The sequence below is a fragment of the Enhydra lutris genome, unplaced genomic scaffold (assembly GCF_002288905.1).
Source record: "Enhydra lutris kenyoni isolate GAN:26980312 unplaced genomic scaffold, ASM228890v2 scaffoldscaffold89, whole genome shotgun sequence".
Taxonomy (NCBI): Eukaryota; Metazoa; Chordata; class Mammalia; order Carnivora; family Mustelidae; genus Enhydra; species Enhydra lutris.
Genome location: NW_019154173.1, coordinates 715,738 through 859,916, shown reverse-complemented (window position 1 = coordinate 859,916; position 144,179 = coordinate 715,738). Strand labels below are relative to the sequence as shown.

The 144,179-nt window shown below is 41.8% G+C and overlaps 3 protein-coding genes across 18 annotated transcripts in view; 1 reads left to right on the top strand and 2 right to left on the bottom strand.

Moving 5' to 3' along the window:
• Positions 1-29,607: 29,607 nt before the first annotated feature.
• LOC111162132 (40S ribosomal protein S27-like) lies at positions 29,608-29,948 on the bottom strand. Its single transcript, XM_022526325.1, has one exon. It carries the CDS (start codon positions 29,946-29,948, stop codon positions 29,691-29,693), a length of 258 nt encoding a protein of 85 aa, XP_022382033.1. The 3' UTR covers positions 29,608-29,690.
• LOC111162129 (protein FAM122B) lies at positions 29,909-104,172 on the bottom strand. 13 transcript variants are annotated; one of them, XM_022526322.1, is made up of 10 exons: positions 103,062-103,283; positions 100,843-100,921; positions 95,849-95,905; positions 95,517-95,560; positions 95,371-95,425; positions 94,993-95,094; positions 94,555-94,640; positions 93,752-93,816; positions 91,473-91,569; positions 29,909-29,951 (listed from the first exon to the last, which is right to left on the bottom strand). In XM_022526322.1, coding segments are annotated over exons 1-10 (684 nt in total). In that variant the 5' UTR covers positions 103,160-103,283; the 3' UTR covers positions 29,909-29,950. The 13 variants fall into 13 exon arrangements, with proteins under 13 accessions (XP_022382030.1, XP_022382019.1, XP_022382020.1 ...); XM_022526311.1 differs by lacking the exon at positions 29,909-29,951 and adding an exon at positions 81,287-84,102 and having other exon boundaries at positions 103,062-104,172; XM_022526312.1 differs by lacking the exon at positions 29,909-29,951 and adding an exon at positions 81,287-84,102 and having other exon boundaries at positions 100,831-100,921.
• A 4,053-nt stretch (positions 104,173-108,225) lies between these two features.
• The window catches only part of LOC111162163 (family with sequence similarity 122C), a 69,236-nt gene continuing 33,282 nt past the window's right edge, over positions 108,226-144,179 (top strand). The window contains exons 1-9 of one of the 4 annotated variants that reach the window (XM_022526358.1): positions 108,226-108,248; positions 108,566-108,752; positions 114,124-114,199; positions 117,145-117,231; positions 131,648-131,710; positions 141,820-141,863; positions 141,967-142,021; positions 143,474-143,563; positions 143,963-144,051. In XM_022526358.1, coding sequence (XP_022382066.1) covers positions 108,646-108,752; positions 114,124-114,199; positions 117,145-117,231; positions 131,648-131,710; positions 141,820-141,863; positions 141,967-142,021; positions 143,474-143,563; positions 143,963-144,051 — 611 coding nt within the window. In that variant the 5' untranslated portion in view covers positions 108,226-108,248; positions 108,566-108,645. Of the gene's footprint in view, positions 108,249-108,565; positions 108,753-114,123; positions 114,200-117,144; positions 117,232-131,647; positions 131,711-141,819; positions 141,864-141,966; positions 142,022-143,473; positions 143,564-143,962; positions 144,052-144,179 lie in introns of those variants that run through there. The other 3 variants (XM_022526359.1, XM_022526357.1, XM_022526360.1) reach the window with 3 other exon arrangements.

Genomic DNA, 144,179 nt, shown 5'->3' with positions numbered 1-144,179 from the left:
AGGCAAGGTGACAGAGGCCCCTTGTGTGTTGCCTGTTTGGACTGCCCTGGGTTGAAATGCCCTGCCAGAAAGAGAGTGATCTTCTGCTACCATGATGAGAAGCTGGCCACATCAAATGATGGTCAATCTTAGACTAGAATTGGGCAGAGGGGTGGAGTGGGAGAAAAGGACTAAGGATGGGACTTCTATATAACATGTATGTGATTGGGTCTATTTACCAAGGCTTATCAATAGTATATATTGAGTTCCAAGGGAAAGGAGCCCACCTGGTGCTAAGAATATTCCCCCATCACCCTCAACAGAAGAAGGATCCCTTTTTGCATACTTTAGCTTGATCCCCAACTACATGAAGGCAAATGAATGTTCCTCCAAAACTTCTCATGGGAACTCAGGATTTGGCATCATTCAGGAACTACGAGTTCTAGGGATTAAATCTCATTATCTCCTCAATAGCCAGAATATCATCCAATGCCCTGCCATTAAAAAAGATACTGTAATTGGTCTCTGCTTTGATCTAATGTCTTCTCACGTACACTCTTGCTGCCAACAAACTGAAAATCTCAGTATTTCCCCCCAGTTAACTTCTAGGGAGACGAGTTATATGTCTAGGAAGACAAGCTACTTGCTACTACCCTAGTGAGTACATTTGTTCTTGCTCGGCCACTTCATGCAATGATCATCCACCAGCTGACAGATTAACCATCCTTGGGTCAGGTGCCCACCCATGACCTAAGAAGTCACCACTCCATTTTCAAAGAATAGTCTAGGGCCATTTTCATCAGCAAGGGACTATGGACCACATAGTTTCCCTTAGAAGGAAATGGTGGAGAGGCAGACTTGAACTGGCATGTCTGGTCTAAGATTTCTGACAGCATAATGGCTGGGAAGGAGAGATGATTAAAGCCCTGTCAGACACCACTTTGCGTCAGAATGTGAGATGGCCACCTATTGCTTTGCCTAAAGCTGGTCCTAGGCATGTTCTTCAAATCCCATAGAGTCGATGCAGGGTCCTTCCTGATGTGGAGTGTGTAGGAGATGGAGAGTTTCGCCAGAGCTCTTCTATTGATGGCAGAAGGTGTGGTGGAGACTAAAGGGCTTTTTGTATCTTGGAAGGCTGCCTAGCCCCCCGGAGGGCCTCAGCAGAGCAGCTGCCATTCTCTACAGAGGAGTAACTTTGGCCCTGCTCAGTGAGTGGCCACGTATCATGTGCCCTTCCTGAGGAACGTGCTCTGACTTGTGTCTCCTGCTATATTTGGGCTATTGAAAGTAGCCCCAGCAGAAACTAAACACCTGCAGCCTTGAGTGGTAACCCCCAGCATTCCTTGTACAGGGCCTAGCACTAGACACAGGAATCCCTTCTCAAATTCCTCACCCCCATGTCACCATCCTTTCTCTTAGGTTAGTTCCCAAAATAGTGCCCATGCAGGGCCCCAGGCTGGTGGATGAGGGGGAGGTGAAGCATGGAAAGACATGGAATATGGCAGGCTGGAGGAAGTGGAATCTTTCCCTTTTTTGGTCAAGACTGGGAATAGTCATTATTTCATGTGAGTGGGAAAAACTGGAGTAGAGGAACAGGTAAGGTCCTCTGAGAGGAACTCAAACTTGGGCTTAAAAGCCAATTTTCCAAAACACAGGGCTCACTAGGCTGTTTCAAGTCAGGGCAATCTGTACACATCCTCTTCGATGAGGGAAATTCACCATGTTCTACATTTGGTCCTGTGGGGGAGAGGGAGGTAGACGACAGCAGCTCTTTGGCACTCGAAAAGCTTGTGTCCCTTATCACGGCTTGTAGCTGATGTTTTCCCCTGCCTGGTAGCTAAGGAGTCATTTTGAGACAGACATCTGTTCGGCAATCTGAAAGCCCCAGACAGAAGACGGAGACATTCATTTTCCTTTACTCATAGTGCAGAGGCCAGGGAGGACTGATTTTGTGGCAGTATTCCATCCTGGCCTGGACTGCAGCTGATCTGGAAAGAACAATCCAGGATGACACTTAGGCACTATCCAAACGGCCTTGGATTACCAAGTGAGTCCCAAAAGCCAGCTAAGAGAATACTTTGGAACCTGAAATGGATGTAGGCCAAGGGGTCCTTAATCGGAGGTCTGCTGTTGATAAAATTACAATGCGGTGGAGTGGAAGGATGCTCAGCCAGGAGTCAGGACATCTGGGTTCTAGCCCACAACTAACTCACTGCATGACCTTGAGCAAATCCATCTCCTTCTCTGAGCCTCTCTTTCCTGCATCTGTGCAACTAGGGGTAGAGCTAGATGAGTTCGGAGATCCTTTCCGGCCCTGTCTTTCTATGGTTTGAAGATTAGGAAAGTTGGTGGTCAAGAGTATCTCTTGCAGGGTACAATGCCAAAGTCAGGGTATACCAAGGTGGGCAAAATTGTAGGTTTAACTTTTTATTGAAAAGTAAATAAACAAAGAATGACTTTCTCTGGCTAAACATCTCCTTTCATTTCTGCCAGCCATCTTGTTGGGCACAGGGAGGACAAAGCAAGAGTGTGAAATATTCAGTATGAGCCCTGTCTGCAGCTGGACAAATTGCTTTGAGACCCAGCCCTTCTCAAGGTAGGTCAGCAGTGGCCAGCTTCCCCAAGGTAGGCCAACCCTTTCAATAGTACTATAATTAAAAAAAAAAAAAAACCCTCCTTCAGGCTCCTGCAAATCATAAGCAGAAGACAAAGGGTCTTGGTTCGAGCTCTGCATTGGTCAACGATGCAGACAGCCATGTGTCAGGACCAGTGCTGACCCTTCATGAGTTTGGAAAGGAGCTTAGTCTTCTCTTGGTTGCCCTCTTCGAGAGTCGTAACTACAGGCTGGTCCTCACCCCTTCTCTTCTTCAGCATGGCCAAGAGTCATGGTGTTTAGCCTTCATCTTGGAAACCAATGGGATGAATTAACCCCAATAAGAATTGGGCAGTAATTCAAGAAGGAACAATAGCCTACTCTTTCAGAGAACTTACAATCTAACAGGGGGATGAGTGCAAATCATAAAGCTTTCCCAGTGCCCCTCCGATTTTATGCCACTCTTAAGAGTGATATATCACATCCAAATGGCCAACAGACACATGAAAAAGTGCTCAACATCACTTGGCATCAGGGAAATACAAATTAAAACCACAATGAAATACCACCTCACATCTCTCAGAATGGATAAAATTAACAAGTCAGGAAACGACAGATGTTGGAGAGGATGCAGAGAAAGGGGAACCCTCCTATACTGTTGGTGGGAATGCAAGCTGGTGCAGCCACTCTGGAAAACAGTATGAGTGTTTCTCAAAAAGTTGAAAACAGAGCTACCCGACGACCCAGCAATTGTCCTACTGGGTATTTACCCCAAAGACACAAATGTAGTGATCCAAAGGGGCACCTGCATACCAATGTTTATAGCAGCAATGTCCACAACAGCCAAACTATGGAAAGAGCTCAGGTGTCCAGTGACAGACGAATGGATAAAGAAGATGTGGTGTATATATATATACACATAGATACATGTATATGTATATACATATGTATATATGTATATACATATGTATATATGTATATACATATGTATATATGTATATGTATATACATATATACACAATGGAATATTATGCAGCCATCAAAAATGAAATTTTGCCATTTGCAATGACATGGATGGAACTAGAGGGACTTATGTTAAGCGAAATAAGTCAATCAGAGAAAGACAATTATCATATAATTGTGGAACTTAAGGAACAAGGCAGAGGATCATAGGGAAAAAGAGGAAAAAATGAAACAAGACAAAATCAGAGAAGGAGATAAACCATAAGAGACTCTTAATCTTAGGAAATAAACTGGGAGTTGTTGGAGGGGAAGAGGGTGGGAGGGGATCGACACTGGGGAGGGTATGTGCTATGGGGAGTGCTGAGAATTGTGTTAAGACTGATGAATCACAGGGGTGTCTGGGTGGCTTGGTGGGTTAAGCCTCTGCCTTCAGCTCAGGTCATGATCTCAGGGTCCTGGGATCGAGCCCCGCATCGGGCTCTCTGCTCAGCGGGGAGCCTGCTTCCTCCTCTCTCTCTCTGCCTGCCTCTCTGCCTACTTGTGATTTCTGTCTGTCAGATGAATAGATAAAATCTTTAAAATAAAAAGACTGATGAATCACAGACCTGTACCCCTGAAACAAATAATATATGTTAATTTTAAAAATTATTAAAAAATAAGAAAAAAAAAGAGTGACACATCAGCAGAAAGAGATTATGAAAGAGATATTGGCATTAAGGTTCTGTCACAGATCATTCATGCGAGGAGCTAGATAGAAACCAAGTGCCAATTCAAAATCATTTGCAAAGCCCAAGGAAAATGTGTGTTACACTTTCTTCATCTGAAATCATCTGCAGAGTGACCATAAACTTCTCGTCAAATCAAAACTCTACCTTGACCCATGTCAAGGGTAGAAGACATCTTTCTACTTTCTTTTAGACCATCCATGGAGTCTGTCTTAGGGGGTAGATTGAAAGTTTTCTGGGAAGTTTCTTGCTCAATACACGATGTGAGATGAGAGTCTACTGTTTGCTATAGTCAATGTGGCTACTTTGGCTAGCTAGGTTATGCCCCTTTCTTTCCTCCTACTCTTTGACCAAGAGCGATGTAGTAGAACCAGCACTGGACTTGGGTTTGTACCTTAGTGGAATTTATTGAATCTCATTAAGTTTCACTTTCCTGATCTGTACATGGAGGGAAATAATAGTTATTTACCTCACAGGTCTGAGGACTAAATGAAATAATGCATATATAAAGCACATAGTCCAGTGTCTATCTGGCACACTGTCAATTCTCAATCCACAGTAGTTATTATTAGTGTCAGAGAGGCCTCATGGGGGGGGGCGGGTGTGTGTGCTGTGTGGTAGCTCTGGGCACTTGGAGTATGCCTGTGGACTACTGAAAATCATCATGAGGAGAGAAACAAAAGACACAAAGAGAGGTGAAGGGGCTAAAGGGAAACTTCACTTGTTTCCCTGATGACCAGTCCTGACCCCAGGAAACAAGTTTAGGAGAAAAGGCTCCCACAGTCCTCTCGATAAATGTGGCCAGAGCAAACGGTTTCCCCTACTGCTTTCTGAGAGAGTGCACGACACCATGTGCTAAACCTGTTGTTTCCTCTAACTTGGACATTTTCCATTCATTTGACTCCTAGAAATCAGAGCTGAGATTTGGGGGGGAAGGTTAGTAAATCCAAGAGTTTGGTCAGTCATGCTTGGAGGGGGGGATAGCCTTTCCTCCACTGAGCAAGCATGTAACAGACAATGCAGCAAGCATTGTCAATCGTCCTGTTCCTGCTTTGTCAAATGACGTGGCGCCGCGAGATGCCCTGATATGAATCATTCAGGCAGCTGCCATACTGCATTAACTACAGAGGAGCTGGATTCCATACAAGGTGTTCCCAAAGGTCCATTACTAAATAGTCATCCAGCAGTTCTTTGAAAGGTTGCATTGGGTGACAAGGACACTAAATCCTTCTACGCACTAGAGCTCCAAGAAAGGACAACTGGAAATTACACCATGGCTTTTCTCTCTTTTCTTTCCAGAAGAGAAAATATAATTACTCACTTGGGCCATTCCCACCCTTCCTTGATGTTTGCTGGCTTTGAATGCATTTAAATGCTTGCTCCCTTGTGTTCAAAGTCTTACACCACAATTTCTTTATGAAAACAATATGTCTTTTAAATTAATGCTAAATAAAAGTGAATAAGTCACAGGAAGATCATCCTTGTGTAAAGCATCCAAAATGAGAAAAAGAGTTTAATGACCTCTAACCTCTAACCTCACTCCAATCTCGTGTCTTATGTTTCAAGCTACTTGGAGACCATCGCTACTCAGATGTTCCACCATCACCTCCAACTCCCTGTGTCCCAAACCAAATGTTTCACCTTTGCTCCAAAGCATCTCCTCTCCCTATTTTGTTCATTTCCGCTGAGGGCACTATCATGACCCCATCATCTAGGCCTAGAAACCTTGAAGTCATCCTAGATTTCTCTCTTTCCTTCATCTGCCCTTTCACAGATGACTAAGCTTTGGTTGTCCTGCTTTATGACCTGCCTTTAAATCAGTCTTTGATTCGCCTCTGCCTCTTTGTACCCACTGCCACCATCTCAGCTCTGGTTCTTCTCACACCATGGTGGGATTCCTCGAAGAGTCCACCCATTGGTCTGATTTCATTCTATCCATCCTGTTGGCCACTAGCAGATGAGATGAAACCTGGCTTTGGCATGTCACACCTCTGCTCAAAATTCTACAGGGGTTGCCTGTATGCTTATTGTATTGAGTCTAAATTAACCTATCATTCAAGAACCTTCGATTATTTGACAACGTAAATCTACTTCTCTAGCCAGGGTTCCAGCTTCATTGCATTAGTATGAACTACAAACCACATCCATTCTTATTTCCAGGCCTGTATTTATTTTTGCGCCCCACTTCCATCTCCTCTACTTTTATACATTCTTCTATCTTTGAGGGCCTATGACAAGGCCCAGTTCCTTCATCAAGCTCCCCCTGACTCATCTAGCATATATGGGGTAACTTCTGTGTCTGTTACCTTCACTGTGATATTTTAGCAACTAAAATATAAATTTTAGTTTATATAATTGTATCAGACAATATAAATGAAAAAAGTATTGACAGAGTCAGGAAACCTGGGTGCTAGTCCTGGCCTTGCCTTTGACTAAGTATGCGACACTGGACATTGGGCAGTCACTCCCCTTCTTCGGGTCTTGGCATCCTCCTAAGTAAAATTAGAAAGGTAAACTACAACGATGTCTCTCAAATACTGGTCATTTGCACAGCACCTTCATGTTTGCTATATTTGCAATCTGTCTCTACTTTTATGTAATTAAATTTTTTCTGTCTTGCTTTTTCATTGAAATACATTTTTCATTGTGGTAAAACATATATAACCTAAAATCTATCATCTTAATCACCTTTAAGTGTATAGTTCAGAGACCTTAAGTACATTCCACCCCTGTGCAATCATCACCACCATTCGCCTCCAGAACACTCTCCCAAATCTTGCAAAATGCAAAGTCCATGCACATTAAACAATTCCCCATTTCCCCTTTCCCCTTTCCCCAGCCCCTAGCAACCACCATTCCACTTTCTGTCTCTCTGAAACTACTCTATGCATCTCATATAAGTGGAATCATATAGTAATTGGTTTTTTGTGTATCTGGCTGATGTCATTTAGCATAATATCTTCAAGGGTTCATCCCTGTTGTAGCATGTGTCAGAATTAAGTACATTTTTAATAAAAGGAAATGATCATATCTGTGAAATCATGGTTTTAGGGAATGGCCATAATTTTTTCTAATATACGTTAAAACAAATCTATAACAATAAAAATAAAGTGTGTGTGCCGCGGTCCCATCAGTAGTGTGTTCCCCACTCTTCTCAGAACACTTGACTCAGTCATCTCCATGGGCTTCCAAGCACTAAAAATATATGGTTCATGGTAGCAGTAGCTTTCAAACGTGGCTGACTATCAGAAGCCTTCAAGTGGCTTTGAGAAAAGACCTGGGCCCTATCCCAGACCCATTAAATCAGAATCTCTGGGGATGGCCTGCGATTCTATCTGTTAACGAGCTCCCAAGGCATTTGTGCTGGTCAACTGGGTTTGGAGGCATTACTCCATGACAGGCTTGAAGGCAGGGTGCCAGGCCTGTGCCTCTCTCACATTTCCAACAGCACAGTGCTGGTCACAGAGGTCAAACTCAAAAGTATCATATCAACTGATAAATTGGGAATTTCCAGAAACAGAAAAGAGGTAAGATTTTAAATTTACTTTTTCCTTTTCAGCAGTGTCCTCCCGGCAACAAGTTCCTCTGTAAAACAGGAGTAATGACACCCAACCTTATGGGGGTAACCGTGACTCAAATTGGATTAACAAGTTGGAAAGCAATGGCTGTTATTATAAGCCCTGTCTTATGAGCCCAGCATCATGCCAAGGGCTGTGGAAGATAGACAAGAAGTTTAAAATATGATTCCTGTTCTCACAGAGCTCAGGATCTGCTCGAGGAAACCAAACTAACCCAGATGGAACAAGTGAGGGGCAATGACTTCCGAGCGGGGCAGAACTCAAGCACTCTGGGCAGGCTTTCATGTGTAAGACTTGAGCTGAGCCCTGAAGGAAAAACAGAGCTGAAAGAGAGACAGACAGAAGAGGCCAGAACATTCCAAGAGAAGGGAATGGCATCAGACGTGGCTGAGGTGGTTACCCATGTGGTATATTTGAGTTGGCCCAATAAGACTTGTCTCATCACACAACACCCCAAAATAACACTGGAAATTTGACTGTTTAGAATTCTGTTCCTTATGATGGCCCTTCTGGAAATGCAAACACACCTGGGCTAGTTTGTATATGACCTCACTTACACCTTAGTGTGCATTAGTTAAATCAGAATGCTTTCTCCTCAACATCTGGACAAGATGGGTGGGCTGAGGGATGGGGCTCTCATTGGTGGAGGCTCAGGGAAAGGTCATTTTGGAGCCCCGGAAACAGTTTCAGCTTGGAATCCAGAAAGCAACGTGGGGGCCCATGGAGGGCAGTAAGTATCAAGGTTCTAAATTGTCAATGATGGTATCACTGTGAACACGAGGAAGGAGACAAGTCTTAACCAGAATCCATTTCAATTAACTTCTTCTGTTGATGTGTTTAGAGGCTTTTGCAAACCAGGATAAGATGCAGATTTCTATCAGAAAAGCATCGAGCTTCCACACTGAACAAATGCAGATTTGTACAGATGGGTTCTTTCATTTGATGGGTGTTTGGGAAGATGGACTGTGACAGGCATGGAGATGTGGTTCTTTGGAATCAGGCCTGTAACAGGCTCTCTTGTTTCACTTCATACCCAGGCTCTCCCTCCCAGTCCCTTACAGTTTGACTCCTGGGCTTGACCTCAGGTTGGAAAAAAGTTCCTTTTGCGAAGACTGTATTTTTTTTCTCCCAGAGTCTGCTGCTCTCAGCAGAGCTGGTTTCTTGAATAGTTGTGATTAAACACAGAGGTTCTTTTTCTTCCTTCTCTGGGCTGTGAGGAAGCTGGTCTCCCCCATAGGGCAGCACTTGGGGCATCTCTTTCTGGCTAGCCCTCCATTCTCTGAAGCCATTACACCAGTTAGTCCAGCCAGCCAGCCTTTGTTTGGCTTGGAAGGTTCCAACTAACTTAGGCAAAGATATTTAGAAAAATGTTTTAAAAACTTGAATCTGGGGCTTCAGGAATGAGCTTAGGAAAGTGAAGCCTGTCCACCTTTCTCTAATTTCACTGTTTTCCTCACAGAGCCAGTACACATCCTACTTGTGGGACACTTTGTTTTTCCTACTCCAGTTAGGTATGTCCATAATCAATCACTGTTAATTCAAATTATTCCTTCAGAGCCCACATTGTGCTAAGCTCTGTGTGGGAAGGAGGAAGTAAAAGGCAAGGCTCTATCTTCAGAGAAAAGATAGCTTCCCTCTACACAACAACAAGCACAAAACATAGTTAGCTCCCAAGATGAGACAGTAGAAGGTTAAGGTCAAAATTACTGCAGGGGAAGGGCAATCAGTGTCAACAGAATTTGGAAACGGAAGAGTGAAATCCAGGAGAGGAAGCGGTCCAGTAAGGTTTCCAATAGGAAGTGGCTGTGAGCTGGACTTTGACAGCTGAGCTACATTTGGAAAGTATATTTCGGTAAGTTTTATCATCCTACCACTCTTGCATGAAAAATCTCAAACAATTCCTCGAGAATCATAGCTTGGCATTCAAGGCCTTTGATCATATGGCCCCACCTCCCCTTCTTCCCTCTCCAACAGTAATTCCTAATGTTCTGCTACACAAAATTCCTTACCTACCTCCATTCACAGCTGGTCTCTTGAGCATCCCCCCTTGTCCACACCTTGGTTTTCTCTGTATTCCATCTTCACTCCTTCCCTCTCTTCCAATTCTTCAATGTCATCCATTCCTCGTCAAGTTCAAAAATCAGTTTACCTTTGACCCATCCCTGCCAACATACGTCCAGTTATGTCTCCCTCCCCTGAAATTCCTCAACACAGAAGTCATGTTTCTCCCATCTCATATACCACATATAAACCACTTGCTACAACCGTTAACAGTAGTATATTATGGGATGCAGCAAAAGTAATTCTAGAGGGAATTCATAGTGATTTATTCCTACATTAAGAAAAAAGAAAAGCTCAAATAAACAATCTTACTTTACACCTCAAGGAACTAGGAAAAGAAGAACAAACTAAGTGCAAAGGTAGCAGGAGGAAGGAAATAATGAAGATCAGAACAGAAATAAATGAAATAAAGACTAAAAAGACAAGAGAAAAGATCTATGAAATTAAGAGCTGGTTTTTAAAAAAAGATAAATAAAACAGACAAAACTTTAATTAGACTTACCAAGAAAAAGGAGAAAGGACTCAAATAAATAGATTATAAATGAAAGAGGAAACACTAGAAATGATACCACAGAAATGCAAAGGATGATAAAAGACTACGATGGATAATGATTTGACAACAAACTGGACAACCTAGAAGAAATAAATAAATAAATTCCTAGAAATATACAACCTACAAAGACTGAATCATAAGGAAAGAGAAAATTTGAAGAGATCAATTACTAGTTAAGGAATCAATATCAAAAACCTTCCAACAAAGAAAACTCCAGGACCAAGTGTTAGGGGTGAATTCTACCAAAAGTTTAAAGAACTAATACCAATCCTTTTCAAACTCTTCCAAAAAACAAAAGAGGAAGGAACACTCTAGACTCATTTTATGAGGTCAGCATAATCCTGATGCCAAAACCAGACAAAGACACTAGAGGGAAAAAAATTACAGGCCAATATTCCTAATGAACATAAATGTAAAAATCCTCAACAAAGTATTAGCAAACTGAATTCAACAGTACATTTAAAGGATAATACACCATGATCAAGTGGGGTTTATTCCAGGGATACAAGGATGGCTCAACATCCAGAAATAAATAAATGCAATACACCACATTAAGAAAATGAAGGATAAAAATCATATGATAATCTCAACAGATGCAGAAAAAGAATTTGACAAAATTTAACATCCATTCATGATTAAAAAAAAAAAACTCTCAAAAAAAAAAAAAACAGGTATAGGGACACTTGGGTGGCTCAGTCGGTTAAGCATCTGCCTTCAGTTCAGGTCATGATGATCCTAGGGTCCTGGGATTGAGTCCTGTATCAGGCTCCTTGGTCAATAGGGAGCCTGATTCTCCTTCTCCCTGCTGCTCCCCTTACTTATGCTCTCTCTCTTTATCTGACAAACACATAAATAAAATCTTAAAAAAAAAACAGGTATAGAGGGAATGTACCTAAACATAATAAAGGTCATATATGACAAGCCCACAGCTAACATCATATTCTATGTAAAACATTGAAAATGTTCCCTCTATGATCAGGAACAAGATGAAGATTCCCAACTCTCATCACTTTTATTCATCACTGTACTGGAAGTCCTAGCCAGCCCAATTAAGCAAGAAAAAGAAATAAAAGGCATCTAAAAAAGAGGAAGTCAGACTGTCTCTATTTACAGATGACATGATATTATACATGGAAAACCCAAAGACTCTACCAAGGAAACTGTTAGAACTAATGAACAAATTCAGTAAAGTTGCAAGATACAAAATCAATATTCAAAATCAGTTGCATTTCTATATACTAATAATGAACTATCAGAAAGAGAAATTGAGAAAAGAATCCTGCTTGCAATTGCATCAAAAAGAATAAAATACATAGGAATAAATTTAACAAAGGTGGTGAAAGATCTGTATACTGAAAACTATGACACTGATTGAAAGTAACCGAAGACACAAATAAAAAGATATTCTGTGCTCACTGATAAGAAAAATTAATACTGCTAAAATGTCCATACTACACAAAGCAATCTACAGACTCAGTGAAATTCCTATCACAATTCTACTGGCATTTTTCACAGAAATAAAATAAAACAATCTTAAAATCTGTATGAAGCCACTAAAGTCCCTGAAAAGCCAAAGCAAGTTTGAGAAAAAAGAATAAAGTTGGAGCCATCACACTTCCTGATTCCAAACTATGTTACATAGCTATAGTTATCAGGACAGTAGGGGCTCTTCCTCAGTGCTGCCTGCAGAGATGGCAGCCATCACCTACACGGCTTCATGGCTGCCCCCAGACCTCTGTGAAGCCCAAGATCATTAAAAAGAGGACCAAGAAATTCATCTGGCACCAGTCAGATTGATATGTCAAAATAAAGCACAACTGGTAGAAACTCAGAGGCACTGACAATAGGGTGCGCAGAAGATGGGTGTCAAGGGCCAGAGCTTGACACCCAACCTGTGGTTACTGGAGCAATAAGAAAAGAAAGGATATGCTGCCCGGTGGCTTCTGGAAGTTCCTAGGCAACAATGTCAAGGAGTTTGGAGAGCTGCTGATGCGCAACAAATCTTAGTTATCTCATAGTGTCTAAGAATCACAAAGCCATTGTGGAAAGAGCAGCCCAGCTGGCCATCAGAGTACCCAAACCCAATGCGAGCCTGTGCAGTGAAGAAAATGAATAGATAGACAGCTTATGTACACACCGCATTTGTGTGAATAAAACTACCAAAAAACAAACAAACAAACAAACAAACAAACCAAACCCCACACCAGTATGGTATTAGCATTAAAACAGACATATAGATCAAAGGAAGAGAATAGAGAACCCAGTAGTAAACTGATACACATATGGTCAATTAATTTATGACAAAGGAGCCAAAAATACACAGCGGGGAAAGGATAGTCTCTTCAATTAATGATGTTGGGAAAACTGGACAGCCACATGCAAAAGAATGAAACTGGACCCTTATACCATACACAACAATCAACTCAAAATTAAAGACTTGAGCATAAGACCCAAAGCCCTAAAACTCCTAGAAGAAAACAGAAAAAGTTCCTTGACAATGGTCTTGGTAATGATTTTTTTTGGATTTGACACCAAAAGCAAAGGCAACAAGAGCAAAAATAGGTAAGTGGGACTACACCAAAGTGAAAAGCTTTTGCATAGCAAAGGAAACCATCAACAAAATGAAAATGCAACCTACTGAATGAGAGAAAAAGTTTTTAAATCATATCTGATAAGGTTAATAACTAATGTATAAAAAATACTCATACAACTCTATAGAAAAAAAAAATCTGATTTAAAAAAACAGGCAGAGCAACTGAATAGACATTTTCCCAAAGAAAACATACAAATGGCCCAATAGGCACATGAGAAGGTGCTCAACCTCACTCATCATCAGGGAAATGCAAATCAAAACCATAATCAGATATCACCTCACACATGTTAGAATAGCTATTATCAAAAAGATAAGAGATAACAAGTGTTGGCAAGGACAGAGAGCCAAGAGAACCCTTGTGCACTGTAGATAGAAATGTAAATTGATACAGCCACTCTGGAAAACAGTATGCAGCTTCCTCAAAAAATTATAAACAGAACTACCATATGACCCAGCAATCCCACTTCTGGGCATATAGCTAAAAGAAATAAAAACAGGGTATCGAAGAGCTATCTGTACTCCCATGTTCACTGCAGCATGATTCACAATAGCCAAGATATGAAAACAGCCTAAGTATTCACTGGTGGATGAATGAATAAAGAAAAATATATATATAATCACATTTTCTTTACATACATATATTGTATATATATTTCTTGTGTATATACATATATATATAGTGTGTGTGTATATATATATATACACAATAAATATATACAAAGGAAAAATATATATATATATACACACACACACACAATGTGATACACACAATGGAATATTTTTCATCCATGAGAAAGGAGAAAAATCCTGCCATTTGTGACAACATGGATGGACCTCGAGGGCATTACGCTAAGTAAAATAAGCCAAATAAAGACAAATACTGCACAGTATCACTTAATATGTGGAATCTTAAAAAGAAAGTCAAACTCTTAGGAACAGAGAGTAGAAAAGTGATTGCGAAGAGCTGGGGGCAGTGGGAGAAATAGGGAGAGGCTGGTAAAAGGTTATGAAGTTCCGGCCATAAGATGAATAAGGGCTGAGCGGATAATGTGAAACATGGTGACTGTAGTTGATAACCACTGTACTAGATAATTGAAATTGGGTAAGAAAGTCAGATTTAAATGTTCTACCAAAAAAAGATGAATATCTGAGATAATAGATATGTTGATTAACTAGATGATGGGAATCCTTACACTGTATATGTATATCAAATCACTGTGATGTATACTTTAAATATCTTACAATTTGGGACCCCTGGGTGGCTCAGTCCATTAAGTATCTGACTCTCAGTTTCAGCTCAGGTCATATCTCAGGGTCGTGAGATGGAGCCTCACATCAGGCTCTGCACTCAGCATCAAGTCTGCTTGAGATTCTCTCCCTCTGTCCCCCCCCACCCTGCACTCTCTCTCTCTCTCTCTTTTGAAAATAAATGAATAAATATCTTGTGATTTTACTTGTTGATTATACCTCAACAGAACTGAAAAAAAAATAAAAGCAATTACACACACACACACACATTAAGCATTATTAAGGCTTTTATGTTACTAGATAGTAGGTGAAACATTTTGTGAGATTGCATTCGATTGACAGAATGATCTTGTCTGGAAGATGCAATTATTATCTTCATTTTATGGATAAGAGACTGGATGCTTGGTGGGGTTCACTTGGTCAAGGTCATACAATTAGTAAGTGGTGAAGCTTACCTTCTCATGGCCTCTTCTATCTGGGTTACATGAGTATAGAGAGGTACAATACAAGCAAACCGTTCTTATATGTATCCATCTATATTTAGAAACTTTGAGAGAGAGGGTGGAGAGGAGGAGAGAGGGTGAGAGGAGAAAAGGAGAGAGGGAGAATGCAGTTGAAATTGTGTGGGTAATTCTATCCATCATAAGACAGGACTTTCCCATATTTGCCTTGATTCCCCAACTGATATGAAAATGCCATGTGAGTAAAGACTGTGTCCTAAACTTTTTTATATTCCTTCAAAGTGCTTAGCAAAGTCACTTGAAAATAATAGGAGTTGAACAAGTCAATGTCAAAGATTATTCATTAGACATGTTAATTTTCACAGGAAGTTTAAGGTTACTGAGATATCCTTTCAAGCTACCCACAAAATGGAAGGGAAGATTTGTACTATCACGTATATCCCATGACTTGTTGGCATCCTCTGTACTATTTCTAGAAATAGAATCTGTCTGTTCCCATCCCTAGCTGGATCAACTGAGCACCTGGCAATTTCCTATTGATGCCCGTTCAGCTGTCACCTTCCAGCTCCTGGTTCTGTTTGCTCAATGTGTCTTCTAGAGTAGGCCTGACTATTTTGGGTCTGAGTTACAGCTGTCAGCGTTTCAGGCGTACCTCACGTATTTCTAGAATTAGGTGGAAATACTTGAAGACTGAAAAAGGAACTATAATGTTCTGAGTATGAAGAAAATATTTAGGCAAGTATCAACTGGCAGCACATAAGGCTAACTAAGAAGAATTGAGTCGCTGGTGATAAAATGAGATGAGAACAACACAGCCAAGCCATCTTGGGTTACTTGCATTTTAGTAGCATGGGGTGAGTTACCAAACTATTTCTGTTATTTTTATTAGCATGTGATTAAGGAATTGACCAAATGTGAGACTGTTTGCTATAAATGTGAAATGACAGATAGATGGAACACATTTGCTTTGCTTTGCTCTACCAGAGAATTATAATTCCTTAATTTAAAAAAGTCATTCTGGTTATACATATATCCTAGTCATGCTTTGTGAGTTGAGTTGTACCTCTTGACCTCATTCCTTTTAATTCACGATAATAATTTCTGCTTTCCAATCTGATAGAGTAATACTGACCTAGAGCAATTACACTGTGATTCTGTACCAAATTATTAAAATATGATTAGTTCTCTCAGAGGGAGGCCCAGGAGAAGTAGGGATCGATTTTATGGAATGGCTAGGTACCAAGGCAAGATGAAGTTGATAGAGATTTCTTCACCTTCTGAGATCAAATTATTTGGTGATTTAATATAGGCCAGGATGATCATCTCTTCTCATACAATTAACAGTTATTTTGGATTCCATAATCCAAGGGTGTGTCAGCGGTGGGGGGGGTGTCAAATCCATCTTCAATTTTGCCTTTTAAGAATTTTGCCTTTTCACAATTTTGCTTTTGAAATGTCCAATGGAAAAAACAAAACGTTAAAAGTAACTCACAAACCCTCTGTCATTGAGATCCTCCAGATAAAAGCTATTAGTGGAATGACATAAAAGCTCTGGAGTTGAAGGAGGAAGTGATTGTGGTGCCAGTAAAAGACCAGAGGCTCAATCCTTGGAAGGATCAATTAGCTTTACTTTCTGCCTGTATTTACAGACTGCTTCCCAGGTGATTCTGATGAAGGTGGTCCAGGGACCATGCTTTGAGAAACAGTACCTTAGAAACTAAACATAGTCCCGTCCATGGTCCAAAGGAGATTAAAATCTTAAGAGTCACTGCCTTTAAATTCTTTGCAAATTTTGCTTTTCATGGGAATATGTGCCTTTCTGATAATGCTGATCCTGCTTCCTTCTAGCCAATAAATTACTGATGTAGAGATCACTGGATTAAATCATGTGTTGGAGAGGTTGAAAACTTAAAATTTCAGCTCCAGTATTAATTTGCCATCTAATTTTGACTTAATAAGTTAGTTATTTCCCCTTCTGTAAATTGAAAGTCCATCTAAGAAACATCTGGTAAATTTTGGATGAAAAACACTGAGAAAATGCTTGTATCACAAGATGAGTTTTTTCTCTACCTAGGGTTGCCAGATTTTACAAAAAAAAAAGAAAGAAAGAAAGAAAGAAAGAAAGAAAGAAAGAAAGAAAGAAAACTGAATTACAGATAAAGGATGAGTAATTTTTTGGCGTAAGTCTGTCCCGTGCACTATCTGGGATATACTTATCCTGGAAATTCATTGGTTATCTGAAATTCAGACTTAACTGGGCATGCTGTATTTTATCTGGCAACCCTATCTCTACCACCACCCTTTTCCTGGAGCCTGCACTTTCCAAGACTTGGGCAACAGAAGAGAGCATTTTGTAACTCAAGGCCAGGAAGGAAATGAGCACTCATTTAGCATAACACAGTACAGGAGAAAGGCTAGCAGGAGATTAAACTTCCACGTTGGAGAAATCTAGGTATATTCTGGCGATGGGGAGCAAGAGGCTGATGTGGGGGAATGGAGGGGAGGACAGAGCATGGCTGGGCAAACACACACACGGAATTCCAAAGGAGGTCTAATCAGTTATTCAAGAAACATAATCCAACTTGCTTTTCTTGCAGCCTCAGAAAAAATAGAGAACCAAGGACTTCTTCAAACACAAGGCTTTCGTCATTTTTCCACTGCCACCACCAAAGGGAATGAGGTATTTCTATAGTGAGCAGCACAATCTTGGAACCACAGTGTGGCTTTTTTATTAACTCCTATATCCATCCACAATTGTGAGTCAAGAATTTAGATTGCAAAACTCACTGTGCTCTCTGGTTCCACAGGCTCCTTTCCCCCCAGGCCAGGTTTTGCAAGGGGTTCCCAGCTTCGTGTGCTACGCTGCTCTGCTCTGAAAAACCCAGCTTTGCTCCTTGCTTTCCTGCAAGGCGCAAGTCTTTCTTCCCTGCGGCTCCTGTCAGTCTTCACCTCCTAGTTCACTTTTCCTGCCTCCAGCTCTCCAAGAGCCAACATATCTCTCTGCTATCATTCTGATCTTCCTGCCCAAATATGGATTTACAATGGCAAAGCAACTGCTTTGCTCTGAATTCAGCCAAACAGGGGTACTTCGAGGTCACAGGTAACTGACGAGGGTGGAGGTGGTTTCAAAAATTAAAAGAATTTTCTTCCAGATAAAAAGAATGTATGCTCATTGTAAAAGAATCCAAACAAAATGTAAAAGAAAGGAAAATAATATGCCCTTAATCACAAGACCTGGAGATGACCACTCGAACATTTTGGGGAGCATTTTTCAATATTCATTTGTTCATTCATTCTTTCAAAAAAAAACATTTATTAGTGCCTGCTACCTGCTAAAACACTATTTTAGACACATGGGATGATCAGTAAACAAAGCAGAAAAACAAAACTACGCATGTGTCCCTATTTACACACACACACAAACACATTCACACATACAATTTTACATTAATGGGCACATACTATATATGCTATTTTGTAACCTGCTCTTGTGTGGAAAAATGGGTCATATGCCTCCCGATACGTCAATGAGTACTGATTTGTGTCATCCTTTTAATGTCTGCCTAGTATATTCTAGAGGATATATTCACCACAATTTATTTAATCATCTCTCTACAGATATTCATTTCTAATTTCTGCTATTATAAAAATATAATGTGATGAGTATACCTGTACATGTATATCTCTACATACTTGTTCAATCATCTCAGTAGGATAAATTCTTCATTTTACTCCTATCTTGCTGGCCATTTCTTCTGTCTCTTTTGCTACCTTCCCCTTCTCTGCCTGACCTCTAAATGTTAAAGTCCTTAGCCCTCTTTTCTAGTTCATACAATCCCATGGCTTTAAATAGTATCCATAAGCTGTTTCTATCTACCCTTTTGACATCTCCTCTTGAGCTCTAGACTCTAATTCAATGGTCTTTTTAGAATATCCACTTGTATGTCTGGCATTGAATCTCAAATTTAATGTAACCCAAAGAAAACCCTTCCTTTTGTCCCCAAAATATATTCTTATCTTGGTGTTCTATACTTCACAAAATGGCATCACCATCCATGTGGTTATTCGGGCCCCAAACAATGCATCAATCTAATTTCTCCTCTTTTCTTTACCCTCAGCCCCCGTTCAAATGTTTTCAAGTCTATCTCCAAAATTTAGTTCAAATCTGTCCCTTTCTCTCTATATTTGCTACATTCATTTGCTACCATCTTAATCCAGGCCACTCTAGCTCCTCACCCAGGCTACCTCATTAACCTAACTGGTCTTTCAGTTTCCCCTGTTGCCCTCCTACTGTCCTTTCTTTACATAGCAGTCAAAGATCTATAATAATCATACTTAATGGGCACTTGGGTGGCTTAGTCTGGTGAGCATCTGACTCTTGATTTCAGCTCAGGTCATGATCTCAGGGTGGTGAGATCCACCCCTGTGTTGGGCTCCATGCTCAGCAGAGAGTCTACTGAGGATTCTCTCTCTCTCTCTCAAAAATAAATAAATCTTTAAAAAAGATAATCATACTTAAAAAAAAAGATAATCATACTTAATGATAAAAGAATATAAGCATTTACTTGAAAACTCAGAAAAAAGATGAGGATGCCTGTCATTACTGCTTGTGTTTGACATTGTAATCAAAGACCCAGCAAACACAATAGTATATGAAAATGAAATAAGATCTATAAGGATTGGAAAGAAAGACACAATGATCATATTTGCAGATGATATAGTTGTCAATATAGAAAATAAAATAGGATTTATAAGCCATTAAAACTGAGAGATTCAAAAAGGGTGATAGATATAGTAATATGAAAAATCTGTCTCATTTCAATATACCAGAAACAGGGATGCCTGGGTGGTTCAGACAGTTAAGCATCTGCTTATTGCTTTGGTCATGATCCCAGTGTCCTGGGATCGAGTCCCGCATAAGGCTCCCTGCTCAATGGGGAGCCTGCTTCTCCCTCTGCCTGCTGCTCCCCCTGCTTGTGCTTTCTCTTTTTCTGACAAATAAATAAAATCTTTAAAAATATGTAATACCTATATCTACACACACACACACACACACACACACACACACACATGCACCAGAAACAATCAATCAGGATATGTAATTTTTAAAAAAGGAATGATACTAATCAAAATATATATTTTTAGCGAGGATCTAGAAATACATATACACAAAATTTGTGTAAGTACTTTATGAAAAATTTTTGGAAGTCATAAAATATGACCTTGTACTTCCAGTTGCAGGACAAGATGATGTAGAAGTACTTTTCCCTATCCGTCCTGTTATGTATAGGTAAAAACTTCATGTTACATAGAAAACAAACTTCGGAAGACTCTGATAGGTGGAGAGAAAACTCAGACAGACTGGCTAAGGGCCTTGGCAACTGATGAGACATGTCAGTAAGTTCCTTCTGTTTTATTTTGGCCTCATCTACCCCAGACTAGGTGCTGGAGAAACTGGTAACCCCAAAACACAAAGAAGGACAGACCCAAAAAAGTCCCAACAAAAGCCTGCGCTCTCTAGCTGAAGTACCAGCAAAAGAGAAATGCAGTAGGACAGAAAACTTTTAACAACAACTGTTCTCTACTCCAGCTAAATACACACAGGAAAAAAAAATAGTGATCCCACTCCCGCTCATGCCAGCAAAGGCAGAGTGGAGAGCTTGGACTTCATCTTCCCCAGACTGTAAAGAGGTATCTGGGGTATTGTCAGAGAGGGCTGAGTGGGAAGCCAGGACTGTAACAAGGTCCTTCCTCCCATGGTGAAAGTGGCAACTATGTGGAGAGCCTACACTTCTACCTCTACCTGAGGTTATATCTATTCTTCCTCCACTGAACACTGTCAGAGAAGGCCTGCTGAAACCAAAGATTTCAACAATATAAGCCCGATAATAAAATATACCCAAGGGGTGCCTGGGTGGCTCAGTGGGTTAGGCCACTGCCTTCAGCTCAGGTCATGATCTCAGGGTCCTAGGATCAAGCCCCACATCAGGCTCTCTGCTCATCAGGGAGCCTGCTTCCCCCCCACCCCCACCTGCCTCTCTGCCTACTTGTGATCTCTCTCTCATGTCAAATAAATAAAATCTTAAAAAAATAAGATATACCCAAATATCAAAATGATTGGCAAGAACCAGGAAAACTTCAACATGAATGAGAAAAAATAATCAATGATACCAAGACTGAGATGACACAGCTGTTAGAATTACCTGACAAAGATTTTAAAGAAGCCATCATAAAAATGTTTGAGCCAGTAATTACAAATATAAAAAGAAAGGGTAAAACACTCTTAACAAAGAAATAGAAGATATAAAGTAGAGCCAAATGGAAATTTCAGAACTGAGAAAGCAAAATAACCACAATAAAAAACTCAATGGATGAGCTGAAAAAAACAAAAAATAAAAACTCAATGGATGGGCTCAATAGAAGAATGGAAGAGACAGAAAAAAGAAGTAGTAAACTTGAAGATTAAAAAAATGGAAATTACTGAGGATGACAACAGAGAAAGTAGAAAAAAGAAATATGATCAGAGCCTTAAGAACCTACGGGACCATATCAAAAGATATAGTATTCATGGCATCAGAATCTCAGAAGAAGAGAAAGAAAGCAGGATTGAAAAAGTAGTCGAAGAAATAGTGGCTGAAAATTTTTCAAATTTGGCAAAAGACATAAACCTACAGACTCAAGAAGCTTGGGGGATCCCAAAGAGGATAATCCCAAAGGAATCCAGGCTGAGACACATGGTCAAACTTCTGAAAACTAAAAACAAAGTCTTGAAAGAGTCAGAGAGAAATGATACTTTTATCTATCAGGGAAAAACAATTCCAGTGACAGTGGGTTTCTCTTCAGAATCTGTGGAGGTCACAGGAAGTGGCAATAATGTTTTTCAAGTGTTGGAAGATAAAAACCACCAACACAGACTTCTCCATCCAGCAAAAGTATCCTTCAGAATTGAAGGGGAAATCAAGACATCCTCAGATGAAGGAAAATTAAAAGAATTTGCCACTAGTACACCAACACTTTAAGAATGAGTAAAGGAAGTTCTCCAAAAAGAAAGAAAGAATTTTTTTTTAAAAAAGGGATCTTAGAACATCAGGAAGTAAGGAGGAACAAAGAAAAAGCAAAAAATAAGGGTAAATACAAGAGGCTTTCCTTCTTCTTTTGAGGTTTCTAAATTGTTTGCTGGTTGAATTAAAAAAAAACATTGTCTAATATGTTTATCAATGTATGTGGAGGAAATATTTTTAAAGATTCTATTTATGTATAAATAAATAGAGAGTGACAGAGAAAGAGTGAGCATGAGCAGGGGGAGGGGCAAAGGGAGAGGGAGAGGCAGGCTCCCCACTGAGCACAAAGCCTGACTCAGGGCTCAATCCCAGGACTCTGAGATCATGACCTGAGCTGAAGTCAGACCCTTAACCAACTGAGCCACCCAAGTGCACCTATAGAGGAAATATTTAAGACAATTATATTACAAAGGGAGGAAGTAAGGGATGTAAAGGAAGGCAAATTTTTCACATTTTGCTTTACTAGGTAAAAATGACATCAGTTAGTATAGTAATCTTTGTATAAAACAGTATCTCTATACCAAGAGATACTCTTGGAAAACTGTAGGTAAATCAAAATGAAATTCTAAAAAACGCTCAAGTAACCCACACAGGAAGATTTGGGGGAAAAAAAAAACAGAAACAAAAGAACAAACAGAAAACATAATGGAGATGTCCAAAATGTCACTCAACAGGTGAATGGTTCAAAAAACTGTGCTATATCCACATGGACTTATGTTCATCCAGAAAAAGGAGAAAACTACTGATACACATAACAACTTGGATGAATATCCATGGAATTATGATGAATTTTAAAAAAAGACACTCTCAAAAAGTCACATACTATATGATTCCATTTATATTTTATTTTCTAAAAGATTTTATTTACTTATTTAACAGAGAGAGAGAGAGAGAGAGATAGAGAGCAAGCACAAGCAGGGGGACCAGCAGAGGGAGAGGGACAAGCAGGTTCCCCACTCAGCAGGGAGCCTGACACATGGCTCGATCCCAGGACCCTGGGATCATGACCTGAGCTGAAGGCAGATGCTCAACCAACTGAGCCACCAAGCACCCCTGTATGATTCCATTTATATAACATTCTTAAAATGATACCATTGTAGAGATGAACAGATTAGTGGTTTCTGCAGGTTAGAGACAGGGTGGGTGTTAACTATAATGGGGTCGCATGAGGGATACCTTTGTGGTGATAGACTAGTTCTGTATCTTAACTGCAGTGGTGCCTATGCAAATCTACACATGATGAAAAGCTTAGAACCATACACAAACATTGTGCCAGTGTCAGATTCCTGGTTTTGATACTGTACTCTAGTTATATAAGACATAATTGCTGATATGAAGTTTCAGTTAGGCAAGACAAGTAAGTTCGAGAAATCTGCAGTACAACATTGTGCCTATAGTCAATAATTGAGCATTTTACACTTAAAAATTTGTTAAGGGGTAGGTCTCATGTGAAGTTTCTTACCCTAAAACAACAACCACCAAAAAGGGGGAGGAGGAAACTTTGAGAGGTGATGGATATGCTTATCACCTGATTGTGGTGATCATTTCACAAGTATATGCATATCTTCAAACTCATCAAATTGTACACATCAAATACATCCAGCTTTCACTATATCAATTGTTCCTTAATAAAGCTGTGTAAAAAAAACAAAATGTGACCACTGTGAGAAAATGGGTGAACAGTAATAGGGGATGTCTCTATACTACATTTCCATCACCCTGTGACTCCATAATTACATTGACATAAGAACTTTTGAAAGATACACAGTGATCAGGTATGAGATGTCAATTATCTTCAAATTGATCTATAAATTTAATTCAGGTTCAATCAACATTGCAAAGGATTTTTAATGGATCTTAACAAGCTGATCTTACAGTTTATGCTGAAGAGTAAGGCACCAAGAATAGAAAAAAATTTTTGAAGAAGAATGGAGGGCAGATTATCAAGACTTATCATGTTATAGCAATTTTAAAACAGTGCCATATTGGCATATGGGTAAATAGATCAGTGGAATAGAAAAAGAGCCTAAAAATAACTTATATAAATCTGTGGGAAGTAGGTATATGACAGACATTGATTATAAATCATGGAAGAGGGGTGCCTGTGCGGCTCAGTCACTTAAGTATATGCCTTTAGCTCAGTTCATGATCCCAGGGTCCAGGGATCGAGTCCCGCATCAGGCTCTCTGTTCAGCAGGGAGTCTGCTTCTCCCTCTGCCTCTCCCAACCCCCACTCATGTGTGCTCTCTCTCTTTTAAATAAATAAATAAAATCTTTTAAAAATATATAAATCATGGAAGATATGATAGACTTTCAATAAATGCTATTAAAATTATCCATGTGAGAAAAGATAAAATTAGATAACATCTTTAAATCCTAAGAATTATTTCAAAGTGAATTAAAGATCTAAATGTTATTTTTTTAACTTTATTCATTTAAATAATCTCTACACCCCATGTGGGGCTCGAACTCATAACCTCACGATCAGAAGTCACACATTCTTCCAACTGAGCCAGCCGGGTACCCCAAAGATCTAAATGTTAAAAGCAAGATTTTATAACGTTTTGATGCAAATATAGAGTACCTTTGTGATCTTGGAGTAAGGAAGAATTTATTAATCACACATGCACACAAACTCACAAATTTTAATAGAAAAGACTGATAAATGTGACTGCATTAAATATTAAAATGTCTATAGAAAAAGAAATGATACTATAAAGTTAAAGACAAGTCATACAGCGGAGAAGACATTTGCCACACACAAAATTTAAAAAGAAAACGTATCCAAAAGACATATAATAAATATATTTTGAAAAGGCAACCAACCAAAAAGAAAAACGGGCAAAGAATACCAATAGGCAATGAGCAGAAGGAACTGGAATGATCTACAAATATATGAAAAGATGCTCAACCTCAGTAGCATTCAGGGAAATACTGTCAGACCGGCAAAAATTAAAACTCAGAAGTTGCCAGTGGTATGGTGTCATGGGAACATGTAGACCACTAGTTGGACTAGTAGCAAAATAAATTGGAAACAATCTAAATGTACATCGACTGGGGAATGAGTAAATTAAGTGCCAATGGTTGTACTGTAGGTTGCTGTTCAGCAGTGAGATGACTGAGATTAGTACATACCTACGTGGACCCATCTCAGAAAACAGTGCTGAGAACGGGTTGACAGTAAGTGGGAGATAAAGGGAACTTCAGCTTTTCTTTACGTATTTTACTCTTTTTATTTAAAGAAAAAAAAAAAAAAGGAAGACAAGGGCACCTGGGTGGCTCAGTCAGTTAAACATCTGACTCTTGGTTTCCACTCAGGGTGTGATCTCATGGTTGGTGGGATCGAGCCCCGTGTCAGGCTCCGTGCTCTGTGGGGAGTCTGCTTGAAGATTCTCTCTTCCTCTCTCTCTCTCTCTCTCAAGTAAATAAATCTTTTAAAAAAGGAAAACAAAATAAATGTGGCAGTGTATTTCCACTCGGCATGGCAAGAACATAAGTACTTGCTATATTCTTCTCTGAATTTCCCTGTATTTTGAAAGCTCTCAGTATAAGTGAAAGGTGTGGTGTGAGATGTTTCTGTTAAATATTCAATTTAGGGAACCACCATATTAAGGTACTAGTAACTTATAACCTTATAACCTTTCCAAGGACACTTTTATTTTTAAAGAAGGCTGCAGTGTTTAATCCAAAGCTTGAGGCACTGTCGGATTTGCTCTCACTTATGAACGGTGGGTTATGAATTCTGAAGACAAAATTTAAAGGGAGTTATCTTCCTCCCATGTGCTAGTCGTGCAGTTTGGGTAAGTTGCCATCACTCCGACCAAGTGATAGGCTCCCGTTAGGTTGGACAGCTCAGAGAGAATAGAACATCTTCTCATTCGGTGATGGTTTTATTCTTTATAAATAGAACTGCATTTAAAACAACTCCACATGGAATAAAATTTAGAGCCAGGTTTATGAAAACACGGACACCTACGTGCAAACAAATCCCTTCAAATTTGATCAAACATTGATTCTATCCTGCTCATCGACCTGGAGTGGACTGAACACAATTTAAATATTTCTTGGTTTGTCTGCAGAGTATCAAGTCTCGTCCAGAGCTCGGAGACTCCTACTCCCTTCACCCCCAATCAACTCTGCCAGTTGTTTAAATGGCTCGAATATTTCTGCAGCCATGGTTTTTAAGTGAGAGTCATTTTATTGCTTTGGGCATGCTCCTTCTCCTAGCCAGTGCTCAGAATTTTAACTATCTCACTATTCAATTTCTCTCTGTCTCTTTCCATGGGGGAGAAACTGGATTTCTGATCCACACATCTTGGCAAAGGCTAGCAGGGAGCAAGAGATTACAGCCAGATGTACATCTGCATGTCAGCAGCAAGAAGGTCTGGGATGGTGCTTTTTCAATCAGAAGGGAGTCATTTTCTCCCTCTCGAAGGGGAGGGCCTCCTCCCTCCCATCAGATATTTGGCGGCTAGATGCTCACTGATTAATTACTGAGGTCGCATCTACACACAACTGGTTTTCTTTTCTTTTTTTTTTTTTTAAAGATTTTATTTATTTGACAGACAGAGATCACAAGTAGGCAGAGAGGCAGGCAGAGAGAGAGGAGGAAGCAGGCTCCCCGCTGAGCAGAGAGCCCGATGCGGGGCTCGATCCCAGGACCCTGGGATCATGACCTGAGCCGAAAGCAAAGGCTTTAACCCACTGAGCCGCCCAGGCGCCCCCACAACTGGTTTTCTAACAACAATCCTAGCAGGCTTCCAGTTAATTCCTGAATGTGCTTCTTATTTTAAAGAGAACTACCCTCCTTTCCCAAAGCATAGAAATAGAAAATAATAAAATAGTTCAAAGAACAAAGCATAATTTTTTTTAAAGATTTTATTTATCTATTTGAGAGAGAGAGAGGGAGTTACAGAGAGAGCACAAGAAGGGGGAGGGTTAGAGGGAAAAACAGACTCCTTGCTGAGCAGGGAGCCCAATGTGGGGCTCAATCCCAGGACTTTGGGATCATGACCTGAGCCAAAGGCATTTGCTTCACCAACTGAGCCACCCAGGTGCCCTAAAGCATAATTTTAAAACAAATGATTCCACCACAATTTCTAATATTAGAAAATCAAGTACCAGTGGGAGAGTGTTATCAGGGGCAGGGAAACATTTTGAGTACCCTTCCAATCAGAACACCAAGCCAATCAGTTATTCTATTTGCACATCATATGAGGTATCACTCTTAATGTCTTCTGGTCAAGTCCAGAAATCCACTTTATATTGGAAAGGTAAGGCAACATAGGCATCCTTTCTCTGTACCCCAACAGTCCTCCATGGACTTAAGAGAGATAGCATATCAAGTTCATTATCAGTAAGTTCCTTTTTCTAGGTTGACTCATTACTGGGATTTTCCATCTGTTTTCCAAGACGTATGAAGTCCCCAATACAGTCACTCCATGAAACCTAACCTGGAAACTGCCTCTTCGATCACATTCTGATTTTTAGGAGCTCAACACACAATGTGGCCAATGCTACAAGTAGTTGACTGCAACAAGTATAATTATGGGTTCTCCAAAACAAGCTAAATTTGTGAGAATGGGTTGACAGTTACTAATTAAGATCTCATCTCTGTATCGGGGGAAATACTGGAACCTCACAAATGAGCAGCAATTTCAATGACAATTTGCTATGCAAAATTTGGGGGCAATCCAAATGAAAATGTGGGTACTACAGCTCTGAAAACCCACACCTATCCATCTCGCCTCCCCAAGTTCCTCTCTCTTCACTCTCCCGATAACACACACCTTGTGGGCTGCTCCAATTTGAAACTGCAAAACAACTGACAGATGACATTCACATGCATGACATATCCCCATGGGTGTACTTGGGGACTACACAATTCTTGGCATGCCAGCTATTAATTGGGCCCTTTTTCTCTCTCATTAAAACATACTGAAACACAAGTAGGCACGAGTGATGCTGTTATTAGGAGGATAACCTTGAATCCATTCCAACTTGTAAGTACAGTAAATCACTCGGCAATGTCGGTGCATTCACTCCTATCAGAGACAAATTATTTATGGTAACACTTTACAACCAATCACGACACATCAGCTGTGGCTAACAATGGCTCCTCTTGTCACATCAGGGACCTGCCATGCTCTCACACGCCTCTGCATGTGCTTTTCCCTCCGCTCCAAAAGGTCTAAAACCCCACCTAATAAGTCCACAAAATCAGTTTGTTGATTGACTGGAGGACTGAATGAATGAAGTGCTTGCGACCTCAGATAAGCCTCCCAACTGTGTTTAACGTTTGCACCTTGGGCCACAGCCACGCTCCGATGAAAAATAATATTGTGTTACGAATAGGAAAGTCAACTGTGATTATGGGCAATTTTCTTAACCAGAAAGCATTGAGTAGTAAGATGCTTTGCAGCTGTACATTTTTATTAAGGACCGTTTAAATAAACATAAAACATGTTTGCCAAGAGAGGGTAAAAAGACGGATGCAAATTTCAGCCAGAAAATAGGCACATTCATTTTTTTTTTTTTTGCATTTGCCTTAAAATGTGCCCCTAAAACACCAATTACCCTTGGATGTCATTTTTGACCAGAGACAGGGACCAGAAATAGTGACTTAATTTAGGCAGGAGTTTGCTAGGACATAATATGGCTACTGTGCCTGGCGTCTTTCTTGGTCATAAAAGCAGTAAGGAAGTATGACATAACGTGGTGATGGTAAATCACAGCCTGAGCCATTTTGGTTGGCAGAATTTGAAAGACAAACATTACTTCAGGAGCAGAGAAGACGTGCCTAATTACCTCCGTGCCTGGGCTGGGTTCCCTGCAGCTTGGGTCGTTCCTGGACTCAGGTGTGTCTACACGGCCCGGGGCCACGTGTGCAGGGGCAACGTGGCTGGGTGAGGAAGTGGGCGCCTGGGAATGTGAGGACTGGCCACCGTCCCCCTCTCCCCCCACCCCCACACCACCTCCTCTCCAGGGAAGTCAGGCAGCTGAACCAAAGGAGAAGGCAACCTCCAGGGGCCCTATGGAGCCTACAAGGATTGAGACTGGGGAGAGAGGTCCCCGCCACTGGTCCCAGCCGCTCTGCTGAGCCCCTCCATTTGTGGATCTGCCGTTTTTACCTCAGGCCAGCCCAAACCACCTCCTCCTTCTCTCCTGGGGTTTTCCCCATCTGCACCCAGCCGAGGCCCGAATGGGCTGGGGACTCAAACCTGCTGGGGGTGACCACGGTCTCCAGAGGGAGCCTTCCTCTCTCCTGGCTTGCTGCATTTTCAGAGCTCAGAAACCTTCATTTCTTCATAGCTTTTGTTTGACACTGATAGCCCCAGGCCCCTCTCCTTTCTTGCTTCTGTTTTTTTCTGTCTGTCTGTCTGTCTCTGTCCCTTTACGGAAATCGGCTCCCCTCTCATAGTAGGGTAGACTATAGTAGAATCCCAGCAAGGCTTTCCCTGGCATGTCCGTCTCTTTGTCAGAGCTTTTCTTTTTTTTTTCTCTCATTCCTCACCGGTATACCCCGAATCCCAGTAATGCTCCACATTTTTCATTTTAACTGCAGCAACACGCACAGAACATAAAATTGACATTTTTTAAAAGATTTTATTTATTTATTTACTTATTTATTTAAGAGAGAGAGATGGAGAGAGAAACAGAGACAGCTGAGAGTAAGGGAGAGGAGAGGGACAAGCAGACTCTGTGCAGAGCGCAGAGTCCAAAGCAGGGCTCAATCTCAGGACCCTGAGATCAGGACCTGAGCTGAAATCAAGGTCGGAGGCTTCACCAACTGGGTCGCCTGATGCCTCGACATTTTTTTAAATCCAAAATGTGTGTATGGGGATCATTTCCCACTCCTCTCCGTCTTGGGTGCTTTTAGTGCTGCATCTGTCTGGAGGAGCCTGCTTCTGTAAGCCTCGCTTTTCCTCCCGTGGACTGGCAGAGGACAGTCGAGCAGCCAACACACAAAACTACGGTTTGTACATGGCTCAAGACGATAGTGACTCTGTCGGATCCCGGGCACTTCATGCCTGTGAAGCAGGAGCTGGGGCTCAGTGCCAGGTGCTTCTTCTTCTTGTGCTTCCTCTTCGCCTCTTCCAGGGATGGGTGGAGGAAGTCCTTCGTAAGGGGCATATTCTTGTGGGGTGATCGTCGGCACCAGAAAAGCCATAAAATTGACATGTTAGCAATTTTCAAGTGTCCAGTTCAGGGGCATTAAGCGCATTCACCCTGTGGCAGGGCATCTTTCTCCAGACCTCTTTTCGTCTTCCCAGACTGAAACTACACATCAAACAACACTCCTTTTGCCCCAACTTCAAGCCCCTGGCAACCACCATTCTACTTTCTGTCACTAGGAATGTGACTACTCTAGGTGCCCCCATGTAAGCAGAATCACACAGAATTTTCTTTTCTTTTTTTTTTTTTTTTTTTGGTGACAGGCTGATTTCACTTAGCCTCATGTCGTCAAGTTTCATCTGTCATGTACAGCAGGTGTCAGAATTTCCTCCCTGTTTAAGGCTGAATGATATGCCACCGTATGGACATACCACCTTTTGCTTACATAGCTTCCATCTTCCAAACTTTCCTCTGAAGTGTGGAAACATTAGGCATGAGTGCCCGAAGGGCTAAAGCTCTCCAGTGCCCCATGCTCTGCTCTCCAGAACGCTCGTCTTGGACTGCCAACAGCCCCCACCAGGTATTATTAGCACATAGACCAGTTGCTCAGTGGTTGGCACACTCTTGTGCTTAATCTTCACAACAATGGAGAAAGGTGAGTGTTACTCCCCTGTAACAGAGTCTTCTACTGAGACGCAGAAAGGCTAAGCCACTTGCCTCAGGCCAAACAGTTAATAAGTAGCAGAGCTTGGATTGGAAACCCCCAATCAGGCTCGTCTAACTCAGACGCATCACTCCCAGTGCCATGCAAGGCCCAGAGGCCCTCTGCCACCAGTTCCTTCTGTTTGGTTTCAGATTGGGTTGGTTTGTAAGAATAGTAGAGCTGACTCTACCCACTGACAGACCACTGACCACATGTGCCTGGAACGGCCCCGTTGGATCCTGAAATCCTGGCTGCCCCCCCTTCTGCACACACACATGCATGAACACGCACTCACACTCACACACACACACACACACACAGAGTTCTGAAATCATTCTACTTTGGGGGCTGTCAAGACTTCTCTATTGCTGTGTAAGCGAGGCAGCGAGCATCATTGAGATGCTGGGATTTGTATTAACTTTGTTCATCAATTAGCCAAAAGAAGCCACGCCTGGACTCGGGACTTGGTTCATGTTCTTGGACCCACAACTCTTTCATAAGCTATTTGTTTCACTTCCTCTCCAGAGGCAATCTGCTCTTGAATGGATTAATTTAAAAAAGTGTCCAGCATTTGAAAATGCTAGAAGAATTAGGCTCGAGACTTTTGGCAGATGTTTACCTGTTCATGTAAGTGTGACTTAGAAGCCTGGGGAACATCATTTTCTACCAAGGAAAAGAAGGGCTGAGGGGCCTCGTGGCTGAGACTTGGGTGTGTCTGTGTGTGTGTGGAGGGGTGCCTCATGGAGGTGAGAAAAAGCCTAGTGGGGCCGGGAACTTGCAAATAGAAAACACAAACTCAACTGCTTCAATTTTGCCAGGAGCTGGCCAAGTCCACAGCTCTCTCGGATGCTACCCCAAAGGCTGGCCAGAGTGGCTATGCACATGCCGGTACCCTGGGCAGCAACAGGCCCAGCTGGGTAAACAGAAGTGCAGGAGCAAAACAAGCCAATAAATCATGGCACGGCTCTAGGCTGCCCAGTCCCCTCCTCCCTCTTCCTTTCCAGCTCCCCCGGGTCTCCCTATCAAGCAAATGGGCCCAGGTGTCCTTTGATCTATCTCCTTGCCCTTCACAAGGGAGAAACGTATCTATAGGAAGGGTGAGCTCAGCCCCACCTGTGACCTGCCCCAGGGCTCCTTGCAGGGAGCTGTGAGCTTCACACATCCAGCTGCTAATGGCAAAAAAGAAAAGCAGACATGGGGTGTTTGAGAAGCTACAGGCTGGCCTATGGTTAGAGAGGCCCTGGGTGGTTGACCTTTATAGAGTTATAGAGATGAATGGGCCTGTTCTCCACATCAAGCAAGAGCCACTGCTTATACTAAGCACACAGAGCCCTGACGGGACCAGAGCTGAGCTCAAACTCCACCACTGCTCCTTTGCTTTGTATTTTTCATACACATCCTGTGCTCAAATTTGGAGCTCTCACATTTAGGAGATCCCTCATCCTGCTAGTAAACGGACATATTACCCAATGTTGGGTCATTGATCCTTCCTCCAGGAGGCCCATACAGCGTCCTGTTCTACTGGATAGAGCTCTTCTGACTGCTGTACCCCCAGTGCTTAGAACAATGCCAACATCTCCCTGGTGCAGATTAAATACTTGTTGAATGAATGAATGAACTAGCATAATGTAATGGTGGAAAGGTCAGTGTCTGAAGTCAGAACAGAATTCCAGCCCAGGTTCTGCCAGTTTGACCTTGGCAAAGATAACTTCCCTTGGCCTTGGTTTTCTTGTCTATAAAATAATAGTATCATAAAAAGAGTAATGTGTGAATTAAAAAAAAAAAATAATGCATGTACTGCACCGAGCCAGTGCATGACCTGTAAGTCCTCAGTAAAATGTTAGTTGTTATTATTATTTTGTATATCAACTCCAGGCAACTGGTCTAGATTGCTGGGGGTGCTGAATAGAGGATTCTGTGGTCTCAACCCAACTTGATGGAAAAGAGTGCTCTAAGGCCTGCTAGGAGTGAAGACAGGAGAAGTGGGAGCTTACTTACGGTATTTGCCTTCTCTGGTTTGGCCATGAAAATGGCCAACACTGAACCATCTGGAATACTCTTCAGGAAGAAGTACATTGTGTACATCTGGCAAATTGCTTTTATCAGCCATGCAGGTGTAAGAAAAAAGCTTAGGGATTCAGTGGGGACTGCCCCCCACAGTAACGGCAGGGGTGAAGAGTAGGTCTGCCTACTAAAATTCCCAAACTATTCAAATATCCCTCTGCTTGCCCAAGGTTTGGAAATAACATTCTTTTTTTTAAAGATTTATTTATTTGAGAGCGAGAATGTGAGTGGTGAGAGAGGGCCAAAGGAAAGGGAGAGAATCCTCAAGCAGACTCGCCACGGAGTATGAAACCCCACACAGGGTTCAGTCCTAGGACACTGAGATCATGACCTGAGTCGAAATCAAGAGTCAGATGCTCAACAGACTGAGCCACCCAGATGCCCCAGAAATAGCATTCTTCATCATAGAAGCAGACCCTGATGGAAAGGTACTCCCCTATTTTTGAGTCTCTGGTTCTATAAGAAGAATGACTGTCTTTCCATGTGCTTGAAGCCTGTCAAATGTCACACACTATATTTCAAACATGTGAGTTGACATCATGTGAGCAATACTGCACTCATTTCCAAAGCTATTTCAACTTCAAAGGACATGTCAACCACATTAGTCCCACCTAGGTATGTGGCACTTATGATCAATAGGTACCTGATGGCCAAGAAGACTTAGAGGCCCATGTGTATTTAGAAATGGAGCCAAGAAAGGGAATTTTTGACTAAAGGTAAATGAACCTAAGTCTTGTAAAGTTTGAGTTCAGCTGTAAACACAAAGCACATGAAGTCAGAGAAAGTCTTAAATTCTCTATCTGAAAACACTCCAATGACATCATCTCGAGCCTGTGAGTGTCTTTGGGGTCTGGAGAAGTGTGAGCCAGGAAGCCTCCATGAAGGGAAAAAAAATGTTGCCAGAGACTTCTGGCTCTCAACAAAGCAGTAGGGTGGACTTGGGCTCTGAGGGGCACTGTGAGGGTAGGAGTATGACCTCTCACTCCCCATTCCCTGAACCACCTTCACCAAATAACGAACTTGCCTTTGTACATTACTTGAAAAATACCTAAAGAACACCCTGCTCTCCAGAAATACCTCCTTCTTTGCCTCTCCAAGAGACTTGGACTCTCCCAAGTCACCTTTTTTTTTTTCCTTTTAACAGCTTCAGGGCTTGACATTCCTCATGATCAGAGAATTTGGACAGGGTAACTTAGGGAGGCCCTTAGCAAACAAGAACATGTGACTCAAGCAAGTGGATGCCATCTGGTCAGTTAGTAGGGCTTGTGGGGAAGGAGCACTCAACAGGGAACCAATTATGAGAGTACTCTCAGGGCCTAAGGTCCCAGCTAGGGGCCAGAGACCTCAGAGATCTAATCCCAGGACCTGGCTACTTGAGGCCACTAGGGGCTGGACACAGCAGCACAAGAGGGAGATTTGAAGGCAAAGAGAACAAATGTTTACATTTTGCCTGGAGTCATGCTGGGCAGCACTTTTCTCAGAGTCCTTCTTTCTCACAAGACAGAAGGGAGACAAAGCTGAAAGACTGCTCGCCTCCTTTTCTCTGTATACCTCCCTCCCTTGCCAAATGAATTGGATACAAAGGGGCCTGTGAATGACTGTGTTTGGCAGAAAGGCTAGGTCGCCTCTTTATGGGTTGCTTACTGATAAAGAATTTATAATAGTCATTCTCTAAATAGAAAGAATTTCATTTTTGCCTCACACCTGGGCAAAACTATGGACAAATAGTCTTTATGAATACAGATGTAAAAATCCTCAGCAAAATGCAGAATAGGTGAACCCATGGAGACAAAAAGTAGATTAGTGGTTGCCAAGGGCTAGGAAGAGAGGAGAATGAGGAGTAACTGTTTAATGTGTATGGGATTTCCTTCTGGAGTGATGAAAATGTTCTGGAACTACATAGCAGTGATGATTGCACAACAGTGTGAATGTACCAAGTGCTGCTGAATTGGACACATTGAAATGGTTGAAATGGTGAATTTTATGTTATGTGTATATTACCGAAATAATTAAAAAGTCTTCAACAAAATATAGTTGATCCTTGAAGAATGCAGGGGACAGGGGCACCAATCCCCCCATGTAGTAAAAAATCCACATGTAACTTTTGATTCCCCAAGAACTTAACTAATAGTCTACTATTGACTGAAAGCCTCACCAAAAACATAAACAGTCAATTGACACATATTTTATATGTTATATGTATTATATACTATATTCTTACAATAACATAAACTAGAGAAAAGAAAATGTTAAGGGAATTCATGAGGGAGGGGAGCCTGGGTGGCTAAGTTGGTTGAGCATCCAACTCTTGGTTTCAGCTTGGGTCATGATCTCAGGGTTGTGGGATTGAGCCCCATGTCAGGCTCTGCACTGGAGCCTGCTTTGGATTCACTCTCTCCCTCTCCCTCTCCCCCTCCCCCACCCTCTCTCTTTCTAAAAAAAAAGAAAGAAAATCATGAGAGAAAATACATTTATACTACTGTACCGTGTTTATTGAAAAAGATCTACATATAAGCAGACCTACGTATTTCAAGCCCATGTTGCTCAAGGGTCAACTGTACCCCAATATTGAAATCAGCAATGTATAAAAAGGATTATACACAATGACCAAGTGGGATTTTTTTCCCAGGAATTCAAGGTTGGTTCAACATATGAAAATCAATCCCTATAATATGCTATAGTAATAGAACAAAGGACAAAAGCCACATGTTCATCTCAATAGATGCAGGACAAATATTTGACAAAATCCTGTATCTTTTCATGATAAAAACATTCAACAAACTAGGAATAGAAAGTAACTTCCTCAGTCTGTCAAAGGGAATCTATGAAAAACTCATAGCTAACATAAAATTTAATGGTATAAAGACTGAAAACTTTGGGGTGCCTGGGCAGCTCAGTCAGCTAAGCATCTGCCTTCAGCTCAGGTCATGATCCTAGGATCGAGCCACATGTCTGGCTCCCTGGTCAGGAGGGAGTCTGGTTATCTCTCTCCCTGTGCCCCTCCCTCCCCACTCGTGCTCTCTCTCTCTCTCTCTCTCTCTCTCTCTCTCTCTTGCCCACTCTCTCTCTCTCAAATACATAAAATCTTTAAGGAGCACCTGGGTGGCTCAGTCAGTTAAGCATCTGCCTTCAGCTCAGGTCATGATCCCAGAGTCCTGGGATTGAGCCCCACATTGGGGTCCCTGCTCAGCAAGGGAATCTGCTTCTCCCTCTCCCTCTGCCCTTTTGTGTGCCTTCTCTCATGTGCTCTCTCTCTCTCTCTCTCTCTCTCTCATAAATAAAATCTTTAAAGTAAAGTAAAGTAAAATAAAATAAAATAAAAATGTTTTTTTAAAAAAGAGCCTGAAATCTCTCTCCCTCAGCTCAGGAATAAGACAAAGATTTCTACTCTCACCACTTCTGTTCAACATTGTACCAGAAGTTCTAACCAGGCCAATTAGGCAAGAGAAAGAAATAAAAGACATCCATATTGGAAAGAAAGAAGGGAAAATATCCCTATTCAATGATGATATAATCTTATATGTATATAATCTTACATATACAATCTTATATGTATATATATGTATGGATATAATCTTATATGTATAAATTCTAAAGAATCTATCAAAATAACATTTTAGAGCTAGTAATCATGCTCAGCAAGATTGCAGGATACAATATTTACACAAAAAAGAGACAAACCAAGAAACAAACTCTTAACTATAGTGAACAAACTGGTGATTACCGGGGGGAGGTTGGCAGGGGGCTGGATTAAAGAGATGATGGAGATTAAGGAGCACACTTGTTGTGATGAGCACTGGGTGATGCATGGAAGTGTTGAATCACTATATTGTACACCTGAGGCTAACATAACACTGTATGCTAACTATATCAGAATTCAAAATAAAATAAGATCAATAGTATTACACAAACCATAGATACCTGAAAATAAAATTAAGAAAACAATTCCATTTACAATTAAGTAATAAAAAAATTAGGAATAAATTTAACAAAAGAGGTGCAAGACTTGTACACTGAAAATGATAAAACATTACTGAGTGAAATAAAAGAAGACCTAAATAAGTGAAAAGACATTCTTCGCTGATGAATTAGAAGACAATACTGTTATGATGGCAATACTCCCCAAATCAATCATTTTGAATCAAACAGGTGCAATGCAATCCCTAACAAAATTCCAGTGGGCTTTTCTTGCAGAAATTGCCATGCTGATTCTGAAACTCATATGGAAATAGCAAGAGACCAGGAACTAAAACAATAAAAACTCAAAGTCTTAGAAGAAAACATAGTTATAAAGCCTCACGATGTTAGATTAGAGTAATGGATTTTTAAATAGGACACCAAAAGCACAAGTGACAAAGGAAAAAAGAAGAGATCAATCTGACTGTGTGAAAATGTAAAGCCACATACCGCAAATTATGCCATCTAGAATGTGAAAAGACAGCATGATGAAGGGGAGAAAATATTTGCAAGTCACACACCTAATAAGGGACTTACTTGTATCTCAAATATATAAAGAACTCTTACAAACTGAATAACAGAAAGACACATGACCCCGTTAAAAGTGGGCAAAAGATCCAAAAAGACATGGCCAACAAGGACATGTAAAGATGTTCAGCATCATTAGCCACCAAGAATATGCAAATTGGAACCATAAAGAGAAGGGCACCTGGGTGGCTCAGTCGGTTAAGCATCTGCCTTCGGCTCAGGTCATGATCCCAGGATCCTGGAATCGAGCCCTGCATTGGGCTCCCCGCTCAGCAGGGAGCCTGCTTCTTCTTCTGCACCCCCCACTCATGTTTGCACTCACTCTCTCTGAAATAAATAAATAAAATCTTTTAAAAAAACTATAAAGAGATACTGTTTCACAGTATCACTGCTCACTAGAATGGCTATAATGAAAAAGATTAATAACAAGTGTTGGAAAGGATGTGGAGAAATTAGAATGCTTGCACACTACTGGTAGAAATGTATAACGACACAGCCACTTCAGAAAACAGTCCAGCACTTCCTTAAAAGGTTAAACATAGTTACCATGTGACCTAACAATTCCACTCCTAGGTCTATACACCCAAGAGAAATGAAACATGTCCCCCCAAAAACTTGTATACAGATGTTCATAAGAACACCAATTATGAGAGCCAAAACATGGAAACCACTGAAATGTCCATCAACTGATGAATGGATAAAGAAAATATAGTACATCTATACCATGGAGTCTTATTCAGCCATAAAAAGAATAAACCTTAAAAACATTAAGCAAAGTAAAAGAAACCAGACCAAAAAAAGGCTTCATATTATATGATTCCATTTCTATGAAATGCCCAGAAGAGCAAAATCCATACAGACAGAAAGGTTAGTGGTTGCCAAGGGCTGGGGGGAGAGGAAATGGTAAGTGACTCCTAATGCGTAAGACATGTCTTTCTGGTGTGATGAAATTATTCTGTTATTGGATAGTGGTAATGATTGTACCACTTTTTGAATATACCAAAACCACTGAATTTTATACTTTAAAAGAGTACATTTTATGGTATATGAATTACGCTGCAACAAAAAAAAATGGGAAAAAGTTTTCTGGGGGAGATCACTCTGATTTTTGGTATATAATCCAGAAGGAACTCATGGAATTATGTCAACTCTCATCTTCTTATTTCTATGAACAAGATTTCTCAGTCTTTATGAACATAAAAAAGAAAATCAGAAATGGAATTGATATTGAATACTGTGTTTCTAGCAATAAATAATATTTATCCACAGATACCTTTAAAAATCCCACCCATTTTATTAAGAGATGCACTTAAATAAAAATTTACTTTTGTAGCTAATAATTATTTTTATTTTTTTATTTTATTATTTTTTAAATCATTTTTTAATTTATTTTCAACATAACAGTATTCATTGTTTTTGTACCACACTCAGTGCTCCATGCAATCTGTGCCCTCTCTAATACCCACCACCTGGTTCCCCCAACCTCCCACCCCCCCACCTCTTCAAACCCTTCAGATTGTTTTTCAGAGTCCATAGTCTCTCATTGTTCACCTCCCCTTCCAATTTCCCCCAACTCCCTTGTTTTTAAGATTTATTTATTTGATGGGGGGAGGGGCAGAGGGAGAGAGTATCCAAGCAGACTCCCACTAAGCACAGAGCCCAAGCAGGGTTTGATCCCATGACCCTGAGATCATGACCTGAGCTGAATCCAAGAGTCAGATGCTTAACTCACTGAGCCACCCGGGCTCCCCTATTCAAAAAATCTTAATATATTTATTCTGTTCTTATCATTTGTGTACAGTAACTATAATATTTTTAAATAACTAGTGTTTTGTGGACACAAGAAGTAAAAGTTAATTTCAACCTATGAGTATATTTTTGTTCCAGAAGAGTCTGAGGGAGGAGCATTAGACTTCCATGTATAAAAATGTACTGCCTTGGGGTGCCTGGGTGGCTCAGTGGTTGCGCATCTGCCTTCGGCTCGGGTCATGATCCCAACATTCCTGGATCAAGCCCCACATCGGGCTCCCGGCTCAGTGGGAAGCCTGCTTCTCCCTCTCCCAGTACCCCTGCTTGTGTTCCCTCTCTCGCTGTGTCTCTGTCAAATAAATAAATAAAATCTTAAAAAGAAATTTACTACCTTAAGATAAAATTCTCTGGGGGAAGTGAACTAGAAGTACAGACTAAAGGAGAACAATGTTAAATGTTTAAGAAGATTTTGTTTACATGTTTTCAAATAAAATGGTGGTGGGTAAAATCACCTTGGTGTTTAGATTCCATTAATATATTTCAAAGAACAAAGAAACAGTTGTATTTTAAATGCTGATATTTACAACAGATTGGAAATAACATCTTTGCAACTGTTTACACTCAAGACTGTAAAACTGTATGATAAAAATGTGCAAGGGGACATTTAGTTATCAAAGGTCAGAACACTGAGAACGACACAGTATCATTTCTGTGATACTCTTGTCAAAAGTGGATAATGTCAATCTAATCATGAAAAAAACATCAGACAACCCTCCACTGAGGAGCATTCTACAAAGTAGCTGGTCAGTATCTTTAAAAAAGCTTCAAGGTCGTGAAAGACAGAGAAAGACTGTTACAGGTTGAAAGGGACTAAGGGGACATGACAACTCAATGCCACGTGGGATCCTGGATTGGATCCTGGAACAGGAAAAAAAAATCAGTGGAAGGACTAAGGAAATGTGAATAAACTCTGCTGTTTAGTGCAATGGACTGAATCCGTCCCCCTCACATTCATATGTTGAAACCTAACCCCTCATGTGATGGCATTAGGAGGCAGGGACTTTGGGAGATAATTAGGTCACTTGGGTGGAGCCCTCATGAATGGAAAGGGTATCATTATAAAGGGGACCCCAGGAGTGCCTGGGTGGCTCAGGCGGTGAAGTGTCTGCCTTCTGCTCAGGTCATGATCCTGGAGTCCTAGAATCGAGCCCCACATAGGGCTCCACAACCCAGCAAAAGGCCCTCAATCCAACCATGCTGGCCCCCATTTCTCAGGCTTCCAGCCTCCAGTACTGTGAGAAATAAATTTCTCTTGTTTATAAGCCACGAACTCTATGCTACTTTGTTACAGCAGCCTGAACTAAGACATTTAGTCAGTGTTATTGTACCAATGTTAATTTCCTGGTTTTGATCACTGTACCATGGTTAAGTCAGTTAACATCAGGGAATACTGGGTGAAGAGCATACTGGGACTCTCTGTATTATTTTTATCAATTTTCCATAAATCTAAAATTACTTCAAAATAAAACGTTTAAGAATATCACAGGGGATTCTCAGGCAAAAACGTTTGATGATTATTGAGTTACATGAGTCACAGTGTCCATGAGACAAAGGCAAACCAGTGCAGCTCTTCCTGGTTCTGAGACCCAAGAGGAACTTTACCTGGTGCCCTCAGCTCCCACTGCTGTGATAAGGTCCTTAGCATCCTCTTACAGGAAACAGCAACAAGTAGGGTTCATTTTTCTTTCTGTAGGTCTGCATTGTGCCTTGACAGGATGCTTACAGGTCTCTCGAGTGCAGGTGCTCTATTTTTTTTTTAAAGAGTGTTCTTCCTGACTACAAAAGCAATACAAACTTCTTATAGAAGGGCGTCTGGGTGGCTCAGTCAGTTAAGTGTCTGACTCTTGATTTCAGCTCAGGTCATGATCTCAGGGTTGTGAGATCAAGCCCCACCTCTGGCTCTGTGCTGAGTGTGGAGCCTGCTTAAGATTCAAAGATTCACTCTCTCCCTCTTCCTCTGCCCCTCCCTGCCCGCCCCCAGCCCTGGTTTCCTGTGCTCTCAATCTCTCTCTCTCTCAAAATAAATAATAATAATAATAATAAACTTCTCATAGTAATTTTGGAAAACAAAGATAGCTACAAAGAAGAAAATAAGAATGTCTGCAATTGCACATTATGATGAGGATTTTGGGCTATTTCCTCCTAGTCTTTTTCCATGCATATATACACGATGGGGGGGGGTCTTTTAATAAAAATAACAATCATACTAATATAATTTCAAACTCCTTTTTTTTCACAATTACAATATAAGACCATCTCTCCACATCATGATATTTTTCTACATTTTAAATCATGAATGTTGGGGTGCCTGGGTGGCTCAGTCGGTTAAGCATCTGCCTTCGGCTCAGGTCATGATCCCACAGTCGTGGGATAGAGCCCTACATCAGGCTCCCTGCTCAGTGGGGAGCCTGTTTCTCCCTCTGCCTCTCCCCCTTTCGCCAACCCAACCCCTGGCTGTGCTTTCTCTCTCTCTCAAATAAATAACGTCTTTAAAAAAAAGAAAACAAATCATGAATGTTAACTGAGTAAAATTTAAATTAAAAAATGTTTTAAATCACAAGATAAAATTCCTTTGCGTGGATACACCAAAATTGATGTTACTGAGCCCCTATTACTAGATCTTGTGCTCGTCAAACCTACAGAGCCAGGGCTCTGTTTCTACCACACTCTCTGCATGCCAGGTAGGCACTTAGACCAAGCAAATGGACCAACAGACATTTGTGGCTAATACATGTCAAAGAAGATAGGGTTTCTGCTCTACCAAAACATAAGCAAGCCTCAGAATATTGCTTCCTACTGGATGATGGTGAAGTGTGGTGTCTATCTCCCCAAACCCCTGTTTATAAAAATGTTTGAGTCTAATGATGTATTATATGTTGGCTAATTGAATAAAAAAAGAGAAAGAAAGAAAAATGATTGAGTATATCCCCAAATATCATATAGATATAATTTTAATATATTTATTTATATATTTAACTTTTGGCATATTCACTTAAGTACATCTATATTGGTGGTTTACAAATGCTATTAATGTACTGCATACTAACAAAATTATTGTGGGCCTTATATAATATATAAAAAACCATATAAAGTTATAAATTATGGATGAGAAATTTATAAATTCTAATCAAGCACTCCTGAATTTTAGGGTGTTTGTTTTACTTCATAAAGCCTATACAGAAAACAGAAATTTAAAAGTGATAAAATAAAGAGGCAATGGGAATAGAAGTTCTAACATTTTCTTCCTGGCCCCCAATGTACACACTCTGCTCTTGGGATGGAGTGGGGTGAATGGAGAGATCTCCAACTTTACCCATTATTGGCTTGGAAAGAGGCAGCATGTCACTTGTCATAACACCTTCATATAGCTCCTGAAAGCGTCCTCAGTCAGGAAGTCCACCTCAAACCCTCTTGGACCCCTCTAGGCATTTCAAATTGGCTCTCGCAGAGGACTGCTGACCTCTGTGCCACATGGTCATTCGTTACACTGCTGGTGTGTTGTCTATTGACTTTAGATTGTTGGAGCCTGTAGGCAAGAGGCGGGCCATTAATCTGTCCAGCACTTAGCATGCTGTTAGCCTTCATTGTTAGAGGCCACTGTGATTTGTAGACCAAACACGGGCCCTGGAGTCAGAAAACCTGGGTTTTGGTCCTTTCTCTGCTCCTTGCTTCATTGTGTGACCTTGGGCAAGCTCATTTGTCTCTCTGAAGGAAGCCACAGTGTGCCACAGGGGGCAATGTGACAAGCAGAAGAGACATACGCCCGAGAATCAGCCAGACTTGGCTCAAATCTCAGCCCTGTCATGGGGTGCTGTGCAATCTGGGGCAAGCTTATCTTCTCTCAGCTGCCATGTTCTCATTTTTAATTGGGGGATAATGATCCCACCTATCTCACAGGCTTGTGAAAAGTTACTAGAATAACACTTAATGAACATTTGCTGAATCTGACATTTAAAGGTAAGTAGAATTACTAAATGTCAAGTCCTCCAAAAGCATCTGTTCCAATCCCTTCATTCCACAGATGAGCATACTGAGGACAAGACCCAGGAAGGGGGTTTGTCCAAAGCCACACCCTGAGTTCCATCTCATCTAGACTCTTATCAGGGTGCTGGCATTAGCTCCAGGTGAATTCCACTTAAGCACTCCTTTGCTTGTAATAGACATTTAATACTTATTTTTCTACATATGAGGGAAGGAAAGGGAAAGGAGGAGAAGAACCATGACACTAAATTCAGGCCCACAGGTCAGATAAAAACATTCAGCCATCCAGAAGGAATTTGGGTGATAATAACATTCATAATAATAGCTCACGTGCTATGGACCACATATTAATCTAGGCACTTTTCACATATTAAGGCACTTAATCCTCACAATAGCTTTATAATCTCCATTTTACAGCTGAGGAAATGGGCTCAGAAAAATTTTGCGCTTGCTCATGGTTATACACTGGGAGAGTAGGATTCTAACCTAGGTGATCTGTCTCGGGCAGTAGTTCTCCAACTTGAGCAAGCATTAGAATCACTGGCAGAACTTGTTCAAACACAGATGACTGGGTCCCACCTTCAGAGTGTCTGATCAAGCAGGTCTGGCATGGGGCCCAAGAATGTCTGTATCTAATGAGTTCCCAGGTGACACTGCTGCTGTTGGTAGAAGGGCCACAGTTTTGAACATTGATAGTATATGATTCTACAGTCAACCACCTTATTACACTACCCAGCCATCCTCTTGCAAAATCCTTCATTGACTCCTCCATAACCTTAAGATAAAATACAGATGCCTCCTTAAAACACATAGGGCATTTTGTGATCTTGACTTAGCTAGCTTTCTAATCTCATCTCCTTCTGGTACCCTCCATTTACCCATGTCCATCCTCCAAAGCTATTTTCCATTTCAGAATGTACCAAAAGCTCTCTCTGGCTTCTGTCTGCATTTGCTATTCCTTCTGTGTGGGATGCCTGCACTCTCACATTCTCCTCCAGCCAACACTTAACAAACTTCTTGTGCTTTAAGTTTAGAGATTCAGCTGAAGCATCCCCACCTTCCAGAAACCTAACAGAATCCTACTTCCTACCCCCTCTCCAAGTTGGAGTGAGGGGCCTCTTTGGGGCCCCCTAGTCTTCCTTCCTGCTCTCACTATCCTTTAATTTTCTATGCAGTGGTTTCCCCTATAACCCTGAGGGACCTATTTCACTCATATTAGTATTCCTAGTACCTGATACATGGTAGATGCTTGTTAAAGGTTGATAGTTGGGGAATGTCACCAGAAGCCAAACAACATTAAAAGCTGCTTGGTGAGGGGTGCCTGGCTGGCTCAGTTGGTACAACATGCACTTCTTTTTTTTTTCCCAACATGCAATGCTTGATCTCTGGGTTGTAAGTTCAAGCCCCCCAATTGGGTGTAGAGATTTCTTCAAAATAAAATCTTTAAAAAAGGTAAAAAATAAATAAATAAAAAATACAAACTGGTGAAAATATAGAATCAGAAAAAGGAAAGTGCCTCTTGCTATAAGGCTGGCCTGGTCCCACAGAACTGATCAACCATTCTTTTTCCCATTGCCTGTCTCCCTTTCACCCTTTCTCTTCCTCCCCAACTCCACATCCAGCACTGGACATACTCTACCCATGCTCCTCAGGCTACATTTATAGTCCTTCTGTCCCAGTCTCTGATGGCCTCCAGATTGCCATTAAAGCTGTCCCCTTTTGCAATCAGGAGAGAACCTCTCTCTGGCAACACTGTAGGACTTAGCCAGCTCTGGTTCGCCCCTTCCCTCAGAAGTAGGGAAGATCAGGAATGGAAGGAGATGGCTGGGGATATATACCCTGGGTGACATTGATTTTGACTCTCTTTCTGGATTGTGGCTGATTCTCTTTAGGGGAGTCGTTTTCACCCTCTTAGGAGAATGGGATGGGATAATTTCTCATGATGTTTTTTTCTCTTTCTGACATGAAGGCAAATAATAAATGCTGGTTGGCCCTGTGATTTATGAGTTCCTTGAAATAAGGAGATCTAAGAAGCATAAGCTCAGCTGAGATCTAAGGAGCATAAGACAAGTTTAATATTTATAATTTGCTCCTCCCAATGACTAGCCTCAAGTTTCATCAAAAGACTTGTGGGTCAGCCAAAGCAAACAGTAGGGGGAGTTGTACTTTGTAAAGTGCAACTATGAGATAGGGCCAACCGGCTCTTGTGGAAGTTCAAACAGAGTCACTTAACAAACAAACAACAACAACAAAAAATAAAATTAAAAAAACAACAACTACAACAAGCAGCAACAATGTCACACCCTGGGAAGGAAAAAGATTCTGATTTCCAGAGTTACATTATAATATTCAGAATGACCGGTTTTTAACAAAAAATTATGAGACCCACAAAGGAGACCATACCCAGGAAAAAACAAAGCAACCACTAGAAACTGTCCCTGAGGAAGCCTAAATGTTGGGCTTTTTAGACAAAGATTCAAGTCTTCAATTTTAAATATGTCCAGAGAGCTAAAGGATGCGACGTCTAAAGAGCCAAAAGAAAGTGTGAGAATGAGGTCTCGATAAATAGAGAATATCAATAAAGAGGTAGAAATCATTTTTTAAACGAACCAAGTAGAAATTCTGGCATTGGAAAGTACAGTAACTGATGTGAAAATTTTACTAGAGAAAAATTTACCATAGATTTGAGCAGACAGAAGGAAAAAATCAGCAAATTTGAAGACATTGAGATCCAATGTGAGAAACAGAAAAGGGAATAAAGAAAAATGACCAGAGCCTGAGAGACCTGTGGGACACCCTGAATATACAACATAAATATAAGGGAAGTCTCAGGAGGAGAGAGAGAAAGAAGCAGGAAGAATATTTGAAGAAATAATAGCAAAAGCCTCCCCAAATCTGATGAAAAACATTAATCTACACATCCAAAAAAACTTCAACTAACTCCAGGTAGGATAAACTCAAAAAGGTCTGCACCTAGACACTCCATAAGCAAACCGTCAAAAGCCAAAGGCAAGAAGATAATCTTGAAAACAGCAAGAGACAAGTCACTCATCACATACAAAGGATCCTCAGTACATTTAACAGTTGACTTCTTATCAGAAACTAGGGAAGCATGAAGGCAGTGGGATGATATATTCAACGTGTTGAAGGACAAAAATTATCAACTGAGAATTCCATACCCAGCAAAATTATCCTTAAAAATGAAGGAGAGGGGCACCTGGGTGGCTTAGTGGGTTAAAGCCTCTGCCTTCGGCTCAGGTCATGATCCCAGGGTCCTGGGATCGAGCCCCGCATCGGGCTCTCTGCTCCGCGGGGAGCCTGCTTCCCTTCTTCTCTCTCTGCCTGTCTCTCTGCCTACTTGTGATCTCTGTCAAATAAATAAATAAAATATTTTTAAAATGAAGGAGAGTATTATTGAGCCACACACAAAAAAGAATGAAATCTTCCCATCTGTAAAAACATGCATGGACCCTGAGGGCATTATGCCAAGTGAACGAAGTCAGAGGAAAGACAAATACCACATGAACTCACTTATATGTAGAACCAAAAACACTAACCCAAGCTTGTAGATACAGAGAACAGACTAGTGGTTGCTAGGGGTGTGGGTGCTGGGGTGGGCAAAATGGGTGAAGGGGTCAAAAGATACAAACCTCCAGTTATAAAACAAATAAGTCACAGGGATGGAAAGTACAGCATGGTGACTGTAGTTCATAATACTGTATTACATATTTGAAAGTTGCTAGGAGAACAGATCCCAAAATTCTTTGTCACAAGAAAAAACTTCTTTTGTAAGTATGTACGGTGACAGATGTTAACTAGGCTTACTGTGGTGATCATTTTGCAATAAATACAAATACTGAATCATCATGTCATATACCTGAAACTAATACAATATTATGTGTCAATTATACCTCAATTTAAAAAAGAGGGGAGGGGCACCTGGGTGGCTCAGTCGGTTAAGCATCTGACTCTTGGTTTCGGCTCAGGTCATGATCTTAGGGTCGTGGGATCAAGCCCTGCGTTGGGCTCCACACTCAAAGTGGCACCTGCTTGAGATTCTCTCTCTCCCTCTGCCTCTGCCCCACCCTGCCATTTGCACTCTCTAAATAAACAAATAAAATCTTTTAAAAAAAGAGGGAAAATGGCAAAGGGAGTCCTTTAGGCTGAAATGAAAGGACACTAGACAATGACTCAAATCCACACAAAGAAATAAGGAGCACCAGTGCACATAACATGAATATTTATAGGTAATTATTAAAAATATGAATGTATTTTTGTAACTCCCTTTTTCTATCTGATTGAGAAGATAACTGCACAAAGCAGTAAGTAGGGATCTATGTTGACGGGCACATCATGTAAAAGAAGGTAATTAACAATGCTCAGTTTACAGATCAAGAGCCAAGGCATGCTCAAACGGAGGGGAGGTAGTGAGCCTTGCCAAGGTCATCCCACAGTCCAGAGGTGGAGGCAAGAATTGAACACATGCTGAATTGAATTGAATCCCAGCTGAACGGAGTTCACCCAGAGTGATCGACATAGTTCAGGGATCTAAGGACATTCTCTTAGCGAGGAAATGGCAAGACCACACGTCATAAGTGTTTCCAATTGTGTCGGGCACCAGGCTAAGTGTTCACATGCATACAAGTTATCTATTGCCTCCATGTAAGAACCCTGGGAATTAGGTCCTAGGACTATCTTGTTTTATAGAATGAGAAAACTGAGGCACCAAGCATTTAAATAATATAAGCACAGTCCCACAGCTGGTAAGTGCCAGAGCCAGAATGTGACCTCAGACAGTCTGATCCCAGAGCCTGTGCCCTCTCCACTTGACCACGTCAGCAGTTCTGGCAATTTTCCAGCTATAGATACTGGTTCCCAGATGAGTTGACATCCAGAGCCAGTAGTATGATTTCAGAAGTGCCAGAAAGGTGCCTTCTCTCAATATCCCTTTATTAACCCTCCCACTTGCTGGCCAATGCCCAAAATTCCACTGTTAGAAATTTATTCCTTTGGCTTAAGTTCTTGTACCCTGAAACAAAGACCTAGGAAATGGGCACATAAGCTGCTGTGATATTCTTTCTGGAGAGATGCTTTTGCTGTGCACATGTAGACAGCTAACATGAAATGCCAGAGAAGAGGGAGGACATAAGAGCAGGAGGGCCTGAAGCCCCATGGGAGAGAAAGGAATAAGGTAGAGACCAGCAACAGGCAAATGTTCCTGTTTTGGAGAGGACCAGCCTTTGTCAAATGACCGTCACCGCTCTGCAAACATCCTCCCAGACAGCACTGAGTTTCTGAGAAGGAAAGTTTCATGTGGGAGCCTTTGGAGCAAGGTTCCTCAGGGGAAGTGGTGATAAAAACCCCAGGGTGGTCTGTTTGTCCTGAAATTCCCTCCCTTAGCTCTGAGATACGACTCAGCACAAATTCCTCTGCTGGTCATACTGCAGCTACCTGGGAAACAACTCCTGTCTGGAAGCAAGAGGAAGGGGGCTGAGGAACAGTTTGGGGAGGAAGGACCTCCTGCTGTGGAGGTCGAAGCTGAGAGCTCTGCTTTTCTACCCAGCTGCAGGGAGTAGTAGCGGAGTGGGGGAAGTACACCGCCTGGGCTTGGCTCTGCCCTTGATGGCTGTATGACCTTGAACAAGTCATTCCAGCCGATGCTTTCTGGCCCTCACTTATCTTCTATATGCTGATGACTCCCGTCCCTATTATCCTTACACTAAACCTCCCCTCTGAGCTAGAGCTGTTGTCCTAAGTGGGCAGCGGTCCCTTCCAGAGAATACTTAAAAAAATAAACATCCCTTAATTTCATACATCCATCTATAAGACAAAGAATGTTCCCTGCAGCCTGACCTCTGAACCCGTGCTCTTTGCTACACCATGTTTTAATTCCAGGGTCACACTTGTGAGCTGTGGGACCTGGATTAATGTACCTGAGCTTCAGTTTCCTGGTCTGTAAAATGGGGATATAATCATGCTTGCTGCCATATATTAAGCCCTGTGCCTGGCACATACTGAGTGCTCCGTATGTGTTTTCTAAAAGTGAATAAATGAGCAATGACTGGGTTTGATCCCCCAATTTGTGTGTGCGGTTTTGTTTGTTTGTTTTTTGCATCAGTAGACGATTGGCTCCTTTTTCAATTTTTGAGACATTTAAATCAAATGAAAGTCACGTCAAGCTTCAGAAATGCTGGGTAAAGCATTCAGTCTTCTGGTCTACCTTATAAGTGATCCTAGGGGCCCGCCCCTAAATTTGCAAAGGCACACATGCCATCTGGTTCTTCATGAATGCTCTCGGCCACACTGCCAGGGGGAGCAGAGGGATTGCCACCATCTGCCTGGAGACCCAGTGTGGTCTATTTGCTGGGATTTCTGTGGTACTAAGACTTCCCCTCCACCCCCACACCCCATTTTCCCAATCACTCCCTCCTACTGCCCGAAACGTCCATATGATCTTCTGAGGAAACTTAATCCCAAAATATCTACCCTATCGGCTCTCATCCTGGACCCGTGGCCTCCACCCACAGAGGCTTTTTGCCTCCTAGAGTCTTGTTAATGCGCGCACATACCTGCTATGGCCCGGGCTCTTGCCCACTAAGCCCCAACTCGCTGTTCAATCCTTAGCAGGACTCGACAGTGTGGGACACAGAATGAATATGTGGAGTCAAGGGGCTGTCGCACAGCAGGAAGGCAAGTGGTGTTCAGGGAGGTGGGGGTGCTGGTGGACCCTCTGCCCCAACCCTGGTGACCCTCCCCCCAGTCTGGCTGAAACTCCAGGCAGAAACGCAATCCAGATTGGACCATCAAGTCATAGCCGTTTGGGCTAATGGGTGTGGAGGAGGCTGGTCTATATTATGGACCAGTTTTCAAAAAGACACAGTTTTAGGACTGCCCAGCCAGTACGGTAGCACATGGGCCTAATAGCTAACCAAGAGCGGCCAAGCCCCAGGCCTGCCAGATCTGTTTAATGACAAGATAAGAACCATTTATAATTAGCACATTTGGTCTGTAAGTAGGCCCCACTGTACCCCTAGCCAACAGTTTGTTCCCAGGGTTGCGATGAGCAGGTACCCACAATGCTTCTTCCATTTTTAATAAATCTCAAAGAAAACTCCATCTTTACTAAGCCCAGCCCCTGGCAGATGCTCCCAAATGCTGAGACAGGGCCATCCAAAGCAGGGACTGAAGTTGGCTGTAGCCAAATCATCACAAAGTAGTACCTCGGGGGAGACAAAACCTTGACCTTCATTACAATGAAACACAGCACTCTCAGATGGCAGTGGCCTCCCGCTCCTTTATCTGCTGGAAATATACGGTCACCCAAACATGAACGGGACACACTTTTCTCGCAGGCATCAAATCAGGAGCAGGACATTGTCAGAAGCCAGAGATGGCAACTTTCCGGCTACGTCAAATGAAACTATTAGTGGAAGATATCCCAAGCAAGGTGCTAGGACACACACTTCGGTTTCCTCCTAAGGAAAGGGAATGCACGACAAGGATCCTGGGTGCCTTCTCCTATCATGGGCCAACACACACTCACACACACGTTTCACACACAAGTCCTTTGTTGAGCGTTGAGGCAGGAAGTGGGGAATTTAAAAGAAGAGCCCAAGAAGTTATTTTATTTCATTTTTGGGGGCTTCTCACAAATCTCAATCCTGCAAAGGAGCCAGCACCAAGCGATACAGACTGGAGTCCCTCTCATGGAGCCTGAGACAAAACAGAGGACATGGCCAGGCTCAGGGCTGGAGAAGCTTCATCTGATGGAAGCGGTTGTGGTGGGTTTGCGTTTTGGTGGAGTGAAAAAATAAAAGAGGGGAGTGTGGGCAAAAAAAAAAAACCCACAGGAAAATCTCCCCCAAACCCACTGGAACTGGGTCTGAAGAGGCAGCCCAAGAGAGAGGCTCACCTTCCTCCTCCTTTGTCATCTGTACTGATGGGCAAATTTGGAGCTCGTGAAGACGTATACACAGGTAGTACATGCCCCTAAGGAACTGGGCCCCGGCAGAGATGGGGGTGGGGCTGGGAGTACCTGGGGGCTATTTCCTCAGAAAGCTCAATAAGGAGGCTACAGATTACCAAAGGTAGAGAAGATTCTAGAAGAGTGAAAGCATAAAGGCACAAATGAGCATGGCGGGGTGGCATGGGTGCTAGGGACCCAGACGAGGCCTAGCTTGAATGGAAGGCCCCAGGCTAGGAGCACTGAGAGGTGAAGAAGCGGAAAAAAAAAAAAAAAAAAAAAAAAAAAAACAACAGATTGTACTTGTCAGATACTACAGGTTATTGGCATCAGAGCATTCCCTGCCCTTCCCTCAGGAAAAAAATGTTTGCAGACCTGTGTGAGGCTGTGTGCCGTGCCCTCCGGCATGATGCCTGCTTCGCTGCCTCACCTCTGGGAAAGACGCTGCTTGTCTTCAAAGGTCTGGAGGGGTCCCAGGGAACCTGGTTGGGGTTCTTTCTCAGATGAAACATAGCAAGCTGGGACAGCTGTGCCTGACATTTCCTGAGTGGAGCAAGGAGGGCTGCGCCTGGCTCTGCCTTGTCTGGGAGGGGAGTCAGTCCAGAAGGCGGCTACTCGGCCTCCCTGCTTCCACTCTGCTCTCCCGGCCCCAGAGCTGGGAGCCCTCTTGAATGTGTTGGGTTGAAGGTTGCGAATAAATCCTGGATGTGGGTGTTTGTTGTTTTGGGTTTGGGTTTTTTCCCAAACTCCATCCAGGGCAGCCCTCTCACACTTCGCCCGTTGTCCCCAGCCTGTTGGCAATGACGTAAGCTTGACCCCCAAAGCAAAGCCCCACCAGTTTCTGGAGCAGTATGGGAGCCAGGGGGTCTCCCCAGAGCCCAGCAAGTCCAGTGCTCTCTGTCCCGGCTTGAGTTAAAATGCAGGCTTAGTCCCCCACTCCACACCTGCGCAGGGCCAGCAGGCCTGGTCTAACCCCCAATGCCTGGCACACAGGGGCCTCATTCACAATTCAGTGTGTTTCAAGGGGCACTGCCTACCACAGGCCACTCTTCCATGGGGCCTCCTTCCTACGAGTGACTCCTGCTCACAGTCAGACTGCTCTAATCTTACAGATAGGCCCGAACCTCCCTCCCTCAGCACATTTTTCAGGAAGGGTGTTTCTCTCTCTCTCTCTCTCTCTCTCTCTCTCTCGCTTTCTTTTTTATCATCATCAAAATATATTCACAAAACACCCACATCTCTGTCCACACTATAAATCAGGGTGGGGAGCCTCTGGCCCACAGCCCAGATCTGGCCCTCAGCGTGATTCATCTGGCATGTGGGGGATACTGTGCTGGCTTCCACAGCTGCAACCCAGAGCATAATGCCTGCCTCCCTCCCGGCCTCCCACCCCCTGCACTGCTGGGGCCGGCCCATTCCAGAGCGAGCCTCGAAAATAGCCAGACTCAGATGTGGGGCGGCGGGGGCGGGGCGGGGGGCGGGGTGGCGGCTCCTGTGGCTCCTTCAGTTGCTCTTCAACAGGAAATGGGACCACAGAGCCAGGGAGGTGATTTTCACAATGACAAAAGTCAACACTGAGCGGCCACTTCGCGAATTTTCAGCACTGACCTAACAAAGCATGTCACCTAGGTTTTCTCATTTATCCTTCCCAACCCTTTTGCACTAAGAACGCTTGATTTCATCTGGAGTATAGGAAGCAGGGGCTCAGGAACTTGCCTGGCCCCACGGCGAGGAGGCAGCCCAGCTGGGAATTAAAGCCCGAGGTGGCTGACATCAGCGCCTTCACAAGCACTCGGCTCTCCTCTCCGCCGCCGCCGCATCCCCGCAGCATGCCAGTTCTCACGATTCGGGAGGCCTGTCGTTTCCTTGTCTCTGCGTTACATGCAGTAACCACGCGCTCGGTTCTGGGGTGACAGTAAATTCAACCCCAGTTCCTTCAGAGTGGCAAGCCCTGCTCTGAGGATTTCTAGAACAAGCAAGCAAACAAAACCAAAGAGTGGAGGGCGTGTTTAATGGGCTACTGATAATTTTTAAAGGCAGGGAAACTCTTCCCCAGTCCAGGGCCCCAAAGAAATAGAAGAATACTAGGGGAGTCGATCACAAAGATTCCCTTTTACTGTTTGTCTAGATAGATCATGACTAATGGGGGAGGTAGTCGGAGGGAGTTGGGGGGAGGGAGGGGGAGGAGGAATCCCCCCTCCCCCCCACTGGAGCAAGCCCCCGGTACTCTCCAAAAGAATTCTTCCAACCCTCCCGTGGTATTGCAATGCCCCAAAGTACCATTGGCCCAATCCTTCACCTCCTCAAAGACTGTGCTGGGATGGCATCTCTCTGCACAAGGGGAGCGGGAGCCCAGAATGTACGCCCCCATCAAATACGGTACATCTCTGGGTACCAAGAAGGAGGTTGCAAATCCAGAAAGACCCAGCAGTTGAATGGTTAAAGACAAAAAGGGAGCAGGGGGCAAATTCAGAGCCCCCAGTGCCAGACCATCTGTCTACCTTGAAAAAAAAAAAGAAGAAATATAAGCTTCTGCCTGACGTGAAATCTGCGAATACCAGAGGCCCCGCAAATACCCTTTGCTGACACTCCAAGCCAGTGGACAACTGCTTGGGGTTAGGACAAACCAGGGGAACTCGAGACTGATCCAGGAAAGAGGAGGCAGCTGCTTGGTGACAGAGCCCCAGAGCCCCTGTGACTCCTGCTTCTTAAGGCCCAAATGACCAGAGGTACAGAATAAAAGAGTCGGCTGGGCCCCTAACCCCGCCAGCAGGGTGGTCCCAGAATCCGACAGCTGGTACTAACAGCCCTGGCAGAGCGACACTCCAAATGAGTACATCTCATCCTTCCAAGATCCTCGGAAACGGAAGCTTTGCTACGCTCATTACCGAGAAGGCTCTGGTGCCCTCCAGCTCATTTGTACCTCTTTACCCTCTCCCTGAACATGTGTTGCCTGGCGGGCACAGCTGCAGGCTCCTGCAAGCCATGGTCTCGGACCTCCAGGAGACCCCATGGAAAGGGGTCAAGGTGAGGGTGATCAACCCGAGGGGCAGAGCCCTGGAAGCAGGTGGCCCTGCAGACCTGGCCACAGGAAACCCATGGCCCTGTTTCCAGAACCTGCTTATATCCTGCCCCTCATGGCAGCCCAGAAGCCAGCAACTCAGAGGAGTTTGATTCCTACCCAGAGAGAAGTGCAGAAAAACTGCGAGACTCTAAGGAAGTAAATCAAAATAACAGCGCATCTAGAAGCCTGGTGACCTATTTCCTGAATCGGATGTTGGAATCGCCTTCCCACAGAACAGCCAATTGTGATGTGTTAGTATTTTCATGCAGCGCGGCCCTCTGGCATGGAGGCTCTGCCCCATTCCTTCCCAAGGAAATTCCACTGCAGGCAATGTTATGATTAGTGGACTAATAACACTTGTCGTTGGAACACTAGACAAAGCTGCAGTGTGGACTGGCCTCCAAGTCCCTTAATCACCTATTTCATCATCTCGACACTGGAGCCCTGGCAATAGGGATGGGCTTGTGGATCCCAATAATTAACCAAAGGGATAGCTGCCTACTTGCATGGGGATCTCCCATCCCTCCATTCATAAGCCCAGGCCGAGCTGGGATGTTAACTGGGGTGGCTGCCGTGTCCAATATGGGGTGGCAGTTCGAGAAAGAGATGCTGCAGGCTAACTCTGAAGCAAGCCACCTGCCTGTTCACTCCTGACAGTCACACACACACACACACACACACACACACACACACACTTTCCTTGTGATTAGCTTGCTGGGCTTCTGGGCGGGGGCCAGGGGAGAGTCCGGGAAGTGTGTGCGCACTAATGCGCCCTGCGACCTGACTGGGAGCACCGCCAATTCCCAACAGTATAATGGTGAGCTCCTCTACCCTTCCCCCTGACATTGCATGGGGCTGGCGTGGGGAGACGATAGGGAATCTCTAATCACACCTAGGCCCCCAAAGAAGCCAGTTGGGTCTCTGGGAAATAAGGCAGGGTGGGGAGGAGAGGGGGACAGTCTACCCTACTCCTTCAACTGGTCCCTTTTGATTGGGCTTCAAATCAAATTAGTTCATTAGCTGAAGGCAGACGCTTACAGTCTTTGAATGAACTGATTTGGGAGTGAGCATGTATAAAGAGACAACTCAATAACATAAACAAGGAGAGGAGAGGGAGGCTGATACAATCATAGAAGGAGGAAAAGAATCTCCGGGGACTTACTGACTTCTCAGAACTGCTGGCTAGCCTCAGACCAGTGGACTTGACTTCCTTTCTAACCCTGAGAGCCATCGGGGCTTCTTGGCCACATCTTTGCGGGAAGAAATAAACATATAAAAAAATATGAAGGGAAAATTTAAGCTGGGGGGGCGCAAGTAGTGACAGCAAGACAGAGAGGGGTGAGAAAAAAGAAAATAAGAAAAGGGAAAGGTCAATTATTGTTGGAAGGTAGAGTGCTAACGGCAACATCTGCAGGCCCTTAGCTTCTAGAAGCACTGGAGCTCTGGGGTGCCTGAAGCTGGCTTCAGAGAGAAGTGCTTTCCCAGCCCATGGTATGTGACTATTTGGAAGCCATCAGCAGTTCTCCTGATGACAAGACACAAGGCAGGCAATCCTCAGCAATTTTCTTCCCACAAATGCACCCATCCACGATTCCTGACATAACTACACTATTCGTGGGGATTCCCAGGAAAAGATGGCTGTTTCCAAGCCAACCAGGCAAATCCCAGGTGTTCACCCACCCCCGCCTCTGCTCCCAGAACCTAGGTACCAAGAGAGAATGGCTTTTGTCCTCTCCTCCACCGTCCCTGAGAAGTACAAACCACCCGGGGTGACCAGATAGCTCATGGAGCAAAGGCTCAAACATTCTCTGGGAAAGTCCCACCCCAATCCCTTTCCCACTGACCTTTCCAAAATTCATTTGGCTTTGCTTTGGGCTCCACAAGTTATGAAAGTTAGCTTCCAGGGGAGCTAGAGATGAGGCATTCCCAACGTGGGATTTAGATCTCTGTTAATTTCCACCCAACTGCCAGAGTATAGTTTGGGGGCTGTTTCTCCCTCATATTTAGACAATGACGCAAAACCTGTTGATTTGTTTACACACGATTGTCCCTTCACCGGACAGCTGGTATTCAGCAGAATGGAATAATTAAGAGATTCAAACGAAATAATTATGTGGGAAAATACGGTTGGAGTCAAACTTGCCTGTAATCTATCTATATGGAGGATCCGTGTCTAAAATGTGCATAAAACTGTCATTCTAGATTCTGTTGCCTTGTTATCCTGAAGTAAAACAATACTTTATCGATGAGAGATGTTTCATATCATGCTGTTAAAGACAAACACGATTTTTTAAGAATCGTGGGAACAGTGACATGAAACATTCAGTTTATTTTCATCTCTTCCTGGGGAAACTGAAGTTCCTGGTGAAACGACTTTATGAGGCAATGGCTTCATTACACTAAATGCCTTTTAAAAAATAACACAGCAGGGTGGGAGTGGGGGGTGGTGGGAGCCACCTTGTTAAATTACTTTTTTGAACTTTGAGCTGCCTTCGGCTTTCCCCATCGCTCAGGGTCCAAAAGATGGGACTCTGCTGCGATGTACACTTCTTGGAAGGAAAGCTGCACGTGTAATATTATTTACTAGGCACACATCAGTCCTCTGCCCACACAAGTGGTTCGTTTCTTGCCTCCCCCATGACTGGGGCCACTGAGCTCTCTTTCATTTGTGTGATCTGACAAAGGCAGTGTGGTGTGACTCGGGCCCAGCACCTGGGTGGGGGACTAAGCCAGAATGACAAGCTGGAAAATTACTATCTGCCCAATTCAGAAGGTCTGGAGCCACGGGAAAGAGTGGACTTGGACTTGGGTGGATTTGGGATTATTTGGGTTTTATTTAAGTGAAGTGTCCGGTCTTAATCTCAAAAACTCGACCCAGCTTTAAAAATGCTGTAACTCCTTGACACCATCCACCAAAGCTGAACATAAACATACAACCTAGGAAAAATTTTACTCCTGGTATACTCAACAGGAATGCATGCCCACATGCTCCAAGACACAGGTACAGAAATATTCCTAATAGCCCACACTGATAGTAACGCAAAGGTCCGTCAAATGTAGAATGTCTGGACTGTGACAAAGTCATTAGATGGAATGCCATCCGGCAATGAGAATGAATGGTCTACAGCTATAAGCACACGTGTATATAAATCTCACAAGGGTGACATTGAGCAAAAGAAGCCAGATACAAAAGAGCGCACTTGTATGATTTCATTTACGTGAAGTTCAAATGTAGGCCAAGCTAGTCTATGCTGGGAGAGGTCAGGACTGTGGTTAGCCTTGATGGGGAGTGGCTGGGAGAGATGAGAGGTGTGGCAGGTTGTACGGTGGCCCCCAAAAGACATACCCACATTCCAGAACTTGTGAATGTGAACTTCTTTGGGGGAAGAAGAGGGGTCTTTGCAGATGTAATCAAATGAAGGATCTTGAGATGAGATCATCCAGGATTATCTGGGTGAGCCCTCAGTGACCAGTATCCTTGTGAGAGATGGAAGAGGAGACACACAAAGGGATAAGAAGAAGAAGAAGGTCCTGTGAAGACAGAGGCAGAGATTCATAGTGACATGGCCCTGAACCAGGGAAGGTCTGAAATTGCCAGAGGTGAAGGAGGTGAGGAAGAACGCTTCCCTAGAGCCCCCAGAAGGAGCAGGGCCCTGCTGCCATCTTGATTTCAGACCCCTGGCTTCTAGAGCTGGGAGAGAAACATTTCTGTTGTTGTAAGCCATTGCATTTGGGGGGATTTGTTACCGCAGCCCTAGGAAACTCATACAAGATAGGCGCTCTCTTTCTTGAATTGGGTGCTGATTATGTGGATAAGTTCATTTTGTAAAAATTCATCAAGTCTTACACTAACCATCTGTGTACTTTCTTATGTGTATAGTATACTTCAATAAAACATTTATTTAAAACAATCCATGATTCGATAACCCAGTTTCCAGCTGCCCGCCATTTTGAGTAAAGAGAGGCTGGCTTCCTGAGGTTCCACCAAATCAAAAAGTATGCCCCAAATGAATGTACACCCCTCGTCTTTCCTTCCACTGCAGCATGGTAAAGGGAACTTTGGAAGACAGGAGGTCAGAAGGAAGCAGCAAAAGGTCCATTTTCATATTTCCCTCTTTTAAGTTGGCAGCATGAGAGTTAAGCGATAACAGATCTCCAGGAAAGCAACTGTCTAGAGGTTCTGGGTAATGATAGAGTGACCAAGACCTTACTTTTGCTCAGAGTGGATCAGCTATAAACCTTTTGTGATCAACAAGAAGCAGCAGCCAAACCGTCACTCCACCTCACAAGATAATTTTGCAGTGTGTGGGAGGAGCATGGCAGAGGGTTCGTGCATTTTTAAGAACGACATTTAAAGATGGTTTCCTCTGTCTCGAAAAACAAACAGAAAACACGCGTGGCAGCGTACCCCGATAAACCAGCCAGAGGTTGCAGATTTTTTCCAAAAGAATAAGATGTCTCTAAAATGAGCATGTTTTCCATTTTCCACTCTCTCCAACCCCAGGCAGAGGATTCTGAACGTGCACTCCCCTCGCACTGGCTTTGAAGAAGTCAGTCCTTGCCAGGACTATGGACTCAAGACAAAAGCCAAGTGCAGATGGAAGGGACTGTGGAGAGTGGGCCCAAATCCCCTCAGCAGGGATTAGTGAGGAACAAAGCTGGCAGGGTGGGGATTTCAAACAGTCCCAGGTGCAGAGAGGCATGGGGCACGGGATGGGGCACCGGGGAAGGGCCTTTTTCCATCCTCCTGGAAGTCAGCTCTCAGGCATGTCTGCTTAAAAAGGGGCCACTGCTGCCTAAATCCAGCTATCAAACTCCAGTTCAAGGAGACCTTGTGACTGAAGGTGGCAGACAGGCCTCCCGTTTCCTCCATGATGGAGCAGCCTCTGCCCCATGAGCCCTGCCCAGGCACCGAGAACCCAAGACTGTGGCCCCATGGTCTGGTGGTCTTCCTCCAATTCTGAGAGGGGTTTTGGAGTCCATGGTAGTAGGGATAAGCAAAGTTTTGGCAGTGGTTTGAGTGCTAACTTCCTTAAGGGGCCAAGTCAGGCTAAATTGATGACTTCTCAGGGAGCCTGGGCAGCTCAGTCTTGATTTCAGCTCAGGTCATGATCTCAGGATCGTGAGATCAAGCCCTTCATTGGGCTCCACACTCAGCAGGGAGTCTGCTTAAGATTCTCCCTCTCCCAGGGCGCCTGGGTGGCTCAGTGGGTTAAGCCTCTGCCTTCGGCTCAGGTCATGATTCCAGGGTCCTGGGATTGAGCCCCGCATCAGGCTCTCTGCTCAGCAGGGAGCCTCCTTTCCCCTCTCTCTCTGCCTGCCTCTCTGCCTACTTGTGATCTCTCTCTGTCAAATAAATAAAATCTTTTTAAAATAAAAAGATTCTCCCTCTCCCTCTGTCCCTCTTCCCCTGCTTTCTCTCTCTCTCTCAAAATAAATAAATCTTTTTTTTAAATGGATGACCTAAGTTCCCTCCTGCACTGGAATCCTCAAACGTGTGTGGTTTGTTCCGTGTGGAAGCTCTGTGTCTCGCCTTTTCAAGTGTGAGCTCCAAGGAGGCTAGCGCCAGGCCCTCTGTTTCTGTTGTCACCTTCGAGCTGCTGCCATTTCTTTGCAGCTGTTAATGCAAAGAAAACAAGAGAAAGAGAGAACAAAGAAAAGTGAAGACAGAAGTGAATGCCACATGTTCCATACTAGGCCACTATGGGATGGCCACAACAGTGACCTCTTCAGCAAGAAGAAAAACTTCACTCCAGTATGTGAGAAGGGAAAATGAGAACGTAGGGGGCTAAAAGAAGAAAACGCCCACCTAGAAGACATGAAAAGAAACGCAATGTTTATGAGACCAAATAATAAGTAACTGATTTGAAAAGAAGTCAAAACCAAAATCTAACACTGTAGGTTAACTATACGGGGATTAAAATAAGATTCTAGGGGCGCTCGGGTGGCTCAGTCAGTTAAGCATCCAACCCTTGATCTCAGCTCAGGTCTTGATCTCACAGTCATGAGTTCAAGCCCCACATTGGGCTCCAAAATATTTTTAATAAAAAAAAAAAAAAACACATTAGGTAATGTGAAATTCTGAGCCTTGACTGTAACCTATATTTCGTGATTTTTTCCTAATTCAGTTTTGTCTGTATGACATTCCAGCCAAATGTTCTAACCAAAAGCCCCTGAGGAAAGGCTGAACATGAGACAATGGTTCATAATTCAATTCCATCAGCATTTACTGAATGCTTACTACATGCTCAACATTCTGTTTGGTGCTGTGGGGAACGTGTAGAAAGCAGACAACACGGGCGATGCCTGCAAGAAGTTTGCCATTTTGTTGGGAGAGAGAAGAACTTCCAAACGTAGAACAATCCAAATGATTAAGTGGGAAAGTAGAGGCACAGAGAACCAAAAGAAGCATACTTCAGTGCAAAGAGGTAGGGTCCAGGCGAGAATGGGCAATTTAACACCACAAGAATGCCACAGATAGTAAGGAGAGGTCCACAGGATACAAATAAGGTAGACACCTGGGCTGCAGGGACAGGGCCAGCCAATGGCACACACTGAAACTGACATGAGTGCACAAAGTGTCAAGAGTTGGTGCTATGAAGACAACTGGTTCCAAATCAACAAGGGGCTGGGAATGGCTTCTAAACTCTCAACCACAAGGCATCAGTTTGAAAGGCTAACTGATGCGAAATCGGTCATCTTGATGTGGTAGTGACAAGTCTTTGGTAACGGAATGTGAATACTGCATAAGAAGACCTAGATGGGAAGAAGTTGTTGGTACGTGTGTAGCACTATTTACAGAAGCAGACCTAAGTTCTTTGGGCCATTACAAAGGTGGATTTTGGATGAAAAGAGAGGAGACCACCTAGGTGCTACTCTTCCCTCCTCCCTTGGTTATGAGTCCTTAAAAAGCAGTGATTCCTTCAGAGTCTGCCCAGGGGACCCTGTGATCCATGTGGCCTTGGGGACTCACCTCACTTCTCCAAGCCTCAGTTTCCTCAAATAGGACTAACCATAATAATATCTCCCCCCACTGAATTCTGATGAGGAATCAATTGGGTGACACGTGTGGAGTGCTTAGCACAGGGCCTGCCACACAGCACAAGCTCAACAGAAGTTTGCTATTGGGGCGCCTGGGTGGCTCAATCAGTTAAGCGCCTGCCTTTGGCTCGGGTCATGATCTCAGGGTCCTGGGATTGAGCCCTGCATCAGGCTCCCCACTCAGCGAGGAGCCTGCTTCTCCCCCTACTTGTGCTCTTTCTGTCAAACAAATAAATAAAATCTTTAAAAAAAAAAGAAAGAGAGAGAGAGTTTTGGGTTTTGGACTCAGATTAGAATCTAAATCCTGTGCTCTGCCATTTACTACGTCACTTTAGGCAAATCAGACTGTTTATTGTTGTTGTTGTTAGCCATTGTGCCTATAGTTACTACCAACTTGGTTTCCCCGGGTACCTTAATACTGGACAAGGAAGTTAGGGGACACAAGTACTCCAGGCAACAGAAAAGCCAACCTTCCACCGTCAATGAACAAATGGGTCTTCTGAGTTAGTCTCCTCTGAGTCTAGCTGGTGTGTATCAGTCCCCCAGCGTCTCCGTGGATGATCTGAGAGTTCCTGTCTCAGCGACCAGCCAGCCTCTCTTGTCACATCTGTGCCCCAGAATGAGAAAGGTTTTGGCTCCCAAGGCTGGAAGTCCAGAGCGAAGTGTGATTGCTGTGGCCGCAGCTCCTCCCCCGACCCCTCCCCCACCCCGGCCACTCTCCTTCCTGAGTTGCCTCTGTCCTCCAGTTCAAGTGAGACCCCACGGCACTTTCAGAACTCACACCCACACATGACAGCAGCTTAGAGGGACAGTGACCTCTTGGCACCGAGGAAACTCTCCTCAGAAGCCCACGGCAAATGTTCCTTCCTCTCTCGTTGATATGAACTGGGTCACGTGCCCATTCCCACAGAAATCCTCGTAGCCAGGTAGACCTGAGGCATCCAGGGCACGGACTTAGCGAGACTGGCTTAGACTAATGAGGCTCTGCCCAGTGAAGCTGGAAGCAATCCCCAAAACTCCACTTGTGTTAAACAATGTGTGAATCGATGATAGGATATCGACCCGCAATGGCCACCATCTTAAGCATAGGATATCCGTGCTCCCTAATGCTAGAGATAATGAAAAATAACCCTACCACCAGTAACTGGCCACTCCCTGAAAGCTAGCCGAAGTTAAGGTCTACCGCAGTGACCTCTTTGGAACTATAGTCATATCCGGAGTAACAGGAATGTCACTGCCTGGAAAAACAGGGTCCTTTTCTAAAATGGGCTTTCCCTTCTGGCCAGACTGCTTGGTCCATAATGACAGTTGATAGGATCTCTGGGAGAGGTTTCCTTGGCCTTTTGTTTGAATGTTGTGCCCCCTTTATGATTCTATACATGAAGAGGAAACCAGCCCTTTCCAGGTTTGTCAGGGCCCTGATTAATGCCTCAGTAGCAAGCACGACCCAAGCCGCAGTGAGCCTGGTTCCTTCCTTTCCCAGAAGGAAGCTAACATGGCTTTCCCTTTGTTTGAAGGTGCTGGGTTAAAAAACACTAGCTGTAGGTTCAGAGGGAGGTAGGAGGCCCTAAAATCAGTTTCCCTCCTCACCTCTCTACTGTTTATGTTGAATTTAAAATTAATCAGCCCAGGGATGCCTGGGTGGCTTAGTCGGTTAAGCATCTGCCTTCGGCTCCGGTCATGGTCCTGGGGCCTTGGGACTGAGTCCCGCATCAGGCTCCCTGCTCTTCCCTCAGCCAGCCGCTCCCCCTGCTTGTACTCTCTCTGCCAAATAAATAAATAAATTCTTTTTAAAATTTTTAAAAATTAAATGAATCAGCCTGAGACACTACCATCCATCCAAGCCAAGGCAAAAGACTCCCTACGCTGACACAGACGAGGCCAGACTACTTGCAGAGCTCGGCATGACCCCCTGTCCTGGAAGGTATACAGCCACAGGCCTGGGCCACAAGCTTCCATTCCATCATCGGCTTCTTCCTTGACCCGGTTTGAATTTGTCAGAACTCCCACCCCTCTTGCAGAATGGTTTCGTTTGCTTGCCTGACCTCTGCCTGGTCTCCCCAGGGCGGGTTGCTTTGTTCTCCCTCAGCTGGCCAAGCTGGCCAGCTGCCTAATGGTCCCAAGAGATGGAAAGGCACCCTTTACCTCTCTCCGGTTTGGGGCCATTTTTACTGCCTCTCTGGAGTTACCATCAAGGACTTTAAAAACATCTTGGTAAATGCAGATGCAGAGGCTAGATAGGATTGTGGTCACCTTGGCCTTCATTTTTCTCGCTGCTTACAGAGTAGGAAAATTCAGTGCTGTTTTTGGATTTGACCCAACACCTTTTCTGTCCAGAAAGCCAATAACTCACTCTCGGAGTGACTGGTTTGGCTCTGCTGGCTATGTCACGTATCATATATTATAGATGATCTATCATAGTCATTGGCAAAGCTAAGCAATGCCCGAACTCCACTCCTAGATCCCAGCACCGACTGCCAGAGGTAACCGTACAGTAACATTAGAGAGAGGTGGTGGGCTGTTAAACCCATCTGCGTGATTTGAGGTGAAAGTGTAGAAGACTTCCAAGTTTCTTGGCTTAGTATCAGTAGAATTTCTTTTGGACTCTAAATACCTCGAAAGACCATATTTTCTACATTACTTGGAATCTGTTTTCACATCAAGTGAATATTGTATACAGAACAGTGTGCTCAACGTTCAAGGGGCTACTACCCAGGTTTTAGGAAGGGATACACGGCATGTGCTGTGGAAAAATGATAAACAATCCAATGTAGTACAGGCTAAGTCAAAAGGAATGGTATAGAGCAGACCGCAGATGCACACGGAGGACTTTATCCTTAGTTGATGTATAACTGCTTAAACTCATTTCTAAGCACTGCCCTTAGGCCTTTTCAATCGGGACAATGACATACTCTGGGAGAGGTGGGGTGGAACACCGCTGACCACCTAGAGTTAAATGAAACCTCATTAACCCATTGCCAGCCTGCACCCAGAGGGCCCTGTGCAGTCGCTGGCTTCCTGTGGCTAACATTGGTCTCTCCAGGAGGCCAAAAAAGTGTCTGCCAGGTGGCTGGCACCTCACCTTGCATTCTACTGGGGAAGGGAAGATAAATAAACGTGGAAGAAGCTGGGAAGACCAGTGATCTGACCTCCCTGGGAAATACCCCGCTATATTTCGAGCCGCCTGGTTACTCAGCTTAATGATTTTAAAAGAAGACATTATGTTGTTCAGTGGCCTGTAGTGAAGGTTGCACTCTGCCAGGGAAGAGAAAATAAATGTCTGTGGGAGTGGGGAAATAGTAGGGACCTCCTTGGGAAATTCTCTGCTGATCACTTAGCTTATTAATTTTTAAGAGACATTCTGTGAGCCTGTAGTCAGGAAATGTGCTGTGGGGAGGAAGAAGCCATTTAGCAGAGACGGGAAGACCATCAGCCCCTGGGAACCCACCAGGAGCATTTACAAGGATGAAGACACAAGCGTCCCATTTTCTACCTCTTCACACTTTTCCAAGCACTTTCACGTGTACTACCACAAAAGCATAGAATTTGCCCCACCTCAGAGTGGGACTTTAGGCCTTATCCATGACTTTAAGGAATTACCCAGTATGGCCTCCCGCCCCAGGCAAGACTGTCACCTACAAAATCCTTCTCGCTGAATTTTCAAAGAAGCACTCCACGGAAGCCAGCTTAGCACCTTGCAGCATCTCTATCTTGGAGAAAAACCAGCTGAGGGCCTAGAGAGTTCCAGAACAAGATGATACAGTCAATTCGTGACAAAACTGGCCTTTGACAGGGGAGTCCCAGTTCTTTCCAAGCTATCACTTTTATCTTTATCTTTTATCTTTATATCTTTATAAGATATAAGGATATTTTATCTTTAAGGGGATAGATTCTAGTCAATCTTCTGGTCCTTACTATGTAATTTGGTACCGAATTGTTCGCTCATTGCTTTAGAAGTTCCAGATCAGTTAACCCAACTAGAGTACAAGATCCCTGGAGATGAGACTCATATCTCCTACTGCCTTTGAACTTCTATCCTCTCCCCACCTTACCACCAATGTTAGGAGTCCCTGGAAGATACTTAACAAACGCCTAAAATGAATGGATTAACATTCAACAATTTCTGAGTTACTCCTATTATATCTTAAAGGTATGCCAGATTCTACTTTCCACCGTTACACCCTCATCTTTGGAAATTTCACTTGGTTGTAGCGATTAGGGCTACTTAGGCAGGTTAAAATACTCTGGTATCAGGGCTTACATAGGGGGAATGTCTTGATATAGCAGATCGCCTTTCTCGATGGATGAAATAACTGACAATTACCTAGGTCTGATATTGGCAAGTTGAGGATCCAAAATCTTTATTTCCCTTAAAAGCCCTGGCTTACTCTGTTCTAAAGAACAGAGTAATTGTATTGCCCCTTTCTGGCCATTGGAACATTTTAAATAAGACATGCTGTGCTCATATTATACCTTAATGTGAGAGAAAGAGTTCTAATCAGGGTTATTTGTCATGGGCTTTTGACATAAACTAGTGTCTTCCAAGAGTGTTAGGCCACAGTAAAGATAAGAATCAAAGACAAGAATCAATTACACAGAAATATCCATAGGACTAACTACTTAGCCAAAACATGCACTTTTTTCTGAAGTTAAAATTTGGGGCTTGGTAAGATATTTCTATTAAAAAAAAACAAGATTTGGGGCACCTGGCTGGCTCAGTTGGTGGAGCATGCAACTCTTGATCTTGGCGTTGTAAGTTCAAGCCCCACACTGGGTGTAGAAATTACATAAATTTTTTTTTTTTTAATCTTTAGGGCCACCTGGGTGGCTCAGCGGGTTAAGCCTCTGCCTTTGGCTCAGGTCACAATCCCAGGGTCCTGGGATCAAGCCCCACATCAGGCTCTCTGCTCAGCAGAGAGCCTTCTTTCCCCTCTCTCTCTGCCTGCCTCTCTGCCCACTTGTGATCTCTGTCTGTCAAATAAATAAATAAAATCTTTAAAAATAAAATAAATAAAAAACAAACATAAAATAAAATAAAAAATCTTTAAAAACAGCAAAATTTTAAACTGCTGTCTATACCTAGACTTAAAAAAAACCCTCTCTTTAGTTCATAATTCTTTTTTTTAAAAGATTTTATTTATTTATTTGACAGAGAGAGATCACAAGTAGACGGAGAGGCAGGCAGAGAGAGAGAGAGAGGGAAGCAGGCACCCTGCTGAGCAGGGAGCCCGATGTGGGACTCGATCCCAGGACCCTGAGATCATGACCTGAGCCGAAGGCAGCGGCTTAATCCACTGAGCCACCCAGGTGCCCCAAGTTCATAATTCTTTTGATGTTGTTGACATACAGAAAAACCCTAGCTGATCAGTTTCCATTCCTCTCTGCTCATTCTTTTAATTCTCCTTTCCCACAAACAGAATCTATATTGCAATAAGCATCTCCCGCTACTGCCACCCAAGGAATCTGGAAAGCGTGTTAGTTAAGTAGCTATGAATTTTCACAGTGCTGTAATTTTTATAGCTATAATGGAGCCTCCCGTCACCACCACTCCTATACCAGAGATGGGTTAGCTACCCCCAAAAGTCTTTCAACAGGAGAACAAGGGACAGAATCTGGCAGATTTACCCTAACCAAACACCACCTAGGCAGAAGGGACCCAACCTGTCTGGTGAGATTCTTTCAAACACATTTTATACTATCCAGGCTTAAATTCACCAGGGGGAAAAGAAACCAACACTGAAATTTACCAGGAAACTTTTAAGGTAGAGTAAGAGAACTGCTAAGATACACTTAAACATAACTTTCGAAGCTTAAACTGCATAATAATCTTTTCCAGATCCTTTTAGTTGACGTCTTAGTCCAAGAAAAACCTTATATGGACTTGCACACATTTAGTCTGGTGCAAATCTGGCCCCTATCAAGCCCCTTAGACTTGGCCCCGCACAAATTCATGCTGTCAACTGAGGCCTGGCTCCCACCGTGGTCCCGTTGCTCCTTACAACACCTTACCCTGTGAACATTCCAGTCTTTCTCCTCAGGCCCCCAAGGCCTCTACCTCCCAACTCCCCATTCTTAGTAGATGAGCTTGTCAAAGGTTGCTGAATGAAACTGAAGCTGAGAGTGAACTCTTTTAGAGACTGGAGGTGTGAGAGATCTCCCGCCTCAGATGAAGACTCTTTTTTCCTCAAGACTCTCAAAGTTATCCCTCCCTCTCTGCTTTAGAGTTAGTTCATCCCTTCCCACCTTCCTCCTTCCACATTTCTCCTCTCCCTCTACACTTGCACTGTCCTATCTGGCTAGGCTAGGACATGTGTCCTAGAACATGTGGCTATTTAAATGTAAATGAATTAAAATTAAATAAAATTTAAAAGTCAACTTTGCTATTGCCTCAGCCACATTTCAAGTGCTCAGCAGCCACTCGTGGCTAGTGGCCACTGTATGGGGCAGCGAAGATACAGAACATTTCCATCGCTGCAGAAAGTTCTATGGGATAGCAATGATCAGTAGGATCCTCCGGTTCATTACCTAGCCCACCGGCTCTTCAATCTCACCACAACGGCGACAACTACCTTACAAATGACCATCCTACCCTTGTACCTAGCAGACTCTAAATGTCTCCACCATTTTTTTGGTCAGTCTTCACCCTCTTAAAATGTCTGCTCTCTAACCTATTCCTCCCACCTCGGGTCCCTGGCATAGCACCACTGCTGAGGTGCTGGTCAGATGAGACCATGAACTTCCCTCCTTGATCATCCACTCCAGGATCCTTGCTATGCCTCCCTCCTGTCCCCAAAGTCCCGTCCTCCATTCTTTCTGCCAGCCCTCCTCTAACGAGCTCGTCTCCCATTGCTCACCTTTAACTAGCTGCTCAATGAAAACAGGATTCAATCTCATGGCTCAAGATCCTAATTTCTCACCTACATGCCTGGCATGAAGAGTCAGGGACTGAAGGGGCAGAAACAAAGACATGGGATGGCTCTGGCCAAAGGAACTTTGCCTATATAATAATCCTGCTGTAGTCTTTCTTCCGGCTAGTTTAAAAGTCTCAAGAAGGCACAGAAGTTCTTTTCCTTTTTGATTTCTTCTTCCTCCTTTTGGAGGGCGGGTATTAGTACCTACCCTCCAAAGGGCGGGAGTGCATTAGTACACTCCACACTGCCACTACATAGCGAACTACACAATAGTTGTAGATCAAAACGGAAAAGCAGGCACTAAGGTAACACAATGTGGCAAGCCTGAAGTCAAGGAAACGGACAGGACAACACCTCCATCCCTTCTCGAAAGGAACATTCTAACCTTTAACAGCGTATGACATCTATAATTAACATGAAGGGATGTCAGAACTTGTTTTCTCCCTTTGGCTTTTTTTTTTCTTCTTCTTCCAGCAGACACATTGCTCTGTTGATCAGAAAGCTAAGAAAGCAAGCAGGTAGAAATCTACAGCTCATTCAGCTAAAGGAAGATTAAAATAATAGACCACACAGTGCATGGTGCTGGAGTTGGTCACACTTAGGGACAATTAACATCCTGACCAATGTTCCTCTCCAGCCCCCCCAACCCAGCCTTTTTGAGGTATATACAGTTGACCCTTGAACCACTGGATTTGAACTGTGTGCCTCTACTTATATGTGGATTTTTTTTTACAGTACAGTACTGTAAATGTATTTTCTCTTCCTTACGATTTTTTAAAATACATTTTATTTTAAAAAATATTTTATTCATTTATTTTGACAGAGAGAGAGCACGCAAGCAGGGAGAGGGGGAGAGAGAGAAGCAGGCTCCCTCCTGAGCCTGGAGCCTGATGCAGGGGCTCGATCCCAAGACCTTGGGATCATGACCTGAGCTGGAGACAGACACTTAACGATTGAGCCACCCAGGCGCCCCTTCCTTATGATTTTCCTTTTTTTTTTTTTAATTTATTTGACAGACAGAGATCACAAGTAGGCAGAGAGGCAGGCAGAGAGAGAGGGGGAAGCAGGCTCCCTGCTGAGCAGAGAGCCCGATGCGGGGCTGGATCCCGGGACCCCTGAGATCATGACCTGAGCCAAAGGCAGAGGCTTTAACGCACTGAGCCATCCAGGCGCCCCTCCTTATGATTTTCTTAATAACATTTTCTTTTCACTAGCTTACTGTATTGTAAGAATACAGCATATAACACACACAGTGTACAAAATACGTGTTCATTGACTTTATGTTATCAGTAAGGCTTCTGGTCAACAGTAGGCTGTTAGTCGTTGAGTTTTGGGGAATCAAAAGTTATACATGGATTTTTTAAAAGATTTATTTATTTATTTAGAGAGTGCATGTACATGAAGTGGGGGGAGGGGCAGAAGGCAGTAGGAGAGAAGTAAACTCTCCACTGAGTGTGGAGCCAAAGCCGGGGCTGGATCTCACAACCCTGAGATCACGACCTGAATGGAAACCAAGAGCCGGGCACTCAACTGACTGAACCACCCAGGCGCCCCTGTCAAAAGTTACACAAGGATTTTTGACTGCACGGGAGTAGGGGGTCAGTGTTCCTAACTCCCGTGTTGTTCAAGGGCCAACTATAGCTGACAAATAAAATGGCAATGTATTTAAAGTGTACAACATGACAATTTGCTATATGTACACAATACACAAATATACAAATATATATTGGCTATGTGTATACAATCAAGTTAATAAGCTTATCCATTACCTTACCTAGTTACTTTTTTTTTTTTTTTGTAAAAATGCTTAAGATCGACTCTCTCGGCAAATTTCAAGTACCCAACACAGTATTATTAACTATAGTCACCATACTGTATATTAGATCCTCAGAATTTATTCATCTTATGACTGGAAGTTTGTACCCTTTGACCAACATCTTCCCATTTCCCCCACCCTCCAGCCCCTGGCAACCGCCATTCTACTCTGTTTCTATGAGTTTGACTTTTTTTTTTAGATTCCACACATAAGTGACGCCATACAGTATCCGCCTTGCTCTGTCTCCTGACCAGCGTTCCTGAAATGTAAATTCAACACCCAAAATCCACAAGTGATGCTAAGGACCCACGGAAACTGGAGAAATTTACACCACACGGATATGGGTCATCCCAAAACTCAGTGATCTTTGACAGCTACAAGCTCAAAGATGGTTTTTCGCAGTGACTTGTACGAAGTTTGCTTATAAAAGAAAAACAAATTTAAAAGCGAGCATTCAGTTATATACAAGGTAATCAAAGTGACAAAAATAATCTCTAAAGTGAGCATTTACTAGGCAATTTGGGTTAAAATGATATAAAAGGCAGATTGTTTGGGCCAGTATATCTGCTTTTCTTGCACTTGAAGAAAATTTATAGATGAAGAAACTGCTTTAAAAAAACAAAAAGAAAGAAAAAGGAAAGCCTCCTTTCCCACAGCCTTCTGCCAAACAGATTCTGTTGCTAGGTAAACATAAGCTACCAACAATTTATGTACCAATATATATAGCAAATTGTAGCTGAGAGGAAGCTCGCTGGCTTATGAAACAGATGGTAGATTTGTGTCATGGCCCAAGAAAGAACAGGGCTTTGCCACGATGAGCCATTGCAAGTCTCCCTGACAATTGCCTTGCCTAATAAACACTCTGATTTTTTATGCTGTGAAGCTGGAGGAGCGTGGAATCATGTAGAAAAGAAGGGAGTAGGAAGGAATGGCAAAGATGCTGAGAGTTGGAATTACTGGTTTTAAATTTTGTGTTTAAATATATGGTAACAGCAGTATAACCAACACAGCTCATAATATATCCCTCAGACTTGCCGTGCGAGTTGAAGTCAAATTTCATACGCCCAACTACATCAACTGCTATAGCACTGTAACAAATTTAAGAAAGCCTGGTCAGGCAATCAGGGGCGGAACAAGAGGCTATAATCTTCCGTGAGAGAATGCAGCCATGCTTATGAAGATTTTGCAAAAAGAAATTTCAGCAACTTAAGCCCTTGCTTGCAGCTCATTTTCTCATCCAAACTAAACTGGTGCTTGTGTAATAAGCAACTGGTTCACAACTGGACTTCAACTGTCCACCATATCCTGGAACAAAGTGTTGAACCACACTCAGATCCACACTGACATCTGCAGGAAACTGACACGGGACTTCTATGAATTGACTTCTAGACACAGATTCTCAACCATTCATCGCAGTAGTGTGTGAACCCACAAAACCTAAATACCCCGGAAGACTGTTTCTTTAAAAAAATACTCACAAAGTTTAAGCCTTTTCAGAGACTAAAATATTGTACCTAGAGCCTGAACTCAATTACGCAGAGAAAACCCACAAACACAGAGCTATGTCTACCTGGTGTATTTAGGGTGACTTTTTATTTTCACTTTAGAATGTTCTATTTTCCAGTGCTTTTTATGTATTCTCCAACGACCATATAGCACTTTTATAGGAAGTTATCACTACCCCAATTTTTACCTCCAATGCTTCCTTGTCCCAATCTGTATTCACGTTCATCAAAGCCTTAAAACAAAACAAGCCTGCAGAGTGCTGTTTTGCTAAGCAGCGTGCTCATTTTAAAGGCTCTCAAAACTCCTAAATACACACGAAGAGATCTATAGCACACTCAAACTGCTCTGGTCTAATACAAGTGATTTTTTTTTTCCTACGGGACCTTTCAACTGAGCAAAATGTCCAAGTCACATTTATTGGATCAATCTCTAATTACAATATTATAGAAAACAGGATCGACTACCAAGAGGCTCCTTGTACAATGACTGTCTGGAGGAAAGCCTGTTTTTCTGGGCTTGAAAAAAAAATCAAGTGACTCATTCAAAGTCTGAGGTAAAAATCAACATTTGAAGAAAGCCGTATTCTACGCGTTAAAAAATTAAGTGTAATAGAAAAACACACAGTTGTGCTACAGAGCAAATGTTTATTGATGTATTTATTTTGGGGTGCCTGGGATGCATTTGCTTGAAGACCCGGAGCTATGGTTGTTAGAGTTCCCAAGTGAACTCACAAAAGGAAAGCTCAAATACTGTGGGTTTACAACAAAACCGTAGGAGGCGATTTCAGCAATGAGATCAAACAAATGTAAGAATCTTCTTAGCAATAAACTAGTCCTCAGTTTTCTTGTTTGGGTGCGTGAGAAAATAATTCTAGAAAGATAAGCAAGCAGGACTTTTTCCAGCACTTTTCATTGTTGGTCCCTAATTCCCCTTTAAAACTCGCAACTTCTACTTATTTTTGATTTTACGCTGATGGGCCTTGCCTAACCTTCTACTTTAGGTAATAAATGGGTAAGAATTGGAACTCGGGGAGAAAAATTAGGAGAGAGATTTTGCAATAAAATTCGCGTAGGCACCCAAAAAAGAGACTGGGGAGAGGGAACTAAAGGAACTATGGATGTTGCCTCCACTTGACTCACCCAGTCATTCATTCAACTATGAAGTGGCAGGACCCAAGCAGTTCATTCATTCAACTATTCAGCCCTCTCCCCAAGGGTGCCACACGGTCAAGTTGACTGCATATTCTCAAAATCGTATGTGCATCTCTCTCTACTATATCTTTTCACATGTTTAAGGATCATTTGTTTATTCTGTGATTTGTGAATTCATGTTTCTACACATTTTCCTTTCAGTATTTTCAGCCTTGGACCCTGCTGTGAAATTCAAGAGCTTTTTATGTATTGGGGCTATTAGCCTTTCATGTAGGATATGGTAGAAGTATTTTTCTCCAAGTTTTGTCATCTTGCTTTTGACTTTGCTTATGTTTTTTGCCGTGCAAAAGTTACTTTCATTTTTATGCAGTTGTCATTTTCCATCTTTTTTTATTACGTCTGGATTTGGAGTCATATGCAGAAAGGCTTTCCCCATACCCAGATTTTCTTCGAGCACTTGCATGGCTTTATTTTTTACATTTAGATCCATTTGAAGTTTACTCCAGTGTACAGTGTAAGGTGTGCAGCCAAATTATCTAATTTTTGTGGTTATCCAGTTATCCCAACAACATTTATTAAAATGTCCATCTTTGCCCCAGTGATTTGATTATTATATATTAAAAATAATTATGTATTTATTTATATATAAGAATATAACAATATATAACATTTTACATTTATTAATTATTATATAATATTTAAAATTTATTATATATTAAATTTTCATATACACCTGGGTCTACTTCCGGACTTTCTGCTTTATTCCATTGACCTGTCTGTTCATGCACCAGTACAATAATGGTAACAAGTTATAACACACTGAATAATAATTTAACAAAGTAATTTGAAGTGATATGCAAAAAGAAGGGGGGCAACTTTCTTTAACAAAATGGTAGCTAATAAGTGACAGAATTAGGAAAACATCATTTTGCAGCCACCATTAAAAACTGATTCAGGGGGGCGCCTGGGTGGCTCAGTGGGTTAAAGCCTCTGCTTTCGGCTCAGGTCATGATCCCAGGGTCCTGGGATCGAGTCCCACATCGGGCTCTCTGCTCAGCAGGGAGCCTGCTTCCCTTCCTCTCTCTCTGCCTGCCTCTCTGCCTACTTGTGATCTCTGCCAAATAAATAAATAAAATCTTTTAAAAAAATTAAAAAAAATAAAAACAACTGATTCAGATAAGCATCACTAATGAGTGCTAAAACTATCCGGTGAAAGTATTTGGGGAATAGGACACATACAAAGTCACACCTAGTTTTAATGTCAATTCATTAAGTACAAAGGGTAAAGAGTACCTTTCCAGTGGAAGAATCTGGAGAACACTACTTTCACCAAGTGATCAAACTTGGCATCACCAACAGGACAACTGATGTCACCTACCTCCCGATATGGTACAATGGGAATCACCTATATGGTATTCTTGCCAAAAATGTTTAACGATTCACTGAATCTAATCATGAGGAAACAATCTGAAAAATCCAAATTACAAGACATTATGTAAAATAACTGGCCCAGGCTCTTCAAAATAAATATTTCATGAAAGATGGAAAAAGTAGGGGACTGTTCTGTAAAAAACTAAAGGGGTGTCTGGCTGGCTCAGGCAGTACAACATATGGACTCTTGATCTCGGGGCTGTGAGTTTGAGCCCTAAGTTGGGTATAGAGATTACTTAAAAAAAAAAAAATTCTAAATCTTTAAAAAAAAACAGAAAAGAGGGGCGCCTGGGTGGCTCAGTGGGTTAAAGCCTCTACCTTCGGCTTGGGTCATGATCCCACTGTCCTGGGATCGAGCCCCACATCGGGCTCTCTGCTCAGTGGGGAGCCTGCTTCCTCCTCTCTCTCTGCCTGCCTCTCTGCCTACTTGTGATCTCTGTCTGTCAGATAAATAGATAAAATCTTAAAAAAAATAAAGAAAAGAAAACTAAAGAGACAGGACAAGTAGATAAATTTGCATGACCTTTGATCCTGAATTTTGGATGCTCTATTCAAAAAAGAAAAGCTCTGGGGCAGCACTTGGGTGGCTCAATGGGTTGGGCATCTGCCTTTGCCTCAGGTCATGATCCCAGAGTGCTGGGATCAAGCCGGAGATCAGGCTCTTTGCTCGGCAAGGGTGTCTGCTTCTCCCTCTCCCTCTGCAGCTCACCCTGCTTGTGCTCTCTCTCTCTCTCACTCTCTCTCAAATATATAAATAAATTCTTTTAAAAAAAAGAAAAGAAAAGCTCTAAAGGAGATTATTGGGGCAATTTGAGAAATGTGAATATGGACTATGAATTAAATAAAATTATCTTAACGATGTTAAATTTCTTGGGTGTGCTAATAAAATTGTGGTTATATAGGCAAACACCTCTGTGTCTCTGTGAGACCATTCTAGACCAACTGATCACCTTCCTGCTTGTCCATAAATTCATGAGAAAAAATGAACAACTATGGTTATAAGGCACTAAGCTTTGGGGGTGGTGGGGAGAAGGGGGAGAACACACAGTCATAGCTCATACAATGATATCGTCTGTGTAAAACTTTGGGAAAATGAAAATACTGATGCATTTGTTTGCATAACTCTCTGTAAGGAAACACAGGAAACTGAAAATACGACCGTCTGGGGGAAGATTAACTAGGGTGGCTCCCATGAAAATGGGAGGGACACATTTCACTGTCTACTCTTCTGTACCTATGGAATTTTGAAATATGTGACTTTATTTCCAATAAATGAATAAATAAATAAATAAAATCTGTTTCTTTACTCAAATCTTTTTAGAACCCTTAAATCATCTCTAGTGGGTAATAGAACTCTCATACCTTACAGGAGAGATTATAAATTGGTACAATCTTGGGGGGGTGGGGGGGTGGTTTTAAGCAGCTCCTATAAAATATGTAAATGCATATGCAATGCACAGACTGTCTCTGGAAAAAAAAAAACCACCAGAAGCTGGTAACACTGGATGTGTCTGAGGAAGGACCTTATGGAACTGGGGGTCAAGAGTAAAAGGAAGACGGACTTTTTTCTATATGCCCTTTATACTACTTGAATTTTTTACACTTAAATTGTATTACCTTTTCAAAAGGAAAATAATGAGTAAAGTGCACATACCCTTTGACCCAACAATTTATCACTTCTAAAAATCTCTCCTGCAGAAATACTTACAGAAGCAAAAATAAATGTATATTACTACTTAGGTATACTAATAAATTATAAAGAGCCTAAATGACCATCAAGTAAGGCTTCGTTAAATAAATTATGGAATGTTTGTACAAGGGAATAATATACAGTTGCTAAAAATGAACCCATAAACCATCACCCAGGTCAACACAGAACATTCCAGAACTCCTAAAGTACTCTCTAATGCCTACTTCAGCCATTCACCCCCTATGAATTATCACAAACTGAATAAACCCATATAACCATCACCAAGGTCAGCATAGAACATTCAGAACTTTTGAAGCACCCCCTAATGCCAATTCCAGTCATTTAACACTTTATGAATTATCACAAACCAAACAAACCCATTTAATAAATCACCCAGGTCACAGAAAATTCCAGAACTCCTGAAGCGCCCCCTAATGCCCACTTCTAGCCATCCACGCTCTATGAATTACCACACACTGAATAAACACTTGTAACCATCACCCAGGTCACAAAGAACATTCTAGCATCTTCCACAGAACATCCAGTTTGTGCTAATTCATCAAGCAGTACACTCTTTTGTATGTATGCTATAATTCAATAAAAATCTCTAAAATATGCATGCGTATCTATTATAAATATGTTTGCATATTATAAAAAGGCTAATTAAGTATACAAATCAAAGTACTACATTATAGATGAGAAAGCTGTGCGGGGAGGAGTTTATTTACTTTGATTCTAGAAGGTCTGAAATCTTTATAGTGAGCTTTTTTCTTCATAACTGATTATGATTATTTCAAAATGAAAAACTAATGAAGAAAAATACATACAAAAAAAAAAGGGAACTAATTTTAAGTACAGCTACGAGACATTAGTTTTGTCCTTGAGGACAAACCACACACCATCAGGATTATAAATCCTAGAATTCTTTTTTTTTTTTAAAGATTTTATTTTATTTTATTTATTTGACAGAGAGAGATCACAAGTAGGCAGAGAGGCAGGCAGAGAGAGAGGAAGGGAAGCAGGCTCCCTGCTGAGCAGAGCCCGATGCGGGGCTCGATCCCAGGACCCCGGGACCATGACCCGAGCCGAAGGCAGAGGCTTAACCCACTGAGTCACCCAGGTGCCCCAAATCCTAGAATTCTTGATCCACCACCTGCAATAGTCAGTGTCCCCCTTCCCGCCACCCCTAGCCCATAGATCTTGAGGGAATTAAATGCCTAAAGAACCGATTCAAAGAAACACTTTACCAGCCTAGGCTTTCACCTCAAACTTCGATGTAGTTACTAGATAACTAAAAATATAGACTAAAAATTTTATAGAACAAAAATTCCTTTTGCCTGAGACACCTGGGTGACTCAGTTGGTTAAGCGTCTGCCTTCGGCTCAGGTCATGATCCCAGCGTCTCAAGATCAAGTCCCACAACGGGCTCCTTGCTCGGCAAGGAGCCTGCTTCTCCCTCTGCCTGCCACTCCCCTGCATGTGCTCGCTTGTGTGCACGCTCTCTCTGACAAATAAATAAAATCATTCATAAATAAATAAAACCATTCATAAATAAATAAATATTCCTTTTGCCCAAAGCAGACAGGCTTCAGTGACTCAGACTAGAAACTTCTTTCTTTGAGGCTGACCTTCTGACCTTAGCTTTGGAGCCCTAAACACTCTTTCAGTCAGAAGAGAGGTAAGGAAAGAAACTGAAGAAAAACCACACGTAGGGAAGGCAAGAAACCTTTTAGGGTAACTGAACAGTCCTAGTTTGCCCGGGACTTTCCTTGTTTTAGCACTGAAAGTCCCCCGGAAACACCTCAGTTCCAAGCAAACGAGGTCTCAAGTCCTCTTTAGGCTCCTTTCCCCCTGAACCCCAACCAAGTTCCCCCTTGACCTTGAATGTGCCAGAGGGGTTTCTTCTTCTCAGAAGCTACAGGAGAGGTACCAGACTTCTTTTACCACATTTCACAGGAGAAAAGCAGACTGAGAATCCCAGAGAGGATTCAAGAGGCACCCAAGAAGAGCATTCCACACAGATTCAACAGCTTTTAACCTCGTCATACCATCAGCTCCACACACCACTGCGACCCAATGCTTTCTCTGGATCTAAATTCTGATTCAGATTTTACTTTGAAGAGAAGGGGCCATATCTAGGGATCACTCCTATCAACTCACTTTTTGTTATGTTCATTGCTTAAATACACGTTATTTTAAAATATTGTTTGCTAAATCTATGCCCCCAGAAAACTTCACATCACTGTCATCAATGGAAAACCAGTCCCACATGCCACAAACAGAAAGTACATATTAGTTATAACTTAGAAATATTACCTAAAGATGGTACTTCTTGACGCAGACTCCTCAAGCGGGTTTTCCTCAGCAATGTCTGGAAGAAGCCTGAAGCTCCTCCTAGAGGTCAGTGTGTGGTTAACACTTTCTCAGGGATTTCTTCCAGCTCCTTCCACAGATGAGAGTGATTTTCTTTTAGCTCCCCCTATTGGTTAGAGTGTGGGGTTACTGTTCAACCAAATTTTATTGAGTGACTGCTATGTTTTGGATACAGTGTTGGCGCCGAGGCTACAAAGCTTCGAGAAAATGGGGAGCAATTTGGGGTTATAATTGAGCAAGGGTTGGAAGAGAAGGGAAAGAGGAAATTAGGATATTTAAGCCCAAACTGTGCTGCTTGTCTAACCTTCCTCTGCGCGCCCCCCCCCCCTTGATTTAAGCCACAGCAACTTGACTTTTATCCCTTCCACCTCACCAAAAGCACACTCATGAAAGTCTCTAGGAGACTTCATTATCAGGCCCAATGGGAAGTTTTGGTCCTCATCTTAAGTGACCGTGGAGACAACTCTCCTTAGCTCCGCCGAGAATGTTGGCTTGTTTCTGCAGGTTTTTCCTCCTACCTCTCTTGCCGCCCCATCTCTCCTTCAGCCTGTCTCTTAGCTGTTGTGCTTGTCAGGACTTTGTCCTTAATCCTCGCCCCCATTAATCTTGCTACTTCCATCTACGTGCACAGCTTCCACCTCCTAAAAAACCACATGCGGCCCCTGTTTCTCTCTCCGGCCTCCTTTTCTTCTATTAGCAAATTACTTCTCTCTGGGTGATGAATTCACCTGTGTCCCATTTCCCTCTACCCGACTCCCACCGGCACCCCGGGTTTGTTCTCCCAGATTCAGCTTCCAGGTTACCTCTTCGAGCAAGCATTCCAGAAGCACAGCCCAGGTTATGTCAGGTGCTCTCCTTCCATGTTCCCCCACTTCACCCAACACCCGAGTGTCGACTGCTTGGTCTAGTTCTGTTTATTGCACCAGGCCGGCATGACCGTAATCTGCATTTAGTTCCCAGCACAGAGCTAAGTATTTGTCAAATTGATGAATACATGAAATCCCTGAGCTGTGAACCATTCAACACAGAGGAAGAGGAGCTGGAGAGGGGTGGGTAGACGGGATGGGTAGGAGCCAGGGATATTTAAAGCCTGAGTATGTAGCCCTTCTTCCCTCTCCCTTCTGCAGAGGAAGCCGGGGCTGGTGGGACTGGAGCGACATCGGGGTCAGCGCAAGGAGATGGCTGCAGCTGAGGAGGCAGCCAGGTGGCAGGGTCAGAAATTGTTTACGTCCAGGAGAGATGAGCAGTCATACTGAGGATAGAGGGGACCAGGGTTGTCCCTATCAGAGGATGGAGTTACAAATATGGATAGGATGGGCACTGGAAGGAACCCTGTGGCATGGAACTGGAATTGGAGGTACCAGTTTAAACTCATTTGTAATAGATGAACAGGTGTGTGTGTGTGTGTGTGTGTGTGTGTGTGTGTACACATTTACATAGATTTTCTCTATGCTGAAAAAGCCTTTAAACCATGATGCCCTGGTAGGAATGATTACACTTGGTGTAGGTGTAGTGCCTATACCTTGGCTTTGAAATACCATTTTCCATTAAAAGCAATCGGGGCTCCTTAGAGAAATGTCTGATCCCAAGGCTGGGGCAAGGAAAGTATGAATCTGGGACATCTTAAGCCAGGTTGTGAAACACTGCTCAAAAAAACCCCCGAGGTTTGTCAAAAGGACACAGGAGCCAGCTTGGAGGGGCTCTCAACTGTCCAAATCTGAGATGTGAATATCAAAATAATGAAAATGATTTTTTAAAGATTTTAGAGAGAGAGAGAGAGAGAGAGAGTGTGCACACATGCGTGAGTGGGAAGAGACGGAGAATCTCAAGCGGACTGTGCTGACAGCAGAGCCCCAAACAGGGCTCCATCTCAAGACCCTGAGATCGTGACCTGAGCCAAAATCAAGAGTCAGACGTTTAACCAAATGTACCACCCAGGTGCCCCAATAATGAAAATGATTTAAAACCCAATGACTAAAACAGGAGTTCACGAGTCCACACTGATGCAAATAAATGGTGAAGGGAAATTCCTTTTTTACAGTAGAATGCCAACTAGTAAATGTAGAAAGAATAATAGAATGAGGGTCACGATTAGGTGGCCATCCTACTACCATTGGGAATGGAAGATCAATGGATCCTAAAACTAGCGAAAGTTTGAGGACACAGGATACTTAATACACTGTCAAAGTATCCCCGCACAAAGTATTTTATTAATTTCAAAGGGAAAACTAACTGTACAAGTATCTGGCAGACAGCACCTTAACTGAAGGATCAGGGTTACCATCACCAGTAATCGGACAGTGGCATCACGTGCCCCCCACAGTAATATACAGAATGCGGCATCGCTTCTGTGGCATTTCTGTCCAGAATACATAACCTGAATTTACTGACTAGGAAACATGAGTGAAACCTAAATTGAGGGACATTTTCAAAACTGGCCAGAACTTTTCAAAAAATATGAAAATCACAGAAGGAAAGGCTGGGGGACTTCCAGATTGTGGGAGATCAAAGACCCGCCGTAACAATGAAGTGTAACCCATAATCCTGGCTTGATTCCTGGGTCAGAAGATTTTTTTTCTTTTTGCTAAAATAGCATTATTGGGACCACAGGCAACATCTGAATGGAGTCTCTAAATTAGATGGGAGTTTTGTATCAAAGGTAATTTCCTGATTTTGATCGTTGTAATATGGTTGTGTAGAATGTCCTAAATAGTCTTTAGAGAATGTATTGAAGCAGGGAAGGGTAATGGGGTATCGTTTTGGTAACTTCTCCGATGGTTCAGAAGAAATATGTGAATATTTAAGGACTTACACATACGGCGGGGCAGGGGGAGAGAATGATAAAACAAATGTGGGGAAACGTTAACAATCAGGGAACCTGGTGTAGGACGCACAGGGATTCCTCATGCATTTCTTGCCACCTTTCTTTAAGTGTGAAATATCCCAGTTCGTGTTTCTAATATACTGAAAAGAAAACTGAGTGTTTAGAACCTGAGTCATGCAGAAAGGCTTTTATTTTTTAACCTGTCAACCCCCTACCTTGTTCATAAGACTAAATTGTTTTGGAACATGTTTAAAAAAAAAAAGAAAAAAATTGAAAATAAGTAAGAAATATATGTGGCCTTGGCAAAAACTGTCTAAATTGTTCAATTCTACAAACTGCTCGTGAAAGTCTGACAGATTAGGTGGAGAGGTTTCTTTTTGTTTTGGGAGATAGCCCAAACTTCAATGCGGCTCTTCTTCTGAGCTCCTGGTATCCTTTTACTCCAAACTTGACTGCAATTAGACACAGAGCATGGGATACTGGGACACGGAGGCAGAAAATAATTATTAGTAAGGATAAAAGAGATAGACTTGGAAAACTTGTATAGAATTTTATGCATGTGTACACATTTTATTAAATTTGCATTCTAAGATATACACAAGGTCAGCATTTCACAAAACTTCCTATTATTTATTCCAAAAGCAGTTATCATGAAACAGAGTATGATTATATAAGTTAGTCAAGCAAAAAGAGCATCTGTAGGATTTTATCATATCATCTCTTGTACTTGCTTTCAAATAGAAGCCTGAAATATGATATATTAGAATAGGAAGAGAGAATTTTACTTTATAATAATGACCACTTTTCAAATATTAGACTTCATATAAAAATAAAGGGGTACTGTCAACAAAACTCATCTGAAGGCTAGCATCTCTATCTTTTATATTTTCCAAAACAATCCCTGCATAAACTTAACTTTCTAGTCAATTTGAACAATAAAAATGAACCCCGGTTTCAACGATGAAGTGACTCATCTTGTCTCCTAGTTCTCGCACTACTGTTAATGACTACAATTTCCTGTCCCAATTCTCACCCACCACTGGATCTCAAGAAGAAATTGAAATACCATCACATTCCGAAGGTTGTTTCTTACGAGTCCTAAATTAGAGCCAAAAAAATATCATGGCCAAAAGTATCCCTTTAAGGCAAAGAAGACAGTAGTGCGGAAGTGGATGATTAGCCTGTAAAAGAGAAAACCATCTCTCGGCATTATATGGGCAGAAACATTTGAATGCGGTTCTTTCAGAAACAGGACAGACACACTGGATACCATCGAAGTAATTCTTTAAAAATGGCGCGCTAGGGAACACGCTTCATAGTATGTACATTGATGTTGCGCTTGAAAGCTGAGGGACCTTGCACGGGTGAAAGCAATACGAGAAATCAAGCCGTTAATGGCCATTGGGGCGGTTAGTACAGTTTAGAATCAACCCCACCTCGGATGCCGGAACAGAACTACTCACTGCAAAGCTAAGTGATGCTGTCTTGTAAGTCAAAGAGGACAGCTTTCCCCTCAAGCCATACGGTAGGACTATTCTGTGAGCCCCCTCGAAGCGCATCATCTTCCTTAAAAATTCAGAATCTTTGCCTTCAAAGGACACAGGGGCAGTAGTTTCCATTTCTTACATTCATTTCAAAAGTGGAATATTGCGATCCTAGCAGGCAAATTTGCATATTAAACACAGACAATCCAACCACGATGTCTGAACATTAAAAAGCAACCAAGCACAAGACATTTTTACACAGTTTTAAATAATAAATAACACAACGATAGATTACACTCGGTTTTTTTTTTTTTTAAATAGCTCTATCAGGATTTTCCTCTTTTAAAAATTAAATAACTTACGGTACCTCGGACTTACTATCATGTACACTGTTCACAGCTCAAACAGCTCCTTAAAAGCAGAATGCACAGTAACATCGACTTTTTTCAGCTCCTAAAAGCTTCCTCACAGATATTAAATTGCCCTTACTAGGAGGCAGCATCGACAAGAACTGGATTTGGACTCTGGTGGCAACACGATAACCCAAACAGAGTCAGCAGCAGCACGCACTCACCACGCGACAAAACCAACAAATCCAAGGACAGAAAAGTAATCAGAAAAAAAAAGCAGCAATCAAAACAGTATGTGGCAATCAGACACATTAAAGCCCCCTTTTCTACCCTACCTTAAGACATCCATCTTTACAGCACAACACTGTACCCCAAGGCACCTCAGGCCTCGTAATACCACCGAGACAAGCTGTCAAGCCCCATGCATGCTTTTCTACACAGTGCTTTGGGTGTAAATAACATTATTCATTCATTTGTAGATGCTCCACACATCTGGTCAAGGCAGGGATTTCTTCTCCTTGATAACACCACCTAGAAACATTAACAATATTTTATATATTCCTTCGGGCAACAGGTTTGGGGAGAAAATATCAACTGTGGCTAAGGCATAAGAACCTGTGGAGAGTCATCCAGGCATCCTGTCAAGTCCATTTACATTCTCAGCACTAAAATCAATCCTCACGTCAGACACTCCACCGGCAAAGAAGCGATATGAGTAGTAATGAAAGCGACTACGGGTTTCTTCCCCTCTGTGAGAAATGGCAAGTAAGCAGCTCAAACAGGAAAAGGAAACAAAATGATGTACTTGAAGCTGATGCAGAAAAACAAAAATTTAATATAATCGAAAGCAATCCATCTGTTATTGTGAAATAAAGAGATCTGAAACTATGTAGTCAACAGAGAACAAAACAAAACAAAACACAAACAAACAAAAAAAACCCCCAAATCTCTCAAGCAAGAGAATTTCTGATCAACTTTAGCTGTCATGTTGCTGCTGGGAAAAAGAACCACTGTTGAAAATACACATCAGTGCTTTCCTTAAACGTACAGGCTCTATAATAGGTGCTCTTTGAGGCACTGAGGAATATATATATATATGTATATATATATACTGAGCAATCAAAAATGAGTATTGGAGATTTAGTCACTAGATCTAAAATGAGATCAGCAAAAAAGAGACATACGTAAGGTCACTACACTCATAAAATTGAACTTTTAGAGAAGAGAGATGCCACACAGAATGGCATCGGAATGGCTTTTTTGTTTTTTTTTCAGCCTGTCACACTTTAATCCTCATTATGGATCAAAGTTGTCTGCGTTCCTCACTGCAAGTTTTACGTAAGGAACGGCAGTTAAGAACACTGAATCAGAAATGGGTAAGTCACTTGGGTGAGAGATCGTCCATCAAGATGAACGGAGAGCATGGACTGGAGCATGCTACTGGAAACTCTGCGGTTGTTCTGCCTTTAGCCAGTGAGTCTGAGGATAAGCCACTGCTGCTACTACTGCCATCCAAAATATCTGAACTGAGGACAAAGCAAAAAGAATTATAAGCAGATGCATCTATCAGGATAAAGGTAAACATAACATGCAATGACATAGTTCCAAGAACTCACACATCGGTAAGAGCATTTGTAAATAATAAAAAGCGTAAGCGACAGCAATGACCTACACAAGGTGCTACATTCGGATAGCTGCAAAAACAAGGTCACAGATAGCCAGAGGACATTCAAGGTTCCGTACCACTTTGGTGCTCTCTTGGAGGCACCAGAACGTCCAACACAGAGTAAGCATTCCTTGACGTGTCATGATTTTGGTGAGCGAGTTCCCTTACCTTCAGCTCAAAAGATCGCTATCCTTAGATTTCTCTTCTTCCCTTCCCATCAGCCTTCGAGTAAGAGGACTGGTTACTCACTGAGGCACCCTGGACCGTCTGAAGTACTCTAGTAAGTTCCCTGCTTCATGGCTCCTCTACCCCAGAACACGGTCCTTCGACTACTCTAGATCCGACCATTTCCCCCTTCGCACCCCCTTCCCAAGATGCCTTCAAGTCAAACACTTCTCTTTTCTGATTTCTCATATAAAAGACCGTTTGTCTTTTATATTCCTCTCATCTGATGAACTTCTGACACTGTTTCCTTTTCTCTTGCTGTTAGAACCTACAAGTATCTCTACAAGCCTCCTTCAGTTATTATCCAGTTAGGCTGCTAGAAGGAATGTTCTATAGCCACAGACCCAATACCCTCACCCTCCACTTGCCTCTTTGACTCTGACAGCTAGCTTCCACTCCCATCCTTCCACGAAAACTCCCAATCTGGGCACCAGAGCCTCTAGGATCCAGCCCAGTGACTCCTTACCCACCCAGCCTAGGCTCTCGTGGCTGCCAACCATCCATCTGGCCCGCTTCGTAATAAACCCGGCTTCATGCTTCAGTATTCACCATTTCACACCAGGCTGCCTTTCTGGCTCTGAGTCCCATCAGTCCAACATGTAAGTCCTATGCTCTATATATCTGGCCTGAATTCACTCCTTCACTTATTCTAATATTTACTGAGTATCTGCCAAGGGCAGGAAGTATGCTAGATCTTAGAAATATGATGGCGTCTAAGACAGACATAGTCCTGGCCCTCATGGAACTTATGAAGTACAGTGCAGAAGACAGACATTTAAGGAATCATGCTGATACGTGTGTAATTTGGGATCAAAGCAGCACAAGCAAGATACAAAGGGCTCTGCGAGTGTGTGGCATGAGTAATCTGATCCAATGTGGAGGAACTGGAAGGAACACGTTCCCCAAAAGTGATACTTGAGCTGCTCATCTGAAAGATGAGTAGGTATTAACTAGGTCTGCTTTGGGAGGAAGTAAGGGTGGTTTTAGGAGCCGAAAGAGGGCTAGTGTGGTTGTTAAGTAGAGAGAGCGAGGACACGATGAGAGACAAAGCCGGAGAGGTCGTTGGGTGGTTTTAGGATTTGCAGAGACACACTTTTTAATTTTGAAAAGGGAAGCAAGCACAGAATTGGAAAAGGAATAATGAATCAGGAAATATGGGTTCTAGCTGAAGTCTGGTCACTAGCTCTTCTACAAAAGCCCACCCTGGTCTAATATGCTCGGAGGCTAAATATTAGCTTCACTTTTAATATGATCACTTTTATGGATCTCCAGGTTAATACATTCCTGGTGTTAAGCAACCCATGGCACACTTGGAAGTTTCTGGGCCCTGTACCCCCCCACCACCTCAAAGACTTTCCCCCACTTCTCTGCTATTTTTTCTATTGCCTGTGGATTGTTTTTAGGCAGAGACAGAAAACAAATAAACTTTGGAAAAGTAAACATAAAAAGGGAAACAGTACAGTCCACGGTACTCCCACTCTATGCTCACTGCTGTGAAATGAATGCATCATTAATAACAGCACTTTTAAGTAAGAAGTTCGGAAAATTTAGCTGGCACTGCTGTTTTTCAACCCACTGGTAAAATAGGTCTAAAATATGAATTATTCAAACTACTGAAAGAAAGTTACACAGATAATCTAAGGCATTGGAAAATCAAAAGACCTTTATATTTGCCTTTGGAACATATGTGATTTTTCCTCCTGCAGCACTTTGCCTAGACTAATATTAAAATGAATTTACTTTCCTAAAGCACATATTGGCTGGGCAGCCGAAGGACACGCTCTGTGCTACTTGGCAAGAAGAAACAGGCCTTGATTAAAATTTGGCCACCAAGCAGATAATATGAATATAAATAAAGACTTTCTTATTCCAACCACCGGCCTTATGGTGAGCCCTGGGTTAAAAGATTCCATTTGTAACAAGACCTGCTTGCTTAGGTGAATCCTGTATTCACTCAAAAACACAGAACATGGCTCATGAGGAGAAACCTCTCATCCAGCACAGTTGATTACCTTAAGAGAAATAAGCTAACAGGGAAATTACCAAGAAGTTACTGGGAAAAAAAGAATACAAATCTGAACATTTCGTTTCATATATTCCTTTTCAGGAATTTTTTTCTCTATTATTAAATATGAACATATGAAAAATTATGTTCATTAATAGTAAAATAGCATACTTAAATTTAGCCTCCAGCATAATTTAGATTCAGAACTTGGTAAACCGTTAACCAGGTATTTTCTCTGAACTAAGGTCTAGTTTCTATTCTAATAAATCTGACACTACTACACTTGGTCATGGAAGCAGAGACTACAGGTCACAGATTACCCACTGTCGGTAAATCCGTGCAGAGCAAGACTTCTGTGATTTTTTTTTTTTTTAATTCACAGAGAGCTCCCTGAATAAAAGTGACTTTCACAGCATTCATTACTAAACCTTCTGTCAGGCCTTCTAAAAGCAACAAAGTATTGTCCAATTCAAGTTTATCTTTTTCCTTTCCTAGCTGAAACTCTGATGGAGGTATTAATGGGCCTCAGACTAATGACTGAAAGCCAGACAATGCAAGGAAAGCAAAGGACCTAGATAGTTCAAGCTGGACACAGGAGTACAAGCATCAAAAAATGAACTAATTCAGGGCACCGGGGTGGCTCAGTGGGTTAAGCCTCTGCCTTCGGCTCAGGGCATGATCTCAGGGTCCTGGGATCGAGTCCTGCATCGGGCTCTCTGCTCAGCGGGGAGCCTGCTTCCCCCTCTCTCTCTGCCTGCCTCTCTGACTACTTGTGATCTCTCTCTGACAAATAAATAATTTTTTAAAAATAAACTAATTCTAATTCATTCTGGCTACTGAGTATACATAATGATGCAATATCTGAACCACACAACCAAAAATACTTATGACTTTTTTTTTTTGGAAATTTCAATTCTTTTTTTTAATTTTTATTTATTTTTATTTTTTATAAACATATATTTTTTACTTATGACTATTAAGGTAGTGTCCTTGGTCTAAAAAAAGTAAGAGTGAAAGTATAAGAGAATTATTAAAACATTCAAATGATAAACAACAAAATTGGGATGTCCAGTGTAACTGATGCTATTACCCATCTGGCGGAGTCACTTTGTGCCTTGTGCAGTCAATAAACTGAGTTCTATCCGACTGAGGACAGGCAGGAAAATGTACTCCCAATTCGCCACAGCCTTATCAACCCCCACAAAGATTCCACAGCACGGGGTTAAAGTGGTCCACAGGGTAGGTTTTCTGGTCTCTACGATCTTATCTTAGAAAGATCCAACATTATATTTCTGCATAACTTCTAAGTTTTTAAGATCACATATTTAAATATAATTACTTCCATAGTCACCTTGGGGATAGTTTCTTTTTTTTTAAAGATTTTATTTATTTATTTGGCAGGCAGAGATCACAAGTAGGTAGAGAGAGAGAGAGAGAGAGAGAGGAGGAAGCAGGCTCCCCGCTGAGCAGAGAGCCGGATGCAGGGCTCGATCCCAGTACCCCAGGAGCATGACCTGAGCTGAAGGCAGAGGCCCCAAACCACTGAGCCACCCAGGCACCCCGGGGATAGCAGTTTTAAGTACCAGCACAGATGTCTAAGCTGCTCACTTAAACACAATCAAGGTGTATATATATATATATATACGGTTCTATTATTAAATAAATCGTGATTAAATCTCATTCTTTGTACACGTCACATATTCCTGATTAAGTTTTCTTGCCGTGACACATATACCACTAAAAATAATGTGAAAATCACTAAGTGAAACCCAGTGAAAAATGTTAAAATATAAAGGTTAAGTCAGCAGTCACACTAACACTGACGCACTGGGCAAGAATCTCATGGGAGAAAACTTTTCCTTTCCTGTCTGAGAAACAGACTATCACTGAATCTTCACTACGTGGCTAGTGGCCCTAAAAACACATAATCTTGTTCCCATAAGAACGAGGAGCAGAACAAGAGTCCCCAGCACACAAAAGGAATCAAAGCACCACGGACTGGTGAACTTCCAAGCTACGATCAAATTCTTGAGGTTCGGAAGAACTAAATGCAGAATGACATAATTCCTGCCTTGTGGTTGACAACGTTCCCTGGATTTGCCTGGCAAAGATTTCAGAGATTTCATCTAGTAAAAAAATAAGATATCAAGAGCAGGCCTACTATTCCTGTGGGCAGCAGTCACCACATTGGACACAAACCCTACATAGGTCTCTACTCAAACTTCACGCTTAATTTACACTTCAAAGATGTCAGATTTTATTTTTTTAATATATTGTTTTTTTAAGATTTCATTTATTTATTTGACAGAGAGGGAGAGAGCATGCACAAGCAGGAGGAGCAGTAGGTGGGGGGGGGGGATGGGGAGAACCAGGCTTCCTGCTGAGCAAGGAGCCCAACGTGGGGCTCAATCCCAGGACCCTGGGATCATGACCTGAGCCAAAGGCAGATGCTTAACCGACTGAGCCACCCAGGAGGCCCAAGATGTCAGATTATAATGACTGTTATCTAACATATGAAGTTTAACTTCAAGTTTTAAAAACCCATCTTTCCTTTGTGGGGTGGGGAAGGGAGATAAACGAAGACAACTGAAATGATGAGATGCCATCTACTAATGATCGACCCGGTACCTTTCCTGCTCCCTAAAATGTATAAAAATGGTTTCCTTGGTTATCACATAGATTGGCTATCCTTGGCAACAGAAACCAGAACACAGGTAGTTATCTGTCTCTCTCCCCATTTCTAACAATACTGATCAATGAAAGAAAGTCTGATCAATGGAACTGCATTATAGAGATAGGAAAAAAAGATTTTGCAAAAGCAGCATCCAATTTTTACAAATCACGAATAACTCCTGTTCAAAATCTCTTCATTGCAAACATAAATGTCAGCAATATTAGGATACAAGGTGCCCCAAAAGTCAGAGCAATCTTAAGCTTTTAATATCCTCAGGAGTCCAAATGCTACAAACTTACTGAAAATACCTTTTAAAGTTTAATTGCTTAAATATCTTTCACTTAGTTTTGTGAATTTGGACAATAAACTTCAACCTATTACTTGAGCCACACGTTGGCTTGTTACTACTCTGACTGGCCATGAAGGAAGTGAATCTTTCCAGTGTGAGGCAATGCTTTTTGTCTTTATGGATCAAAAATGCCCTTAATCACCAATGTCGATGTCTCCAGTGCTCTCACAGTTAGTGACAGTTCTAAGGAGAAAGAATGGGAGTGGTGGTAACAGAAATAGGACCCTCACCATAGCCACCATCGTTGACAACTTGGGTTTTGCTATTCAGAGGAATAAATGTCTGGACAAGGGGTGAGGACCCTTCGTAAATCCCAGACCCTTTGCTTTCCTTCCTTCTTTATCGTTTTATGGCATCCTGTACAGTCTATGACAATATTTTTTTAAAAATCGCCTTACCCTCTGTGTTTTCAGCTTGGCAAAATGCTTCCTTATCTTCTCCCTAACTTGGTCACTTGGTTAGCAACTGGGTAAGCAAAGCTATTTATACTGTCATGTGCCTATATTAAAACACACTTTACCATAAAAGTGATAGGCAGTTTCCACTAAGTGTAGAGTTTCATCCACTAGTCCTCTTGACAAGCTTTAGAAGTTTTCTCTTTGCAATCATCTACATACCTGGAAAGGCTCTCTATACCAAAATTAGCACACTGAGCTACCAACGACAGACATAGATGATAGAGGAGAGACTGTGGGGCCGAAAATAGCTAGAACAATCTAAAAGGCATCTGTTCCAAGGTTAGAACAGTACTGATCAACGAGTCTAATAAACTAGACGAATCTGTGACTTCTTGGTCAACTACAAGTGCAGGTTATCTTACACAAAACAATAAATATGTGATCTGGAAAGGAAGAATCACTAATCCTTATACCTTATAAGTGGCGTGCACAATTCCTCCATTTAGAGGACACCATTCTTATATTTCTAAAGTGAATGCACTTTTGGGCTCTTAAAAAAGATCCTCAGCTATAAAACTCAGGCAACAAAAAGTACTGAAAGGCACTACACAGTTGTGTCTAGAACACAGGGGCTCAGTGAATTGATTAGAAATAGGTGCCAAGGAGCACGAGGGTGGCTTGGTTGGTTAAGCATCTGCCTTCGGCTCAGGTCACGATCCCAGGGTTCTGGGATGGAGCCCCGCATCGGGCTCCCTGCCTCTCCCTCTGCCACCCCCCCCCTTGTGTTCTCTCACTCGTGCTCTCTCAAATAAATAAATAAAATCTTTTAAAAAATTTTTTTAAAAAGAAGTAAATACTGAAAGAATTCAAAGTATTACCCAGCCACTGCCACTATCCCTTCCCCTTCCTTCCAATATATGTTAGCATTCAAGTACTCGACTTCAGGTACATGAAAAGATATTAACTTCTGCACCGAAACACTGAAGGGCCTTAAGTTAGATGAGTATGGCTGAAAAAAAATATTATGTGACTAGACCACAGGAATCAGGAAGTGTTTTTATACTAACACTTCTTTTTATACTAAAAAACAAAACCTGGGTAGGACTGTGACAGAACACCCCCCAAATTTCAAAAACACTTTATAACAGAAAATGCTATAGAAAACGCCATGCTTCAGAGGATGCTGGTCTTCCCTGCTAAGTCAAAGGATATAATACAAAATGCAGGCAGAGCAGCTACAATCAATGCACATTATCCACACCAACCCGGAAACTCTCTCACGCCATCCAGCTGTTGCCACACTCCCATACCATTAGCACCTACCGAGAGAGGCTGACCTAACAGGAGCTAGGGAGGAAAGGGAAGGTGCCAGAAACACACACACTTCCGAAGGAGTACTCAATGACTTTCAAATGATCTGCTTTTTTTCACATTCTCTGTACCTCCCTGGAGCCTTCCCCTCTATAGAGCATGAATAAAAAGCCGAATGTTATTCCAAATGATCCCAACATACTTCAGATGTGGCTCTTTTTTAATAGATCATCCCCTAACATCCTTCGGATTTGCTTTCATTTTTTACCATGAACTGAGATCAGACAGTTGTGCAGCCTCTGGAGACAGCATGCTGGTAGTGCCTTGGAAGAGCCTCTTGGGCTGGCTTTCTGTCTCCATTTCACCTACAACAGAAAGAGATGAATGCTACCGTAAAACAACTTTACAAATACAGGCGTGGGGCTAAAATGGGATGATCTTTGTTCAACTAAAGCTCAGAACGCTTCGTCAAGCCATTACTTCAAAGCTGTTTTTCCACAGGCTTTAAAGTGGAAGAAATAATACTTCCATATGACCTCAACCAAAAAGTAAGCGGCCCTTAAAAAAAAAACACACACACCTTATTTAGCATGCTATGGATATAGTCCTGTTCTTTAACCAAAGAGCAGAACCAGAACACGGACTGCATCAGGCAAAATGAATCAGGTTTACCCCAGCAGAAATAAAGAACCATCCCCAAACGGCTGAAGCTCACAGCGAATAATGATTTATCCTAGGCAATTAGCAAAAACTACTGATTTTATATTATTTTAATATATTGGAGTATTTCCTGAGTCAAAGTCAAATTGGTTAAAAAGTATGTAGTCTAACGGTGTATAAATTAAAGGTTGCTTTAGACTACTTAGGGAAAATGAACACTTTAAAAAGTGACTTTGAATGCCCATCTGTAATTGAAAGCAATCATTAATCCATTCAGGAAATTGGTGTTGTACTGGCAACATCTCACTTTTACAGACTATCTTAGAATATCTTTAAGGTAGCAGAAAAACTTTGCATTAATCGGAATAACAACACTTTGCCACCAGGAGTGCAAAGACTAAAAACCCTCAGTTAAGACCAAAAAAAAGCCCCTTTTCAAATAAGCTATGATTTAAAACACACAAATACCTTAGTTTTGAGGCTCTTTATCTGAGCTTTAAAATGGAATATTAAATAAAACTTAATTCTTGGGCCTAACTGTATGTTCCAATGGGAAATTAGTAACTGTGAATTTACAGCCATACAAGATTCTTCTGATAGAAAAAGTTCAAGCAAGAACAAATGCAACATTTATTTTTTCCCCTCATATTATCAATTAATTCATATTATCTTTCTTCTGGAGCATTTTGGAAATTACCAACTCAGGAAAAGTTGTATTTTTATTTGCTTTTGACATGCTTTAATATGGAGCTTTTAAAAGCTACTGCCAGACTTTCGACACCTCATTAGCAAAAGACTTTAGCCCTTTTAGCAAAGAATTCCTCCATCTGCTGGTATATTTTGGAATAGCTTTGAAACTAAACAACCATACTAATTCCAACTTCCTGCAATGTATCAAAAATTAATAATAACAATAATAATGGCTTTACTTTCCAAGTGTTATTTTCACCTAATAGCTCCTGAGAAGGTTCTTAGGGTTGTAAACAACTCTTTGCAGCATTAAGGTAAAAGACTACCAGGTTATAAAAAAAATTATTCACTAAATGCAAACATCATCACTATATCAAAACCTACTTTCCAGAAAAAGTATGATATCTGAAATATCACACTTTTTGAATCTGTGCATGGTGCTATTGGTGGAAACTTTCCACCAAAGCTCCAAGTACCTGTTTACCCAGTATTAGGAGTGAGACTGTTTTCCTGGCCCCAAAGGTGATCTGCACAAAGAAACCACTTGCTGAGCTGCTTTTTCAAAATTATGGTTAAAACTCTTGTTTAAAATGACATCCAACACTTGGAATCATACGGGTATAGCCCCAGGAAGGATGACTCAACCTTTCCTAATTTTTTGTGCCTTTTTAAAACAGACTCCATAAGGGGCCCTCAAAGGCATCTGAAACTAGCACCGAGTGAGATCATTTTAGTTTAGTGCCCTGTGGTTCAAAATAAGGTAATTAAGAGCACCCCATCATATCAAAAACCCTATGGACTCGAATATGAGGCAGTTTCTCTCTGTGAGGCATAATTTGGTAGTGGCTTATATCTGAATATGCAGCGTGTTCAGGGACCTATTTACCAGGACTTAAGCATGTACTTCTGCAATGTATTAACTCACATCTACTTTCTATTCAGATCACTGAGAGGCAAAAATTTCTGGAATATATATTTGTAATATGAATTTATGAATAAGATTCAGTTATGAAGTACAAAAAACATAGACAGTATCAGATAACTCATTTACAAAATTTAGATTCCATAAAGCATATGTTGGGAAGAATATTTCCCATTTCTTTAGAAAAAAGGACTCATGCCTTGAGCTAATTTCAGACAAATTCTAGTTTGTCATTCAAGCTCAACTAGGTTTAGTATCAGAAGTGTGACACTTGCCTTTTCTTTTCAGAGGACCAAGAACACTGGGCCTGATGCACTTGACTGGACTCTGACTCCTCCTGCTTCAAAGAATAAACAAACAGGATGTGAAGTGCTTCTAAGATGCAAGATAAACGTTAGAGCCCAACAAATAAATCAATGAAATTGACAGTCATCTAGAAAACGGTGGAAAATGCCTGTGTTGAAAGTTGACGAACTGAAATGCCAAAACATGATCTGAGCTGGCCTACAGCAATCGGAGACAACACGGCATTTCAAGCTATTTTAAAAAATCATTCTATAAGACAAGGTATCTACAACAGTTTTTTTTTTTAAGATAAACCTTATTAAAAAGGTATTTTGAGGAGCGCCTGGGTGGCTCAGTGGTAAGCCTCTGCCTTCGGCTCGGGTCATGGTCTCAAAGTCCTGGGATCGAGCCCCGCCATCGGGCTCTCTGCTCAACCAGGAGCCTGCTTCCCCCTCTCTCTCTGCCTACTTGTGATCTCTCTCTCTGTCAAATAAATAAATAAAATCTTTAAATATATATATATATTTTTTAAAGGTATTTTGATTTTACTGGTCTACAATCTTATATTTTCTTCCTTATCCTTATAAAGGATATATTATTGGGTGTGTGGGTGGGTGTGTGGGGGGTGGTAGGTGTGTGCCTGGTAAAATGTCACTGGTAGAATATAGGTGACAGGTAGTATGCGGATGCTCATTTGGTTCAATTTTGTTGTCTGTTTGATAATTTCCGTAAGAAAACGTTGGGGAAAAAGTTCATCAGGAGAGACAAGCTGTTGCAAAGCAGGTTCACTTACCTGGTGAAGCGTCTTGGACTAGGAACGGGGCTCGGGGGCAGCCCGCTGCTGCTCACAAACATTTGTAACGATGGTGAAAAACATTGCTAGAAAAAACACATTTCATATTAACATAGCTTTAGTGCTCCAGCTTTCAAAAGGTTCTCAAGATAACAGAAACAACATCCTTAGAATTACTTAGCTGTCTGTCTATATGCACGCGCGCGCGCACACACACACACACACACACACACACACACGAGAGAATATACACATGTATTAACAGACCATTTTTTTTCCAAATTACTATCACAGACTTTCATTTACTTTCCTTTTCATCATCGGATTCTTTACAAATGAGGTGGGGTGTGTGTGTATGCGTGCATGTGTGTGTGTGTGTTTTAGACAGTTAACAGCTCAGTGTGTGAAAGAGAGTTAACATCTTGTCAACGAGCCGACCTTTCCAAATCCTCTAGTGGGCGATGGTGCTGGAGACACCGGGGTGAAGTCAATCTTTTTAGGAGAATATAGTTTCTCCGGCTTCTCAAAATCGCTGTCACTCTGTAAACACACAAGTGTTACTTCCTCATAATTCACAATCCAGCACATCACAGCTCTTTACTACTCAAACACACCTACGTTTTTAGAATAGGAATGTACAGATTCTAAAAGTTGCACTCTCATGTTTTGGTGGAAAAGCAGAGATCAGAAATGAATACAAATTTGGAAACGGGGTGGGGGAACAGAAGGGTACCAAAAAAATGAATGAAGCCAATGAACAACATAAAGTTTCCAGAAAAAAAGAACAACAATAAGCAAACACGGGATTAACTTTACCAGGCTCAAGCTCTCATCCCATGACTGGCTTATCTGCATTGCTGTCTGCACTTCCCTAAAACAAACAGAAATGAAAGGCCATTCAGTGCTCAGACATACATACAAGACATACATCAGGCTAGACCCTGTTCTCATGGAGCACTAACCGTTCATGTGCAGTTTCCCTGTTCATCATATCCATGCCTTCCTCCTGCAAAGACAAACACATGCTGAAAACACAGTATTTATGCACATCCACATGGTTCTCTACCTCGAAGAAAATCTTAGAAGACTTTTCTGCCTTCTTTGCCATCATCACAGCGCAGCAGAACATTCTAAGATTGTCTCCCCTGCCGCATCTGTGTTTCACCTGCACACTCAGAAGAATTTCCAGCTGCCTGTGGCTATTCATGTTTAATGGCCCAATCTTCAGAATGAAAATAAAAGCGAAGTGGACAATTCAGACTACTGTAGCTCTGAGCTAGGAAGGAAAATTTACCCTTTTGATCTGATGCAGCCTGCTGCTAGGAACACGGTTAGGCGAGGACGACAGCAACTGGAAGGGAAAAGTAAACATTTACTATTTTCTGAAGCATGGAGCAGCAGTCTGCTGTCAGTCCTGGTGTCCAACCTCCTCCCAGATAAGATTTCATACTCTTCTCAGAGATGTAGCTCTTTAGATCACTGAACATTAGCGCACTAGAGGCAGGACATTCAGTCTTTGGAAAGTACACCAGGTGTCCAACCTCAAAGCACCATCTGTCACTAGACAGGCACTGACTTTAACACTTTTCCCAAATGAATGCAGGGCTGTGTACGTTTATGTGAGAGAAAAAAAAAGATTCCAGGCCTTGGAAATATCCATTACCCCACTTATCTAAAATAAGAAACTAGGTAAGAAGGGAAAGGAAAAAAAAAACTGATTGTAGTCATTTTAACACCAAAGTACCAATGGTACATGTCTTCACAGGCTCAGAAGCCCAGTATAATATTCTATGATTAGGGTCGATCGAAAACATTTTAAAGCTGCCATAAGATTTTGCTTGTGTGATCTAAATCAGTCCTAAAATTTGGTCATCACCGCTATCACCGCAAACCCTACTTACTAGTTAAGAAAAATCAGTGTGGAAGGCAATGTGTATTTTTCAGATAGCTTCTGCTTTCCCTTAGATCACTGCGTTTTTGACAACGCAAAACTAAAATGATTTGGGGGGAGGGGGCCCAAATTATGTTCTGGCAAAATAATCACAATCTAATCACAAGATGAAAGGTACAATTCCTCTCAACAGCTCTTACAGGGCTCTAACAGCCGTAATGTAAACAACTGCTACTTAGTCCCTAATTAAATCCAAATAAACCTGTAGTGCCATAAAACCAAATAAGACACCAGCCCTGTTACAAGAGGCCTATCCGATTAAAACGTCTAAAAATCCTAATGTGGTGAGTCGTACAAAATGGTGATAAATTGCTCCAAGTTTTTTAGGCAAAAGCGAAGTCAGGTGAAAAAAATTTTTTAAAGGTATACACTGAAACAGGATTTTACCTCAAAGGGTATCTCTTCAGTACCCTCCCCTTCCTCTTACTTTTTCCTCTCCTAGGCTCTGAAAATAAAAAAAAAACTTTACGAATAAAATCCTCTTAAATAAAAGGGTTTTCTTTCCCCCACTAGAAAACAAATACATGTTTACTGGTAAGCTCTTAATGAAGGCCATTTGAGAAACACTAAGCGGGGTGCCCAGGGGGCGCAGGCGGTGACGCAGCTGACTCTTGATTTCGGCTCAGGTCATCATCTTGGGGTCCTGGGATGGAGCCCTGAGTTAGGCTCCGTGCTCAACCGGGAATCTGCTTGTGATTCTCTCTCTCCCTCTGCCCTGACCCCTCCCCCAACTGGTGCCCACTCTCCCTCGCTCTCACAAATAAATAAATCTTTCCCCCCAAAAAGGAAAGAAAAACACTAAGCTCCTAGGCAAGTAAATAAGGGAGGAGAGACTAAGAGAATACCATAGAAGAGAGCACAGATGTGTCTGTCAGAGAACAAAAGAAACCCCGGAGGCCGCGAAATCTGCAGGAAAGCCAAAGATTGCAAAAAGCTGATGGCAGATAAAGTCAGAAGTATAGATGCTGCATCTATATGACGTCCAACTTGTCAACGTACACAGAACTGGAAAGAAGACCCAAAGGGGAAGAACAATGCTGTGACTAGTACTAGAAACAAGTGTTAATGCACAGGCTGAGAAAAAAGCCAAGTGCTTCAAGGAGGATGCTGGTTAATGGCATTAAGTACAGCAAAGAGCTCAAGTGGGGTAAGAAAGGAGGTCCCTGCCACCAGCATCACGTGGGCACTGGTGACTTTCCTAAGAACAGGGTTTGTTGTTTTTTTCTTCTTTTAAGATTTTATTTAGAGAGAACGAGAGCAGGAGGAGGAGCAGAGGGAGAGGGACAAGCCAACTCTGCATTGAGCACAGAGCCCAACGTGGGGCTTGATCCCAGGACCCTAAGATCATGACCTGAGCTAAAATCAAGAGTCGGACACTTAACCGACTGAGCCGCAGGCACCCCTCCAAGAACAGGTTCTTTAAAAAAGATTTTATTTATTTGTGATACAGAGAGAGCAAGAGAGGGAGCTGAGTGGGCAGGGGGTGAGCATAGGGAGAGGGAGAAACAGGCTCTTCACTGTGCAGGGAGCCTGACATGGGGCTCGACCCCAGGACCCTGAGATCGTGACCTGAGCCAAAGGCAGAGGCTTAACCCACTGAGCCACCCAGGAGCCCCTGAGAACAGTTTTTTAATAGTGTGGTGATAGAGGTAGTGAGATCACAAACTGGCTGAATGGTTGGCAAGAAACTAGGAGATGAAGAATGAGAGGAAGTGTGCTGTGGATTAAGTTCTGTGAAAGCTCAGAGGGGTGGAAGGAAAACGGAAAGAGAGACCTATGAAAGAAGACAAGTCTGTGTTCCAGATATTAGATATGTGAGTCATAAGAAAGTGGGAGCAAAAAAGCCAGGGAGAAAGGGACTAGAGGGTAGACAAGAGCCTACGCAAAGTGACAGGAGACTCAGAAAATCTAGGAACCATTAGGAGAAAGTGCCCCATGTGAAGGTAAAGACATTTTCAGGAGAAGAAAGCTGACATGTATACGAGACAGCCAACTGCACACTCTGCGAACAGGGAAGGGTCATCTGCCGAAAGTGAAAGGTGTAGGAAGCTTGCAGAATTTTTTTCAAAATTTGAATATTGCTTTGGAGAACAGCATGGAGCAAATGGCACCTGGAACCCAAAATGCCCAGAAGAATTTATCTCCTGGCCCTTCAAATGACCAATTTCTTGAAATTTCCCTACTCGTATACAGGCAACACCTTTCCACTGGTCACTAAGAAATAAAAGTTCAGTCCCCTGGAGTACTCCTCCCTGCATTTATACCTAATCCGTTGTCAAATCATGAAGAAACGATCTCTGCACATCTTCATGTGCCAGTCCCCTCCCTTCCACTTCGCTCCACACCTTGCTTTTGGCAGGTTAATACAAGACACAGGGAAGTGTATTAAGATTTATGGGGGGGGCGGGTGGCTCAGTGGGTTAAGTGTCTGCCTTCAGCTCAGGTCATGATCTCAGGGTCACGGGATCGAGTCCTGAGTCAGGCTCCCTGCTCAGCAGGGAGTCGGTTTCTCCCTCTCTCCCCTCTGCCTGCTCCCCTTCCTCATGTGCTCTCTGTCAAATAAATAAATAAAATATTTTTAAAAAGATTTATAGAGGACACTGCGATGTAACATTTAAGGTGTAATCAGCGACAACAGAAGTACCCAAAGGGTGCTGCAGAAGGCTTCCTGAAACAGGAAGCTCAAAAGGAAAAGGAGATGGAGGGAAGAACCACGTAAGCATCACCACAGAGCAGTGAATCAACATGGCTCCTCCAGCAAACCTAGGGACTGTAGTGCCACCCGAGAAAAAGGTATTTGTTGCGAGGGAGAGACGAGCCTAGACAGAGTGGATAAGAATCTTCACGTTTAGAAAAGAGAAAAAGTCAAGTGTAAAGAGGCAAATTCATTTTCCCTTCTTTGCTCTACTACTGATATCAGGAACACAGCTGGGTAACAAGTGGAAACATTTTTCATAAACACAGCAAAATTAAATTCTCTTTTCCAGCATCCCCGGGGAAGGTGACATGAATCAAACCTCCAGATCGCTAACATTTTCCCCTTTAAGTATGTTTAGCCACTTCAGCTGGAAATCTTTCTTGAAAGCGTTGTAATTTTTCCCCCCCTTTCTTAAACAGATTTTGCCAAACAGAATGGCCCTGGCGTGTCTCTATTCTAATCCCGGCCCTGCCGCTTCCCAATTATGTGATTCTAAGCAAGTCGCTTCTATCGGCTGAGTCTTAGCTGCTGCCTCTTTGAACTGGGAAAAACATCTTTTGTCCTGCCGACTTCATGTGGGTTGCTATGAGAATGACAAGTGTGTAAGGACTCTGTAACATGTAGAACACCACATAAGCATAGGTACTACTATAATTTAAGCAAAGGTTAATGACCTGGGTATCTTTAAGAACATCAAGTATTTTACAGTTCTATGCTGGCGAGGTCCTCAGGGTCTATTAACGGGCTCTCAGCCCTTGTACTAAGCCACGGACTAATTTTTTAAAAGCCTCTCTCTGCTTTTCAGTTTTTCCCTCTCCTCCCCTGCTAGCAGCTATTAGTATACCTTAAACCCGAATGTACCTCTTCTGATTTGCTGCTTCTCCACACTACCGAGTTGGAAGCTTATTATAATTGTGCATAAATTTTAGATGATTCAGAGGTCAGAGAGGCTCCCTATAAATGACGAACCTTTGTGCACAGACTATGGAAATCAAGCACAGCCATTCACAGGTCTGTTTGCTTACATCTCAGATGTCTTCCAGAGCGCTGCAGCTACTGGCTAAGTGGGGTCCGCATGTGAAGTGCTACTACATAAAAAACCTCATCATAATTTCTCCCAATGCGACCAGCTAATAAGATGATCCCTGACAGCTCTGGCTATATAAAACAGTCACTATTAGCAACTCTACTGGGAATATAAATACAGGCATTATAAAGGAGCGCTTACTTTGGGTAAATAACATTGTCCAACAGCTATGTGTCAGAAATAAACATTCTGCTACTGTCTAAATGATTTTTGCTTCCTAGGACAAATAAAGACCACTTTTTCAGCTATATTTAGAAGCCAATCCTGATTTACCTCATAACCATGATGCAAGCAGTGACAAAAAAAAAAATAATGAACAGTTTTTTTTTTTTTTTTTTAAAAACCAAATCCCCCAGCCAAGAAAAAACTTTAACCAGATCTCTTTTTGGCACCGAAAGCGGACAATGGCCACTCATGAGCGAGGTAGGTAAAATAATTTTCTTTTTCTTTTGTGAACAATGGTGCATAGCGCATCGTCTTGAGAACGAGAGACTACATTGGAAAGTGTTTTCCCCAATCCATACCACGAAAAATACTTACTTCTATACTTACCAGGCTATGACGGCTCATAATCGTTGTACTATTCCTCCGAGTTCTAAAGGTATAAGGCTGAAAAACCTGGGAAAGGTCACTAAAAAAATAAAAATAAAATTAATAAGGTCTTCTCGTTTAAGGGAACTGCCAAGCCTCTAGTCAACAATGAAATCTTCCATGCTCCTCATTCTGTACAGTGAATAAATACCTCACCAGCCTCTCCAGAGCTTCAGTGGTGGTGTGCTGTGGATGACAGGTTTGCCCAGATACTGATCTCCTCAGTGGTTGGGGGGCAGCTGAGAGGTATGGGGCGGAGCTCCAGACTGGTTGCCTCCAGCTGCTTCTGGTCAGAGCACACGCCCCCAAACCGGTTCCCACCAGACAGGAGCAGCCTCATCCGTTTACCCCAGAAGACCTAAACATATTACTGCTTTCTGTGTGTGCCATGAGGGCGAGAAGGGCTGAGGAGCCCTGTTCCACAGCACATCTCCCACTGTTGCCCTAAATATGTGTTCTGCCGATGAACCTGCTGTGCAATTAGACAAATATGCCTGGAGTTTTGCTCCCGTTGCCTCTTCTGCCTCTGGTGTCCTCCCTCCCACCACCATCCGTCCAAATCCTTCCTCTCCTCGAGCCCCCATTTCAACGCAACCCACTCCATGAGGCCTCTCTTCAATCCACAAACTGAATGCAAGCATTCCCTCCTTTGAGTCCAAAGAGCACAATGGGAAATGAGATGCTTCTTGAGACACTGACTTTACCTTTTATTAAAGAAAAGCGTGCCTGTGTCTTAAACTCTGTGGTCGAGGCCTTTTGTTCCTCTTTGTATAACGTCCCTGCAGTGCCTAGCAGAGTGCCATGCCCATGATAAGAAGTCAAAAAAGATTTTCAGGACTGAACTGAATTGGGCTTCAAGGGACCACTGAGATCACCTAATTCAGTGCTCCTAAGTTTCAAATGAGAAAACACTCAAAAAGGCTAAGTGAGTCACTCCTGATCACAGGGAGAAATATTGGGACTAGGTCTAGTCTCCTCACTCCTTCTTCTGTCACATCATGCTACCCTGCAAGTAATTACTTGATTTCTGATTCAAAAAAACAGTGTGTTATTTCTGCAACAGTCTAAACGCAGGTCAGCAGGATCACCCTAGTCCCTAGCAATTGCTTGCTTACCAGATTTAAAAAAACAACGCCAAAAGACCGATTTATGCCTACAGAATCAAAAATAAATGCAGAGCTGAAGACAGCATTAGGAAAGCAGTCACTCCATCATTCCCTCAGTTTCAAAATTTAATAAAAGAAAATGAGTTAATTCCATTTCCCCCCAAAATACAGATATTATAATCAGTTTCATAGACAAGAATTACCTATTTCTTTGCTTTCACTGTGCTTAAGTAATGATTTTGGCTAATTCTACTCCCATCCCCTTTTTTGGACTAATTCCATTTCTACAGGGTCTCACAAATTAGCTCTCTACTAAGATGAATTATCTACTTATAAGAGGGAAATGTAATAGGCTCAGGAGGTTTTCCAACCTAACTTTCACTATCCTAAGATTCTACCTTAAAATAGACCCTCTGATGACTTAACACAAAAATATAAGACCCTACCACTAAAATTCAAGGGTTAATTCTTTCCATTGTTTTCTAAAACCTGTTATTTTCACTGACCTAAGCTACACGACACCCTTCCTTTTTTTAATTCACTGGAATGCATTTCTGGCAGTTTTAGGATCTGAAAACATTATGACAAATGCAAATCACTTAATGTGCCATGAACACGCTACTTGATTACAAGTTATTAGATAAATTGTGATTTATTAAAGTAAATGCTCCGTTAATGCCAGGGTTCCTAAACTAAGCTTAGAAATAGCAGCTCTTAGAGACAGGTGTCGAGTTGCAAGTCTAGTTCCAGGGGCTTCAGTCTGACATTCAGTGGTGTAAATTAGGCAGGGCAAGCAACCTGTTAGAAGAGCCAGAAGCTTCTTGTAGATCCTTTCAGAGTGGGCCAACAGAGCCCCAGGTAAAGAGGGCCTCATTTTTCCCACAGTTCCCAGAGTTTGGGGTCAAACTTTCACTCCACCTTGGGACCCAAGCGGCTGTCAAGCAAACAAGTCCCCACCTCCTCAGTTTAGAAAACCCAAACGAGCGCCAACTCTCACTTTAGGGAAGGAAGCTTGCTTGCACGGGGTCGAGGAGCCCCTGAACCCCATACTTCATCGTCCCCAACCCGCCTCACCTGAGCCCATGGATCAGGGGAGCGCTGCTGGATCTCCTCAGGGTGCCCCCATCAGATGTATCAGGCTCAAAGTCCAGCTCCATTTTCTCCTGAGCCATGTCGGAGACTTGCAGGCAGGCACAGCGGACAGGGCTCAGCTCCTGGTGCTTAGCTATGGACTCCCAAGACTCTCACTGCAGGACTGAGCTGCTGGGGACTGGCAGCTGGGGGCGGGGGCTAAGGGGCGGAGGCTTGGGGGCGGGGGCTGGGGCGGAGAAAAGCAGGAGAGGAGGAGGAGGGAACGAGGATGAGGATGAGGAAGGGAGGATGATAGTGAGGGGAGGAGGAAGGGGAGGTGGTAGTGGTGGTGGTGGACAGTGACAGAATAAAGGAAGAGGATGGAGAAAAGAGAAGGATGGAGGGAAAAGAACAAGAGGCAGGAAAAGCGGATAGATGGAAAAGCAGGAAAACAGAGAGGGTAAAAGGAGGGCAGGATCGGGAAAGGAATAAGATGGGGGTAAGGAGGAGGACCGAGGGGGAGGAGGAGGGCAGGGTGGAGGTAAAAGAGGAACACGACAGAGGGAAAGAAAAAGACGAGGTGCGGGGAAGAGGAGAGAGGAAGGAGAAGGAAGCGGACAGAGGGAGAAGAGGAGGGGGAGGAAACTAGGCAGCGGCGGAACTCATGTTGCTATCTTTCGGCCGACGACCTCAAGCAGGGCCGGGCTACAAACACCGCGGCTGCCCGGGCAGCCCTAGCACCGAAAAGCTGACAGTCGGGCAGGGCCCGGCCGGGTGGCCTCGACGGCTCCAGCTCCCCATGCTCGGGGACCCGGTCCAGCCCCCCATGCTCTGGGACCCGGTCCCGGAGGCTCCTCAGCCCTGTGAGGGGTGCTTCTCCCCTCCCTACCCCCCTCCCCGCCTGGAGGACAGGTGGGGGGTTCGGCCCCTCAGCCGCCGCCGCGGTGCCTCCTCTTCCTCTCTTGGGTTCTAATGGCCCGGAGGAACCCCTTGGGGCCAAGACCAAAATCTACAACCTGCCGCCTCTTCCGCCTCCCACGCTTCAGAAGTGGGAACCTCCGCGGGGCCAGGTCTTCCGCGTCCGGGCACCCATCGGGTCCTGCGCACGCGCCCGGCGGCCGCGCCAATAAGCCCGCGGGCACGGAGCATGCGTGGGAGCCCCGCCCAGCAAACCTCCTCCAAAGGGGAGGAGCGTTTCCAGGGGGCCCGGCGCCTTCCTCTCTGGCATTGGCCGAGGGACCCTGGCGCCCGATTTTGAAAAGAACCAATAGTTTGGAGACCTGGAGCATCTTCGTTCAGAGGTGTTTGGGCCGATATTCACGGGAAATAGAAACTTGTGGTTTCCAGGAAGTTTTTTTCCAGTGCCAATTTGTTTGCTCTGAACTCTGATCTACGCCCATTTCTTAAATCCCTTGATTTTGTTGGTTTTTGGAGGTGCTGATTTCTTTTTCAGATAATCTATTTGGATGCACTAGACCAAAGGAATGAAAAAACAAAAGCAATGGTGTAAAAATAAAGAGACTCTAATGAGAGTTCATATAGTGAGTGGCAAGCACTCATCTCCATTTTACAAGCACTGTTAGCTTCAACAATATTAGGAAACGTCCTGAAGAACAAGGAACAGAGCCAATTTTTTTTTTCTTTCTAGGATTTACGGAGACCCTAACAATAGCCATTCAGCATGTGTGAGGCCTGGAATTATTTATTTTATTTAACAAACACCCACATAGCAGTTACTGTGTGCTAGGCCCCATTCTAAGAGCTTTAGAAATATAATCTTCACTACTTGAATGGCCCTGGGATAAAGATGGTATTATATTGTGTTAATCATACATATGGAGAAATATAGGAAATTTAATAGTTATGGAATTGGTTTCAAAATTTAACAAAAAGAGTTTTTCCTGCCTCTTCAATTTAGTTGTCCCGTATTAAACTTGCCAAGCCCAATCATTTTATTCTTCAGTGTTAATATTTGCTGCCTATAATACAGAGTTTTTAAGAGTTTTTGAATCATTTCCTTTAGATTGCCTATATTTTTCTGTCAACTGAATTAGAAAAGCAAGCTCTGTTTTGATCAATTTATGTAGCTCTTTTTATCTCAAGATCTCAGCAACCTCCTCATCTGCTCAAAAAAATGTAGTACATTCTATTGTTCACAATAGCTAGTAAATAATCATCTGTTGCCCACATGCAGAGTTCCTAACTCTGAAGAGTCAAACAATTTAGTAGAATCCCTAACTTTCAGGAGTGCCTAGGTGGCTCAGTTGGTTAAGCACCTGCCTTTGGCTCAGGTCCTGATCCCAGGGTCCTGGAATCAAGCCCTGCATCGCATCAGGCTCCCTGCTCATCTGGGAGTCTTCTTCTCCCTCTCTCTCTGCCCCTCTCCCCTACTTGTGCTCTCTCTCATGTATGTTCTCTCTCAAATAAATAAATAAAATCTTTAAAAAAAGAATCCCTAACTCTTGGGAAGCTTAACAATTAGGAGAAACTCAAGGACATATGAGAAAATGGATGCTACTTTGGCCATTATTTCCAGATTCTATTCACATCATTCTTGCCTACCTAGTTTCTTTTACCCTTCATGTAAATCTTTTGGGAGGTTTGGGGTATTTGTGTTTTGTGGGCTTGGGTTCAACTTGTCTTTGACTTGCTCTTATGATAACTAAAGGTTAACCAGTTGCTTAAAAGTTGCCATGACCACTGACAAACTAAACAAAAGATTATGACATATTTGTGGGACACCTTTCATAAGTAAGAGGCCTGGTGCAAATGACAGCAGACTGGGACAAGCAAAGACAGCAGCATAAGCAGCAAAGTATAGATCTAAGTAAACCAGCCATCTAAGATCATGGAATACTGCTATGGAACAGCAGGAGATGATCATGACACAGAGCTCGGTTAGTATAATAAGGCATGAAGAGAGAGGGGGAGAAGTAAAAATAATTTCTTTAAATGTTGTTTGCCACTATAGTATATAGAATTGTTTTTCCAGTACTTGTTCCTTTAGACATTCTAATTTGTATACATACTACGGGTTCCTGGCATTCGGCTACACTTTAGTTAGAGAATTCCTCCTCTTTGATAATAGCTGAATACTTCTTGCCATCTCAAGCATGTAGGCATTTCATATTACGACCTCTTTTCTTGAAAGTCTCTCCGTTGCTATTTCCTTGTCATTTTATTATCTATTTTCTTAGTGTTCGTGTACTTAGATTTTTTTAAATTAATATTTGTGATGCTTAGGCATGATGAGATTGTCTATCCGTTCAAAATATATCCATTAAACCTTATTACTTGCCACGAATATTAACAAACTCTTTGAAAAGTAAAATGAGCAGTAGAATTGAGGGAAGATTTACTTGTTTTATGGTGGACCCACCATTTTTCTGCTATTCAGTTTGGCTTTGACCTCTGTTCTGTGTTTTACCACTGCCTTCTACCTTCACCCTGCCTTTACTCAGCTTTAACTGTCATCTTTTGTAACCTTTCCAGGTACCCTGGGAACTTTAACAGATCAGGAGATCTTTGTATCAGCTCAGATTCTACTGCTACCTAATTACATGCCATTAATCTCTCTAGAATTTTATCAGCTGTAAAATAGAAATGACTTGCCAGCTTTACACAATAGCTGTGAATGTCAGGTTATTTAAACCTGAGTTTATTCGTAAATTAATCTAATAAATATTTATCAAAGTGTTTATGAGTACATAAATAGTATCCAGAGAAATATCCAGAGGCACCTCATCTGTCTTTTCATTTAAACAGGAGGGAAGGGGAAACTTGGCTTTGCTGCTTAGCAGTTATAACTTGGGTAACCCCTCTGGGCTTCAGTTTCCTCCTTTGCAAAACAGGCATTGTGATGGTGACCACCTCAGAGAGTTACTGTAAGCATTAAATGTAATTACATATTTAAAGTGCTTAGGACAGTGCCTGGCATATAATTAAGTGTATGAAAAATGGTAGCTATTGTTAACCTGTCTTACATCAGGAAAGGAGACTCCAAATCGTCCTCATGTCTGGGATTTAGATAACCCAATTCTGCCTAATATAATTAAGCTTTTCTTATCCTATTCTCAGAATGAATGAGGAATGATTATGATCATTCATGTCATAACTTGTCATGAACTGTTTCAAGATAATCCCATTATTTTAAGTTCACCACTGATTAGATGAGCAGGGTTCACGATTGAACCAATTGAGATAAATATGTGAAGACATTTTTTAAACTGCAAAGTGCTATACCACGTAATGATTACTTTAATTAATAACTCTCATTTCAGTAGTTACACTTGCCTTCTGTGCCAGTCCTCCAAATGGTTCCTTTTTAAAAGGTATGGTTTTACAAAATTATTAGCATGTAGTTCAGATTTCAGTACTCACTGTGGCTCACTAACTGGTGGTGAAAAATTCTAAAAGAGCAATTCTTACAATGTTTGAGCCATGACAGCATTATTAAACGGAAACCCTGATTTGGACGGTACTAAATTCTGAGTTATTTGTTTTAAGTAAATAAGCTTCTCTAACTCAAATCATTTTCTTAGATGAATAGCTTTGAGAAGCTCAATTTTAGTTAGTGTAAAAATACACTTACGATTATGGTTTAAAACCAAACAATGAGATCACATGTATAACAATGATTCGTCCGCACAATTGGTTCATTCGGTTTGGCGCCCTACCGGGGCACTTTAGGAGCAGGTGGCGGGGCTTGGGTTGGCTTGCTTTTTCTCCCCAGACGTAGAGCATTTTTAAAATGACAATTGTGTAGTGTTGGCTATAACAGAATGGAAAAATTCTTCATGGGAGTTCACAAGCTTATCGGCCTCAGTTATAAGAGGATAATGGGCTAATCAAAACTGAGAAGACTGAGTATTAGACATAGCGCAGGAAGGACAGCGCTCCCATACAGCTTACTCCTCCCCACCCCTTCTTTCCTGAATAACGGTCAGTGAAATGATCCCAGGATTCACACCGCAGAGGAGGAACAACCACGGTGAATCTCCACTAGGAATTAAGAGAGGACTGGGCTTGGGGTAAAAACGCGGCTCCTAAGACTGCGCGTGCGCCCCGGGTGAGGCCGACAAAGGCGCCCTCATTGACTCTCATTGCTTGCGTAATAAGCATGCGTCAGCGGGCCGGGCACGGGGCGCAGGCGCAGAGGGGCGGCACCCGACGGATTCTCGAAGGCGACAGGTTGTAGTTTTTGTTCTGGCCGGAAAGCCTTACTTGGGGTTTCCTTTGCTGAGAGAAATAAAGAACGATTCGCGGGGGTGACTAAGATAAATTCCTCATTTTCATTATAGACTTTGAGGTGGAGGGTCTTCTCAGCGTTAGGGACCCCGAGGTTGGGGGGGGTAGGAGGTTCTGAGCCAGTCCTGCCCCCTACTTTGTGCCCACTGGTATTAGGGATGGTAGGTAGGACTGCAAAGATGAGCGCCTCACACGTCTAAGAGGTTCCTCCTTTCTTCTCTTTTCCGCCCTTTCCTGTCTGTCCACAACTCCTCACCCAGCTGACTTGTCCTTGTGTGAATGGGAGCCAGAAAACCTTGAGAACTTCCAACCAAGCAGTGGTTTCTTCCTCGACGCGGACATGGCACAAGAGAAAATGGAACTAGACTTGGAGCTGCTGTCGAGTTCAACCACCAAAGATGACATGCTGAGAAGATCCAACAGCGCCCCTTTGATCAGTGGGCTTGGGTGAGCAAGCAGCGGGTGGGTGGCAGGAGGTGGGGAAAGAGACTTCAGATAAAGCATTCCCATGCGTTTCTCCCTCGGGGTTCTACAGGTATCTCTCTTGTTCCTGCTCTCCGGAGATCTTACCCTCAGCTTTGGGGGGAGTGGGATGGGCTGGCTGGAGGGAGAGCGCACGCCTACCCTGAGGCTGACACACATGTGACCTGGACGTCCTCTTCTGACAGTCCACCAGGACCCAAAAGCAGCAACCTATTGGTGTGGAGCACCACTTTTCTAACTTCACCCCACCTCTTACCCACTCCTTTGAAGAAGCTGAGCATTCCCCACCCTCACCTCCAGATCTTCTGTGATGACTGTAATTTTCTGTCATTCTCTCAGCTGCTTTGTCACCTCTGACCTTTACCTCCAGCAAATGGAAATGGTTGACAAGCGAAAAAACTTGGTGTTTTTTTTTTTTTTTTTTTTTTAGCTTGGACCTTTTTCCACCTAGTTTTTATTTGAACAAAAAGTTTAGGTACCACAGAAACTTCATCTCCTAAATTTTGCGTTCTCAATGGCCAATACTGACCCCAACTTGGTTCTTGGGGGTATGTGAAAAAAAATCTTGCTCTTTTTATGTATGAGCCACAGCTATAAATACAAAAATATTGTGAAAATTTTCAAGAGGGAGTAATGGGGGGGGGGGTGTCAAAAACAGCTCCTTAGAAGGCTGATAATGAAAAGCGTAAGATTTAGAAACACCATTCTAACTGATGGTTAACTATTTCCTGCACATACCCAAAAGTCTGGCATGACATGTGCTTATAATTTCTTAAAACAGAATTTGAAAGTAAGATTTTGGATCTCACATTGCAGTATCATAAAGTTTTATCAGTATTGTAAAAGTGTTTGAAAAATTCACTCACTCCCTGTGTTAGTAACTTTGCTCCTCTCTTTTCTAGCATCATTCTAATTGATAGGTACAAATCACAACTGTCAGACGTGAACTTGGATACCAGATCTACCCTCCTTATTTAACGTATGAGGAAACTGAGGCCCATAAGTCTCTAAAATGACATAGTAATAGAGCCAGTACAAGGAACCTGTACCTCCTGATTCCTCAGCTAGTGATTTGTCCACTACGAATCAGCTTCTAAGCTTTTTAAAAAAGATTTGTTTATTTTAAAGAGAGTGCAAGTTTGGGGGGAGGAGCAGAGGGAGAAGGAGAGAGAAACTCAAGCAGATTCTGTGCTGAGCCTGGAGCCCGACTTAGGGCTTGATCCCATGACCTGAGCCGAAACCAAGAATCAGACGCTTAACAAACGGCCACCCAGGTGCTCTTCAGCTTCTAAGCTTATTAACTCTAACCAAATGCAGCTTTCTAGTCATTTGAGATAAGGAACAATATACTGTACAAAAGGAAACGCAAAGTAAGATTAAGCAAAAAAAAAAAAAAAAAAATACATGATATTTTAAAATAGAGAAATAAAGGGGCCACAGCTGTGCATGTTGGGCTGAAAACAAGAACATTCTATAAATCCAGGATTGACTGTACTCCTGTTGTATGAAAACATGAATTGTTAAGAACCTGCTCTGCTAGAAGAAAGTACTTGGGGAGAATGTTGGTTTTATTGGAAGCCTTTATGAAATGAAAAAAAAAAGTTGCAAACAAGAAACAGAGTGATGGCAGTTATCCCTTCATGCTTTGTTTTGTTCTGCAAAGGACTTAAATTTTTTTTATCATATTAGAGCATAGTTACAGTGTCAAATTACGTAGCTTCCGCTCCTGATGGATGAAGCAAAATTGGTACAGAAAGGTAAGAGGCAATTGCATATATACCTAGTTAGTAGGAGTTCAAGGTCAAGAAAATGCAAGGTGGACCAGTTGTCAAAAAAGAGGTAGCATAAAGATGATATATGACATGCCTGAGGTCAGGGAACTTGGCCAAATGATCTCCTGAGGGCAGATTTTGTGCTGTTGTGGCCAGTTTAGGGTGTGGTCAGGGAAGCGAGAACAATCTAGAGTAGAATCCCACAACACCTCGGTTGAATTCATGTTCACCTCCATTCCTTCCGGTTACTTACGCACATTGCTCACTTCCCTCACTTTCACTTAACGGAGCCTCTGGTACTTGTTGCCTTGCTTCTTTCACTGCTCACTAAATAATTGTTGCACTTCTTTCAAGTAATTTTCCAGTTTTGCTTGATGCTTCCTGTATATACACACAATCTCTCGTGCCAGAATTTGGAGAATTTGTTCCTTAAATATTAACTCTTTAATATAAGTATTACTGTTTTTAAAGAAGTTCTTGCACTGTTTTGTGTACATCTTGTATTAATAAAAATATCCAATGTCAAAAGTTTTGAACCTCTTGGTTCTTTATCCTCTTTAGCCCTCTACTTACCTGACTTCACTACTGGTGTCAATAACTTTGTTTAAAGGTAGTAGGTTTGTTTTTTGTCTCGTTTCTCTGGCTCTTAGGAGGATTAGAGCAAGTTCTAGGATTTCTGCCAGTGTCTTTCCCCCGTAAATACCTCTAGCCTGACCCTGCGTTTAAACTGTTTGAAAGTGAAACAACTGCCTGTGGGTTGAATCCATCCTGCTACTTGATTTTGTAAATAAAGTTTTATTGGAACATGGCCATGCCCATTTGCTTACTTATTATCCAGGGCCACTTTCCCACTATAGTGACAGACCTTAGTAGTTGGCACAGAGACTGGATGTCCAACAAAGCCCCAAATATTTACTGTCTGGCCCTTTGCAGAAGTTTGCTGACCATCTGTTTTATTAAATTCTTATAAACGTGGAAAGAGAATAGTGGCCATAGAGAATGGTTGCTTTGTGAATATAACTGGCATAAACATAATACAGTTTAGATATTTAGAGCTGCTTATTGGTCATTTGATGTGGAGCCTTGAACATGTGTCTAGTTATAGTGCCTTCACTTTTTCTAAGCTGTAGCACTTAACTCAGTTGTAGATACCACTAGGATTTTAGGAATTCATGTTGAATGACTCCTACCAATTGAAATATATGCTTCCTCAATGATTTTTTTCAGTTATAGTCCTGTTAAAATCGACAGACAAAATTTTAGCAGAGAATATAATTGTGCCAGCCTTAAGAATTCCCCCCGCCACATACAAAAAAGTGGAAATATGTAACTCATTAGTGTCCCTCCAGCTTTGTTATAAATGACTGCTAGAATCCATTCCTGTTCTTATAGGAGAAAATGACTGGAAAATGAAGTAAAACTTAGACCCATATATATACCTGTGTGCTCATAAAATACTGAATAACTGCCTGTTATATGCAAATGACCATGCTGCAAAGTTGTATCTCGACTCAGCTTTTAACTTAGTAGGGCAAATAAGTAATCAAAGGACTTAAGTATATGATAGAGTAAGATCTATGCTTAGGGACAGAAAGAAAGTGCTAGGGAGATTCGAAGAGCGGAGTGAGAAATGACAGCAGGATTGGTGAGGAATAAGGAGAATGTTCTTGGAGAAGAAGCATGAGATGGGTACTGAAGAATTGATAGGAGGCAGACGGGGAGAGGGGAGCTCGGTAACTGGGACAGCCTGCAGAGTGTATGGAACAAGCTTGCAGACAGAAAAACAGATGTATTCCAGAAAGCTGGTCAACTCTGCCTGGATCACTGGCTCCCAGATATTCATCTGCTGACCAGTGCTGACCCTGAGTGAATTTTTCACCACCCATGTTTTTTGTTTTTTTTTTTTTTAAGTTAAGAGCAGAGTACTTAAATATGTTGTGATATAGTTGGCCAATTGTCCTTTCCTGGGCAGGACTGTACTTTATCCTGAGATTGTCAGTTACAATTTTTTTAATACCAAATTGTCCTTTCATAAATGAAACAATGGTGTTGGTAGATGGTAGGATTTTTTTTTTAATGACCTTACTGGCAAAAGAAAGATGGTTAGCAACTGTACGTTTGTGCCAAGATTTTGTTTTGAAATTTTACTAGTCCATGAAATCCAAAAGTCTAGAGCTAAATGGTGGTGGGCTTTGAATGTTGTAGTAAAGAATGGAACTGAACTCAGCTCATGATAAAGAGTTACTGAAAGTTCTGAGCAGGTAGACTGCCATAGGGACAAAACCGAGATGAAGGGACAAATTAGACAATTGCAGAGTCCGTAGGAAAGTAAAAAGGCTTGGAATTGGTTTTTGGCAAGGAGCCTGAAAAGGATAAGATGGCTGTAAGAGGGGCACCTGGGTGGCGCAGTCATTAAGCGTCTGCCTTCCGCTCAGGTCATGATCCCAGGGTCCTGAGATAAGCCCCGAGTCGGGCTCCTCGCTCAGCGGGAAGCCTGCTTCTCCCTCTCCCACTCCCCCTGCTTGTGTTCCCTCTCTCGCTGTCTCTCTCTGTCAAATAAATACATAAAATCTAATAAATAATAAAAATATAAATAATAAATAAATATAAATATATAAAACATAAATAAATAAATAAAAAGATAAGAGAGACCTAGCACCTGATTGGATATGGCAAAAAAAAAAAAAAAGAAAAAAAAAGGAAGTGTTAACACTGACTTCTTACCATCATCGGGGAAACCTGGATAAAAACTACATGGGAACTCTGTATTTTTGCAATGTCCTGTGCGTCTTAAACTGCTTCAAAATAAAAAGTTAAAACAAAAACAAGACATAAAAAGGACAAGACTTCTTCAGGGTCCCAAACTCAAATAGGGCCGAGGCACCATCAGAAGCTGAGGAAGACCAGCCCCCTCTTCAGCAGGCGACAGTTGCTTAGCTCCTGTCTGTTGTTGCCATGTGGGAATGTGGCCCAGTGTGGACACAGCTTGCAAATTCTCAACAGAAGCTAGAAATCTGGAATCTGGATTATCTGTGGGAAACCTCTCAGCATTTCGAGTGTGTGCAATGAACCTAAAAACATTTTAATACCGAGGAGGTCAAAACATATCTGTGAAAATCTCCGTTCTGGTGACCCCTGCTACTGATTATCCCTCTTGTTCATGTGAAAACTTCAGAGTTGAGAGGGATTTGGGACTGCACATTGTAGCTTCAATCATAAATTTCAATCAGTTACAGGTTTACACCGAAAATTATGCATTTCCAGGGTCACGATAAATTATACTTCTTCTTGGTAGCATGATTAGCGGTAAAGTGGTATGCTTGAGAATTCCTTTCCTTACACGGAGATTTGTTTAGGCTCAGCCAACTAAGGCTTTGTGTGTGCATGTGTGTGTGGGTGTGTGTGCGTGCGTGCATGCGCGCGTTCTAATTTCTCCATCTGCACAGCTGTCTCCATAAAGAGCCCATTTACATTAACAGCATTGCTGTTTAAGTATTTGAAATCTTATTTCTTTAAAAAAAATTTTTTGTAATGGATTTCAAATGTTTTCTTTTTCTTCATAGTGATAACTCACAGGTGTTCCAAGCTGACATAGTAACTCCAAGAAATGACCCAACGCTTATGACACAACATTGTCTGGTAAGAAAATGCTTGTAGCAGCTTCACTGGCCAAGACTTGTGCTACTGGTCTTAACTAGTGGTCCTCATACTTGAGGATGCACCTGGAAGGCTTGTTAAAACAGACTGCTGGCCCTTGACCCCAGAGTTTCTGATTCTGGGGGTCTGGGGCGGGGCCTGAGAATTTGCATTTCCAACAAGTTCCCAGTTTGAGAAACAGGGATCTAAACATCACTGAAGGAAAAATAAATATGTTAACTACAGTCATGATTACTTTGCTGCAGCTGTGGCAGAATTAACTTTTAAATCCCATCTGGATTTAACATTGAGATTTGTTTTTACGTTTAAGACCATCTGGCTTCCAATTTTTAAAAGAACATTCTAATTTTGAGAGGAAAATTTGCAAGCTCTCCTAAGAGTAGTTTTTAGGCTTTTACTTCAACTTTTATCTCTCATTTATCTTGAATTGAAAATAAGGTTTGTTTTTCATGGTGTTATAATGTAATCTCTAAATTATAGCTCTTATCTACTAATTATCTTGTAAACATAGGAAATATGCTTGTAGATCAGTAAACCAAAACGAACAAATGATTCACTATGTGAATCTTCTTATTAACGTGAAATTCATTTAAGATACAGCTAAGTATTTTGAAGTGTACGATTCAGGGGCATTTAGTGCATTTACAATGTTGTTCAGCTACCACCCCTCTTTTCTTTCAAAAAGCAGACAGCCTGGGATGCCTGGGTGGCTCGGTCTGTTGAGCATCCGATCCTTGATTTTGGCTCAGGTCATGATCTCAGGGCCGTGAGATCCAGCCCCATGTCGCTCTGTGCTGGGCATGGAGCCTGCTTGAGCTTCTCTCTCTGTCCCTCCCCCATCCTCCCTCTCAAAAAAGAAAAAAAAGCACACACATCCTTGGCTTGTTCCCTAGGTGGAAAGCTTTCAGTCTTTTATCTTTGCGTATGATATTAGCTATAGGTTTTGTCAAATGCCCTTTATTGTGTTAGAGAAATACCTTTCCATTCCTACTTACTATTTTTATCATGAAAGCTTGTTGAATTGTTTCAAATACTTTCTGCATCTGTCGAGATGATAATGTGTTTTTTTCCCCTCTGCTCTGTGAATATGATGCATTACATTGATTTTCTTATATTGAACCACCTTTGCATTCCTGAGATAAATCCCACTTGGTTCTGTTGTATAATCCTTTTAATATACTGTTAGATTGGGCCTACCATTATTTTGTTGAGAATTTTTCCATATGTATTCATAAGGGACATTTGTCCGTAGTTTTCTTTTCTTATAATATCTTTGCTGGCTTTGGTATCAGGGTAATGCTGATCTCATAGAATGTGTTAGGAAATGTTCCTCTTCTGTTTTTGGAAGAGTTTGAGCAGGATTGGTATTGATTCTTCTCCAAATGTTTGGTGAAATTCACCAGTGAAGCCATATCCGGCCCTAGACTTTTCTTTGTTGGGGGCATTTTGAAACAGATTCTGTCTCTGTACTTGTTTACAGGTCTGTTGAGATTTTTCTCCTTTCTTTTGAGTCGTTTTGGTAATTTGTGTGTTTTTTTAGGAGTTTGTCCATTTCTTCTAAATTATCTAATTTGTTGACATATAATTGTTCATAGATTTCTCTTACATGACTTTTTAGTGAAATGTTACAGCTTGTAACCCATTTTAAAATATTGCCTCCTAATCTCGAAACTGGATATTTTCCAGGGTGCCTGGGTGGTGTAGTCAGTTAAGCATCTGACTCGGTTTCAGCTCAGGTTGTGATCTTATGGATGGTGGGATTGAGCCCCACGCTAGGCTCTGTGCTCAGCATGGAGTCTGCTTGAGACTTTCTCTGCCTCTCCCTCTGCCCCTCCTCCACACTCATGCATGCCCTCCTTCTCTCTCTAAAATAAATAAACCTTTTAAAAATTTATTAAAAAAAGAGGGACGCCTGGGTGGCTCAGTTGGTTAAGCGGCTGCCTTCGGCTCAGGTCATGATCCCAGCGTCCTGGGATCGAGTCCCACATCGGGCTCCTTGCTCAGCGGGGAGCCTGCTTCTCCCTCTGCCTCTGCCTGCCACTCTGTCTGCCTGTGCTCATGCTCTCTCTCTCTCTCTCTCTAACAAATAAAAAAAAATCTTTAAAAATTTATTAAAAAAAGAAACCGGGGGCTGCCTGGGTGGTTCAGTGGGTTAAGCCTCTGCCTTCAGCTCAGGTCATGATCTCGAGGTCCTGGGATCGAGTCCTACATTGGGCTCTCTGCTAGGCAGGGAGCCTGCTTCCTCCTCTCTCTCTCTCTCTCTCTCTCTACTTGTGATCTCTCTCTCTGTCAAATAAATAAAAAATCTTTAAAAAAAAAGAAACTGGATATTTTCTTCTTTGTAGAATGGTATCCAAAATTACTTCCACAAAGGCAGTATTATTCTGGGAAAACGTTAGAATTGTTCATTAAACAGATCTTCCTTGTATTTACTCATTCATTTACTCATTCATTTAATGGTATTTATTGAGCACTTGTTTGTCTATCAAAGACCTCCATACCTAGTCATTCTTCTTTTCTACTCAGCCAAGTCAACAAATTTTTTAAGCAATCTCCTATGTATTAAGCCCTAATCTAGTTCCCAGAGAGATCTAACCTAGTATGAGAAGCAGCGGTTGGAAATGACCTCCCTTAGTTGAGATCTTACTGATGTGTAGGAGTTCACTTGCTTGAGATGTGGATCATAGGGATCCACATCCAATATCTACCAAGATATTAAAAAAAATTGGCGTGTGTGAAGGCCTAGAAACAGAAAAGAGTATAGTACATTGAGAATAGAGTGTGTAGAGAATTTGAAAGAAGTGCATTCTAGCCAGTGTGGAAGTAGAGATGAAGTGGTGAGAGATGAGATTGGAGATGGGGATTAGTGTAAGATCTCGTAGGGCCTTCCAAGTCAGGCTAAAGATTTTTCACTTTGTCCTCCTAAGGTCAATACAATGCCATTGAAGAGTTCCAGGTCTGTGATTGACATGACCACATTTTCATCTTCAAAAGATTATCCTGGCTGCAAAGGGGTAAGTAGATTGGAACTGGGCAAAAGGAGATAGGAGATGATCACATAGGAGGCAAGTACAGTGACCCTGGCTACTGTTATGGCCGTGGACATGGAGAAGAGTGGGAAATTCATGAGATATTTGAAAGGTAGAATCAATTGCTGATAGACTGGATGGAGGGCGGGCCGTGGTGGTGGCGAAGATGACTACTAGGCCTCTGACTTGGGCAACTGATGGGTCTGGCGAGGCCACAGAAGAGGGGAAACTTTGCCAAAAGAGTGGATTTAGAGGGGAAGATAAATTTAGTGTTGGACATGTTCAGTTTGAAGTTCTCTGAGATCTCTAGGTAGAGATGTTAGTTATACTAGTTTGAAGCTCAGAATAGCAGTCTGGGCTAGAGACACACATTTAGGCATCATCAATAGATCCTTATTTAAAGCTATGGGAATGAATAATATGACTTATGGAGAGAGTAAAAAAGGAGAAAAAAAAAAGAGGCTACAGGAAACAGCTTTAAAGATCACCAGTAGTACCATGAAAATACAAGGAAAATGTTAAGTCGTATGCTATCAAGTGGTCAAAATGATAAAAACTGAAATGTGTCCTTTGAGTTACCCAAATGGAGATTACTAATGAATTTCTTAAATTCAAAAACAAGTTCTTTGGAGAGAGGGGTGGGGTGAGATGAAGCTGGATTGGATTGGGCTGAAGAATGCCTGAGAAGTGGGGGCCTCTAAGTGGCGTCATACAGACCAGCTTGGTTATTCACATGCACATTACCCTTTCTATGCCTTAATTTCCTCTTCTGCAAGATGGGAATGTGGGTTTGTTGATGTGAGTACATTAATCAGTGTAAAATATCTCCAAAAAACTGGAAGCAAAAGAGAAAAACTGAAGAGCACATAACACAACAGTGTGAATACACTTGTCACCACTGCACTGGTGCATTTAAACACGGTTAACATGGTACATTTTATGTGTATCTTATGATAGTCTAGAGAAAAAAAAATTGCAGGATGCCCCGGGTGGCTCAGTTGGTTGAGCGCCTGCCTTCAATTCAGGTCGTAATGCCGGGCTCCTGGGATCAAGGCCGGCATTGAGCTCCCTGCTTATCAGGGTGCCTCCTTCTCCCTCTCCCTCTTCCCCTCCCCGCTGCTCATATGCTCTCGCTCTTTCAAAATTTAAAAAATGCTTAGCATATAAAAAATCAGCATAAGGCACTCAGCACTGTATTGACACATACTAAGTACTCAATAAGTCTAGATGTTTTTAATTAGCAATAGTACATATAGAGCGCAAACATGTACCTGACAATTTTTTAAATGCATAATTTTCCTTAGGAATTCTAGGCTCTTAATTGGCATAAGGTTCAATTTAATATAAGACATGTTTTAAACAAACCATCTTGCAGAACGGTTGTGTTTGGCAGAACTGACGTCATTCACACTGACTTGATGATGGGAGTTTCAAGATTTAATGGTTTGGCTTACTGTAACAGTGTAATGCATAGGCTTTTATTTTTTATTTTTTTTAAAGATTTCATTTATTTATTTGACAGAGAGAGACACAGCAAGAGAGGGAACACAAACAGGGAGAGTGGGAGAGGGAGAGCAGGCTTCCCGCCTAGCAGGGAGCCCAATGCAGGGCTCAATCCCAGGACCCTGGGATCACAACCTGAACCGAAGGCAGAAGCTTAATGACTGAGCCACCCAGGCACCCCTTAGGCTTTTATTTTGTTTGAAGTATCACTTCGTTATTATTCTAAGACTTACGTAGGTTGTTACTTGCTTTCAGGATAAATAAGCTGAATTGTCTGGGAGAATGACATGGTAATTAGAGTGCTTTCGGCAGAAGTAACAAAATCCTGATATATCCCATTACAAAATAGAAATCATTTTTGAAAAAATGCACATATGGTTAAGTAATAACATGAATCCTAAGCATAAGGGTGCTTTCCCCATACTAGACTGTCCTTAAAATTGGTGCCGCAGGAACCCAGAGTTCATAGAGACAGAAAGTAGAATGGTGGTTGCCAGAGGCTGGGACTGAGGGTGGAATGAGAGTGATTTAATGGGTATAGGGTTTTGGTTTTGCAAGATGAAAAGAGTTCTGGAGATTGGTTGCATGGCAGTATGAATATACTTAACACTACTGAACTGTATACTTAAAATGGTTAATATGGCAAATTTTATGTGTATTTTATCACAATTTTTTAAAAAAATCGGGACTGCTTTTCATGTATTTCAATATAGGTAAAAGTGTTTTAGAAAAAAAATGCAGGGGCACCTGGGTGGCTCAGTGGGTTAAGCCTCTGCCTTCGGCTCGGGTCATGATCTCGAGGGCCTGGGATCGAGCCCCGGGTCAGGCACTCTGCTCAGCGGGGAGCCTGCTTCCCCTTCTCTCTCTGCCTGCTGCTCTGCCTACTTCTGATCTCTCTCTGTCAAATAAATAAGATCTTTTAAAAAAAAAGAAAAAAGAAAAAAAATGCAGTGGTAGAGGTCATTGAAGAACCACGGGAGCCATTTAACATGCAGATAAAGATGCACATTTCCAATCCTTGTAAAAATCTGCTCTCTCACAATTATTTTCTTAATTAAGCTCCAGTAGTTCCCTCCATACTCTCAGAAAATCACTCCACCCCACTTCTGATGAGCAGAAACCCAAAGTCCTCTTCTGACCGTAGGGACCGTGCCTTCCCCTGATTATCCCTTCTCTGTGTTTCCTAAGAACTCCAGGGTTGGTGTGCCTGTTCCCCACTCTTCCACTAGGAGTTCTCTTCCTGGCACCTCTGTTGAATTTGGGGCAGCCACATCTCTTCTCCATCTCCACCCCCTCCTACTCCAAGAAAAGCAGGAGAAATGTTTCTTCTTCCTGGCAGAAATGATTGTACTCTTCTTGAGCACTTTATCCCTTTTAATTTTATGGCTACCGATATTTATCTGATTAGGTTTTGCTTTTCATATGGCAACTACAAACTAAACTTAATTTACAGCCCACCCAGTAGTAAGTGTGTGATACATTCCTGGCCCTGCTTTATGCTCCGTCCCGCTGGCCTACATTCAGTTCATGTTCAGGGTCAGTCATTGCAGGAACTAGGCAGAGGAGTTGATAACCATAGCGTACAGCTCCTGTTCTGGACTTGCTGAGTGCTTTAGCTCTAGTAAGTACAGAAGGAATGGGTTAAAAATAGCAAACATAGTAAAGTTAAACTTGTTTTCAAAGAATTTAAGGTCTTTACAGTATTAGTTTTCTGTGGTTTCTCCTTTAAATGGAACTAAGCTTGATCTTTCCTTTCTTAATTCCTCCGGTGAGGATAATGCTTGGGAATCTGCTTCACCCAGCATGCTCCCCAGTGCCCCCCACTCCTCCCCAGCCCCATGCCCTCCTTCCTTGGTGCAGATTCTCTTGCTTCCTCCCAAGAGGGGGCAGATTCTCTTGCTTCCTCCTCTCCGCTCCTAGAGTGTGATAAACAGGCACAATGAGAAATTTACATAAAAGACACCAGTGAGGTTTATTGATGTCTCAGAATTGCTTTCTTTCTATTTTAATACTTTATTTCATGTAGAAAAATTATCTAGGGATGCCTCAGTCAGTTAAGCATCTGCCTTTGGCTCAGGTCGTGACTCCAGGGTCTTGGGATCAAGTTCTGCATCTGGTCTCCTTGCTCAGCCGGGAGCCTGCTTCTCTCTCTGCCTCTGCCTGCTGCTCCTCCTGCTTGTGCGATGTCTCTCTCTCTCTCTCTCTCTCTGACAAATAAATAAATAAAATCTTCAAAAAATATATTTTAAAAAGTTATCTAAGGTAATTCCCTTGCAAACACCACCTGTAGTGCTTAACCTGTGGGAGATTGTCTTCCAGAAGCCTTCTTTTCTCCAACTAATTTTCCATGTTATTCCTAAAAAATCAGCCAAGTTCAATATTTAATCTACATTTTGTGGCTTATGAGTCTATAGCTCAAGTTCAAATCCTACCCTCCCCAGACATTTCACACTACATTCCTGTTGATCTCATCAATTTTAGTCAGGCAGTCCTCTCAGGATTTCCTAGATACTTTTTTTTAAATAATTTTTAAAAATTTTTTATAAACATATAATATATTATTAGCCCCAGGGGTACAGGTCTGTGAATTGCCAGGTTTACACAATTCACAGCACTCACCATAGCACATACCCTCTCCAATGTCCATAACCCCACCACCCTCTCCCTACCCCCTCCCCCGGGCAACCCTCAGTTTGTTTTGTGAGATTAAGAGTCTCTTATGGTTTGTCTCCCTCCCAATCCCATCTTGTTTCATTTATTCTTTTCCTACCCCACAAACCCCCCATGTTGCATCTCCACTTCCTCATATCAGGGAGATCATATGATAGTTGTCTTTCTCTGATTGACTTATTTCGCTAAGCATAATACCCTCTAGTTCCATCCACGTTGTTGCAAATGGCAAGATTTCATTTCTTTTGATGGCTGCATAGTATTCCGTTGTATGTATATATGTGTGTGTGTGTGTGTGTATCTATATATAGATATAGGTATATATATATATATATATATATATATATCTCACTTCTTCTTTATCCATTCATCTGTTGATGGACATCTAGGTTCTTTCCATAGTTTGGCTATTGTGGACACTGCTGCTATAAACATTCGGGTGCACATGCCCCTTTGGATCACTACATTTGTATCTTTAGGGTAAATACCCAGTAGTGCAATTGCTGGGTCATGGGGTAGCTCTATTTTCAACTTTTTGAGGAACCTCCATGCTGTTTTCCAGAGTGGTTGCACCAGCTTGCATTCCCACCAACAGTGTAGGAGGGTTCCCCTTTCTCCGCATCCTCGCCAGCATCTGTCATTTCCTGACTTGTTAATTTTAGCCATTCTGACTGGTGTGAGGTGATATCTCATTGTGGTTTTGATTTGTATTTCCCTGATGCCGAGTGATGTTGAGCACTTTTTCATGTGTCTGTTGGCTATCTGGATGTCTTCTTTGCAGAAATGTCGGTTCATGTCCTCTTCCCCTTTCTTGATGGGATTATTTGTTCTTTGGGTGTTGAGTTTGCTAAGCTCTTTATAGATTTTGGATACTAGCCCTTTATCTAATATGTCATTTGCAAATATCTTCTCCCATTCTGTGAGTTGTCTTTTGGTTTTGTTTACTGTTTCCTTTGCTGTGCAGAAGCTTTTGATCTTGATGAAGTCCCAGTAGTTCATTTTTGCCCTTGCTTCCCTTGCCTTTGGCAATGTTCCTAGGAAGAAGTTGCTGTGGCTGAGGTCGAAGAGGTTGCTACGTGTGGTCTCCTCAAGGATTTTGATGGATTCCTTTCTCACATTGAGGTCCTTCATCCATTTTGAGTCTATTTTTGTCTGTGGTATAAGGAAATGGTCCAGTTTCATTTTTCTGCATGTGGCTGTCCAATTTTCCCAACACCATTTGTTGAAGAGGCTGTCTTTTTTTCTATTGGACATTCTTTCCTGCTTTGTCGAAGATTAGTTGACCATAGAATTGAGGGTCTATTTCTGGGTTCTCTGTTCTGTTCCGTTGATCTATGTGTCTGTTTTTGTGCCAGTACCATGCTGTCTTGATGATGACAGCTTTGTAATAGAGCTTGAAGTCCGGAATTGTGATGCCACCAACTTTGGCTTTCTTTTTCAATATTCTTTTGGCTATTCGAGGTCTTTTCTGGTTCCATATAAATTTTAAGATTATTTGTTCCATTTCTTTGAAAAAAAAATGGATGGGATTTTGATAGGGATTGCATTAAATGTGTAGATTGCTTTAGGTAGCATAGACATTTTCACAATATTTGTTCTTCCAATCCATGAGCATGGAACATTTTTCCATTTCTTTGTGTCTTCCTCAATTTCCTTTGTGAGTACTTTATAGTTTTCTGAGTATGGGTTCTTTGCCTCTTTGGTTAGGTTTATTCCTAGGTATCTTATGGTTTTGGGTGTTATTGTAAATGGGCTTGACTCCTTAATTTCTCTTTCTTCTGTATTGTTGTTGGTGTAAAGAAATGCAACTGATTTTTGTGCATTGATTTTATATCCTGACACTTTACTGAATTCCTATACAAGTTCTAGCAGATTTGGAGTGGAGTCTAGATAACGTTTTCCAATAGGAAATTCTAAACCTTTACCTAAAACTAACCAGTTCCTTCCCATCCCTTAGATTTCAATTAAAGATAATCTCTTCCAGGAAGTCTTTCATAGTTAGTTTGGGACAGTTTGCCACACCATGCAATTCTCTTCTTTTGTTTTTTTATAACATGTCATCATGATATAGCTAAAGTACCATAATTTCTTTTTATAGAGCATATGTATATATTGAAGTTCAGGTTAGCATGTCCTTGCAATTAGAATGTTTCACATTTTATATGGTGAACTTCTGGGTTTGAATGATAACATCATGAGCATCAGTAGCATTACTTAGATGTATTAAAATTCTGTGTGTTTGAAAGATGTGTGTGTGTGTGTGTGTGTGTGTGTGTATTTGATGGTTTTTTTTTCTCAGGGAAAACCTGTATTTTTCAGATTTGGTGCATGTCACTGTATAACAGCTTCTCAGTGATCAATGCTAATAAAGGGAAGCATTGGGGGAAAATATCCCAAACTGTGGATAAATCACAGTATTTTCTACTTGCTTTGGAAAATAGATTATTTTTATTAGCATGCTTTAAGAATGGCCATACAATTTTTTTTAATTAGTAATGATATCTAATGTTGGAGAGGTAGAAGAAAATTGATATTCTCATACACTGCTAGAAAGTAGATTTGTGGGGCACCTGGGTGGCTCAGTGGGTTAAGCCTCTGCCTTCGGCTCAGGTCATGATCCCAGCGTCCTGGGACTGAGCCCCGCATCGGGCTCTCTGCTCGGCGGGGAGCCTGCTTCCGCCTCCCTCTCTGCCTGCCTCTCTGCCTCCTTGTGACCTCTCTCTCTGTCAAATAAATAAATAAATAAATCTTTTTTAAAAAAAGAAAGAAAGTAAATTTGTACAGGCTTTCTGGAGTGCGATTTGGCAATGCATATCAATAGCATTGTGACCCAGAAATTCCATCTCTGTGAATTTCTCCTAAAGAACTCATTAAGGATATGTGCAAAGATTAGCTTAAAGGTTGTCATCACAGTATTACTTATGAGTGAGCAAAAAAATGTGGCAACAATATGAATGGTTAGGGATAGATGAAGTGAATGAGCTTTCATTATCTGTGTTTGAATCCAGTTCTAGCAACTACTAGCTCTATGCACTTGAATAAGTTGCCTAATTTCTCTGGCCCTCAGTTTTCTAATCTTTTTTTTTTAATTTATTTATTTGACAGACACAGCGAGAGAGGGAACACAAGCAGGGAGAGTGGGAGGGGGAGAAGCAGGCTCTCTGCTGAGCGGGGAGCCCGATGTGGGACTCGATCCCAGGACCCTGGGATCTTGACCTGAGCCGAAGGCAGAGACTTTAACCCACTGAGCCACCCAGGTGCCCCCAGTTTTCTAATCTTTAAAGTGGGGAAAATAGGGACACCTGAGTGGCTCAGCCAGTTAAGCTGCTGAAGTTGGCTCAGGCCATGATCCCAGGGTCCTGGGATCGAGTTCTGCATCGGGCTCCCTGCTCAGCGGGGAACCTGCTTCTCCCTCTCCCTCTGTCTGCCACTCTGCCTGCTTGTGTGTGCTCTCTCTCTCTCTCTGACAAATAAATAAATAAATAAAATCTTTTTAAAAAATAAAATGGGGACAATAATAATGACTACGTCATGGGGTTGTTGTGAGAATTGAGTGAGATAAGACATGCTGGGCACATAATTAATGCATGCTTCTTACTATGGTACATTCAGATGATGTAATATTCAGCCTTTAAAAATGATGTTGCGGGGCGCCTGGGTGGCTCAGTGGGTTAAGCCTCTGCCTTCGGCTCAGGTCATGATCCCAAGGTCCTGGGATCGAGCCCCACATCGGGCTCTCTGCTCAGCGGGGAGTCTGCTTCCTCCTCTCTCTCTCTCTCTGCCTGCCTCTCTGCCTACTTGTGATCTCTGCCTGTCAAATAAATAAATAAAATCTTTTTAAAAAAAAATAAAAATGATGTTGCAGGTGGTGTGCCTGGCTGACTCAGTCGATAGAGCATGTGACTCTTAATCTCAGGGTCATGAGTTCAAGCCCCACATTGGGTGTAGAGTTTACTTAAAATAAAATTTAAAAAACTTAAAATAAAAATGGTGTTGCAGGTAAATTTTAACATGGAAAGATATGTGTAATGTATTAAGTTATTTTTGTTTTGTTTCTACAGTAAAAATTCAGTTTATTCATCTGTTTATAACACAATACACAGGAAGCAAAGTGTTTCACATCATAGATTTCACTTTCAACTCCTTGAACTGTCATTTCTTTGGCTAAAAGGAGAGACTAGTCGGGAAAGCCAGGCAATGCCTAGGCAAGTAAAATAAAGTTGGGTTGGGGGGCAATGCTGATGTCATCCTCACAGGGATGGACACAAGGGGCTGTTTGTAGCAAGCTGATTTTCTTTTTTTTTTTTTTTTTAGGCTCCCTGCTGAGCAGGGAACCTGATGTGGGGCTCGATCCCAGGACCCTGGGATCATGACCTGAGCCGAAAGCAGAGGCTTTAACCCACTGAGCCACCCAGGCGTCCCTGCAAGCTGATTTTCTAGAACTGGTAGCTGGAGGCACAGGAGCACCACTCAGACACTCACACTTCATTCCGCTCTGCCCCCAGGCACAGCCACATCTTCTGGTCGTTGCCCTTACTGTCTTCCTGGATGTGGTAGTGCAGGGACATGCCATACTTTCTCTTGAATTCAGACCTAATTTTTAACATGTCCCCTTCCTTTGCTGTGGGTGACCATGATTCTAATCAGGACCTTATCATGAGCCTGCTTACCCTTCTTGGAATCACACATTCAGTCATCAAAATAGGACAGCTTGTTCTGAATACACTGGACTAGGTTCAGAAAAGCATTTTTCAGGTCTCTTTGACCTCCTCCTTGATCATAAGGGCTGTAGCTCTTGTACTTTTCAGATTCTTTCTGGATGTGATGCACACTCGCTTGGTCATGATGCCGATCCCCTTGGGAACATCAGTTCTTTCCTCTTCACTCCAGCATTAGAGATCATAGGCATCTAGGATCAAACAGTTTATAATCAAGGACACAGCCATCCTCTGCTCTTCTGCTCTTTGCAAGGATAACCATCAGCTTGCAGAAGTCACCAGATGTGTTGGAAACAGTTTCCTTCTCCAGATCAGTCTTGTACATTTCCTTATAAACTGTTAATTTCCTCTAGCACCTAATTGGCCCTGGAGCAGATGATCTCAGTAAGGGAGCCCTCCTCAGTCCTCAGCACCTTCATGGGCGAGGCTTTCAGCTTGGAAGCCGCATACTGAGCAGGTGTTTTCAGTAGGCCCCAAATCACCTTCTCCATGTGGCCAGACATCCAGGCAAGGCTGAGTTCAATGCTGATGCAGATTCCTTTTTGATCCTTGTCTGGTAGATGAAGGCAATATCCTGTCTATCCTCATTGCTGTGGTTGGTCAGTATGTTGATGACAGTGACCTCATCCACACTTTTAGCCTTGATGCCATTTCAGTGTTCAAAGCATTACACTTGAAATCAAAGTTGGTGTATGTTTTGACTGACCTGTATGTATTTGGGGGTGTAGAGTGGTCGCCCTCTAAGCTGAGTGTGAACAGTGGACATTTTGGAAGATGCTGGCCCATAACTTGAAAGCTGCTAGCATCCCAAGATGCAGAGCCAGAATGTATTAAATTATAAAGAAAAAAAATTGGGGCACCTGGATGGCTCAGTTGGTTGAGCATCCAACGTTTGGTTTCGGCTCAGGTCATGATCTCAAGGTCATGGGATCAAGCCCTGTGTCAGGCTCTGCACTCAGCACAGAGTCTGCTTGAGAGACTCTCTCTTCCCTCGTCCTCCCCCTCTGCTCTTCCCCCCAACTCGTGTACTCTCTCTCAAATAAATAAATAAAATATTTTAAAAATTATAAAGAAAAAAATACCCAAACTGCAGGATAGAATGTGTGGGAGGATCCAGGTCTGGAAAAGGAAACACTGAAATATTTACTATGGCCATCTCTGGATGGTGGGTGCTGCTGGTTTTTTTCCCATTAATTATGTTTTATACTGGGCGTGTATTGCTTTATAATGAGAAAAAAGTAAGTCAGTTTCCGTTGGGAAAAAAAGATTAGGATGAATAGGTGGAACTCAGAGGGTTCTTAGGGCAGTGGCACTATTCAGTACGATACTGTAATGGTGGATATGGGCCATTATACATATGTCCAGACCTAAAGAATGTGTAACATGAAGAGTGAACTCCAATGTAAACTATGAACTTTGGGCGGTAATGATGTATCAATGTAGGTTCATCTATCATAACAATTTACCACTTTTGTTCAGCTTTTAATAGTGGGAGAGGCTCTACTTATGTGGGAGTGGAGGAAATCTTTGTACCTTCCACTCAATTTTGCTATGAACATGAAACTGATCTAAAAAATAGAGTCTATTAAAAGTAAATTAGTTAAAAGATTGGATGGGAAAAAGAATAAAGAATGCTGGCTAGCAAGGAGTAGATATCTAAGTCTTGTAAAGCTACCATATATAATTCTAGTTGTTGTTTATATGTCATTAAACATTGAATTCTAGAAATATTTGATGATGGTGGTGATAATGGTGGTAGCGGTAGTAACAGTTACTGTTGACTAAGCACGTACTCTGTGCGAGGTGCTGTGTGAAGCATATTACATACATTATCACCATTATCATATTTCATACAAGGCGCCACTTGAAAGAGAAACTTTTTACATCGTTCGTAGCACTGTTCCATAGAGCAACAAATCATATGTCCAATATAAGCCTTTTATGCAAGTTTTATGGAGAAATCTGCGGACTTTTATGATAAAGGTCAACTAGTAGCCTTATTGATTTGAATTGGGAATTTTCTTTTTTTAAACTGTATTTTTTTTGGAAGAGAGAGACAGAGAGAGAGAGAGAGAGCGAGCAGGGAGAGTTGCAGAGGCAGAGGAAGAGAGAATCCTAAGCAGGCTCCCCACTCAGCACAGAGCTTGACATGGGACCTGATCTCACAACCCTAAGATCGTGACCTGAGCCAAAATCAATAGCTTGATTCTTAACCAGCTGAACCACGCCGGTGCTCCATACTAGGAATTTTCTTGAACTGTCAACCCTGGAACATGATTAGTACAGGCTAGTCTGAAATCTGGCCAGTCAGCAGTCATTAGCTGTCTGATAACCTCCTTCTTCATACCCATCCTCTGGACAGAGCCTGAACCAGGCTCAGGGCTGATGAGTATGTGAGTGTGTCTTTTCCAAAGTTCAATAGACCATGCTGTTAGGCGTAATCTGCTCATCTGTGTCTACCAAAGTAGATCATTTTGCCACAGTTCAGTTGGGTTTTTTTTTTAGTGTGGCATTCAAGGCTTTCCAGCATCTTCACTCTGTTGGCCTCAGAATCTTCTGTCCCTCTAGAGACACCTCGCATTGCACTCACACAGGACTAACAACCTTTCCTAAAACATGTTTCCTAGAACATGCCTAGCACTTTCCCTTTTCTCTTGCTTATGCTGTCAAACTCTTCGCCCTACGAGGCCCAACTCACACCACCACCTTGTGCCTTACCTGTCTCCCATCTCCCATTCCCTTCATCATTAGCTCTCATGTCTGGGCTGTAAGATGTCTATGGGTAATAACTACGGCTTACTTTTCTTTTAATTTCTCCTTCCCCTCTGAGCAGAAAAACAGTTTCTTAAATATAATAAGGGCCCAATAAATATTAAAATACTTAAGAGTTAGCCTTTTGTTATGATAAAGTAATTATGGCTCATTGTCCAGTATAATTTAAATGTAGTGAATTTTCAGTGACCCTTATATGAATTTTCTGTTATTACTTCTATAACCTTGGCTGTTTCCCCCACCTTCTAGCAAATGATTAGAAAAAACAAACTGGATTTAATACTGTCTTAAGCAAAATGTAACTAGTGAAAGATTTAAAATCTAATAAAAATTCACACTAGCTACTTCATAAAAATACTTAATTTTATGTAAAAAATACATAAAAATATATCCAGCACACCTTTTTGAACACTCATCTTCTCCCCACACACAAACTCATTCTTCTTACTGCCCTTCCAGTCTACCACAGACAGCTAGGAACCTCAGACCAATCTTGAGCTCTTTTCACGCTTTCATTCTTTTTTTTTTTTAAGATTTATCTATTTTTTTTATGTTTTAGAGAGAGAGCATGTGTGAGTGCAGTGTGGGAGGGGCAGAGGGAGAGAGAGAATCTTAAGCAGGCTCCGTGCTCAGCTAGGAGCCCCAGTCAGTGCTCAATCCCACGACTTGAGATCATGACCTGAGCCAAAATCAAGAGTCGAACACTCAACTGACTGAGCCACCCAGGCGCCCCTAAGGATTTTATTTTTAAGTAATCTCTACTCCCAACATGGGGCTCGAACTCACAACCCAGAGATTAAGGGTCATGTGCTCTACTGACTGAGCCAGCCAGGCGCCCCTCTTTACACTTTCTCATCATTTCTCCAGTCTCTCTCCTCTTTATCCTGCTCTTTTTCATTCAGACTCTCATTATCTCTTACCTGGCCTTTGATGCTGCTTCTAGTCCCTCTTCCCTCCACCCTCAGTTTGTTCTGTATATGCTGCTAGGGTTGCCTTTCTAAAACAGATATGATCTTGTTTAAAATACTTCTGAATTGGGGCACCCGGGTGGCTCAGTCATTAAGCGTCTGCCTTCGGCTCAGGTCATGATCCCGGGGTCCTGGGATTGAGCCCTGCATGGGGGTTCCTGCTCAGTGCAGAGCCTGTTTCTCCCTCTCCCGCTCCCCCTGCTTGTGTTCCCTGTCTCGCTGATGTCTCTCTCTCTCTGTCAAATAAATAAATAAAATCTTTAAAAATAAAATTTTTTGGAGGGGGGGTGGGGTTATGGACACGGGGGAGGGTATGTGCTATGGTGAGTGCTGTGAAGTGTGTAAACCTGGCGATTCACAGACCTGTACCCCTGGGGATAAAAATATATGTTTATAAAAAATAAAATTTAATTAAAAAAATATAAAAAAAAATAGTTCTGAGTTTTAAGAACTCAGAAGTATCTATGCTTTATGTTTCCTATTGGGCTCAAAAGGCTAAAGTCCAAAATCCATAATCTGGTTTCAGCCAAATTTCCCCAAATTTGCTTCCTTTCATGCCCTATCATGTACCAAATTTCAGCCACCCTGAATCTCTCTGTTCCCCAAACATGCTTCTATCTGAGCATCTCTTCCCACTCCCTGAAATACCCTGCTACCTCTTCCCTATCTATCGAATTCCTACCCTCCTTTGTGAAGCCTTCCCCAGGAACCCCAGATGGAGATACAGCCTCTGTTCCTTGACTTCACACAAATCATAACTAGTTCTAACACTGACCTATGGTCTAATTTGCCCTACCTACACTTCAAATTTCTCAAGGACAGGAAAATGTTTTATTTCTCTTTGGATCTTCAAGGTCTAGCACAGTGGTTTGCCTCATTAAATATTTCTGAATGCACAACTCATTGTGTTCTTAAGATATAATGTAAAAGTAAGATATGGTAGATTCATTATCTGGCATTTCAAGAACTAACCAGGATACAGGTAGAATGGATAAATGAATTCTAAAGGTACTTTTCAAGCCTCATTTTCACACTTAGCTTTAAATCTGTCCATTCTTTCATTCCCTCTTGCGTGGGTCCTCATAAGCTTTGCGATAAGATGGAACAGGAGAAAGTAATCTAGATGACAAGTATCTGAACAAGCAAGAGAAAATGTACTGAGCTACTTGGCAGTGACCACCTTAAGTCATTTCATATTATGAAAGTATGGTTTCTTCAGCTGGGTTCTAAGATACGTGATGGAGTTGCTTTGTTTGTTTGTTGCAAGGTAAATCTGGCAAGAAAAAAATGAGGTGATTTTAAGATCCAGTGCCTTGGGAAAGGGGAAGTAGAGATAAACAAAATGTTCTGTTGATGTTCTGCCCAGTACCTCTTATGTTAACAGTTATTTTGTTCTGTATACATACACACACACACACACACACACACACACACACACATATACATACATACATATATGTATATATATATATACACACATACATATATGTATATATATATATACACACATACTTTTGGCTAGTATAATTTTCAGTCAAGAGTCAATTGGATCTTTTATTATTTAATTTTAAACTTAACTTAAACTGTTGCTTACGTGCATTAGACATTCAGACATTTTAGGTGATTCAACATTGACTTAATTAATGTTTAGAAATAGTTAATCAGAAACATTAAAGCCAGCTCAACTGCTATTTATTCTTCTATTGAAGTATGATTAACATTCAGTGTTATGTTAGCTTCAGGTATTGACTTCTATATTTTAAATTTCAGTTTTTACCACCTTCTCCCATCCCCATCCGTGCTTCCTTTGGTCGCCTTCATCAAATCAAACAGGTAAGAAGACTTTCAAAACTGATAGCTGTTCAGTAAAAAGAAAACTATTTTTCCTTAAAAAAATTGCTATGGGAAAAAAATACTTATGGTTCTGTAATTCCAAATGAGGTCACAAATGATTCTGTTTCTAATTCCAGGAACGGTTCCTCTAAAACAAAAACAACTAAGAAGTCCTGTATTTCTTTGGGTTATTACCTATTTTAATAAACTGATAGTTTCCAGAAAAACGATATACTCTTCTGCCTCAGATCTGGCCTCTTTCAGAGATCACAAAGAAAAGATTATTAATTTTTAGGTTCATAATGACCATAATTATCATTTTTTCTAAAAACCATCAGATGAAATTTTTTTGATGGATGAAATGGCCTTTATGCTACCATTTTGTGTAATTGCTTAGTGATCTGAGTTCAGGGACACATTGTACCTCACTGGCTTATGTTTTGTGCAGGCCTGTATGTGTGCATGCGTGTGTGTGTGTGTGTGTGTGTGTGTGTGTGTGTGTGTTTAAAAGCAAATGCCTAATACACAGTTAAACCTTTTAATTATCCAAAGATTAGCCACAAAACTCAAAAGATCAAATCACCACTCTGCCACAGGTGGTAGGATTTTTCTGACCCAACTACAAACAGACTTTTGTTCAAGGGGGGCTTAACTGTTACGAAGCACTTATTATTCACTTAGCGCTAAAATACGTATTTTACATCTGTGCTCTCATTTTATCTCACAACGTAAGATCAGAAATTAACAACAGGAGAAATTTCATAATTTACCCAATGTTTAGAGTTAGTGAATGTCAGAGCCAGATTTAGCCCTAAATTACTGGAATCCTTTCCAGCTACCCTTTCCCTGTTTCAGTGGCACAAAAGCCATAGTATCTCATGAGCCTGGTGTTTAGGACTCCAGCTCCTGCTTTCTTTCCCTCTTTCCCTTTCCCACCATGGCTTCCCTAAAGTCTAGCCTGTCATCCAGGAGCAAACAAGTATGGTAAAAAGCTCCTTTTGCTTTTTAGTAGATAAAACGTTCTTTAACTGTCTTTGAGAGTAGGGAGCTCTTTTAGAAGTTCTTAATGAAAGAACCTTAAGTTAGTAGGTAAGATGACCTCTGGTTTATCTGTGCAATTTGTTTTGTTGCTTCCCCTAAATGAGATCAATACTTAAAAATTGATTGCATGTTGCTATTTGATTATAAAGCTTGAAATCAAGATAAATTTTTGAAAATTGGTTACATGTTGCTATTTGACTATGAAGCTTGAAACCAAGAAAAGTTTAACTGGTCAGTAAATTATAAAGCAATCTATCTCCATAGTGACATAATATATGTTACAAACATTTTAAATGAAACACAAGTAGAAAGTGAATTAAATGGGAAAACAGAAATAATATTAGCTTTCAATCTGGGTACTGATTGAATGGAAAACCAAGACTTATTTTTAGCAGCTTAATGGTCTGATAGATACCTTAAATTGCATATTTCTTTATATGCATTCTTTTTTTTTTGAGAGAGAGAAAGAGAGCACATGAACACAGGGGTGAGGGGCAGAGGAAGAAGGAGAAAAAGAGTCCCAAGTAGGCCCCATGCCCAGGGCAGAGCCCAACATAGGGCTCAATTTCATGAGATCATGACCTGAGCTGACCATGACCCTGAGATCATGACCTGAGCTGAAATCAAGAGACAGACACTTTAACAGACTGAGCCACGCAGGCACCCCTCTTTATATGCATTCTTTAACAGTGATTTCTTTTTAGTTATTGAACTTATTAACCTTTTGGGGAGGAGAATGCCTGAAAGTAAATCCCTGATCTCTTTTTACCCACAAACACTCAGTATGAATCTCTGAGAAGGAATATTTTTCTTACATAATCACCATGCCATCATTATAGCTAGCAAAATTAAGTTATTCTTTAATGTCGTCTAATAAGCAGTCCATGTTAAAATTCTCACTATTCTTTAAAACGTCTTTTTTACTGATTGAAACGTGTTCCAACCATGATCTCTCAGATCTCTGTTTTTTTAAGATTTTATTTATTTATTAGAGAGAGAGGGAGGACAAGGCAGGAAAGGGGCAGAGGGAGAAACCAACTCCCCGCTGAGTGGGGAACCTAATGTGGGGCTCAATCCCAGGACCCTGAGATCATGACCTGAGCTATAGGCAGACGCTTAACCCACTGAGCCACCCAGGAGCTCTCTTTTACTTAAAACATTCCTTTCCCCTCCTGTTTTTTGTTCTGCGCCACTTATTTATTGAAGAAGCGAGGCCATTTGTCCTGTAGACTGCCCCACATTCTGATTCTGCTTCCATGTGGTGTTTAATATGCTCTTTTGTTCCCTGTATTTGCTATAAACTGAGTTGATTACATTTTCTTTTACTTTTAAATAAACACACAGTGCAAGTCAGTATTAGGTTTTGGCTCAGCATTTAAGTCAGTGTATGATTTAGGTTGCCCCTTTCCTAGCAGGCAGTTAGTGGATAATTTCTTCTCAAGTGGGGCTGGTAGCTGTTTCTAGGTATTAGGGAGCTTGAGAAAATGAAGTTGGAAGTTATTTTTGCCCCCCCCCAACTTTATTGATATGTAATTGACATATAACATTGTCTAAGTGTAAGGTGCACAACATGATGATTTATGTATATATTGTGAGGTAGTGACCATGGAAATTAATTTTCTAAACACATAGTACTTTGCTAAGTGTTCAGGAACTGTTCTTTTTATGTAATTTTCCTTTCCTAGTAATAATCAAGTTTATGTTTCAAGAGGTTTGGAAGCACTCAGCTTTTAGCTCCCTATCCTGAACTAAAGGTAAGTTAACCACCCTGCTGAAATAGTTGTGTATTAGTTTGCTAAGACTTCCACAACAAAATACCATAAACAGGGGGGCTCAAACAACAGAAATTTAGTTGATCACAGCTCTGGAGACTGGAAGTATGAAATCGAGGTGTTGGCAGGATTGGTTTCTTCTGAGAGCTGTGAGAGAAGCGTCTATGTATTCCAGGCCTCTGTCCTTGGCTTGTAAATAGCCATCTTCACGTTCAGATGGTGTTTTCACATATGTCTGTCTCCTTTTTTATAAGGACGTACTGGATTAGGGCCCACCCTCATCACCTTGCTCTAACTTGATTACCTCTGCAAATACCCTATTTCCAAATGAAGTCCTATTCTGAGGCCCTGGGGGTTAGGACTTCAGCATACTAGATTTTAGGGGGACACAATTCCACCCACAACAGTTTGTTCACAGTATATGGTTCTATAACTTTGCCTTTATTTCCTGCCTTGTTTAGGAGGGTATAAAATCACCGGGGCGCCTGAGTGGCTCAGTGGGTTAAAGCCTCTGCCTTTAGCTGAGGTCATGATCCCAGGGTCCTGGGATCGAGCCCCGTATCGGGCTCTCTGCTCAGCAGGGAGCCTGCTTCCCCCTCTCTCTGTCTGCCTCTCTGCCTACTTGTGATCTCTCTCTCTGTCAAATAAATAAATAGAATCTTTAAAAAAAAATTAAAAAAATAAAATCACCAATACCCAGTAAGAACGTGACTTTTTTCTGCAGTGCCTTAAATACTCAGGCAAATCATCTACTTACATATTACCGCTGCATTTCTAGCATCTCTTCCTTTTACACCTTCACAAATGTAAACTTTAGCAACACATACTACAGTCTTTGTTTTATCTTTCCTGGTTTGGATAAATTAAACTGGGTTTAGACACAAATGTAAGGGAACTTTATGAAACAAAGCTTTTGAAACAGATGATGCTAGGAGTGCTGGGCATGATTTTGATAGGGACCATTCAGATACCACAGTTTAGTTTCCACAGTCTAGGAAAGCAGAGGCATTAGATTTCAGTGATACGTTTTTCAGTCTTCCTTGAAACCTACCAAGTACCTAGTCTTTTTTAGGAAGAAATGTTTAATTTGGTCTTAGTTTACAAACCGTTTCATTCATTCAGCAAACATTTGTTAAGCACTGTGCCGGCACTGGGCAACTCAAATCTCTCAGGCATACTCACCTTCTGAGAGAACAAGTGGCTAACTCACTGTTTCCATTTTTACTTTGGAGCCTAAAAACCTGAAAGCTAAGCTTAGCGCTCAAGTGTAGCAATTCTCCTTAAGATGGGTTTTTAGCATACAGTGCTCTTTGCCCTTGACAGTTACATGACTCTTGACCTTAAGATAGAAACGATAAAAGAGCCAGCCTACCTTTACTAACAACCCTCAAAATAGCTGATATTGGCCAATGCTCCCAACTTTCCATGGGAGGAACAATGGGCAAAATCTTGTCGTACTTTGGGAAAAATTGCTCTTGTTGATTAAGTAAATTACAAAATACTTTGAGCTTCTCACTACAGGAAAACACCTACATAAGTCTTAAATGGAAGGACTATACTAACCTTACATTTTGTTGAAAAGATTTACTGTTATTCCGTTGTTTTAAAAGACTAACTTCTTAAACTTCCTTTCCTGATTTCCCTCATTTTCAGTAATGACATCAAAATAACTTGAAGCTCTGGGTTCACCTTCAGTTCTTCCTTATTTTTCTCCTGTATCTAATTAGGCATCTAATCCTTTTAATTCTTCCTTGACAACATCCTCTCTGTTCCCACTTCCTTCTGTCCCTTGGGTCCAGATTACCCTAATAATATTCTAAGAGATTTCCTATCTCTGCCAGTATAATCCAACTTCCACAACAACACCAAGATAATTTCTCGAAGACATCATTTTCACCTTTTCTCCCCTGTGCAAAAAGTTATAATGGCTTCCCATTACCTATCAAATAGGAGTAAGATTAAGAATAGCTAGGCTGTCGTGAGTGCTTGCTTACACAGGTTGCCAGGCACTGTGGAAAAGAACAGTATACCCATGTCATTATCCTCAGTTCTTATCATCATCTTCATGTGGACAAGGAGACCGAGGCTCAAGTTCAGTCGCTTGCCTAGGGTTGCACAGGTAATAAGTTACAGAGTTGAGATTCAGCCTAGTTCTGTTTGGCTCCAAAGCCTGTGGTCCTAACAACTATCCTATTCTGCCCAAACTCTTTAAGCTCAAACCCTTCAGTTACTTAAGATCCTAGAAATTTGGCCCTATTTTACTTCTCCAGTTTTATCTCTCATTACTTCATAACACACTCCGTTTCAGTCAAGCTAGTCTCACTACCCTGAAACCTGCCATGTTCTTTCCCTCTAAGCTTTTGTTCACATGGTTCCTTCTGCTTGGAATACCTTCCCCTTCCCCCTGGGTTTGTCCATGTTTTAAACCACTTTCAAGGCCTAGGTCACATTTTATTTATATTTTTTAAGATTTTATTTATTTATTTATTTATTTGTCAGAGAGAGAGAGAGACAGAGAAAGATCACAAGCAGGGGGGAGCCTGGCAGGTGGAGGGAGAAGCAGGCTCCCCGCTGAGCAAGGAACCAGATGTGGGGCTTGATCCCAGAACCCTAGGATCATGACCCGAGCCGAAGGCAGACGCTTAACCAACTGAGCCACCCAGGTGTCCCCTAGATCACATTTTAATTCACACAACTCAAGCCACTTTTCTCTTCCAGACTACCCATAATGTGTATCACTTATATCGACAAGAATATTTAAATTCTTTTGATCATACACTGCAATAGTACAAAATATTTTAACACATCCTTCCAATATATGTAAATAATATATCCTTCCGAAACATGATGGACATATACTACTAACCCAGTATATCATGTGAATCATTGAATATATGCAAAATACAAATGTAAAAGGGATGAACTAAAGATGAAATGATGTTTTTGGAACATTTTAAATTGTATTTTATTAACTACAGGTCATCATTGAGAGTGAATATGAGTTCATATTTCCAGTAGTCTTCATGATTTAAAATTATTTTAGCCTGTGCCTCGATTGAGATTAGCTCAGCATTGTGTTTTCACAGGAAGGTGGCAGATGATGTGCACCGTGCTAGGTAGGAGCTTCACCTTTGTCATTTCCCTGTCATTCGCTTAGACTTGTATTACATATCTTCTGTCCAACATTTCTTTATAGAAATCTTGTTAAGATACTTGTCTGTTTTGTGAAACTCGGTTTAATTAAAACTGGGTAATATATCCATATGGCCACCTAACTTGCAATTAGTTATAATTAGCTAAAGACCAAAAACATGCTGGTGTTTTGCAAGATCTTGGAACCCTCTGGGCTGAGTGAGGGCACCTGTGTCAAACTGTAGACTATTAGCAAACCTGAAGTTCTTACTATCTTAGATTTTAAAATATATAAATTGAATTTCTGTGTTTTGCTTTTTGCTTCTCAGTGGATCACCTTGTATACTTCCTGGGCTATGATCATGCTTACTTTGGAGAGCACCAACTTAATGCGTATAAAACTTAGCTCTCAAATGTGATTCTAGGCCATTTTAGGAAAAGCTCATCCTCTTATTTCCTGTTCCCCATAATATTTAGCACCCTATTTACCCAGCACTGTCCTTGATACTTTATTATGTGTGAACTATGTTTTTAAAAATACTAGGATAAATTTGGACTGTGCAATTTCTTAAAGCCATTTCAAGCATTTTTAAGGGTACAATTCAGTGTTAAGTACATTCACAATGTTGAACAACCATCATCACTTTTCATTTCCAGAAATTTTTCATCATGCCAAACAGATACTCCATACACATTCAGCTATAACTTCCTATTGAACCTCAATGTCCTATAACCTCTGTTCTACTTTCTGTCTCTGAAGATTCGGCTATTCTGGGTACCCTCATCGAAGTGACATCATATAATACTCGTTCTTTTGTGTTATTTCACTTAACATAACGTTTGCAGTGTTCATCCATGTTGTAGCATGTGTCAGAACTTCATTCCTTTTCACGGCTAAATGATAAGTCCATTGTATATATCACATTTTTTAATCCATTCATCTGGTGATGAACACTTGGGTTGTTTCCACCTTTTGGCTATTGTGAATAGTGCTCCTAATGAACACTGGTGTGTAAGGACCTGTTTGAGTCCTTTTTTTAATACCCTTGGATATATGCATAGGAACAGGATTGGCGGATCATAGGGTAATACAATGTTGAACTTTTTGAGAAACCATCAAATTGTCTTCCAGAGTCTGCCCCACTTTACATTCCCACCAGCAATGTATAAGAGTTCCAATTTCTCCCCATTCTCGCCAACACTTGTTACTTTCTACATTTTAAAATAATAGCTATCTTAGGGGGACCTGGGTGGCTTAGTTGGTTAAGCATCTGCCTTCACTCAGGTCATGATCCTGGAGTCCCAGGATCAAGTCCCACATTGGGCTCCCTGCTCAGCAGGAAGTCTTCTCCCTCTCCCTCTGCCCTTGACCATGCTTGTGCTCTCTCTCTCCCAAATAAATAAATAAAATCTTTATTTTTTAAAAATATTTTATTTATTTATCTAACAGAGACACAGTGAGAGAGGAAACACAACCAGGGGGATTGGGAGAGGGAAAAGCAGGCTTCCCGCTGAGCAAGGAGCCTGACACGGGGCTTGATCCCAGGACCCTGGGATCATGACCTGAGCCAAAAGCAGACACTTAATGACTGAGCCACACAGGTGCCCCAAATAAAATCTTTAAAATAAAATAAAAAATAATATCTATCCTAGTAAGTGTGAAGTGTTAGCTCATTGCAGTTTTCAATTACATTTCCCTAATGACAAATGTTGACCATCTTTTCACGTGCTTATTAACCATTTGTATATCTTCTTCAGAAAAATGTCCATTCAAGTCCTTTGCCCCTATTGTAATTAGGTTGTTTATCTTGTTTTTGTTTTGAATTATAAGAGTTCTTTATATATTCTGGATATATAAAATATAAGATTTGCAAATATCTTCTCCAACTCTTTTTACAAAAGATTTTAACAATGAATTAATTATATTTTTAAAAGAGTTTATTTATTTATTGATTGATTTGAGAGAGAGAGAGAGAGAGAGAGAGAGCCCTAGAAAGCACAAGCAGGGAGAGTGGCAGAGGGAGAGGGGGAAGCAGGCTCCCTGCTGAGTAGCGAGCCTAATACAGGGCTTTATCTCAGGACCCCAGGATCATGACCTGAGCCAAAGGCTGATGCTCAACCAACTGAGCCACCCAGGCACCCAGTTAATTTACCTATATATAAAGAGAGAGCATCAGCATGGTGGGGAGGGGCAGAGGGAAAGGGAGAGAATGTTCAAGTGACTCCACACTGAGTGCAGAGCCGGATGTGGGGGTTGATCCCACATCCCTAAGATTGTGATGTGAGCCAAGATCACGAGTCAGATGCTTTTAACTGACTGAGCACCCCCGGGCGCCCCTATCTTCTCCAATTTTGTAATTGTCTTTCAATCTCTTGATATAGTGTCTTTTGATGTATGAAAAATTTAAATTTTTTGAAGTCCAATTTATCTATTTTTTTCTTATGTTACCTGTGCCTTTTTTATTGTATCTGAGAAATCATTACCAAATCCAATTCACGAGGCCTTTGCCCTATGTTTTCTTATAAGAGTTTTATAATTTTAGGTCTTATGTTTGGGTCTTTCATCCATTTCAAGTTAATTTTTATACATGGTGTAATGAAAGGATGCAACTTCATTCTTTTGCATGTGGATGTTGTTTTCTCAGCCCCATTTGTTGGAAAGATCATCCTTTCCCCCATTGAATGGTTTGGCACCCTTATGGAAAATCAATTGACAGTGTATGTAGGTGTTCATTTCTGGGCTCTCTGTTCTATCCCATTGATCTATATGTCTGTCCTTATGCCAGTACCACACGATTTTGATTACTGTAGCTTTATAGTAAGTTTTGAAATCAGAAAGTATGAGTCCTCCAAATATATGCTTTTTCTTTTTCAAGATTGTTTTGGTTATTCAGGGCTCCTTGAGATTCCGTGTGAATTTTATTTTTTCTTCCATGTGAATTTCAGTATGGGTTTTTCTACTTCTACAAAAAATGCCACTCAGATTTTGATAAGCATTGCATTGCATCTGTTAATCATGTTGGGTAGTATTGCTGTCTTAAAAATATTACTTTTTCCAGTTCATCAACACAGGATATCTTTCTATATGTAGGTTATTTTTAAAATAACAATTTATGTGAGAAATGATACTTGTGTTTATTTTTTAAAAAGAAGGTCAAAAATATGGTAAAGTACAGGGGCGCCTGGGTGGCTCAGTGGGTTAAAGCCTCTGCCTTCGGCTCAGGTCATGATCCCAGGGTCCTGGGATCGAGCCCCACATCGGGCTCTCTGCTCAGCGGATAGCCTGCTTCCCTCTCTCTCTCTGCCTGCCTCTCTGCCTACTTATGATCTCTGTCTGTGAAATAAATAAATAAAATCTTTTAAAAAAATATGGTAAAGTACAAAGAAAGAACAAATTACTCTACATCTCACTACTCTTTGATAAGTACTGTGAACTTTTTGGTGACCATCCTTCTGAACATCTCTTGTTTATAATTTTACATAAATAGCATCTGAAGTTTTTTCCTACTTACTATGTAATACATGTTCTTCAATGTGAATGACTAGATTTAAATCATGTTTGCACATAGGGGAGCCTGGGTGGCTCAGTTGGTTAAGTGTCTGCCTTCAGCTCAGGTCATGATCCCAGGGTCCTGGGATTGAGCCCTGCATTGGGCTTCCTGCTCAGCAGAGAGTCTGCTTCTCCCTCTCACTCTGCCCCATCCCCTTCTCAAGCATGCTTTCTCTCACACAAATAAATAAATGAAATCTTTTAAAAAAATAAATAAATCGTGTTTTACCATCATTTAGTTAAACAAACCAATGTTGATAGACATTTAGTTTGCTTTGGACTGTGAGTAATATTTATTAATATCATAGTATTAATGGTAGGAAAAATAGTATAATAATGAATGTTTGATGTTTGCTCTTTTGAATGAAGAATGCCTCAAAGTTATTCATTTAGAAAATTTCTCCATATTTGAGGTATCGTAATGCATTACTAATAGACCTTTGGTGTAGTAGGTGTGACGATTAAAAGTAGAGAACTAGACACTTGTTTAGAGATTTGTTTATCCTCTAGCTCTTATATGGCCCGGTGAATAATAATAAAGGTACAACCAAATCAAATAATTTTGTAAAACCATAGGATCTGGTATTCATTTATTCTCATGCTCTGCCTTTCAGGAGGAAGGCATGAACTTAATGACTAGAGAAGCAATGCATGAATGGTGAGAAGTGTACTTTGAATTACTATTCTGATCATCTCTGTGTTCAGTCACTTCTTTTCTTTTTGTTAGGCAAACACCAGTACTGATACCTCTTCTTTTGCAGGGAAGTACAAACCGCACTACGGATAAGTCGGTCTTGGGAAGAGAGTTTGAGCCTGGTATGGTATTAACACTTCAATTTTATAGACAGTTTGAAATTTTTGCTGATTTTCAGTATCGGCACTACTTAGTTTTGCTGTAATTTCTAGAAATTCAAGCTCTCATTTGAAACTGAAATTTATATGCTTCATAATTTTTTATTGCTCCTGAGAAATAGTTGATGACTTACTCATAAAAATAACTGACATCATTTGAAAGTGGGGTTCATAGTAAATAGTTGTCTGATACAAAACCAGTGTTGTTGTGGACCAGCCTCCTCTCTGTCCTACTGAGTCTAAGAAAAGTTTAGTTCTGCTGGTCAAATTGCTTAGTTGACAAAACAATGAATGATTTCACTCCTTCCTACATAATTTATTAACTAGGTATTAGAGTTTCAAACCACAGACAGTGAGTTTCTGCATAAATACTACATTTCTGTGCCTGTAACACATACACTCCCACTATCATTTTAACATGCAGCCTTTAATTTGAACATATTTGGAATTGAGTTAATCCCCCACTAACATTTTTTAATGTTTCTTTATACATTATGATTACTTAGTTGTAGAAGTTGAGCAATGCTTAGGGTTCTTTTCCATGGACATTTCAGATAATGACAGAGAATTGAGCTGAAATTTGGGTAGAACAGATTCTGGCTAGATGTTAGTGTCCAGATTTGGGAGTCACTAGATTTGGAAATGGGTCACCAACAGAAACAGTGACATCTTATTTTCCTTTGAGCCTTGAGTGCCTTAGATGGACATCTATCCCTGATTTAGGAGTAGGTCCTAAAGATTGAGTAGATAGCCTCTGAAGCCTGCCCCTTTTCATGTTTAGTGCTAATACAATTTATAGATGCTGTTGGATTCCATTAACCCAATTATAATTACTTTACATGTTGGCACGAGTGAGTGAATCCGTGAATGTGTTAGGAAGAGGAAGGGAATACATAACATAACTGTACTCTGTCTTAAAAAAGAAAAGAGCACATTATAAAGGCCTGAATTATGCAGTACTGATTTTGTCCACATAAAATCTATAAACATCTTTTATAGCTGTAGTTATGTTTGCTGTCCCATTTGTATCTTAGTTCTAACCAAATCCTTTTTGACTGTTCCCTGAACATAATATTGTAATTTTCAACAACAAAGCACAGGTCAGACGCCAAAAGAAAAATTTTAATTTAGGATTTGTGTATATACTGGTAAGTATTACTCGTTATCAAGTGCTCACATTCTAGGCCTTTTGCGGACACTAGGGAAGCCCCTCAACTTGCCATGAGCGTTCTTTCCCAAAAGGAGAAAGTGAAGTGAATCTTGGGTTCCCTTCTTGCTTTAGGATGATATGAGCTCCTCACCATAGTACACACTGACTCAGTAAGGATCCCCTTCCCCAGGCAGCAGCTGTCTCCCTGAGTACATGATAGGTAAGCAACTGGTGCTACAATCGTACACTGCTTTCTGCTTATACAGAGTGACAGTAATTTAGAGAAACCATCTTCAAAAAGCATCGATTTAATTCCAGTATCCCCAGCAGCTCCTCCCACCCAGGGGATTGGGAAGGTAAGAAAGGAGAACCTAAGAATCTGTGTCCCTTGAAACTTTTATAAAATGTTAATGTTTCACCACCTACATTTTGGGGGGATATATTTTGCCATAGGACATCTGATTCTAAATGACATTTTTCCCTTCCTTTTCATCTATTGAACTATTATTAACATATAACAAAAGTCACCGACTTTTAAGTGTATGATTTGATTAACTTTTGTAATTGTGCACCATCCTGTAACCATAACCATAGTCAAGATATAGAGCAGTTCCCACACTCTAAACAATGGCCCCGTGATCTTTTGCCCTTGATATCCTCTCCTTCCTCCCACCCCCCACCCACCCTAGGAAACCACTGATCTGCTTTCTGAGAAGAGTGGTGGTTTTAAAACCTCTGTTCTAATTTGGTTTTAGCAATGTTTTCCTCCATCGTTACAAACTTGTGTGAATTACACCACTTTGCCTCCAAGTTCCGTTCCTAGTCCCACTCAACGATTTCCAATGTAAGTTTTTGTTATATGAAAATATACCAAATTGCTTATAAAATAAGAATTTAAGAAACTTACAAGAACTGATAGCTCCAGGTTCTGTGACAACCAAAGAAGCTGTGTGTTTTTAGCTAAATTAAAAT

Bases quoted from the DNA above. Each gene is read 5' to 3' on its own strand.
- LOC111162129 (XM_022526312.1), bottom strand. From the start codon at position 103,159: ATGGCTCAGGAGAAAATGGAGCTGGACTTTGAGCCTGATACATCTGAT. The intron at 93,817-94,554 runs GTAAGTGAACCT...TATTCTTTGAAG, and splicing joins AGTCCAAGACGCTTCACCAG to CAGGAGGAGTCAGAGTCCAG. The intron at 91,570-93,751 runs GCAAGTGTCACA...TTTCTGTTGTAG, and splicing joins TGGTCCTCTGAAAAGAAAAG to GTGAAATGGAGACAGAAAGC.
- LOC111162132 (XM_022526325.1), bottom strand. From the start codon at position 29,948: ATGCCCCTTACGAAGGACTTCCTCCACCCATCCCTGGAAGAGGCGAAG.